The sequence below is a fragment of the Coregonus clupeaformis genome, chromosome 30, assembly GCF_020615455.1.
Source record: "Coregonus clupeaformis isolate EN_2021a chromosome 30, ASM2061545v1, whole genome shotgun sequence".
Lineage (NCBI taxonomy): Eukaryota > Metazoa > Chordata > Actinopteri > Salmoniformes > Salmonidae > Coregonus > Coregonus clupeaformis.
In genome coordinates, this window is record NC_059221.1 from 27,078,215 (window position 1) to 27,221,755 (window position 143,541).

At 44.4% G+C, this 143,541-nt stretch overlaps 6 protein-coding genes across 26 annotated transcripts; 1 reads left to right on the plus strand and 5 right to left on the minus strand.

Annotated features, from left to right (window-relative positions):
* Positions 1–3,342: 3,342 nt before the first annotated feature.
* Positions 3,343–23,292, minus strand: LOC121545554 (E3 ubiquitin-protein ligase TRIM33). 7 transcript variants are annotated; one of them, XM_041856166.2, is made up of 21 exons: positions 22,509–23,292; positions 18,668–18,786; positions 18,385–18,532; positions 17,739–17,871; positions 17,400–17,516; positions 16,994–17,108; positions 16,425–16,571; positions 16,095–16,212; positions 15,222–15,583; positions 14,646–14,831; positions 14,150–14,206; positions 13,492–13,701; positions 12,255–12,396; positions 11,995–12,058; positions 10,055–10,211; positions 9,439–9,857; positions 9,104–9,227; positions 7,923–7,997; positions 7,398–7,550; positions 4,369–4,419; positions 3,343–4,163 (listed from the first exon to the last, which is right to left on the minus strand). In XM_041856166.2, the coding sequence occupies exons 1-21, from the start codon at positions 23,266–23,268 to the stop codon at positions 3,912–3,914; spliced, it is 3,909 nt and encodes a 1,302-aa protein (XP_041712100.2). In that variant the 5' UTR covers positions 23,269–23,292; the 3' UTR covers positions 3,343–3,911. The 7 variants fall into 7 exon arrangements, with proteins under 7 accessions (XP_041712100.2, XP_041712101.2, XP_041712098.2 ...); XM_041856167.2 differs by having other exon boundaries at positions 10,055–10,193; positions 15,222–15,586; XM_041856164.2 differs by having other exon boundaries at positions 15,222–15,586.
* Positions 23,293–24,396: 1,104 nt separating this feature from the next.
* LOC121546664 (pre-mRNA-splicing factor SPF27) lies at positions 24,397–27,163 on the minus strand. Its single transcript, XM_041857887.2, has 7 exons — positions 26,788–27,163; positions 26,178–26,270; positions 25,937–26,007; positions 25,632–25,793; positions 25,338–25,388; positions 25,064–25,144; positions 24,397–24,973 (listed from the first exon to the last, which is right to left on the minus strand). The coding sequence occupies exons 1-7, from the start codon at positions 26,878–26,880 to the stop codon at positions 24,847–24,849; spliced, it is 678 nt and encodes a 225-aa protein (XP_041713821.1). The 5' UTR covers positions 26,881–27,163; the 3' UTR covers positions 24,397–24,846.
* A 9,382-nt stretch (positions 27,164–36,545) lies between these two features.
* On the minus strand, positions 36,546–63,677 carry LOC121545555 (DENN domain-containing protein 2C). 2 transcript variants are annotated; one of them, XM_041856172.2, is made up of 19 exons: positions 62,800–63,677; positions 55,089–56,440; positions 53,975–54,090; positions 49,314–49,435; positions 49,091–49,210; positions 48,734–48,812; positions 48,490–48,534; positions 48,071–48,258; positions 47,716–47,825; positions 47,269–47,338; positions 46,817–46,894; positions 41,546–41,686; positions 40,627–40,775; positions 40,185–40,362; positions 39,484–39,525; positions 38,571–38,679; positions 37,900–38,145; positions 37,639–37,719; positions 36,546–37,553 (listed from the first exon to the last, which is right to left on the minus strand). In XM_041856172.2, the coding sequence occupies exons 2-19, from the start codon at positions 56,186–56,188 to the stop codon at positions 37,528–37,530; spliced, it is 3,000 nt and encodes a 999-aa protein (XP_041712106.2). In that variant the 5' UTR covers positions 56,189–56,440; positions 62,800–63,677; the 3' UTR covers positions 36,546–37,527. The 2 variants fall into 2 exon arrangements, with proteins under 2 accessions (XP_041712106.2, XP_045065450.1); XM_045209515.1 differs by lacking the exons at positions 53,975–54,090; positions 62,800–63,677 and having other exon boundaries at positions 55,089–55,212.
* Positions 63,678–64,957: 1,280 nt separating this feature from the next.
* LOC121545556 (AMP deaminase 1) lies at positions 64,958–92,536 on the minus strand. 3 transcript variants are annotated; one of them, XM_041856173.2, is made up of 16 exons: positions 92,393–92,536; positions 86,347–86,352; positions 80,301–80,466; positions 78,408–78,573; positions 70,860–71,025; positions 70,523–70,745; positions 69,258–69,387; positions 68,128–68,322; positions 67,766–67,897; positions 67,515–67,678; positions 67,102–67,228; positions 66,671–66,834; positions 66,395–66,515; positions 66,096–66,269; positions 65,755–65,865; positions 64,958–65,510 (listed from the first exon to the last, which is right to left on the minus strand). In XM_041856173.2, the coding sequence occupies exons 1-16, from the start codon at positions 92,412–92,414 to the stop codon at positions 65,355–65,357; spliced, it is 2,223 nt and encodes a 740-aa protein (XP_041712107.2). In that variant the 5' UTR covers positions 92,415–92,536; the 3' UTR covers positions 64,958–65,354. The 3 variants fall into 3 exon arrangements, with proteins under 3 accessions (XP_041712107.2, XP_041712108.2, XP_041712109.2); XM_041856174.2 differs by lacking the exon at positions 86,347–86,352; XM_041856175.2 differs by lacking the exons at positions 78,408–78,573; positions 80,301–80,466; positions 86,347–86,352 and having other exon boundaries at positions 92,393–92,534.
* Positions 92,537–99,162: 6,626 nt separating this feature from the next.
* Positions 99,163–101,690, plus strand: LOC121546666 (ras association domain-containing protein 8). Its single transcript, XM_041857889.2, has 3 exons — positions 99,163–99,338; positions 99,827–99,936; positions 100,061–101,690. The coding sequence occupies exons 2-3, from the start codon at positions 99,834–99,836 to the stop codon at positions 101,419–101,421; spliced, it is 1,464 nt and encodes a 487-aa protein (XP_041713823.1). The 5' UTR covers positions 99,163–99,338; positions 99,827–99,833; the 3' UTR covers positions 101,422–101,690.
* Positions 101,691–101,821: 131 nt separating this feature from the next.
* Positions 101,822–137,276, minus strand: LOC121545557 (cold shock domain-containing protein E1). Of its 12 annotated transcripts, none has more exons than XM_041856182.2 (22): positions 137,171–137,276; positions 118,399–119,067; positions 113,003–113,152; positions 111,281–111,476; positions 110,761–110,870; positions 109,903–109,989; positions 109,715–109,833; positions 109,511–109,592; positions 109,286–109,414; positions 108,835–108,960; positions 108,480–108,719; positions 108,035–108,199; positions 106,653–106,820; positions 106,323–106,334; positions 105,245–105,352; positions 104,912–105,087; positions 104,681–104,793; positions 104,444–104,563; positions 104,146–104,324; positions 103,779–103,942; positions 103,396–103,528; positions 101,822–103,289 (listed from the first exon to the last, which is right to left on the minus strand). In XM_041856182.2, exons 2-22 carry the CDS (start codon positions 118,531–118,533, stop codon positions 103,242–103,244), a joined length of 2,760 nt encoding a protein of 919 aa, XP_041712116.1. In that variant the 5' UTR covers positions 118,534–119,067; positions 137,171–137,276; the 3' UTR covers positions 101,822–103,241. The 12 variants fall into 12 exon arrangements, with proteins under 12 accessions (XP_041712116.1, XP_041712113.1, XP_041712115.1 ...); XM_041856179.2 differs by having other exon boundaries at positions 109,715–109,812; positions 110,704–110,870; XM_041856181.2 differs by having other exon boundaries at positions 108,504–108,719; positions 110,704–110,870.
* Between the last annotated feature and the right edge of the window lie 6,265 nt (positions 137,277–143,541).

The window sequence follows — 143,541 nt, forward strand, 5'->3', positions numbered from 1 at the left end:
CCGGCCCTCCCTGGAAGCTCAGTGTGCCCCTATTTAGGTCTAACTGGCAGCCTGTGCTCCTAAGAAAGTCCAACCCCAGGATACAAGGGTCCTGCACAGCCGCCACCCACACAGGATGACGCACAGTCCTGCCCCCTACTGTCAGAGTCATTATTCCCTTCCCTTTCATGGGTGCCAGCTCACCTGTGACTGTGCGGAGCTGCACAGTTGTAGGCTCACACTGAGTCCAACCTGGCACAATATCTGGCCTCACCAGGGTTACTGTGGACCCAGTGTCCACCAGGGCGGAGCAGGGCACCCCCTCCACAGTGACAGGGACATGACAAAAGTCCCCAACACAGGTCCGGCCCACCACAACAACAGGCTCCATCCGCTTGCCCTCGTCTGCTTCTGGGGGAAGTGGAGCCTTGCTTCCCCGTCTGTGCCGGTGGGCTCCTCCTGAAGAAGATGGTGGTTGGGATAGAAAGCCAGGGGTCCGCACTACCCGGTCTATGCGGACCCCGAGCCGTTTCCCTGAGCTCTGGGGGACATGGGGCAATCTCGGCGCAGATGGCCTGGCTGGCCACAACCCCAGCAGACCCTGGGACCAGGGCGTGTGTTTCGTGCCGCCTGTAGCGACACAGCACGAATGAGTTCTGTCATTTCAGCCACCCATGCAGGCTTTTCCGGCTCCGGGCTGCTCTGCCCCCCAGCTCGCACAGAGGGTCTGTCTCCCTGCACCCCCACCAAAGCCCCAGCTGAAGGCCCAGCCCACACCAGCTCCCTCTCCAAAGCCATCTCCAAGGCTACCTGCAATGACTCATGATGAGCCAGCTGGGTCTGTATGCGCAGCTCCGTAGGAGAGAGCGCCTGTATGAACTGGTCCCGTGCTAGCTCGCTCTGCACGGAGGGGGGCATGTGAGCATATGCCCGCCGAGAGAGGCTCTCAATGTCATTAGCTAGCACCCGTAGAGGCTCTCCAGGCTGCCTGCGTCTATTACTCAGTTCGGAGCGCAGTAGCCCGGGCTGTACACACTGTCCATAGCGCCTCCTCAGTGCTCCCACTAAAGCACCATAATCACATCTGTCCTCGGGGCTAATCAATATCAAACAGGCCAGAGCTTCATCCGTGAGGCATAAAGCCAACTGCAGTGCCCTATCTTCATCCGACCACCCCCTAAAATGAGCTAACAGTTCAAACTGAGCATGAAAAGCTTCCCAATCCGCCTTACCGGAATACTTCGGGGTCTTAACGGATACAGACGCAGCCGGGAACTGGGCGCCGCCATGTTTGTTTACATCCTGAGCCCCAGATTCCTCGTCCCGCCGCGTCGACGTCACCCCTTCGGTCCGCCCACCAGAATCCGCGCGAAACACAGTCGACGAAGCACTCATGCCCGCTTCAGCCGCCATCACTCTAACGTCCTCCCTCAAGCGGCCTCTGGGCTCCGATGCCCTGGCGATCTCCTCAGCCAGAACCCCCGACGTCCATGCACACGCACCTCCTTGGCCATAATCGTCCCCTACCTCCACCTTCAGATTCCCTCGAAGCATCTTCAACCCCCGTTCTCACCTACGGTAGCTAGCCACAGAAGTCAGCTAGCTAGCTGGCTAACTTTTATCAACGTTTTTACTTCTGACACCAATGTGATGACCTGACTAGATCATAAAAGAACAACTGTCCAGACAGAGGATTGAGTTTACGAATGGACGGTTTATTAAACCAACTTTACACAGGCTACTGTTTGGCCGTAGCCCACGCCAAATAAATGAAAGATAACCCACAAGCCAATCGTGACCTTCTCTTGTGAAGCCCAGACGTAAAGAGAGAGAGAACAAAGGCTAAACCTGGTCTTAACTTCCAATGCTCCATCCCCCTGCCCAACCCCCCTCCACGCCACTCCGCCAACCGCCAGGATGCCCGGCATCAGAACATTCCAGGCATTCCCGTGATTGGCAGATAGCAGGTTGATTGACATGTCGGACCCCGCGAACACTGGGTACTGTTAGGTACAACACAACCATCTACTAGCCTAACACATAACACACAACACACAGCTGTCTGTGCGGGTCGCTACAATATATATATATATAATTTTTTAAAAGTACGTTTGGCGTATAGGAAAGGCCTGAGTTGGGACATCCGACATTCTTACTCACTTGTTGCCCTAGCATAGTGCTTGTTTTTGAGAATAGCTCATTTCAGTGCACTATCCCCTTGAGAGTAGCTAATTTCAGTGCATCATTCAGATATAGTTTGTCAACTAACTAGCTGATTGTGCTAGATAGACCTAATAGTTTCAATGCACCTTCCAAATGTGAAATTACAAGACAAAAAGTACACTTGCCTAAACTGTTCCTCTATGTCCTCTTGGTTGTGAAAGTAGCTAGCTAATCTCCTTTCCAGAGACTTCTGCCCAGAATATGAAGTAAATGGCTAACTGTTTTGGGTCACCACCTGTTTGGATGCATTAGTTTGTATACATGACAGAAGTAATAACGTCGAGGTCCGATTTTTTTCCCCATCAGCCGTACAGCCATAGAGCTCAGATTTCTCCACAATGTTGGTAAACTAATGACAACACCATCTATTTTGCTCAATGACACTATCTCCCAATGCCTCAAACCGAGGAGAAAATACAAGTTGACATGTCAACCTGTGCATGAGAGGAAACCAAGCTTGCCAAGGAGCCTTTGCTAACGTTTCAGCATAATAAAGGCTATTTCTCATAACATACAACTGGATTATTTCGTAATAACATTTTTGTCGTTATAACGTCACCTTTCTCATAATAACGAGATAAGGTGTTATTTAGTAAGGAGTTATTTATTTCCTAATAACATTATCCAATTTCGTAATAATGATATTTAAAACATCTCTGTAGTATCTTGTACATCTGATGTTCGCTGCATCCACATTTCTGCCTGAAGCACGTGCTATTTTCCAGCTATTCTACGGGTTGCATACCACTAAAGGCTCCAGTGCAAATAATGCAGCTCAGCCTGTGCACCCATATGCTGACTTGACAAATGTCTACATGGCAGTTGGGGGCGGACCACAACCTGCTATATCTGGGATATTGGCCATCATTGGCAAAAGTGGGCATGCAAGTAATCCATACACCCTCCAGTAAATGGTGACAAACTCACAAAACTCAGTTTTGGACAAGACCGACTTCATTACCAAAATTATCCCATTTACTCTTTGTAGTAAAAGTTTGACTCATATCGATGCCACATAGGCCGTTTAAAACCAGAGAAGTTAGTTCTAAGGGGCAGTTTACCTTTAAAACGTATTTTCTTCTCAGAGCCTGAAATGAAGTCTTGTCTTGCAACATTGACATCAACACTATTTACAGGAAATATTTGACGAACATCTTTTATTTATTGATGAAAGATCAAACAAGTCACTGGTTTTTCCTCATTTGGGTCCTCTTATTTACAGCCGGTAAAATATTTTAACAAACACACAATACAAATACTTGGTAGGTAATTCATGTCAAACTTTATAGTACATCAAGATTAGGGGAAATGGGAGTTTCAGATACTTTATAAAGCATGTTTCACAATAGATTTACAAACATTATAAATGATAATAGAAAAAAATGACTCATTCATTTAACTACTGCAAACAAAATCATACTTTAAAATCTGTACAAGCACTTTCTTAAACATCCCTAAATTGCCACAGAAGAGGAAATGGAGGTGTCTTTTAAAATGTTCAGTTTGCCGGATACACAGATTGATTTAATTTCTATTTTACAATAACTCTTTAAAAGAGGAAAAGGATGAAATAAACCTGTACATTTGTACAATAGGTCCTGCATTTTACGTATGTGGCCTTAAAAGGGAAAAAAGCAAAAAACGTGAGATGAGGAAGACAATCCTTTCACTTCTCTTGACCTTTTCTTTTCCTCTTAACACAATGATTCTCACTTGATGTGCATCGGCTTTTCATCCGTTTTTAACCGCTTGCGTTTAGGCTGCACAAACTCATCCTCGGAGTCTTCTGTGAGATCCGCCTCCTCCCCCTCTCCAGCTGGGGCCTGGGGCTCCTCAGGTACCTCTGGTACCTCGGCCTCCTCTGGTACCTCGGGGAAACTCTCACCTGGGTAGAGCTCCAGCAGCCTCTCCTCAAAGTACAAACTCACGGCTTTCCCTGCCTCCGCCACCTCTGAGTCCGCCTGCCGGGAGGGAGGGAGGGAGGAAAGGAAAGAGGGGGAGAGTATGAGGAAGGGGAGGGTGGGATGTGAGGGTACAATTGAACAGGAGGGATGAATGGGTAAGGAATGGGAGGGGAGAGGGAGGAGTACATTAGCGGGTTAACATTCCTAGTGGCAGGGTGGGCAGCCGAACCTTTCCCCTCCATGTGTATTAGAAACAGCTTACCTGCACATTACTCTGTTTCTCCTCATCATAAACCTGGATTATTCGAGACATCTAAAAAGGGGCGATAACAGTACAATAAAATACAAAAAAAGCAGAAGGGGGAGGGGGATTTCACAGTACAGACAGGTTATAGGTAACAACCATGTGTACTGTCACTACCCTAGGTCTTTGGGCCTAAGGAATATACACCCCTTAGTGAACTTGTGTCCAAATATGGTTTGTGTCATTGTCACCCTCCATATCCTCGTTTCACTTCCTGTATCACTTACTGAGGTTGCAGCTTACAGACATTGGGTAAATCTTGTCATTACATTTCCCAACTAGTCTAGTCTATGGTCAGTCTTTACCTGGCTGCTTCTGCCTGCTGAGAGAATTCTGAACAGCATCCATGGCATTGCCGTGGGTCCTGGCGTATTCCTGGGAGTGACAGCTTTCACTTCCTCTCCCTGCTAAATTGTTTAGCTTGATTTACTGTCCTTGACACTGACAGTTCATTCACTGATACCTAGTAAGTGTCCTTGGAAATCGTAACTTATGCATATGTAGCATATATGGCACATTGAGCTGGACCACTGACTATGTCAACTGCAACCAATAGGAAACCTTTTAACGTCACCACCACAACTAAGTTCCTCATTGATTTTCTCAATGTAAGGTATCATATTGTTCCCCTCTGTTCCATTTCAAATCAATGTTGAAAACCAACCACTTTGTAAATTACTTTCCCCCCTAAACACATCACTTGAAAACATGTTCGACACTATATCAAAGGTCCAATTCGGACATCGGCACATTTCGACTTCCAAAGCCAAAGACGAAGATCCCACACACATGGGACAACTCTTTTGCATTCGAAAGGTTAAAGTATTTGGGTTAGTATCAGATTGAAACTATTCATTATTACACTAAAGGAGTATTTAGCTTCTTTTTCTTTACACCAGCGTCTTAAAAAGATACCAGACCCCTTTTTTTACGATTTCACTTCTTTGAGAAACTTACCACCAACCAGCGATTCATTTCCTTATCCTCGTTGTGCAGTAAGGGGGCTCTGAAAAACATGAAGGCTCCAAAAACACCCAAATGAGTCATTTTAGAAACAGAAAAGCTATTAGTATAGTGATGCCGGTCTTTCCATGTCGTACACATGAAATTGTGGCAAATCCAAACTTTATCCACCACGTTATATTCCATTTTGTTGCGACTCGACCGCTACGTCCATTCTACAGGTAACTGCCAAAGTAAATGAAACACTAAATGAGGGGTATAAAGTATATTGAAAGCAGGTGCTTCCACACAGGAAGTTCCAGACACTTGTAGAATCTATGCCAAGGCGTATTGAAGCTGTTCTGGTGGCTCAACACCCTATTAAGACAATGTTGGCGTTTCCTTTATTATGGCAGTTACCTATAGCAGCATGCTACACTGAGAATGGAACAGCTGGATAGGGGTAACGGCTCGAGTCGCACAAAATTGAATATAATGCTGTGGATAAAGTTCGGAATGACACAATTTCATGTGTACAACATCTAAAGACCTACACCAATATTCTGAGAGCGTTTTCTGTTTCAAAAAGTACGCATGTGGGTGTTTTTGGAGCATTTGTTCATGTTTTTTCAGAGCCCCCGTACTGCACAATGAGGATGAGGAAATTAAAATCGCTGGTTGTCTGGACCCTTCTATAACATTTGGTTGTAAAGAAAAGCAACTTCTGCTTTAAGATCCAGGACTTGTGTGGAACAGTCAATGACAAACTAAACTGAATAAAAATATAAACGCAACATGTAAAGTGTTGGTCCCATGTTTCATGAGCAGAAAAAAACTAATCCCAGAAATTGTCCATATGCACAAAAAGCTTATTTCTCTCAAATTTTGTGCACAAATTTGTTTATATCCCTGTTAGTGCGCACTTCTCCTTTGCCAAGATAATCCATTCTGGGGTAGTATATCAAGAAGCTGATAAACAGCATGCTCATTACACAGGTGTACCTTGTGCTGGGGACAAATAAAAGGCCACTTTAAAATGTGCAGTTTTGTCACACAACGCCAAAGATGTCTCAAGTTGAGGGAGCGTGCAATTGGCATGCTGACTGCAGAAATGTCCACCAGAGCGGTTGCCAGAGAATTAAACGTTCATTTCTCTACCATAAACTGCATCCAACGTCGTTTTAGAGAATTTGACAGTACGTCCAACATGCCTCACAACCCCAGACCACGTGTAACCACTCCAGCCCAGGACCTCCACATCCGGCTTCTTCACCTGTGGGATCGTCTGGGGGGGCTGAGGAGTATTTCTGTCTGTAATAAAGCCCTTATGTGGGGAAAAACTCATTTTGATTGGCTGGGCCTGGCTCCCCAGTGGGTGGGACTATGCCCTCCCAGGCCCACCCATGGCTGCACCCTTGCCCATGTGAAATCCATAGATTAGGGCCTAATGATTTTTTTTCAATTGACTGATTTCCTTATATGAAGTTTAACTCAGTAAAATCTTTGAAATTGCTGCGTTTATATTTTTGTTGATAGAAACAGTTAGCTATAATGAATACAGACAAAAAGGAACCTATTAGCTTTTTAAAAGGTCATCTCTACAAGAAATTTATTTAGAATGACAATCTCTGAACTAATATATTGTGGCAATAATGACAATTATAGTAAATATTTTATAGGTTTGCTTGTTTTGTTAACTCCTCAGTAAACAAATCAAGAAGTCTTATGATAGCAGACTACCCCACTACTTACAAAATAACTGACCAGAAAGACAGTGGCCATGAAAATATTCAGGTTAGAAAAACGGCAAATTAGTTTTGCAACACCACATTCACAACAAACAGTCTAGTGTGAGTACACAGTAACTGCATCCAGTCATCCAGTGTTAATCCCTGTGGGTGCACAAGTCCATGCCAAAGATCTCAACCTTCTGAATAGTGTATTCCCACTGTCAGCATACAGTATTAGTGTGCATGTGTTCTCCTGCATCCATTCAACTATAAGTCAGCCCCATCGCCTCATGCCTGGAAGTCATGCCCACTCACCTCGTTGTACTTGGCACAGTTGCTGAAGACCAGGCGCACATCCGAGACAAACTCCTTCGAGCTCTGGTAGTGCTGGACATGCTTCAACTGTAGCTTCTGTTTCACCAGGGTCAAGTCCATGGGCTTCTTGATGATCTTGTAGTAATTAGGGATCTGGTGAGAGGGGAACACTGTGATTTGAGAGCCATATTGGTTCATTAATTTAACATACAGAACATTATGGTTATAGCCACAATGATGAAGTAATGTGGTGCTGTGGGTATAGGGCAGAGTCAATAAACCAATCAATCAAATTTATTTATAAAGCCCTTTTTACATCAGCAGTTGACACAAAGTGCTTCTACAGAAACCCAGGCCAAGAACCCAAAGAAACCAATGGCAGAATCAAGAACCCAGTGGCCAGGAAAAAGTCCCTAGAAGGAAGAAACCTAGAAGCTGTACTCAGTAGAGGTAAAGAGTACATGTGGCCATCAAGGTCAGATAGAATGCAGGTGGCATTGCCTTTTACATGCTGGTGATACTTACAGAGGGAGGGACAGGCTCCTGGAACCCCTCACTGAGATCATGGCAGAAAACATACAGCAGGAGGCGCTCACACCTCTGCAGGGAGAGAAAGGGGTTGTGGTTATTCAGGAGAACATTACACAAGTCCTTATCATTCCTCAGCTAGGAGAGAGAAAAGCAGAGAGAGAGAGACTGAGGCATGTGTGTCCCACTGTCTGAACGCTGAAAATAAAAATGCCAGGAGTAGCACATCAGGCTTCTTGACCACAAACATACTAAATACAAGTTGTCTGGAACTCACATACTCCATTTAAAATTAAAATTTAAGTCATTTAGCAGAAGCTCTTATCCAGAGCGACTTACAGGAGCAATTAGGGTTAAGTGCACCGACATATTCTTCACCTAGTCGGCTCTGGGATTCTAACCAGCAACCTTTCAGTTACTGGCCAAACGCTCTTAACCACTATGCTACCTAAGAGAGCTGTACTGACTTGATTCACACTGATTCACTCCTCAAATGTGAGGGCATCTAAAGTAGGGCTCTACAACCCTGTTCCTGGAGAGCTACCTTCCTGTAGGTTTTTGCTCCAACCCCAGTTGTAACTAACCTGATTCAGCTTATCAAACAGCTAATTATTAGAATCAGGTGCGCTAAATTAAGGTTGGAGTGAAAACGCACAGGACGGTAGCGCTCCAGGAACAGGGTTTTAGTTGGTCAATGGAAATTCACTGATATACGTAGTGTGGAAATAATAATATGCCATTTAGCAGACGCTTTTATCCAAAGCGACTTACAGTCATGGGTGCATAAATTTTTGTGTATGGGTGGTCCCGGGGATCGAACCCACTACCCTGGCGTTACAAGCGCCGTGCTCTACCAGCTGAGCTACAGAGGACCACATGCATTGAATTGGCAGTGGCAGTAGTAACTACTAATCCTATGGGAAACTCCTTTCAACTGTAAGCAGGGAAAGACATTCTAGGTGAGGGGTGTCAAACTCATTCCATGGAGGGCCTCGTGTCTGCTAGTTTTTCCTTTCAATTAAGACCTAGACAACCAGGTGAGGAGAGTTCCTTACTAATCAGTGACCTTAATTCATCAATCAAGTACAAGGGAGGAGCGAAAACCTGCACACACTCAGCCCTCAGTGGAAAGAGGTTGACGCGTGTTCTAGGTATTACAGGTGCATGGTTCCACTGACCCTCTGGTCCTCAGGACTCAGGCCCTGCTCACTGTTGTCCTTTTCGCCACGAGGTTCGTCGTCAGGCTGGTACTCCATCTCCGGGCTGGCCAGGCTCCGGCAGAACGTGCACATCCACTCTCCACTGAGAGGGGAAACACAGAAAGAAAATGTGAAGCAATAACCCAGATATATAGGCATAGATAGACATGGGAAAATTATAGCTGATGTGTAGCAAGATATCAGCATCCAATGTAAAAGGCTTTGAATGAATGGTGCTAGATGAATGAAATTCATTCTCATTCTGACATCTACTGTAGTCAACGCCAGCCTGTGTGCACACATCAGGGGCTCACCTCGGGGAGCACTTCAAGGTGGGGATGTGACAGGTGATGTGGAAGACTTTGGGGCAGCGGTCGCAGCAAAGCAGCTCTCCCCCGTTGTTGCACACGGCGCACCAGTCCTCGTTGGGGTCGTCCTCCTTCCCTCCTGCCCCGCTCTGGTTGGTCCCCTGCGCAGTGCGTGGAGAGCGCAGGGCAGCGGATGCGGCTCCCTTGCCGTTGGTCAGCAGTGTGGCTGAGGCCACAGTGGATGTGATGCTGGTGGTGATAGGGGCGTTCGCAGGCCTGTTGGCCCCGCTGCAGGCCTCCTGGTCCTGGGGCTCAGTTTTGACGTACTCCCCCACCTTCTTGAGGACGTCCTGGACAGAGGAACCAGAAGCCACAGAGCCCAACATGGGGAGAGGGGGAGTATGGCTGCTCTCTGGACTACTCATCTGTGGGACAAACACACATGGAAAGAAAAACCTGAACCCTTTCAAGTGGGTTAAGTACATTGAGAATTCTGGTTTAGCGTCAAGAAGTGAGGCCGAAAACCTCTGGTGTTCAACAGACAACAGATACCTGCTAGATATAGATCTTGGTCTAGACAAGCTAAAAGGAGCTGAAAGAGCTGGGCAGTTAGGTGTGTTACCATGCACGCGCTCCTCCCTCCATCCTTCCCTCGTTCCGTTTTGACGTTGGAGGTTCCCGAGAAACCACACTCCTTCTCGGCTCCGGGCTCCTGCTTGACTTTGACCTGCTGTTCCATTGGGGCGCTTGCTGGCCCTGGCCTACCCGCAGAGCCACAGCTTGTCACACACACAGACACAGTCAATACCTCCCTTACACAGTTATACATACAGTACCAGTCATAAGTTTGGACATACCTACTCATTCAAGGGTTTTTCTTTATTTTGACTATTTTCTACATTGTAGAATAATAGTGACGACATCAAAACTATGAAATAACACATATGGAATCATGTAGTAACCAAAAAAGTTTTAAACATTTTGCCTTAATGAGAGCTTTGCACACTCTTGGCATTCTCTCAACCAGCTTCATGAGGTAGTCACCTGGGATGCATTTCAATTAACAGGTGTGCCTTCATAAAAGTTAATTTGTGGAATTTATTTCCTTCTTAATGCGTTTGAGCCAATCAGTTGTGTTGTGACAAGGTAGGGGGGTATACAGAAGATAGCCCTATTTGGTAAAAGACCAAGTCCATATTATGGCAAGAGCAGCTCAAATAAGCAAAGAGAAACGACAGTCCATCGTTACTTTAAGACATGAAGGTCAGTCAATACGGAACATTTCAAGAACTTTGAAACTTTGTTCAAGTGCAATCGCAAAAACCATCAAGCACTATAATGAAACAGGCTCTCATGAGGACCGCCACAGGAATGGAAGACCCAGAGTTAGCTCTGCTGCAGAGGATAAGTTCATTAGAGTTACCAACTTCAGAAATTGCAGCCCAAATAAATGCATCAGAGTTCAAACAGACACATTTCAACATCAACTGTTCAGAGGAGACTGTGTGAATCAGGCCTTCATGGTCGAATTGCTGCAAAGAAACCACTACTAAAGGACACCAGTAAGAATAAGAGACTTGCTTGGGCCAAGAAACACGAGCAATGGACATTAGACCGGTGGAAATGTGTCCTTTGGTCTGGAGTCCAAATTTGCGATTTTTGGTTCCAACCGCTGTGTGTTTGTGAGACGCGGTGTGGGTGAACGGATGATCTCCGCATGTGTATTTCCCACCGTAAAGCATGGAGGAGGTGGTGTTATGGTGTGGGGGTGCTTTGCTGTTGACAGTGTGATTTATTTAAAATTCAAGGCACTTAACCAGCATGGCTCCCACAGCATTCTGCAGCGATACACCATCCCATCTGGTTTGGGCTTAGTGGGACTATCATTTGTTTTTCAACAGGACAATGACCCAACACACCTCCAGGCTTTGTAAGGGCTATTTTACCAAGAAGGAGAGTGACGAGTGCTGCATCAGATGACCTGGCCTCCACAATCCCCCGACCTTAACCCAATTGAGATGGTTTGGGATGCGTCGGACCGCAGAGTGAAGGAAAAGCAGCCAACAAGTGCTCAGCATATGCGGGAACTCCTTCAACACTGTTGGAAAAGCATTCCAGGTAAAGCTGGTTGAGAGAATGCCAAGAGTGTGCAAAGCCGTAATCAAGGCAAAGGGTGGCTATTTGAAGAATCTCAAATATAAAATAGATGTTGATTTGTTTAACACTTTTTTGGTTACTACATGATTCCATATGTGTTATTTCATCGTTTTGATGTCTTCACTACTAATTTACAATGTAAAGAATTTTAAAAAATAAAGGAAAACCCTTGAATGAGTAGTTGTGTCCAAACTTTTGACTGCTAGTGTATATTTATGTATGCCAGTGAGATTCATTGTTCAGCTTACTCAATGGTTCAGTATATGCAATGCTACCTTCTGCGCATCCTATGGATGTTTCACAGTTTTATGTAATAGTGTCATTTTCTCATCATTGTCTCAAAGTACTGTGAGAGTCCTGGTGTTTGAGCAGAGGTCTAGTGCTTGGCCTGTGTGTCGTCATTACCTGCCCCTGCTTCCTGTGCTGGACGTACTGGATGGCCGCACAGGCGTGTGGGAGTTTGATAAGCCTGCGGGTGGGAGACAGACAGAGAGCAAGGATGAGGCAGTAATATAGAAGTCATGTAAGACAAACAATTTTCTTCTTTAAAACGTGATAGCCATGACAGTGATTTGAGAAAAGGATTTTAAAATCATAGATTGGATTGAAGCTGTGTGTGTGAAGAAAGTGTTTGTGCTCGTTGTAGTAGAGTCGTCCTCCAGTACCTGAGGAGCCAGGGGAGTGTGTGGAGGGTCCGTGGGAGAGGTTCATGTTCCCGGGGGGCCCCAGGCCCAGCTGAGGGTATGTGCTGGCTAAGATGTAGCGACTCAGGAGGGCGTCCAGGCTGCTGGAGCCCGCGTCTTCCAGCTAATGGTGCCACAAAGCATCCAGCCACAGGAAAATAACACTGAATTAGTGGTCATTTTCAGTTCACCTTGTGAACATTTCTGATGAAGTATCACCATGTCCATGTATGAGCACCACATTTGATTTGATCTAAATTGAGCCAGGTTCCGTTCCGCTTCCTACCCCCTTCCCCTAGCTCCTTCAATGAGCACAGATAGGTATTAAGCAATATGGCAGAAACTATACTATACAAAAATATAAACGCAACACTTAGTGTTTCATGAGCAGAAATAAAAAGATCCCACAAATATTTTAACATCCCTGTTAGTGAGCATTTCTCCTTTGCCAAGATAATCCAGCCACCTGAAAGGTGTGGGATATCAAGAAGCTGATTAAACAGCATGATCCTTACACAGGTGCATCTTGTGCTGGGGACAATAAAAGGCCACTAAAATGTGCAGTTTTGTCACACAACAATGCCACAGATGTCTCAAGTTTTGAGGGAGCGTGGAATTGGCATGCTGACTGCAGGAATGTCCACTAGAGCTGTTGCCAGAGAATTTACTTAATTTCTCTACCATAAACCGCCTCCAACATCGTTTTAGAGAATTTGGCAGTATGTCCACCTGGCCTCACAACCACGTGTAACCACGCCTTGCCCAGGACCTCCACATCCAGCTTCTTCACCTGCGGAATCGTCTGAGACCAGCCAACCGGACAGCTGATGAAACTGAGGAGTATTTATGTCTGTAATAAAAACCTTTTGTGGGGAAAAAACGAATTGATTGGCTGAGCCCTGCTCCCCAGTGGGTGGGCCCACTCATGGCTGCGCCCCTGCCCAGTCATGTGAAATCCATAGATTAGGGCCTAATGAATTTATTTCAATTGACTGATTTCCTTATATGAACTGTAACTCAGTAAAATCATTGAAATTGTTGCGTTTATATTTTGCTCAGTATACATTAAATATTCATCATATTACTCATACTTATCCAATCCCCTCAGATCTACAAAAAGCAAAGGGGTGGGGGCCAGGAGAAAGGATGAGAATGGAAGCAGGCATGGTGAGATTTGGAGGTGCGTGACATGTGCCTGGTCCCTGAGGGCTGTGTGCACCTGAATGGGGGGGATGTTTGGTAGGCATGGCAGGTTCTCTGGGTTGGTGACGGAGGGGATGAGGTCGATGGCGCCCACTATGGGGCTGGCGGGGCCACGGTGGGCATGGGCGCTGGCCATGCTGGCACTGGTGGGACTGGTGGGGTTGGCAGCGCTCACGTTGTGGAGAGATGCCACCGGGAAGGGTCCAGCATGACCTGGGTTTGAATGCTACAGGGACAGAGAAGGAGGTAAAAAACTGGAGATTTGCAACAGCATTGAATATTTATTGTTGTTTAATTCTACCAGGTCTACAACGTGCTGAAAGGTCATTTTTGGAAGCATAATCACGAATCATGCCCATGCAACAAGACTACTAGGACTGTGACGATACCAATATCACAATATTCTTTCCATGGCAAAAACACAAAGCAGACTATTTGGTCCTTTAAAAAACCGCTGTATGTCAAATTGTGTGCTATTGCTTGGACAATAAATAAATGTGACTCTGGACGACGACATAATGATGTTTGCTTCCAACATTAGGGCTGTTTTCCTTAAGACGTTCAATCCGCTTTGTGTTTTGTTTCCTTGCCACGATACTAACGAGTATTGCGATACTGATATCGTCACAGCCCTAACAACTACCATTTACGTATAAGTAGAAAAAGTGCCAAACCCCAGTGAGATGTAACAAACGAAACCTGTGGTCGCTCAGCTCAGAATCTACAGTCATCTAAACACAAAAAGGTACCCATACATACAGTGAAAATCCTACTACAAAATGGTGACAGTTGCGCCAATCAGTAATACCGGTTTATGCATAAAACATATTACATTTGAGTCATTTAGCAGGCGCTCTTATCCAAAGCGACTTACAGGAGCAATTAGGGTTAAGTGCCTTGCTCAAAGGCACATCAACCGATTTTTCACCTAGTTGGCTCAGGGATTCAAACCTGCGACCTTTCGGTTACTGGCCCAATGCTCTTAACCACTAACCTGCCGTCCTATTGTTTATATGTGATTGTTCTTGTTATTATTTTATGGATATGATCTTTGGATGCGTTGACTGATCAATTTCCCTTTTGGGGAGTAATAATGTATCTATACCTCAACTCAATTCAATTTTAAAAAATGATCCCTTCAGGGACATAATGCGAGTGGTGTAGTCTGACCTGTCTCTGCAGCTGAGGCTGCATCATGGGGGAGTACTGCTGGCCGTTGGGCATGCGTGGCTGGGCACTGGGGCTGGGCATGCGGCCCTGTCCCGGGGGCAGGCGCAGGTGGTGGGGGGGGTACATGTGGGGCCCGCCGTTCATGGGGCCCCTCTGCTGGGCCTGCATACTGATGAGGCGCGGGGGCTAGGGAGAGACACAGCAGAGGACAGACAGTTATACTTTTACCCCAAAATACAACTGTCATTAGCAAAATCATTAGAGCAACACATAATATTCAGTACTATTATAGGTCCACTATGTTATGACTGCAGAAATATTTTCTGTAAGGCACTATTGATTAGTGATGTATTGTTTTTTTTTTTTTTATGTGGGGGGTAAATGCTGATCACAGTTTGGGTTGAGTAAATTAACACTCCCTATATTTTCAATGCATTTTTCCGCAATAGGTGGGTAAATGCTTGTGAAAAATAAAAAAAGGTGTGTAAACTGCGTTTACCCTCCACTATACCACTGCTATCGATGGGAACAATGGTACCCTAAAAACATCAAGACATTCAGTCCTCCTCTGTCTACCTGCTGCTGTACCATCTGAGGTACAGCCTGCCTGGGGTGCTGCTGGGTCATTTGGGAGGCAATGCGCATCTGTTCCTGGATCCTCTGTTGGTGCTGTTGTTGGTGCTGCTGCTGTTGTTGGTGCTGCTGCTGGTGCTGCTGCTGCTGTTGGTGCTGCTGCTGCTGCTGCTGTTGGTGCTGCTGCTGCTGTTGTTTCTGCTGGGCGAAGGCTTGCTGCTGCATGTGCTGCTGCCGGAGCTGGGCCAGGTTGATCTGCCCCGGGCTTTTGCCGTGGCCCGGGTGGCCGTGGCCCGGGGAGATGGGCCCCACCATAATGTTGGGAGGGTGCTGAGCCTGGGGCATCTTCTCGATCACCAGGTTCCCTACAGTGGGAGGGTGAGAGAGGAGAGGCTAAAGTAAGTGACTGAGTATGTAACAATAATAATAATAATAATAATAAGCCATTTAGCAGACGCTTTTATCCAAAGCGACTTACAGTCATGCGTGCATACATTTTTTTTTTTGTGTATGGGTGGTCCCGGGGATCGAACCCACTACCTTGGCGTTACAAGCGCCGTGCTCTACCAGCTGAGCTGTTAGTAGTCTATACCAGTCCCCTAGACATTGCCGTGTCAAATAATCTGCTGTCCTACCATGATGCAAAGGATACAAGCGTAAAAAGAAAAAGGCACAGACATTTAATCCTCGTAGTCCAAACTGTGCAACTATGCCAAACAGTCTGCCAATCTTGTGGTCACCATTGGGAAGCACTATCATCAGTGTGCAGGTAGGGCACATCTCCCGCTTTATGCAATGCTTTATACTGTACCATCAGTGGCCAGAAACAGATGTCCTTGCATACTTCCCTGCATGTAGAGTAGTAAATCCGCTCACCTAGGTTGACCACGTTTTTGGCCCAGAATGTGGGGTCACAGAAGAAGCGAACAGCTCCGTTAGCCTGAGGCACTGGTTCCAGTCCAGCCTTCAGGACCTTGCGCAGCTGGTAGATGATCTGCACAGACACATATTAAGATATTGGGATGTTATTGGTTTGCAGATACTTTAGACACTATAGTTTATAGAGAGGATCGATTTAGGATAGGGCAACCCTTATAGCTTCTGCATATTATAGTGCACTCTTTGGCCTTTCTGTGTGGAGAATAGATTGTGTGTGTGAGCCTTTCCCTGAGTGTGTTTTTGTGTATGTTTATTTGTTCTCCGTACCAGCCTCTTGCTGTAAAGCAGGGCGGTGCTGCTGCCGCTGTTAATGGCAGAGTGGGCGAAGTTGAGCACGTGGAGGATCTGCCTGGCCAGGTTGGCGATGTCTGTCTGCTGGGACAACAGCTTCATGCTCCTCTCCTTAGTCACACACTGGAGGACCAAGGGACAAACCGTAGGGAGAAACGTTACCAACAGGCATCCATCCGCCTATGTAATTAGGGTAAAGCCTAACCCTTTTTATTCAATTAAAACAGTATTCAAGTAATGTCACAGAAACAATTTCACATCATCTGGCAATGTAGGAGCCAAATTAAGTTCAGTGATTCTTTAGTATTCATGTTTCTCAATATATAGGCCTAGACAAAACACTGAGGGCCGGTTTCCCGAAACCTAGTCTTGGATTAAAAATCTCCATTGAAAGTGTGTTTTAGTCCAGGACTAGGCATAATCTGTCAATAGGAAAACGGGCCTGAGAGCATAAATGATTTTAACTCAAGTAATTTGGGGAATTCTAAAGGCTTTGAGGGACAAGTTCAAATGCATTCCTTGCATAGGTTCCATGATGGCCTTACCTCAAGCTGCTGCAGTAAATACTTGCCCTTCTTGTTGATTTCGTTGATAAGAGTGAACACGGCTATCTTGATGTCATGTTCCACCTTCTTATGGGTATCAGTAACTTCCTTTATCCTGGATGGAAACGGGGACACACCCAGAGACACTCAAACTAGAGACACACTAGTAAACAACAAAAGAGCACTTTACTTCTCAACCCATAAACAAGCCCTTATGAAATCACTGTAGGGTGGTGAAGTGGCCCCTAGACGCTGATCTTGGGTCAGTTTAGCATTTCCCCCACTAATGGTTAAGATTTGATTTGGGAAGATGATTCTAGATCTATACCTGGGGGAAAGTTCCCCCTGCAGCTATGACGTCTCCAAACAAGCAACGTTCACAGTAGAGATGGGAATGCTGCTGTACCTGCTTGTCACCTGAGAGTGAGAGTAGTGAACGTAGGTCTTTTTCTCCTGCAGTTTGACCATGTGCGTCTCGATGATGCCTTTCTGGTTCTGGAAGGCCTCCTCCAGAAACTGGTACCTGAGAGAAGAGAAACTCTGTTCAGCAAAGAACACCAAGGCTTAGATCACTGGACTAGATTGCTGCTTTTCTCTTTGTGCTCGATCCTCACTGGATGTGTGTGAATGTAACACAAAACCAAACGTATTACCATCCACCACCACTACCGACCAAAATTCACTACAGATTTTGATTTCCTATTCTAAAGATCATGTGTTGTCTATGCACTACTGCATGTCCTACCTGTGCTCCTTGTGCTCCAGCAGTTGGCAGTCCCGGCAAGTGAGTGTGTCACAGGTTTCACAGAAGAGTTTCAGGGGCTCCTGTTTGTGGATGGGACAGAACACAGGCCTCTGTTCCGACACACCTACAGACTCTACAGAGACAAGAGAAAAACAAAGGAAAGAGAGTATGAAATAGAGAGAGAGAAATGACAAAAGAATACAACTTTTTAAATTTGTTTTTAAGAGTGAAAGAAAGTGTGAAATAGAGAGCGAGAAATGACAAAAGAATACAACTTTTTAAATTTGTTTTTAAGAGTGAAAGAAAGTGTGAGAGAAAGAATCAAAGAAAGAGAAATACATTAATGAATAAAGTATAGAGTACTGCATGTCAGCTATACTGAGAATGAGCCGGGCCAATCTACTACTACTACTGGAGCACTCAGACTGATTATGCAGCATGGTTGTCACGGCAACAGCCAATCAGCTGTGAAGTTAGGAGGCCTGGGGAAACTACACCATGCTAAGGGTCACCAAATGCCTACACCAGAGCCTTCTACTTGCAAATAGAAACCTCTGGCCTACACGTCCAACTTGGCTATGTCAAATTGTCACTTGATATTTTAGGGTACCCATCACATATTGTGTTTAGGTTTGTAGGACAGTACCCTCAGAGACGTCCTCTTTCTTGCGGATTTTGTGGTCCTTGGTGATTTTGACCCTCTGGTGAGCCTCGATGCAGGTTTTGCACAACCACTCTCCACATTCTGCACAGAACCCAATGGTATCTGCGTTGTCCTCACAACTGGTGCACATCTGAATGAGACAAAACACACAACCCCACTTAGACACCTACTTAGGCTAGGAACAGCTGATAAAGGGGGAGTTTGTATTACATTAACCATCCACTTGAATGTAACTGAATTGAATAAGAGTTAAATTGTGGTATACCTGTGCAGATTTTTCATCTGAAGTCTTGCAGGCCTCGGTGGTGTCCTTGACAAAGTAGTTGTCAATGATGTCACTCTGTTTGCAGTCTTGACAACAAACTATGCACCGCATGACATTCACTAGAGTAGACAGAGGAAAGACACAAGATAGAAGCACTGGTTAGGCCTAAGGGGTTAAATTGACAAAGAAAACATTATTTGAAATCAGCAAAAAAACGGTTTATTTTCTTGCTAATAGTTCGCATACAGATACTACAGAGGTCAGAGGCTATTCAAAAGGCCTGTGTAGAAAAGAGACGAATGCAAATCATCAAGTTGGTTCAACTCATTTTAAACTTTTGGCAACTTGTCACTACCACAAAAAAATGTGGTGGGATGAAGATGAGTTTTATCAAGTTTGATTGCATCTACAATCTGAAGACTGATTTCTGGGTAGCTTTGTTTAAAAAACATCAGCCATGTCAGTTGTTCACAGTTTACAAATCGTTGGTACTTAAACGTATTAATAATAAAGATGCTACAACTGAATTAGTAAGTACCATAATAGCGGACTATGAAATTCATTTTAGGGCCTAAGTAGGTGGGTGCTACACATTGGTGGTGGATGAGGCAGTTCCCCTTTGAGGGTTGGGAATATAAATTAATTATATAAATTATATAAATCCATTCAATTATCATATTCAGATTCACCCCAATATTTCCAATTATTTTCAAGATTTCTGAATAATGACAGATTGATATGCTCATATGAGACACGCAAATGTGAGCTGTATGAAAAGTGGGCAATGATATGTTGAAAATACATAACCCTTCAGCTTAATTTTGAATATATAATCCTTAACTGCAAGCTAAATGTTGAATACATAATCCTTAACTGCTCCACCCCCAAACTTAACTCCTCTCAACTCCCTTAAACCCATTAATTAAATTTCTGTGTACATTACTGGATGCAGCACAAACCAGCTCAATCCGGTTTGAGCCAGTCTATACCAGCTCATGCTGCACACAGCCGGTTTGTGTAAGCCCCAACTGCAATGGGCTGTGAGTGATTGGCTGTGAGTGCAGCTGAAAGGGTTTAGGAGACCACACCACCAAGACTGATCTGCCACTGCAGCTGTGACACTTTGAACTGAGGCAAATCAGGGCGCATGCAAACACATGCATGCAGTGCACTGCACACAAACTGTATCGAAATGCAATTTCACATTTTTCAAAATCATGGTCTGTTATTGTTACATTATACCATTTATATGACCTAATAGGCGAGGCAGAATTTCATGCATGAATGTTTGAAAATAACATAGAAAATCAGACTAGGGGAAAACTAAGAAGACGGCCAACTTATTAAATATACAGTCTAATTTTGTTGCACCTGTCATGCCTGACCTTTTGAATAGCCTACATGTGTATGACGCTGACAATCTTGTACTATTAGTCCACATGTTTGTTTAATGGTTAGGCTGTACAGCTACATATCTACATGGAATCTAAAAACAGATGCCACATTCAGACAATCGCCTTGAGGGCAAGGCAAATAAACCAAAATATAACGTTGTATGATTGGCCTAATACTTAATTTAGGCCTATGATTTTCTTAGCATTTCAGTCTTTGTAAATAAACAATGTGTAGCTTCAAAATATGTTTAAAACCATGATATTGATCTCATGGACTGCAAGTCCTTGCATTAATAGTTCAAATGTGAGTGTTTACATTTCCCCAAATCAATCCATCAGCTGTAGGTAGTCTATACCAAACCAAGTGGCAATTTTATTTTTTGTAGACTTGGTGCTCTTATTTAGGAGTTTGTATTTATGTTTTACATCGAATTCATCGAAACTTAGCCATGTTGGTAAGACAAAGTGGGTCATAACAGAAAAAAAGAACAACCCTTCGGTAGTTTTGACCACAATGGCCAAATTGCCATAGGCATTGAATATAAATTGGCTAGGTGCAGCCTGGTCCCAGATCTGTTTCTGCCTTTTCTGCTCGTCAGCACTCATTGCCTTCTGAAAAAAGCAATTATGACACATCAGCCTACACCTAGTCTAGTCTGGTCCTCCTATATCTGTTTGTGCATATTGCAGCCAACCCCTATGGTCATTGTCAATGCCAAAAGTTTGGCACATCAATGACCATAGGGGGTTTGCTGCAATACGCACAAACAGATCTAGGAGGACCAGACTAGGTGTAGGCCGATGTGTCATAATGGCATTTGAGTGCAATGAGTGCTGGCAAGCAGAAAGGGCAGTGTTCCTGGGCATTATCAAATGTATCGTAATGGTTGGGGGTCAGACATGTTCACCCCATGGCCTTACCACATGGTCTGTCTACATGACCACCACTCCACTAGAAGGTCACAACTATAATGGGAAACATTGTACCTTGATTTAATGCCAGAAATAATGCTGGAATTGTGTGTTCTTGGTTGCCCATTATCTAGACCTAAGCTTTAATAACTTACCCATAAAATGTCTGTAAATGAGTTTTGAATGTCAGTAGTTAGCCTAGGGTTAATGTATCAAGATCTGGTTTACTAGAATTTAGCATTGATAGAGTAAAAGTAAATAGTAATCCAAAATATTGCATAGGGAGAAATAGGCATGGACTAATCATTACAGCAAACTGCAAAAAGTTGACTTCTTTGGACATTACTGTGTAGGTGAATTGAATCGGAACTGGGAAAAGCATCAAAATGACAAATAAGTATAGCTGGAAAGCAGATAATTTATTCTCAGCAGAAACCAAGAGCACCATGTTTCATCTGTCATTTGATTTGTCAATGGCATTATAGGCATATGTATGATAAATATAAAATAATTAGGTGGGTGCTTGTATTTGTCCTATTTCACACATGTACACGCATGTGTGACTTGGAAATGTGTATTTTTGCATATCCCAACTCCCCTTGATTAGGGTTAAATGCCTTGCTCACGGGCACAGACAGATTTTTAACTTAGTTGGTTCCAGGATTCAAACCAGCTACCTTTCCGTTACTGGCCCAACACTTAAACCTCGAGGCTACCTACACCTATTCTGTTGTAGTTGTCATGTCATGCAACGATCATGTTGTGTGGATGGACAAACTTCCCACGGATGGTGAAACTGAATTTTGGGTCCTAGGCCAAGGCTCTTTACAGATAAGAGAAACTGAGAATAATTATATTCTGTATCTAGCTGTGGGGCACATGTGACATTCAATATGAATCCTCTTCTGGCATAAACTAACCATACAACTCTATGCACATTTACTTGAAGAGCAGTGCAGATGCAAAGTTAAGTAATGTTAACAGAATGATGGCACAAACAGCACAAACCATCATTCTGTTACCAAATGTTGCATATGCACTCTTCAAGTAAAATGTGTTTTTGTAACATTTTCAGAGGAAATTGTTAAGTAGGCCTTGTGCATAGAGTTGTATGAATTATTTAACTTTACAATCATTGGTTTTTGTTTGACATACATTTTAAAGTGACAAATCTGAGTCTCGGTGTTACCATGGAATTGCCCATAACTGGCCTATCAGGCCCAGGGGCTGTTGACTATTCAGTATGCTATGTTGTATTACCATAACTAGATTATGGCCAATGTGATTGTAAGAAGAGTCACAGTGTGAGTAATATATAGCTACTATCTATCTCCATATGACGGCTAGTAATTAGTGAAAACCAATATTATCCTGAAACTTGCCATCAAGTCGACTTAGCATGTCATTATGCTTGCTGACCATTTGGCAGCTGCATGGTACTCAACGTTTATACACAATTGCTGGTACTTGGTGCCTACACCACTGTAGCTAGCAATTGTGCATTCCATGCCCACTTGAAAGTAGGCTACACTCACCTATGTGGGTGTCTGGCTGTCCGTTCGGCCCGGGCACCTGTACGGTAACTTGTCGCTCTGGCTGGGGGATACATTTCAAGCAAAATGAGTGAAGACACGGTAAGAGTTTAGGTTCACAGTCACGGGTCTGGAGACTTTGTTTACACACAGCGCACGTATCCATGAGGTTTATTGGGGTGACGGGGTTGGCTGGTGGGGACATATCGGTTGTGAGTGCTGGTGAGGTTCCAGCAGTGTCCCCAGCAGCCGAGGACTCGGTTGTCCCCCCATTGGTGTTCCCAACTGGGCTGCTGCTCGTACTGACTTCTCCCCCTGCGCCCGCGCTGTTGCTGCTAGCGTCCCCTCCTCCGCTAATGTTAGCGGGTGTAGGCACCTGGGAAATATTCTCATGGGATTGTGAATCCTCTCCTTCTTTCGAATTTGGCTCTGTGACAATCACCGCATTCACATTTTTCAATTCGGTTGTCGCCCCATTGGTGTTCCAAACTGGGCTAACGTTACTGCTAATGCTGCCTTCTTCCCCTGTGCCCGCGCTGTTGCTGCTAGCGTCCCCTCCTCCGCTAACGACGTCGTTAGCAGGTTTAGGCATCTGGGAAACATTCTCCTGGGATTGTGAATCCTCTCCTTCTTTCAAATTTGTCTCTATGGCAATCAGCGTATTCACATCTTTCAATTCGGGGTCTCCGCTATCCTCTCCCTGAGGTTCTGAATCTAATTTGGAAGAACTCTCCATATCCTCTTCGCCTTTGTTGTCCGCCATCTTCCTTCCTCTTTGAACCGCAACCGGCTGGACGTCCTACGTACAGAGTAAAAAAACGTGTTGCCTACGTCATCACGTAATTTACGGTCTTAATCTTTGACCATGTTCGTCAATAACAGAGTATAAACGTTCCAAAATAATTCGTAGGACACAAAAATGATATGATCATGTTTGGATAATATCAAAGTAATGCTTTACATTTCCAAAACATTTGAAAGATGAAAATAAAAAATCTCATCTCACACACAAGAATTGTAGCATTTGCTTAGTTTAGTCATGCAAAAAATATATTAGGCCTGACTCATTGTCATATGACAGCAGGGAATTCTGCAATAGAGTACCACAGTATGAGTCGTAATACCCATAAAACTTAGCAGTCACAGGGAAATGGTTCCAATAATTTTTCCACCATTCATTTTCCCATAGGGGATTTTAGAAACACTTAACATAAGGGCTGTGTTTCATGTAGGCTTACCCTGGCATGACGTTTTGATAACCGTGTAAACCTCTCTAGGACAAGTTGACTTTTATCAATATATTCGCCTGTATTTACCCCCCCAAAATGAAACGCTAATTAGCTGCTAATGTGGCGATCATAAAGAACTACAAATGCCATGATAATCTGGACAAGACTGCTGAATCAAGGCAGAGGTAAGAATCTCTGGATTAACTCAATTGAGTAATGAATAAATAGGCTAAATTTCTTTAAATGGACAATTCTATTAACTGTCTTGTGCAAGTTTTAAATTTACACAATACCTGTTAGCAAAGGTGTCAGCTACCGATGACGAGCAGGAGCTTGCTGGGATTTGTAGTTTTGCATGGTCTACTTTGATGCTAATTAGCATTTTAGAATCTGAGTGTAAATAGAGCCAAATGTATTGATAAAAGTCACCTTGTCCGAGATTTACATGGTTATTAAAGGTGGAAAAACGATTGGAACCAATTCCGTTTGACCGCTAGGTTTTATGGGTATCATGACACCTCCACAGTGGGGCTCTATCGCTTCTGATTTAACGTAATATTTAATATTCACTGACAGGCTTTTTACAGGCAAGAACCAGGGCCCATCTGTTCGTAGTACTGTTGGCAGTAGGCCCATGACCAATCCATGAACAAACACGCATGTCTCCACACGTCATTTTATTATAAGTGTAAAAAAAACAATTACATGTACGAAAACTTTTTGTATCACCATTTCTTCATAACATGCTAGCATGTTTTTGTGCACAGGTACTTGTCTATATGGGAAGACATTTGTATTTGGTAGACAGCATCATTAGTTATGCTTAACTCTACCTCATTTTAGAACTACTTAAATTGACAAGCATTTAAAAATACACCAGAGTTTAGAGTTCACCTCTGAAGTGATCTCGAAATACAATGAAAATGCTCTTTACACGGCCAATGGTTTTTCAATGGTCACTGTCTGAGACTAATGTAAAGAAACTGTGGAGCCAAGGCAAATAGGTTCTTCTGAAAGTTTGGAGTGACAGTCCTGTTCTTTTCATGTTGGTTCTCAGCTGCAAGCTTAACATTTCCTCTTTTGTAGAAGGTGTCTTGCACAAGGCTCGAGTACTAGAAGTCCTGTCTAATATTTTCCTTGTTCTCGTCACCCTGCTGCTGTTTGAGCTGTCCAACTTCATTCTCCAACTGGACGATGGCACGTTCAATCTCATAGTTCTTACTTACGAGGGACACCCAACTGTTACAAGAGAGATAGCAAGGATTTAAAAATCATACCACATTTTTAAGAGAGAACAGTAATGAAAAATACAACATTTACAGAACTGACTTTGACTCCAGCTCTCTCAGCTTGGCCCCGCCTGCAAGCTGATCATTCTTCCGTTGCCAGTTCAAGTCCTGAATCTGCTTTCTGCATAAATGACATACACAACAGAAAAGGCTGTTAAAAATATATTTATGCAGAAGCTTGTTGACATTATGCAGAAGCTTGTTGACATAGTTTGTCAGATTCTTTCCAAAACTACTACTAAACAAGCTAACCATGAGGAATGTGATACATGACTTGTAAATTGTAACGCAGTGTTTTCACACCATTCACTTACCTACATTTCTGTAGTTCCTTTTGAGCCAATTCAATCATAAAGGCCAAGTTACTGTAGAGTGGAGATAATGATAAATATTAAGGCAATGTCAAAAAGTTTCTGTGAACCTATACTTTACCCTTCAGGACAAGCATGTGTAAAACAAAAATACTGATCTTCTTTACTGTCCAATTAAATCACGAATTGAGCCCCATTTGTTAAGTCAAATCAGTTCAGTTGTCCTCCATGACTCTTTCCTGGACACTAAGATAAATTAAGAGCTCTACTGGGCACAGGCAGCAGCCACTGACTCACTCATTGTAGACCTTCCATGCGTTGGTGCCATAGTGTGCCATGAGTTCCAGGTTCTCAATGCGTACTGCCTGATGCTCCAGCTGAGCCATGGAGTTGTTCACACAGTCCTGCCATGCAGTGATGTCATTCTTCTGCCCTGATGATGGAGCTGGAAGCTCGTATCTGCACAGTTGAAAAATAAACAGTTGGTTGTACACTAAGGACAACGAGGGTTTAAATGCATAACGTTAAAACTGAATGGGTGATTGAATGTTAGCAATATTTTTTAAACATTTGCTATGAGCAAAAGAGTGGACTGGGTTTACCTCTTCATGCTGAGAAGTTCCAGAGGCTGCCGGGCTGCTAGCCTCTCAAACTCGTTCCTCATGATTTCAGTCTGATGGGTGATATAAGCATTAGTATTTGCTTCACATAATGTCATTGTAGATTACACAGTTGACAGTGAGTCAGTCAAAAGCCATAATCATATAATGGCATGACATTATGTACATTTCATTTATGGCGTTTTTCTTTTATAGAATGCGGAACTGTGTAAGTGATACTTACTTCAAAGGTAGTGAAATCAGGTGTGGGCATATAACTGAGATAGTTCTTGGTGGGTCTGTATCTGCGAGTCTCCTCTTCTACCAAGGCTGCAGCCTGTGTATGGAAATGTCTACATATGAACAAGACAGCATAGTACTACAGTAACGTTAGACTAGCTAGATTTGTACCTCTTTGAGGGGTGACCTAGCTAGCTACTGTATGTTAGCCGATGATGGCGGTTGCCTGAGGCATGATTCCACGATGACCAGATTAGCAAGATAATGCTATTTTATTGACAGTAGCCTGGTAACGTTACTTGGCTTCCATGACTTGCTCATGACTGTCTGATAGGTCCTTGGGACGTCCAACTGACGTTACCCCATTTTCGTTGACATTTCAGTCACTTAGTAGACGCTCTTACGCTTCGATCACACCGACAGTGTTATGGTACACCAGCAGTACATTCATAATAAAATTGAAATGTAAAATGGTTAAGGTTAGTGTAGGGACGTCCCAAGGATCCTAAATTGCACTATGTCAGATACTTGCCTGTTAACTAACTGTAGCTAGACTAGCTAACGTTAGTTAGCAACTGATAGCTATGCCTATATGGTATGGCGCAGATACTAACCGCCTCTCTGACGCCAGCTGCATCATAACCCTGGTCAAAATACGGTAGGGCATCTACAAATACTTCACCAGCTACTGATGAAGTTCCAGCCATATTCAGTTTAGTTGTTTGTTTACTAGCTAGCACCGCTAACTAGCTAGTTGTCTGAGCAACAAAACAACGCGGTCGTCACTAGTTACCACAGCCACAAAGTCAAAAACCCCGCCTATTTCTACAATTGATCTTATGTGATTTTAAACATATCCACTCTGCTAACATCAAACCCAACCTTAAATTATGATCAAAAAGCAAATGTTAGTTTTCGTGAATTTTTACGATGTAGCCCATTTGGACTTTGTGGCTGTGCTATCTAGTGGAATCCTAACAACGTGGCCGCTCCAAAGATTTTTATAACTAAAACCAAGATAGACTAAAGCCTGCCGTTTTCAATGGGAACAAATGAGTCATAATGGGCAGAACAAGTGAGATGGGCAGAGCCAAACACGAGCTAGCGGGATCCTATTTCTATCAAGCATCAGCATATTTCCGTTCGGGAACGCCACCTCTGAAGTGCGCGTGTGCAATAACGAAATTCGCCTTTGCACTCCTTTTAAACAACACGATTATTTTTTTTTTTTGCAAAGGGTAAAGTCTACTAAACGTAGTCCACTCTGTTCATAACATATTCTAGTTTTGGGAACAGAAAACTGTATTGAGATAAAATGTTCCATTGATGAGAAAATTTGCAGAAATTCGGCCAAAATCAATCTCGTTCCATCTTCTCCCACTGCCGGCCAGTGGGCTTCCTCTCATTACCATATTTGGTAGTGAGTGGAAACGCAAAGCGGATGCATCACATTTATACATCCGGTGAAAGATCTGTCTCATTGTTCTATCAATGGCCGCTCGCTCTTGCTGGCTGAACATTGGCGTTTTATGGTGGCCGTTGGTTTTATAGCGCCCCCTACGCCCTGGGTGGTTCTTTACCTAAATTACTTTTTCATATGCAACATAGTTATATTATCTAATTTGCATCCTGAAGTTGGTGTTCATTATGTAATAGTTTATTTAGGTCAGCGTTTCCCGAACTCGGTCCTCGGGACCCAAGGGGTGCACGTTTTGGTTTTTGCCCTAACCCTACACTGCTGATTCAAATTATCAAAGCTTGATGATTATTTGAAATCAACTGTGTAGTACTAGGGCAAAAATCAAAACGTGCACCGAGTTTGGGAAACCTTGGTTCAGGTCCTTAAGACTAATTACCACAAAAATAGCATGCCATTAGGAAATAAAATATATTATATAACTCACCTGACCTGACACAGGGAGAACAAGACTGTTGTTGACAGTAGTGGAGTCATGAATGAACACCACACTCACATTTGGTATTTACATTTTAGTCATTTAGCAGACGCTCTTATCCAGAGCGACTTACAGTTAGTGAGTGCATACATTATTTTTCATACTGGCCCCCCGTGGGAATCGAACCCACAACCCTGGCGTTGCAAATGCCATGCTCTACCAACAGGTCCTCCTCTGTACAGGGGACAGACAGAGGGACACGATCTGGTTGATGAGGTTGGCACAGACTGTGAGACATATGGCACTGTGACTTTTCGTCCCTTACAGCAGGACACAAATGTATAGGGAATGGGCGAGGGGGGAAAAGCAACCATTTTCAATTTAGAGCGTGTGAGGTCCTTGAAAGACACTGAGAGTGCATCTGTACTACACTCCAACATAGCATTTTCTCTCTCTTTCGTATTAAAGGGCTATCCCATTATTTTGACTACACTCACTCAATGGCAACATACACACAATACTTTTTTGTTCAACGATCCAGGAGAAAAGCTCTTAGGGTTGAATCCTAACTTCAACTTCAAATGTTCAGTCTCCCATTGACATCAATGTATGACTGTTAGTGAAAGTTAGAATTTGCCCCTTAGTTCTTACCCAGGATGTCCCAGGTGCCAGGGCCTGGTAGCAGCTCATCAGGGCCCGTCTCAGGGTACGCTCCGTACCAGCCGCCCCAGCCAGGGAACCACGACTGCAGGTACTGGATCATGCCAGAGCTGGCACTATTGGGGATGGAGCTCCCTGTGGGAGAACAGGGTGGTGGGCTCTCAGCGATAGGTTCTCTCACACTCTCTGCGATTTCCTCCTGTTTGCGGAAGCAGTCGTGGACAACTCCCCTAAGGCTTTGCAACTCCTCCAGATTCTGCTCGTCCTCCACTCTCTGCAATTCACACTCCTCCAGGGGATTGAGGGGGGCTTCTTTAAGCCTCTGGAAGTAGAGGTTGGTGTAAAGCAGGGCGTCCCGTGCCCTCCGCAGGGCAAACTCCCAGTTCCCCCTCCGCCTCTGCTCTCGAATCTCACTCAGGTTGGCCTGGATGGCAAACATCCACCAATGCCGGCAGTTTCCAATGATGGGGACTTTGGGTCTCCACTGGCGGAACATCATCTCCCTCTCCCTGCGGTCCAGCTCTTTGAGGAAGGCCATGATCTGCTGGTACTGCACCTGTGACAGTCGTAGAGATAGAGGCTCCAGCTGAACCTGGCCCTCGATGCGGGCGCGTTGCGAGACCTCAGAGGCTCCTTGGAGGCATTCCTCCTCAGCAGCACCGAGGCACACACCGGCTCAAAGATATACTGGTGCTCTCGGCTCTGCATGCACTTGGTCATGGCCTCCTGAATCTCGTTGGCGGGGAGATCACCCAACATGCTAGACACTGTGTCCCAGTAGACACTGAATTCTTTAATCTCCAGTTGCTTTTGCCGCATGAGCCTTTGTGCCTGTAAAGAAGGAGGAACACACTGTTAGACCGAGCAGCCATACCCACTTGATATGGCAAGCGATGTCTGACTGGTACATGTAACTTACCGGTTCTATTGAAGAGTTCTGTGCAGATACGTTCTTGATGCAGACACCAAAGCAAAATGGCTTCCCTGGGTTGGTCAAGTCATCCTCAAATCGCAAGTGGACATCTTGTATCTTTAGCTGAAGAGAAACCCCAAAGGGAAAAGTCAGTTCTGATTCTAAACACAAGTCAAGTGGATTACAATGACATGTCCCAAAGGAATGTGATATTTTACCTCAATGTTCTCCACGATCCTGGTGACTACAGAGGCAGTGACAGAGTACCAGTAGGACTCTCCTTTCTGTTCACACTCGCTCTGAGGGAAAGGTACATCAATCAAGACATCAACTAGTTGTCTAATGAGCAACATGTCACTATCATTACAATGCTGAACATACTGTACATATCACAATCACATGTAAACTTGCGGCTTGGTGGAACTCCTGGATACATATGATTTCATAGCAAAAGTAGGTAGCAATCCACTCTTCACTGCAATAGCCTAATACAATGACTGCAGCATTGCAGTTCTTGACAAAAACCGGTGCGCCTGGCACCTACTACCATACCCTGATCAAAGGCATTTACATATTTTGTCTTGCACATTCACCCTCTGAATGGCACACATACACAATCCATGTCTCAATTGTCTCAAGGCTTAAAAATCCTTCTTTAACCTGCCTCCTCCCCTTCATCTACACTGATTGAAGTGGATTTAACCTCATAAGGATCTAACCCTTTTTTCCCCATTTTCGCCTAAAATGACATACCCAAATCTAACTGAATGTAGCTCAGGACCTGAAGAAAGGATATGCATAATCTTGATACCATTTGAAAGGAAACACTGAAGTTTGTGGAAATGTGAAATTAATGTAGGAGAATATAACACATTAGATCTGGTAAAAGATAATACAAACAAAAAAACATGTGTTTTTTGTTGTTCCATCATCTTTGAAATGCAAGAGAAGGGCCACAATATAATATTGCAGTTTAGGCGCAATTTAGATTTTGGCCAATAGCAGGCAGCAGTGTGTGCAAAGTTTCAGATTGATCCAGTGAAGCATTGCAATACTGGACTATTTTGTATCAAGTCTGCCCAAATGTGCTGAATTGGTCAATTGATACATTTTCAAGTACATAACTATAGAGAACATACAAAAATGATATGGTAATACAAATGTAAGTTTACACACTCCCAGGAATGTCATACATGATGGATCATTAGCTTATACACTAACTTTCACACATCTAGATGGCCGGGCGGGGTGGGTGTGGAGCCAGAGACAGCAGGGGTTCAAACTGTAGAACCCAGTTCCTACATTTGAATATAAAAATTGATTTGATCAAACAAAACTATGCTATATTTGATCTCTGGGACCCTTAGGATGACAAATCAGAGCAAGCTTATTGAATGTAAGTACATTATTTACCTTCAGAGGTGAATGTATCAAACCAGTTGCCGTGATAAGTTTGTTGTTTTGCACTCTCCTCAAACAATAACATGGTATTTTTTCACTGTAATAGCTACTGTAAATTGGACAGTGCAGTTAGATTAACAAGAATGTATGCTCACTGCCCATATAAGACATGTCTATGTCCTGGAAAGTTTGCTGTTACTTACAACAGTCATGCTAATCACATTAGCGCACATTAGCTCAACCGTCCGGTATACGGTACACCCATCCCATAGAGGTTAACAAGTGACATCAATAACATTTACATTTTTCATCATTCAGTCATTTAGCAGACGCTCTTATCCAGAGCGACTTACAGTTAGTGAGTGCATACATTATTTTTTTATTTTTCATACTGGCCCCCCGTGGGAATCGAACCCACAACCCTGGCATTGCAAACGCCATGCTCTACCAACTGAGCTACATCCCTGCCGGCCATTCCCTCCCCTACCCTGGACGACGCTGGGCCGCCCCATGGGTCTCCCGGTCGCGGCCGGCAACAACAGAGCCTGGATACGAACCAGGATCTCTAGTGGCACAGCTAGCACTGCGATGCAGTGCCTTAGACCACTGTGCCACTCGGGAGGCCTATGAGTACATTTATTTAAAACATTTATGAGTACATTTATTTAAAACATTTATGGTGGACATTTCACGTGCATAAATATATATACACTACCATTCAAAAGTTTGGGGTCACTTAGAAATGTCCTTGTTTTTGAAAGAAAAGCAATGTATTTGTCCATTAAAATAACATCAAATTGATCAGAAATACAGTGTAGACATTGTTAATGTTGTAAATGGCTATTGTATCTGGAAACGGCTGATTTTTTTATGGAATATCTACATAGGCGTACAGAGGCCCATAATCAGAAACCATCAGTCCTGTGTTCCAATGGCACGTTTTGTTTGCTAATCCAAGTTTATCATTTTAAAAGGCTAATTGATCATTATAAAACCCTTTTGCAATTATATTAGCACAGCTGAAAACTGTTGTGCTGATTAAAGAATCAATAAAACTGGCCTTCTTGAGACTAGTTGAGTGTCTGGAGCATCAGCAATTGTGGGTTCGATTACAGGCTCAAAATGGCCAGAAACAAATAATTATATTCTGAAACTCGTCAATCTATTCTTGTTCTGAGAAATGAAGGCTATTCTCCATGCGAGAAATTGCCAAGAAACTGAAGATCTCGTACAACGCTGTGTACTACTCCCTTCACAGAACAGCGCAAACTGTCTCTAACCAGAATAGAAAGAGGAGTGGGAGGCCCCGGTGCACAACTGAGCAAGAGGACAAATACATTAGTGTCTCTAGTTTGAGAAACAGACGCCTCACATGTCCTCAACTGGCAACTTCATTAAACAGTACCCGCAAAACACCAGTCTCAACATCAACAGTGAAGAGGCGACTCCGGGATGCTGACCTTCTAGGCAGAGTTGCAAAGAAAAAGCCATAGCTCAGACTGGCCAATAAAAAGAAAAGATTAAGATGGCCAAAAGAACACAGACACTGGACAGAGGAAGATTGGGAAAAAAGTGTTATGGACAGACATATCGAAGTTTGAGGTGTTCGGATCACAAAGAAGAACATTTGTGAGACACAGACCAAATGAAAAGATGCTGGAGGAGTTCTTGATGCCATCTGTCAAGCATGGTGGAGGCAATGTGATGGTCTGGGGGTGCTTTGGTGGTGGTAAAGTGAGAAATTTGTACAGGGTAAAAGGGATCTTGAAGAAGGAAGGCTATCACTCCATTTTGCAACGCCATGCCATACCCTGTGAACGGCACTTGATTGGAGCCAATTTCATCCTACAACAGGACAATGACCCAAAGCACAGCTCCAAACTATGCAATAACTATTTAGCGAAGAAGCAGTCAGCTGGTATTCTAATGGGGTGGCCAGCACAGTCACCGGATCTCAACCCTATTGAGCTGTTGTGGGAGCAGCTTGACCGTATGGTATGTAAGAAGTGACCATCAAGCCAATCCAACTTGTGGGAGGTGCTTCAGGAAGCATGGGGTGAAATCTCTTCAGATTACCTCAACAAATTGACAACTAGAATGCCAAGACACTATCGACCCAGAGCATATTGGATTTTCTGCCGGAATCACTGGACCCTAGCGCCGGATCATCGCAACCAGCTAGCTGCAACCAAATGGCTGTTGTCGTTGGCTAATTACCATTGCCCCTTAGCAAGCAACAGTTGGCCTTGAGCTAGCCTCGAGCCAGGCCCATCTCCCGGCTATCTACCTCTGTCAACCGGACGGGACCTCCTAGTGTTGAAACGGAGCCCCGCCGATCCAACACGACTGGTTTTCCGACGAAATCGTCTGATGTGGTTTCAACAGGCTTCCCGTTACGACGTCGACCACGAAGATCCATCTGCTAGCCCCGGCCCGCTAGCACACGCAAGCCGATTGCTTTATGCCTCTCTCCCATGTCAATATGCCTTGCTTATTGCTGTTTCGGTTATTTCTTATTATACTATTTCACTGTAGAGTCCCCAGCCCAGCTCAACCTGCCTTAGACAGCTCCTTTGTCCCACCCCCCATACACGCGGAGACCGACTCAATCGGTGCCTCCAGTGATGCTATCTCTTTCATCGTTACCCAACACTTAGGTTTACCTCCACTGTACTCATATCCTTCCATATCCTTGTCTGTACATAATGCCCTGAATCTATTTTACAACGCCTGGAAATCTGCCCCTTTTTTTCTCTGTACCCAACGCACTAGAAGACCAGTTCTTAAAGCATTTAGCCGTATCCTTATTCTACTCCTCCTCTGTTCCTCTGGTGATGTAGAGGTTAACCCAGGCCCTGTAGCCCCCAAACACTGTCACCACCGATAAATCTACGATAATTGAGAATTTCAATAAGCATTTTGCTACGGCTGGCCATGCTTTCCACCTGGCTACCACTACCCCGGCCACCAGCTCTGCACCCTCCGCTGCAACTTGCCCATGCCGCTACCCACCATTGTGACCTGTACGCTCTTGTTGGCTGGCCCTCACTACATATTCGTCGGCAAACCCACTGGCTCCAGGTCATCTATAAATCACTGCTAGGCAAATCCCCGTCTTATCTTAGCTCACTGGTCACCATTGCAACACCCACCCGTAGTCTTCGCTCCAGCAGGTATACCTCACTGGTCATCCCCAAAGCCAACACCTCCTTTGGCTGCCATTCCTTCCAGTTCTCTGCTGCCAATGACTGGAACGAACCGCAAAAAACTCTGAACTTTAGGCGTCAGTTGTCAGAGCAGCTTACCGATCACTGCACCTGTACACAGCCCATCTGTAATTAGCCCATCCAACTACCTCATCCCCATATTGTTATTTATTTGTCTAATTTGCACCCCAGTATCTCTATTTGCAAATAATATTTTGCACATCTATCATTCCAGTGTTAATACGAAATTGTAACTATTTTGCACTATTGCCTATTTATTGCCTTACCTCTATAATTTACTACATTCGCACACACTGTATATACATTTTCTGTTGTATTTTTGACTTTATGTTTACCCCATATGTAACTCTGTGTTGTTGTTTTTATCGCACTGCTTTGCTTTATCTTGGCCAGGTCGCAGTTGTAAATGAGAACTTGTTCTCAACTGGCTTACCTGGTGAAAAAAAATAAAAAAAATTAAAAAAAGGTGTGCAAGGCTGTAATTGCTGCAAATGGAGGATTCTTTGATGAAAGCAAAGTTTGAAGGACACAATTATTATTTCTATTAAAAATCATTATTTCTAACCTTGTCAATGACTACATGTCCTATGCATTTTGCTATATTTCCTATTCAAACTCATTTCATGTATGTTTTCATGGAAAACAAGGAAATTCTTAAGTGACCCCAAACTTTTGAACGGTAGTGTATATATAAACTCAGCAAAAAAAGAAACGTCCCCTTTTCAGGACCCTGTCTTTCAAAGATAATTTGTAAAAATCCAAATAACTTCACAGATCATTATTGTAAAGATTGTTCAATGAACCATAAACAATTAATTAACATGCACCTGTGGAACGGTCGTTAAGACGCTAACAGCTTACAGACGGTAGACAATTAAGGTTACAGTTATGGAAGAGGCCTTTCTACTGACTGAAAAACACCAAAAGAAAGACACCCAGGGTCCCTGCTCATCAGTGTGAACGTGCCTTAGGCATGCTGCAAGGAGGCATGAGGACTGCAGATGTGGCCAGGACAATAAATTGCAATGTCCGTACTGTGAGACGCCTAAGACAGCGCTACAGGGAGACAGGACGGACAGCTGATCGTCCTCGCAGTGGCAGACCACGTGTAGCAACACATTTACATTTTAGTCATTTAGCAGACGCTCTTATCCAGAGCGACTTACAGTTAGTGAGTGCATACATTTTTTCATACTGGCACCGCGTGGGAAACCTGCACAGGATCGGTACATCCAAACATCACACCTGCGGGACAGGTACACGATGGCAACAACAACTGCCCGAGTTTCACCAGGAACGCACAATCCCTCCATCAGTGCTCAGACTGTCCGCAATAGGCTGAGAGAGGCTGGACTGAGGGCTTGTAGGCCTGTTGTAAGGCAGGTCCTCACCAGACATCACCGGCAACAACATCGCCTATGGGCACAAACCTACCGTTGCTGGGCCAGACAGGACTGGCAAAAAGTGCTCTTCACTGACGCGTCGCGGTTTTGTCTCACCAGGGGTGATGGTCGGATTCGCGTTTATCGTCGATTGAATGAGCGTTACACCGATGCCTGTACTCTGGAGTGGGATCGATTTGGAGGTAGAGGGTGCGTCATAGTCTGGGGCGGTGTGTCACAGCATCATCGCTTGTTGTCATTGCAGGCAATCTCAACACTGTGCGTTACAGGGAAGACAACCTCCTGCGGTACCCTTCCTGCAGGCTCATCCTGACATGACCCTCCAGCATGACAATTCCACCAGCCATACTGCTCGTTCTGTGCGTGATTTCCTGCAAGACAGGAATGTCAGTGTTCTGCCATGGCCAGGGCAGAGCCCGGATCTCAATCCCATTGAGCACGTCTGGGACCTGTTGGATCGGAGGGTGAGGGCTAGGGCCATTCCCCCCAGAAATGTCCGGGAACTTGCAGGTGCCTTGGTGGAAGATGGTGGGGTAACATCTCACAGCAAGAACTGGCAAATCTGGTGCAGTACTTAATGCAGCTGGTGGCCACACCAGATACTGACTGTTACTTTTGATTTTGACCCCCCCTTTGTTCAGGGACACATTATTCAATTTCTGTTAGTCACATGTCTGTGGAACTTGTTCAGTTTATGTCTCAGTTGTTGAATCTTGTTATGTTCATACAAATATTTACACATGTTAAGTTTGCTGAAAATAAACGCAGTTGACAGTGAGAGGACGTTTCTTTTTTTGCTGAGTTATATATATATATATATATACACACATATTTTACAATTAGTTCAAAAGTACACAACTTCAGTCAATAGGATTGAGGTGTGACTAGTTTCTGGTCTCTGTTTATGGCTTTCTAAACCCACATGGGAACATCAAATGTTTTTATCAAACTTTGTGAAGAGCTTTCACCTGTCATATCAAATTACTAGGGTATTCTAACAGGCTCATACAATCTCACATTAAGTTCACAATTCAAAACAATGCATAATAGTAGCTAAAAATTGTAAACAAAATATTTTGTTACAGAATGAGCTATACAGAATTGAGCTATTCAAAATCGGTTAGAAATGTGAATATAATGCATTATCTTAATGATCCAAACATTATTTGGAACATTTGTCAAGGACAACAAAATGTCAGGGACAACATACATTAACCTCAGTTTAAAAACATGTAATGTCATTTTTAAAATAACAATCATGCACACAATACAATTATTCTTACATTGTTTTGTAACAGAGTGCTGAAGGGTAACAAGAGTAGCCTACCTTATTTTTCTCCAACTAGACATGCTAGACACAAGTTCAAAACTAAACTTAGAAATAACTTTATCCATAATACTGAGAGCAAACACTCAAAACACTTGGCTAAAACCAAACATTTAAAAAAATGAAGAGCAAAAGACAGAAAACGGCATGGGTTAGTTTATGATGGCATTTGCTTAAGTTAAAAGCAGGTCTTGTAGCTGAAATGTTTCCTCCTGCCTTTCTTCTGCTATGTCAAGTCTTCATCGAAGCTTGTTTGCACATAAATGCACATTTCCAGTTTTCCTCCAATTACAATTGCACTTCACTCCAGCATGGAGTGCTTTTAGGGCAATACAAAGAGAATGGTCGTGTCTCAACCCGAGCCTTATATCTAAGACTGTGGACCTATGTGCCAAACACCATTATGTTCTGGTCGATTCAAGTACATATCTATAGCTGTGACATCATATGCACACGTGTCTTGGCCAATCCGGCGGAAGATCCTGATCTTCTCCTACAGAAGCATTTTCAACCAGAGTGCTGACATTGTCACTTCTTCAATAGGAATTTCATCCCTGAAAATAAAATGGACAAAATTATTTACCTCACAGTAAAAATGGTATTTGTTGAATTTAATGTTATGAATGGAGCACTACTAACCGAGTCCTTTGAGTCCCTTGAGGAACCCGCTAGATTCAGGGTTTGAGGCCAGATATTCTGCAGCTCTAAATTCAAAAAGCCCTGTGGGAGGGGGAGAAAACAGCATAGTACAAGGCACGCAAGGAAATACATTTAGGTGTTTATGAACTGCTTTTACCAGCCCAGACTGTCATGTCAGATAAGAGGTGATTACTTAGAGGAAGGAAGAATGCATTCTCAAAATATTCCAACAACAGGGCCACTGATAGGCCCCTCCCTGACCTTTGCCCCCTCCCTTGCGCAGCTCCTTGTCGTGGATGAAGCCGGCGAACATCTGTGTGTCCATGAAGAGCTGCAGGAACTGGCGGGCCCCGCGGGAGGGGTGGGACTTGCGGAAGCTCTCCCTCTGCAGCTCCCGAGTCCGGCTGGCGCTGCTCTCGCCAATGTGGAGGGAGTAGTGGCCCACCAGCTCCACAAAGAAATGCACAAAGGCCTCCGACACCAGGGAGCTCAGCCCACACTGCTGGCCTGCAGGGAATACATGTTTTATTGTCACATACACCTGATAGGTGCAGTGAACTGTGATGTTTTACTGGGTCAACCATAGTAGTACGGCGCCCCTGGAGCAAATTAGGGTTAAGTGCCTTGCACAAGAACACGTCATCTTGACGGCTCAGGTATTCGAACCAGCCCTTTTGGTTACTGGCCTGCCGCCCTAGGCTACGCTACCTGAAGGACAGATAGGAGGGAGGGGGACAGTTACTTAAAGTAGATGGTGTTAAAATGGAGAGGCGAGTGAAGAATGCTTCAAAAATTGGCTTTCTATACAATTACCCTATATCCAACACATGGACAGAGAGACAAGGGGACTGAAAGGAGTCATTGTTTCTTCAACGTTTCGGCTGCGAGGCTGTTTTCAAGATGGATATGTAGTAATAGATTGCTGTTCAAACCTCCTGTGCAGTCTCCTTCATCTTGCCGCAGTATCTGCTCTCTCTCCTCCAGGATCTGCAGCAGTGCAGCCTGAAGCTTACTTGGCAAGATACAGTCCTCATCACCAAGCTTGGAAACAAGGAGTAGTTAACAGGAGAGCCCAGGGCAACTCGCATCATGCAAGAGATGGCCTACTACTGATGTGAAACAAGGCAACTGGCTACCCGTATATTCACCTATGCCAGGGATGGGCAACTGGCGGCCTGCAAAAACATAATTTTTTTTGTGGGGGATTACTGTTGAGAGTTAGAATAGTAGAATACACAAGGTGCAAAATATAAATGTGGTTGTGCATCAGCTGTTTTTCTCTTGTTATGTCAGTCACTGACTATAACACAATTAGCCTATGTCAGCTAAACATTTTTAGATTGGGTAAGTTAGTCTAACAAAATGTTGCTTAGGGCCCACAAAAGGCTAGGGCCGGCTCTGACTGCATATGTGGGTATGCAGACCTGCGAGCCACTGCGGCCCCTCATGATGAGTTCCGATTTTTTGTGGCCTCCACCCAATCAAAGTTGCCCATCCCTGACCTATGCATTAAAAATGGTTGTCATAGAAACTAGCCATCAATATCAGCAGCCCAATAGGATCTCTGAGTGAGAAAGAAACAAAATTCCATAGCTACTACTATTCAATACTCTCACTATGTGAACTTGGATTACATCCAAGATAAAGTCAAGCTCTGGTATGTGTTGTATGAAATCATCAAGTTGCATTAATATTCAACATTGTCACTTCAAAAGACAATCCCAGGTCAAGGATGGAACGCAGACATGCACAGACAAAGTGTTCCTCATGTCCTATTCACTTGTGTTTTGGAACCACACCTATCTTTCATGAGTTGCAATTAAATACAACAGCCAGTATACACACCTGTTTGACAAACTTGTCCGTGCATAAATCCACAATAAGCACCTAGAATGCAAAACAGAGACAGAACCTTTAAAATATCAATGACAAAATGAACACAGGTCAAATGTATTAGGCTTTAAATTATACATCAGAGACTTTCTACCATTAACTGTTAGTAATTGTTTGCAGATTGATACTGCACAGTTTTTTGTTAGTCCTACTGTAATGACGTTCATAGAATTACCATTAGGTGGCACTAAAATACTTTATTAAAGGTAGACTCAGAGAAATGACATTGCCATGAGCAGCACCGCAGATATTGAGATGAGCGAGATGCAACACTTTGCTCTCACACAGTCACCCACAGTATCTGCGCATGTGCAAGGGTTCGCTAACGTCACGCTGTTACAGCGTGGTAGCCATAGGACCACTAACAGCAGAGAAGTTGAACCTCGGGCTTAAACGCTCTTAGTTGTTGTGGAAATTGACCCCCTATGCTGTTTACTTTCTGCATCTACGTCATATCGCTGAGTCTACCTTTTAAGTCTGATAAACTGTACACGACAGAATTTGAAATAACCCTAACCTTAACCCTTTATCAAGGAACTAAATCAGTCAGATACTTGCTCGTCAATTCTGACGAAATAGAAAATATTGTCCTTTGTAGCCTAGCCATCTAGTGACTAGCCACTGGGAATCAGATGGTGACCTTTGTCACTGACCTCCTCTATGGGCAGCTCCAGAAGCTCAGGCAGGCAGGGTTCCAGCGCCCCCATGAGGAAGGGAGTGGGAGAGCAGCTAATGTCCAGCATGCTAGCGGGCAGCACAGGCACAAATGTATGCTGCCAGGTGAACGGGTAGAGCAGCGCCAGCGCGGCATGGCCACAACGAGACAGAACGCTGAAGAGAGGAGAGACGGATGAAGAGATGTTACATTCCTGAGAAGAGGCACCCACTTTACAGACAAGGCATGTCAAATATATGGAGTCCATACGGTCTGTTCACTAAGACTACACTATGTACTTTCACACCGACCAACAGAAGAGCAAAGCACACAATACATTCCACCCCGGACCAGTGCTATGCTGTTCCTGCCCTTCCATTGTCTCCCAAGCCGAGCTGGAGATGACAGTGAACCTGTGTGTACTAGAGGAAACTCCTTACCTGAGTTTGTCAGCAATGAAGATGACCCTCCTCTCCAGTAGTAGAGAGGCAAACACCTGTAGGAGTCTCCCAACACTCAGGCACTGCAGCAGGCTCTCAAAGTCCACGTGCTCCAGCCTTGAGTCTACCGGCCGGTACAGCGTCAGCACCTGATCACACACACAAACAGGTTGGCTCTTGCTCAGTTATTTGACCAAACAAAACTCTTACAACAACAGTTGATTGCTGGGCAGAGAAATTGCACATGATTGCAGATGTTGTTGACATAGTGTCTGCAATAAAGAGCCAGGTAGGAACTTAACTAAAAGGTGTCACTTCCTCTTGTTACTTCTCCTAACTCCCTGGGAGATTCATAATTTGTTTTGCTCGAATTCTTGCCTACTTTTGAAAAGTCAAATGTAATCGAGGAGAGGAGGGGAGGAGAGGAAACGTGAAAGCAAATGCGCTTGTATGAAATGGGACTCTCCTCTACTAGCAAATCATGCAAATTACGTTTACAGGGGTGGAATCTCAAAATAAATGTGTAAAGTAGGGAAAATAAATGTAGCTAGTTGTGCAAGACATTTAATAGATAAAAGGATAAGTAGCGTATCATTTTTAAATGTGTGCATGCTTTTCTCCTTCGAGAAAACAGCTGCTGATTAAAAGGGGGTGTTGCGGATTTTAAAACACTTACACGCTAGCCGCTGAGAGGATACACTTGTGCTTCCTTGGCGGGAGGAGGCTATCGAGAAGAGGAAGACACTCCTCTGTTCGCCTATTCATAAATTGACACTCTCCTACATAAGACCACTTTTCAGTTTCCGGGGGACGGAGGAGAGGAGTCGTCGAGGAGAGGACAGACTTTTGCCCTATCTCCCCCTGTAGTTACTCTTTACATAGAGTCCTAGAGGTCCTCTTAGTTGTGTGATTGTGTCACCTCATTTCCTGAGCCTGGGAGGAAGCTCTTGAGTGTGATGGTGCATCCAGGGGCGGGAAAAGGAGCCTCCATGACGCTACGCATGAAGGGGGACACTAGGGCTGGACAGATCTCCCTGCGCCTCTCTACCTCCTCCAAGATCTGAAAACATACACGCACACAGACACACAATATATTAGTGTTGCATGGTATACCATTACCAAGACGTCATGATACTTATGAAGCCAACATTTTAGAATATCGTAGCAACATTTCATATTATACTACTGACTTTTTCTAAAGAACCTGTTTATAATTTCAGTTGAATTGAAGCAACAGCCACTAGTCTTGTATGTGCAGGTCCAATAATAGCCACTTCACTTTCATGTGCATATCATGTGTGGCAGCTGTAATCAGCCAGCTACATCCCCTACCAGCCCTCACTCACCTGCTTCTCTCTGTCCGCTCTTCATGCGCGTCTATTCCGCCATCAGTTAAAAAAATATATAATTTAGCAGTGATAGCAAGTGGGGATGCAGACCCAGACGAGTCTTCTGTTGTTACATTTGTAACATTGGAGCAGCGTGCAAAGTTAACACATTGTATCATTTCATCACCTGTTATAACCAAGAGCACAGACCAGTCTAAGTAGACTAGCAAGTTCACGGTCATGCAGCCTCTGAGTGTCAGAGAGGGAAAATGGAACACTGCTTTGTGACAGGCATGCTTGCAGCTTTACATCAAAGAAAACATCAAAGAAAACAACTGGTCTCTAGCCTAAACCGTTAAAAGAATGACCCATATTACCGGAGATACCTTTTTTCTTTCTATCGGCATATTATATAATTTCACAAACCATGTCACGGGCCGTTTTAAACTAATCCAGGGTCGCTAATTATTGGTTTGATAACGAACAACGTTGTTCAGTCATGTTACCTAGCTAGCTAACAACCTGGTAACTTGACAGTAGGTTCAGGCAAATTTGATTTGCCCCAGGAAGAAAGGAAAAGGGTCTGCTACTCATGAGATGTGCTTCAAAAGGTAGGGTTCATATAGGCCTAAAGTAAACCTAAACTATATCAAAAATCTTTCTTTCTGGTGCTCCTTAAATTCTGTTTTGTGCCTAACGTTTTAAAAGTTGGGAGCAGTGTGTGTATGTGTGTGAGAGCGAGGGAGACAGAGTGTGTGTGTGTGTCTGTGTTAACTGAAGACTAAAGGTTTCATACAGTGTTTTTCCCCTTACTGACAAAATCACATGCAGATCATTATGCATGTATATTCCTTCCTCCCATTCCTCCAGCCAAATCACAGGTAGGCCTTTCCAAATATGTGCAAATCAGTCATTCTATGCAGTATTCTATTACAGTATACACTGAACAGTGTGAAGTTAAATTCAATGTGTGAATTTCAGTGAGGTTTTTGGAGAACGTTTAGAAAGCGTGAACAAGAGTCCTGGGGATGGGTTGAACAGGATGCTAGGCCACAGATTTTTTTCCACTGTGGTATCGCGATACTACTCGGTATCATGATACTTGGCCTGGTATCGTATCGTTTGTAAAATGTTGGTATCGTGACAAGCCTACAGTATATAACTCCATAACTACACCCCTAAACACAAAGAAGTATCAACAAGGGACTACACCAAGACTACATAACATACTAGCTGCTTGCTTCATTGTCTATGAACAAACCTTTTATTTACACCTGTCTCTCTTGCCTGCACCGACTCGAAAATGGGTGGTACATAATAACACATCCTAAAATATATCAATTATCCTCAAAACACACCCTTCTGATTAGCTAGGACATTTTCACAGACTTTAGTTTGAACCCTTTGAATCTATGTGTACAAGCAGGCTAAAATGTATTTTATGAACTGGTTTGAACCCTGAATGCTGATTGGCTGAAAGCCAATACCACGAGTATGACAAAAAAATAACTTTATATTGGTTTTAATTACGTTGGTAACCAGTTTATAATAGCAATAAGGAACCTCAGGGGTTTGTGCTACAGTGCATTTGGAAAGTATTCAGACCCCTTGACCTTTTTCACATTTTGTTACGTTACAGACTTATTCTAAAATTGATTAAATCGTTTTTTCCCCCCTCATCAATCTACACACAATACCCCATAATGACAAAGTAAAAACAGTATTTTTTTTATAATTTTTTATCGGAAATATCACATTTAGATAAGTATTCAGACCCTTTACTCAGTACTTTGTTGAAGCACCTTTGGCAGCGATTACAGCCTCGAGTCTTCTTGGGTATGACACTACAAGCTTGGCACACCTGTATTTGGGGAGATTCTCCCATTCTTATTTGCAGATCATCTCAAGCTATGTCAAGTTGGATGGGGTCTCTCCAGAGATATTTGATTGGGTTCAAGTCCGGGCTCTGGCTGGGCCACTCAAGGACATTCAGAGACTTGTCCCGAAGCCAGTCCTGTGTTGTCGTGGCTGTGTGCTCAGGGTCGTTGTCCTGTTGGAAGGTGAACCTTCACCCCAGTCTGAGGTCCTGAGCGCTCTGGAGCAGGTTTCCATCAAGGATCTCTCTGTACTTTGCTCCATTAATCTTTCCCTTGATCCTGACTAATCTCCCAGTCCCTGCCGCTGAAAAACCTCCCCACAGCATGATGCTGCCAACACCATGCTTCACTGTAGGGATGGTGCCAGGTTTCCTCCAGGCGAAACTCTTGGCATTCAGGCCAAAGAGTTCAATCTTGGTTTCATCAGACCAGAGAATCTTGTTTCTCATGGTCTGAGAGTCCTTTAGGTGCCTTTTAGCATACTCCAAGCGGGATGTCATGTGCCTTTTACTGAGGAGTGGCTTCCATCTGGCCACTTTACCATAAAGGCCTGATTGGTGGAGTGCTGCAAAGATGGTTGTCCTTCTGGAAGGTTCTCCCATCTCCACAGAGGAACTCTGTAGCTCTGTCAGAGTGACCATCGGGTTCTTGGTCACCTCCCTGACCAAGGCCCTTCTCCCCCGATTTCTCAGTTTGGCTGGGCAGCCAGCTCTAGGAAGAGTCTTAGTGGTGGAGGCCACTGTGTTCTTGGGGACCTTCAATGCTGCAGAACTTTTTTGGTACCCTTTCCAAGGTCTGTGCCTTGACACAATCCTGTCTCAGAGTTCTATGGACAATTCCTTCGACCTCATGGCTTGGTTTTTGCTCCGACATGCACTGTCAACTGTGGGACCTTATATAGACAGGTGTGTGCCTTTCCAAATCATGTCCAATGAATTGAATTTACCACAGGTGGACTACAATCAAGTTGTAGAAACACCTCAAGGATGATCAATGGAAACAGGATGCACCTGAGCTCAATTTAGAGTCTCATAGCAAAGGGTCTGAATACTTATGTAAATAAGGTATTTCAGTTTTTGTATTTTTAATACATTTGCAAAAATGTCTAAAGAACCTGTTTTTGCTTTGTCATTATGAGGTATTGTGCGTATTAATTATGAGGAATTGTTTTACAATAAGGCTGTAATGTAACAAAATGTGGAAAAGGGGAAGGGGTCTGAATACTTTACGAATGCACTGTATATGGCCAATATACCAAGGCTAATGGCTGTATCCAGGCACTCAGCGTCACGCCGTGCATAAGAACAGCCATATACAGTGGGGAAAAAAAGTATTTAGTCAGCCACCTATTGTGCAAGTTCTCCCACTTAAAAAGATGAGAGAGGCCTATAATTTTCATCATAGGTACACGTCAACTATGACAGACAAATTGAGAAGAAAAAAAATCCAGAAAATCACATTGTAGGATTTTTTATGAATTTATTTGCAAATTATGGTGGAAAATAAGTATTTGGTCACCTACAAACAAGCAAGATTTCTGGCTCTCACTGACCTGTAACTTCTTCTTTAAGAGGCTCCTCTGTCCTCCACTCGTTACCTGTATTAATGGCACCTGTTTGAACTTGTTATCAGTATAAAAGACACCTGTCCACAACCTCAAACAGTCACACTCCAAATTCCACTATGGCCAAGACCAAAGAGCTGTCAAAGGACACCAGAAACAAAATTGTAGACCTGCACCAGGCTGGGAAGACTGAATCTGCAGTAGGTAAGCAGCTTGGTTTGAAGAAATCAACTGTGGGAGCAATTATTAGGAAATGGAAGACATACAAGACCACTGATAATCTCCCTCGATCTGGGGCTCCACACAAGATCTCACCCAGTGGGGTCAAAATGATCACAAGAACGGTGAGCAAAAATCCCAGAACCACACGGGGGGACCTAGTGAATGACCTGCAGAGAGCTGGGACCAAAGTAACAAAGCCTACCATCAGTAACACACTACGCCGCCAGGGACTCAAATCCTGCAGTGCCAGACGTGTCCCCCTGCTTAAGCCAGTACATGTCCAGGCCCGTCTGAAGTTTGCTAGAGTGCATTTGGATGATCCAGAAGAGGATTGGGAGAATGTCATATGGTCAGATGAAACCAAAATAGAACTTTTTGGTAAAAACTCAACTCGTCGTGTTTGGAGGACAAAGAATGCTGAGTTGCATCCAAAGAATACCATACCTACTGTGAAGCATGAGGGTGGAAACATCATGCTTTGGGGCTGTTTTTCTGCAAAGGGACCAGGACGACTGATCCGTGTAAAGGAAAGAATGAATGGGGCCATGTATCGTGAGATTTTGAGTGAAAACCTCCTTCCATCAGCAAGGGCATTGAAGATGAAACGTGGCTGGGTCTTTCAGCATGACAATGATCCCAAACACACCGCCCGGGCAACGAAGGAGTGGCTTCGTAAGAAGCATTTCAAGGTCCTGGAGTGGCCTAGCCAGTCTCCAGATCTCAACCCCATAGAAAATCTTTGGAGGGAGTTGAAAGTCCGTGTTGCACAGCGACAGCCCCAAAACATCACTGCTCTAGAGGAGATCTGCATGGAGGAATGGGCCAAAATAACAGCAACAGTGTGTGAAAACCTTGTGAAAACTTACAGAAAACGTTTGACCTGTGTCATTGCCAACAAAGGGTATATAACAAAGTATTGAGAAACTTTTGTTATTGACCAAATACTTATTTTCCACCATAATTTGCAAATAAATTCATTAAAAATCCTACAATGTGATTTTCTGGATTTTTTTTCTTCTCAATTTGTCTGTCATAGTTGACGTGTACCTATGATGAAAATTACAGGCCTCTCTCATCTTTTTAAGTGGGAGAACTTGCACAATTGGTGGCTGACTAAATACTTTTTTTCCCCACTGTACCACACCTCCTCAGGCCTCATTGCTTAATTTTATGAAGAGTTTAATCAGACTGCTGGTTACCTTAGCAAACAGGTTGAAGCAGCCCAGCCTGCTTACAATACAGTGAACTTCAGGCAGTCTTTTCCCCTTTCCGCTTGGCTAAAGGGCACAAATCAACACAGAAATAGGCATGAAAACCAACTCTAGCATTCAGTATCAACAATGTTATTGCAGTGCTATATCAACACTGGCATTCCAGGGGTAACAGAAACTCAGTCCAGACCATAAAATAGTCATATTAAACAAACAATACTGCAATGCATTTAAAACACACAAATCTAACATTAAATGTACAGGCATGGATTTAACATGTGGACAAATGGGAAATTCTGTTTAGTTTGGGTCATTGATTTAGAGGTTTTACAGCCTCTGACTCAGATGGAGTATATCCCTTAGAAATGTTGAGTAAGCACTTTACTGCCAAGTCCTCACACACACACACACAACGTAATGACTCATACACACACACTCACCAGGATCTTACGACAGTAACAAAACCACCGGCTGCCATCCTCTCCCGTCAAGACAAAAGAGAAGGTTTCACTACAAAGACAGATAGAAGGATAGACAATAGGACAGGGATACACAATGTGGTAGAGTTCAGCAGTGTTCTAGTGCAGTCTCCCTGCGGGGAAAAAAATAAGCATGTCATATGAACTGCAATCATGTTCTTCTTTGTCTGAATCACTAGATAAATCTCCCTTTCATTTGCCATATCTTGGACTTAATTCTTATATCATCATACATTAACTTAATTTTAGCACAGTGATAATTACAAAAACGTAGCTACTTTTGAAATGTTTTACCTGTTTCAATGCTCATATTAAGTGGTTATATGAATATTTATATTACATGAATAGCCTTATTGTAACACCACTGCTACATACTGTGACCATAATGTGAATGTGACAGCAGCTTACCTGTGCAGGTCTCCAGAAGGCCGCCAGTCCTGAGAGTCTGGGAAGCAGAACTTGGGAATGGCCTTCAGCCGGTCTTCTGCTTCACGGGAGTGACAAGAAGACTTCTCAAACTATAGCCGTTAAGAAAGGATAAAGATATAGAGCGACTAATTTTACCCCCTGGCCAGCAAAACAGAAACAAGAGACAATAGTACAATGGCAACTAAAAAAATAAAAATTCTGGGGTTTCCTTCGAGCTGAGCCCATCCATGGTAAATCAAGCAGTGTTTCCCCTATACAAATTGTGTAAGTGGGTCTATCCCCCCCCCCCCCACCTGAAAGAGGTTGGCTTCAATTGGTTTCAATTGACAATAACCTTGTTGGGAAACTGTTGTGTGATCTCAGGGGAGTAGGTGTTTCCTGAGAAACTCTTTCTGAGTGACACCACCACAAAGAACTGGAAGAGCTGCTGTTGCTGGAGCTGGATCAGGTCCTTCTCCAGGGTGCGGTAGCCTGGCCTCCGCTTTAGCGTGGACTGGACATAGACTGAGCGCCTGGACCCTCCTGGTGGAGACAGTGACAATTTTTCAAAATACCTAATGAGTGAATCTGGTTGGGAACAGGATCATATATCTCGCTTTGATTAAATGACAATGGAATGTGAACAAATGTGAATGGAAAATTAATGGATCTACTGTAGACGGCGTGGGACATTGACTGATCTCAACATTCAAAAAACGTCTGCCAAACATTTATTTGGGAGTGGAATTTCACAGGTCAATGCTATAGTAGTACCTTTAGTGTTGTCCTCTGGGTCACTCTCAGTTCCACTGGTCTCCTCTGTTGTGTGTGTGTGTGTGTGTGTGTGTGTGTGTCAGTGAGTGAGTGTAATAAAGGGATGAAAGAAAGAGACATTATAGGAGACAGTCTTTGTACTGTATTTGTACCAGTGATGTAACGTATCTCAAAACGCTGGGTCTTTACAGAATGCACTTTATCTACATCTTGTAGACAAGTTGAAGGGTAATAATTGTCATACCTCGAGCTGAACCTCCCTGGCTCTTCACTCTCTTCTTCCCTCGCTTGGTGTCAAAGATCACATGAATCCTGTTGACATACTGCGTCACGGAAACCATGCACGCGCACACACAGGTATATTTATCAGATACAAATAAATCACATTCATGTGATATATCATCACATTGATGTTGACATGTCTGGCTATGTCTGGCCACTTAAACTAGTCCAAAAATGGTGTCCAATCAAATAAATGTGATTCAAGCACACTTCCTTGTTGCACTGACAAAGGTTGTTTTGTAATGGGCACCAGTTTGGTTTAGATTGGATAGGGCCATCAGTAAAGTTTCAACTTTATGAAATGCTTGTGTGCGTTTACCTGAGGCAGTCTGTGTGTTTTATGGGTGGTTGTGGGTCGCTTGGGTAAGGCAGGTCTAGGGGGCGCTTCTGTAGGTGACTCCTTCCTCTCCACCCGCAACGTGAGAGGCTTGGGAGGGAGCTGCGACAGAGGAGACAAGGTGTTAATGAAAGATTAAAGCATGTTTTTTTTTTAAATATCATACCAACTGTTTCACATCTCCTGTAACAGCTGCCATTACTACCTTTGGGGTGCGAGGGTTCGGTCTCTGTGCCATGGTCCAGGGTCGGGGACGCCCGATGGGGAGACACATAGTAGGAGACTGCTTGACATCCTCATATGGGTTGTCTCTGGTCAGGGGTCCAGCTGGCCAGGGTCAAAGGTGATGGAGACAGATGACATACACAGTATACATACAGTAGATATTTGCTAATAGTCCATGACTAAGTCAAAAAGGTCTTAAATGGCTGCTTTTCTTTTTCCTCACATCCACCACTGATCAGAAAGAGACTTGACAGGTGACAGTGTGGAGACAATCTATATCCCACACTTTTCTTTATCAGTTGTTACGAATGGGGAAATAAGAAAAGAAAGGCTCCTATATGATGGTTCCTGAGATTGTAAGGCGACTAAAGGCATCAGCCGAACGAGTGTGCTCGAATACGCCCTTAAAAAGACCTTTGCTTGAAAAAAATAGAAATAAGTGGCAATAGTACTGTTTGTCCATTTTGAGACGCCAGTCAGAATTAATCTAAGATAACTCAAGAAATCGGTCATTAATTTTGACGTTTTTGCCGAAGAGATCTTAGATGTAAAATTCCGCGACTGATGTTTGGTGCAGTATTTTTCAATGAAAAAATTTGCACGAAAACGAGTAGTCTCTTGTTCTTCTTCTTTGGGACTGGGTTGGCAGATCGCATCCAAGTTAAAAGGTGCATACACCGCTGTCATGACTCTCTCTGGGTGAGGATCAAAGGCCTCACATCAGCTTGGCAAATGGCCGACAACAACCAGACCCTCTTACCCACGTGCCGGTCTTGACACCTTAACACTGACATAAATTAGAGAGGAGGAGAATCTCTCTCTGACCCTCTAGTATGGTGAAAGGAATGCCTTTGTTTCAGATACTTTTTGCCGCCCAAAAACTTCAACATTCAACAATGAACATTGGGACAATATATTTCAACATCCAAATGTTGGGAATGATGAGAAATGGAATATGGAAAATTAATGTCTATTTTGTGATGTCATTAAAAATTGAATAAAGGCATTATAACGAAAACACTGTGACTTGAAGAGCTTTTACACTGTGGATATCAGGGTTACATCCTTTACCTTGTGTAGAAAATATCAAGGAGGAAGACAATGTTTTCGTGAAGATAGGAATGTGATTTTAGCTTTCTAACAAGATCATAGTGATGATAATACTTTTGCCTCGTAACTAGCCATGCCTGAGGGAGCTCAGAGAGCGTGTCAGTATGACGGAAACGCCCCTCTTTACCAGAGTGCATAAAAGATTGAGTTAAGAATGATCAGATCAGACGGTCCTCATGCTGCAGCGAGGTCCATATTGGTCCAGACCCTGAAAATCAACACGAGGTGAAGACGACAAAGTTGCCTCCACTAACAATCAATGTTACGGCTGAGTAGCTGTTCTAAGTACTGTATCTAAGAAGGTGAATTTAAGTGGGACCATCCTGTTACTCTCTTCAAACCATCGTCTACTACACTGCTCTCATCACCCCACATGGGATCATCAACACGGCTGATTAGCTGTACTCAGAAGACCACTTCCAGAACGAGTGAAAGTAAACAGACATCTAAGAAGAAGGACATTGTGACCTCTTGTGGACAATCTGAGCCTTACATCTAGAAGGCCATCCGAAAGAGATGGTCCAATCGACCCCCTCCCACGAAGGCCTGGGTCCAACAGAGATACACGACGAATACCTCCAACACGTAAATACATGCATTACTTCTTACCAAACGGGTGGCAGTTCGGGGCAAGGTATTAAGATTACTGTGAGTGTAGGTCCATGTGTATCCAAGTGTTTTCTCTCTCTCTCTTTAACTTGCCATCTTTTGTAATAAGTGTCATATTGTGTTAGTCCGCTAGGGACCCGTTTTCATTGTATTACGTTTCTAATCCCTACCTATACCGTGTACGTGTTTGTATCTTGTGTTATCATTTTAATTAGTTAGTAAATAAATAATTAAATCAATTTGTGTGGTACGGAATGATCAGTAAGACCCGGGTTCGTGAAGACTTCGAGTCTACGACTTTCAGAATGAGACTGATATGAGGTAAATTATTAATAAATGTTAAATGACGAGATATCTTTAGTTAATTCGGGAAACGGTAACATGTTAAACAACTTTTCCCGTGGTGCCCCAAGTTCCTAATGAGTTAATTGTTACATGATTAATTTAATCTAGTAACAGTTAAACATAGTAGGTAATTATTCGATAAATAATAGTCATCACAATAATGAAAGTCACGTCACGATACCGCCAACTACTGTACTAACGTGTGAGGCCAGTCATGGCCTACCTACATACATTTAATTATTCCTGTTCCTAAAAGGAAAAATATATAAATAAATTGCACCACCAACTAACCCTACACCTATATACCACTATTTCATAAAAATATAAATCACCACCCCATTAACTCTTCTGCAGTAAAATCTCATACACCCAGGTACTTCTCTGCAGTTGCCACCTACACTCATTAAAAACCCACTACCCCATTCTACTACTTTGACCCTATCTGCTCCTGCTCATGCCAACAGCCTGGGAGGACAGGACACCACCCCTCAACACACCCTATAACTCTTCTGAAGTATAATCTTGTATACCCAAATACTTCTCTGCAGCTTCCACCACAACATCTATTTTCTGTGATTTACTTTCCATTTCTGTGGTACAGTTGATAACCATTGCTATGAACGCTAAGATGCCAACCTTACTGAAGCATAACTCACTCGTTACTCCATCCCTCTGTACTGGCACAAATCTACTGCTCACTGGGATCCTCTCAGGATCCCTCACCCTTGACCCATCCTCCTCCATTTTCTTCACTGCCTCAGCATATGACACCCTCTGCACTACTCTGACCACTACAATCTGCCTCTCTCGCACCAGACACTTCCGATCCCCAGCAACATGAGCACCCCTACAATTGACACACACAACTTTATCCACCAAAACTACACAATCCTCTGTCCCTTGCCCTCCTGCACACTTCCCACATCTTGGAATCTTCCTCCTACACACTGCTGCAACATGACCACAAATGTTGCACCTGAAACAGCGCAGTGGATTCTGGACCATTGCGCTAACAGGATAACTGATATATCCTAACATTACTTTGTCTCGTAGACTCAAAAGGACTGACAATGACTCCTCTGTTGCACCAAACGGCGGGCATCACAAACACCAGGAATTTTCAACTTCAATTGCTCCACCTTCACACTTAATGCTACCACAGAAATCACTCCTTTCAATCGTGCCCTATTCCTAAGAGCAAAGCAAGAAACAGATCTTGACCCAAGTTGCGTGACACGAAGCGCCTTCTCCCTCTGGTCAGAAGTAACACAAACAAATATCACAAGTCCACTACCGGTTACCTTCACTAATTCAACTACACCCAACTCCTTTCTCACCCACCCTGAAACCACAAATGGATCTGCCAAAAGGCAAGGGTCCACTTTCTCCCAAAATGTCACTCCTACTGGTCCAGATTCTTCTTTATCATGTCTGACGCCATTCTTCCTCAACATCCATCTTCCCACTACACTCGGCTCTTCTCCTGCTTCCTCGCTGTCTATAATCACATCTATCCGTTCACCACACTCTTGCCCCACCTTCATCCACTGCATTGCTTACAGAGCATGCACTGATGGCATTTCTCCAAAACACAACTTCTGTTCCTTAGCCCATTTTACAAGTCTGGCTATCGCTGACCTCTCCATGCTCTCGTCTCTCGTTGAATGACAACAAAGACTTTATTGAAGAATCCCTAATGTTGACCAATGACTGACGAAAGGTCGTAGACTTCAGCTCCGAACTCCGACTTGCCTCCAGATTTGTTTTTTGTGAACAGCCAAAGTCCAAAACAAACAAACATTTCACAAAATGTCGTCATAATATATGCACGAACTACCAAACTGTTTCAGCTGGGAAGCATGCGGACGCCTTAAGGCTGCCTTAGTGAAGTCAGGGTTTTTCTGGATCAAAATGGGGGCTTAGGTGGTGGGTGGGGCACGCCTTTGGCCATGCCCACTGACCGAAAATGTTAAAGGCCCTCCTCTTGGCCGCGAAGACAACATTTTGCTGTCTAAGATAATTTCCTGCAATTCTACAAATTTTGCCATGAGGCGGAGAGAACATTTAGTAGTTATACAGCTTATTTCCTACAATTCTACACATTTTGCCATGGCTTATGCCATGTTCTTATGCTATCTGACTGACTCAAACATTATAACAAAATCAATGGGGACCCCACGTCATGACAAAAATACTCCTGAATGCATCATTTTTAAAATTTAGCAGACGCTCTTATCCAGAGCGACTTCGTTTTTTTTGTGAGTGCATACATTTTTCATACTGGCCCCCCGTGGGAATCGAACCCACAACCCTGGCGTTGCAAGCGCCATGCTCTACCAACTGAGCTACAGGAGTACTTTATAGCTTCTATTTTGGTGATTGTTAGTTCTCAAAGATGATCCTATTTAAAAATGTATAGAACCATTATCTTTTCTACATATAATATATCTGGTTTTAGTCATTTAAGCTTTTTTTTTTATCCCAGAAGAAAATATGCTAAAAAACCCTAAACTTTTCTATGCAGAAAAAACCCTGGTGAAGTGTCTTTTTTCGGTTTGTGTCGAGGGAGGAACTCACAGATAATGTCCTCATAAATGTTGTCGTCAGAGAAGGCATGGTATAGGCCAGAGCGCTTGGCCTCACTTCCCTGCTGCTCTGTCAACCGCACCACATCCTCAAACTCAAATGACTTCCTGTGAAGAGGGAGGGAGAGGGGACATGAGATGGGGCCAGTCAGCATGGTATTGTCCTCTTATGTTCAGCCAAAGGGTCTCGGCATTGGAAGGGTTTTCGCAAGTTGATAGTGAAGATGATAAAGACCGTAGGAAGGCGAGTCCGGGAGGAAGTAAAGCTGAGAAAAAGGGTGTAAAATAGAAGCAAGGAGAGCTTAGAGAAAAATATATTGAACGCGTGGATAATAGCTAAGGTCAATATGGAGAGTGTGAGCAAGAGAGAGCAGGAAAGAGATACAAGAGTAGACCTAATAGACTGATTGAGAATAACTGATTAAAGTTGGGAAATTTGTGGCATTTAGGCCTTACCCAGGCCTTTGTTAAAGACACTACAACAATGAGTCTGTAGATGTTACAAAGCCAATATTGGTGTCATTTGAAACCTTACTGTGTGCTCGTATGGAATTGCCCTCATAAAGAGACTACGTTAGTGGAATACAACAATCAAGGCCAGTGTGTGTTGTGTTATGTTGTGTGTGTTTTGTTTGCGTGTGTTAAAACAACGAAATGTGACCCCTGGACCGTTGGCTGCTGTGGAAGTAGGCCATATCCAGACAATGGTCTGCAATGCTGCCAAAGATCATGTGACATCAGACCTGGAGGCCGCCCAAATGCTAGACTCTGACCCTTCTCTCATGCAAACTGTGCCTCTAAAACACTCTCATTCTCCTTCTTTCAGACTTAATATAAAACAATGCTAAATTTAGAACTAAGGACACTGTATGAGAGAGCACAATAGCTTACGACAGAGAAAGACTTTCACCCCAAGTAATTGTTAACTTGTTTTGTATTTCAAACAACCAGGTTTCCTTTGACTAAAGCCATTACGAAAGGAAAATGCCAACACTTTTCTATGTTTAAAATGGCAAATTAAAAGACCTTCTCTATTCTACTCTGGCATAACTCACACCCACTGACCTTTTAGATTTAGCCTAGTGGTGTCAGTATCATGATCTTACCTGCTATTTTTGTGTCTGGAAAACCCATTGCCACGGCTGACAGGACACAGGGGTGGTGGGAAGCTGGGTGGGTGGGTTATGCCATTGCTCTTGGTGTTGGATTGGTTGGCAGATGGAGTCCTGCTATCCCATTGGACCCATTGTGCTGGGGTGCTGTCTGCTCCTCGATACTGAAACGTCCGTTGTGGTTTCAGTGGCGGGTGAGGCACTGGACCAACAGCACTCTGAGGCTCTGCTGAGGTATTTTTTCCCTTCTCCCAGAACAACTCATTTCCCTCCAGCCTCCGCCAGAAGCCCCTTGAGGTGTAGAAATTCCCTGGGGGCAGGCTCTCACCATGGTCATCCACTGACAGAGGTAGGGGTTTGGTCAACTTAACTTCCAACACACCACCCACCTTCAGTTCGCCATTGGTGGTGATGATCCTTTCTACTTGGAAGATGTTTGTAGTGTATGTTGTAAGAGTTTGCGAAGGTGCTGTAAATGGCTTGGACTCTGATATTGCAGTTGAAGTCTTACTGAAACAGGAGTGATTCTGAGGGGGATCCGACTTTCTGCTGACGCCTGTGTGTATGCCCCGTGCTTGTAGGTTTTCCCTGAAATCTAAACCCAGGCTTTTGGCTTTAGAGAGGTTGGCTTTGCCGTGAGGTCCGCCTCTCCTACTGTCACTACATACTCCGTTACCCTGGACATCCTCCGAAAGAGATCGGGATGCAACTGGTGCAAGCACTTTGACCCTATCAGCCTTCCCACCGCTGTCTGGTTGACAGAGGCCTTCCCACTGAGAGATCTTCTGCTTGATGTTGAGGCCTGGTTTGTGGGTTAGAGGCCTCCCTGGGTCCTGGGTTAGAGGCCTCCCTGGGTCCTGGGTTAGAGGCCTCCCTGGGTCCTGGGTTAGAGGCCTCCCTGGGTCCTGGGTTAGAGGCCTCCCTGGGTCCTGGGTTAGAGGCCTCTCTGGGTCCTGGGTTAGAGGCCTCCCTGGGTCCTGGGTTAGAGGCCTCCCTGGGTCCTGGGTTAGAGGCCTCCCTGAGGAGGGTGCCTGCCAGGCTACAGTAGCCTGGCCCTGTCCACCTCTCCCCTCTTCTAGGCCCAGAGCCAGCATGGTGAGAGGGGGCACACTGCCAGCTCACCCTCACTGCATGGTTGGTGGAGGCATGAGGGCCCTCCCGGTGTACAGACAGACACTCAAACACAGTGAGTCTGTCCTGCGACTGGTTTAGCCACAGTAGCCTATGGAAGGCAATGAGTTTTACAGGGGTCTGTGTTCTATCCTTTTCTTTTTAGTTTTAAACCACTCTTCCTTTAAACAGAGTTGGTGACTGCTCTTCTCCCTCCTTTCCTCTTAAAGAAAGACCTGCAAATCAAAGGACACAAAAGTTATTATTCATCCATCAACACTTCAAAACAAGTTAAAACACTCCGAAGAGAAAGCAAAGAAAAACCTGCCGAAGAGAAAGTACAATCTAGAGAGAATGATGACACTATTATCTTTCAACAGCACACTCCTGATGTAGTGGAAGGCATACGGGATGTGTTTGGCCGGAGGAAGCTGGAGAGGATAGGCTCCTGTCAAGGTCAGTAGCCAAAAATAAAACCCGGAGGAGAAATGAAGGCAACGGCAGGAACAAGGCGCTGGAGCTTTTAGCAGCCAGAGGGGTGTCTGTCAGTCTGTCAGTCAGTCAGTCAGTGAGCCACCACAACCCCCCAGTTTGGCATGCAATACTCATATTCATGATCTTGCACAGCCCCTCATTGTATGCACCATCCAAACTGTATGGAGAGGCCTAAGTCCCTATGTGAAATCTTGCCTAAATATATTCAGACTCCTGTTCCCGGCAGATTCCTTTCCAATTTAGTTACTGTACTCTGTTTGCTGGAAGCAAAGTTCTTGGACACATTGCACATTAAGTTGAAAGCTGAAAGCATTTAGAGAAGGGAGACATGGTGAAATTCCACAGTGCTGCTCATGATAATAATAATTCTGTGCTGCATTTCAGCAGAGCCAGCTAGGAGGAGGCTAAGGAATAAATTTGACCAGAGACAGTCGTCATTCAGGCTCCGCAAATTACACCTTTTGTTTGGTTTGACCTAAATCTAATGTATGTAGTGTACTCTCACAGCCAGGACTCACCCTACACTGAAAACTGTCAATTTAACACTGACCCACTTGCTTTATTTGTATGTGTGTTATACAGGAAAGCCTGCATTTCCTGAGACTAAGGAAGAAAGCATCAGCAGACTGTCCATAATTATGGTTTAGGAGACTTGCACCCAGTTAGAAGCTTTGGTTTCAGTATTGTTTACCAGCTATAATTAGAATTTTAACAGTCATGAAGGATGGTCAGGTTGTCATTCCAGGGTACCTTTGAACTTGTAGTGTCACCCCAGTAGAATCCAAACAGGGATCATCAAGAACCAAACCTACCAAGATAAATTAAACCTAATTGCACCTTCAAAACAACCACAGCTAAACCGCATTCTCTAAGAATTGCTGCATGACTGAACTTGCCCTAGGTGGGGTACCAGAGAAAGGGTAAGGAGTGTGGTTTCTCTTAAACAGTAAATGCAGTTTCTATTAGATAATGTGGAATCTATTTTCCTTCTCACACAATGGCAGAGGGGTATACTACAAAGCAGGATCAATGGGTTAGCCAGCTAACTTTGATGAACAACCAGAAATAACTATTGATTTTCTGGTTCATTAAGAAAGCTTAGATGTGTTTTTGGTTGTTGAGTCAATGAGACCATGCCCATTTTAAGCTTATCTTTCGAAAAAATTAAACGTTTTTTCAGAACACTTAGGCAAGTTAGCTGGCTAACTTATAGCCCAAAGGCTGGCAGATGGCAATATTTAGTAATTTATCTTACCATCCAAACGCATTATATGCAGCCGGCAATACATTCTCAATTCAGGCTGCATAGGCTTCGATTTCCTCCTTAACTTTATTTAATGGCAAGAAGACAGGAAAGAAAATGGTAAAATATGTGTTCCTTATGAAACACAATTTTCCACCACCATGCTAGAGTGGCTAAATGCTAATCCCGGATGTTGTATATCTCGTTCAGCCAATCAGGTTGCAGCAGTCGGTTTTTTCACCCCTAACCTAAAGCAGCGCTGTATCGCATTAGTGGAAACCAAGACTGTTCTCAGGGCGGGTCTACCAGTTTTGACTAGCAGAAGTGACTTTTCGTAGAAGGTTAGGAGAATTTACGCAGCAGGTTAGGATAATTAACGTGGCAGAATAGGAGAATTAGGTTAAGGTTAGGAAAAGGGTTAGCTAAAATGCTAAAATTGTCCCCGACGAGACAAACCAGAGAGGAAGAGGGAGGCCCAACTCAGCGGAAAATCTGTCTCCATGCAGCAGGTGGTGTTTTTTTCGTTTCGCCCACCAAGAAATGAGTTTTTGTATGGAGGTCAATTAATGGCTTATTTGCTACGTGACGTGTATTTGATCGAATAGACATTTCGTAATGCTTAAGTTGTTACGAGTGTACTGATATAAGTAGGACACGTGACATCTTAGTATTAGTTGATAATTTCACTAGGTTTACACAGGCCTACGCCACCCGCAACAAGTCTGCAAAGACAGCAGCAGAGAAAATCAGATATCCTCAGAGGCGCCACCACGATCAAGGCTGGGAATTTGAAAACAAACTCTTTGGAAGCCTTCAGGAGCTGGCAGGGGTCGGCCACTCCCGCACAAAGCTAGATCATCCTCAGGGAAACCCAGTAGAACAGATTAATCGTACGCTGCTACTGATGCACTCTTCCTGAAGAAAATAAATCTCAATGGAAAGACCACTTGCCTCATATCGTACATGCATACAACTGCACTCGTCACGAAGCAACAGACTTCTCACCACACTTCCTTTTCTTTGGCCAGCCACCCCGCCTGCCCATTGACCGGTTGTTTGGCCTCAATCAGACTGATGAACAGGTGTCACACCCAGTCCATGCTCAGAACTGGGTCAACAAAATGCAGGAAGCTTACAGAGTTGCATCTGAAAACAGTCAAAAGTCCTCGGCTAAAAGCAAAAGACACTATGACCATGGTGCAAAGGCAGTGGCCCTCCAACCTGGAGACAGAGTCTTGGTGAAGAATATGTCAGAGAGAGGAGGACCGGGCAAGTTGCGGGCCTACTGGGAGGCAGCCATACACAGGGGGGTAGAGAAGATTGGTGTCCACATCACCAACGAACTATCATGGTCCAAGCACACCAAGACAGTCGTGAAGAGGGCACGACAAAGCCTATTCCCCCTCAGGAGACTAAAAAGATTTGGCATGGGTCCTCAGATCCTCAAAAAATTCTACAGCTGCACCATCGAGAGCATCCTGACTGGTTGCATCACCGCCTGGTATGGCAACTGCTTGGCCTCTGACCGCAAGGCACTACAGAGGGTAGTGCGTACGGCCCAGTACATCACTGGGGCAAAGCTCCCTGCCATCCAAGACCTCTATACCAGGCGGTGTCAGAGGAAGGCCCTCAAAATTGTCAAAGACTCCAGCCACCCTAGTCATAGACTGTTCTCTCTGCTACCGCACGGCAAGCGGTACCGGAGTGCCAAGTCTAGGTCCAAAAGACTTCTCAACAGCTTCTACCCACAAGCCATAAGACTCCTGAACAGCTAATCATGGCTACCCGGACTATTTGCACTGCCCCCCCACCCCATCCTTTTTACGCTGCTGCTACTCTGTTAAGTATTTATGCATAGTCACTTTAACTCTACCCACATGTACATATTACCTCAACTACCTCAACTAGCCGGTGCCCCCGCACATTGACTCTGCACCGTTACCCCCCTGTATATATAGCCTCCCTACTGTCACTTTATTTTACTTCTGCTCTTTGTTTTTCTCAACACTTTTTTTTTTGTTGTTGTTTTATTCTTACTTTTTTTGTTTAAAATAAACGCACTGTTGGTTAAGGGCTGTAAGTAAGCATTTCACTGTAATGTCTGCACTTGTTGTATTCGGCGCATGTGACCAATAAAATTTGATTTGATTTGATTTGATTGGGGAAGGACCAGTCTACAAGGTAAAAAGGGAGAATGGTGCTAAGGGCATCAGAGTGCTCCATCACAACATGCTGATGTTAGTGAACGACTTACCTGTGGAACATGAGACCTTGGAAGAGAGGAAACCGCCTGCTCGAAAAATAACATCAAACACAGAACATGGAGGAGATGGGGATGAAACTTCAGCAGACTCTGATGAGGAGGAAGACTTCTGGTCTCCAGGAGTTAACCCAGTTGCAAGCACAGAACACCCAAGACCTCAGACAAAATCACTGACAGAACAGGCCTATGCATTTCATCCCCATTTTCAGGATACAGAAAGTAGTCAGGATGAGAACATGGAGCAGGAATCAGAGATCCTAGAAGAACCAAACAATGAGGATGGGGTCAATGCCAAAGGGAGAGGATCATGTTGAAAGGAGATACGACGCTCCCGAAACTGAACACAATGGTTCCTCATGTATGAATGACCTCACTGATTCAGATCAGCAGTGCGTAGAGGAAGGGATGGATGTCAGAAGATCCCAACAGATCCAAAAACCAAGGGGCATGCTAACCTATGACACACTTGGACAGCCGACCTATCAGGTGTGGAGACCTAACATCCATGCCTTATACCAAACTCCAATGTCAGCAGTGTTGCCAATATCAATACCAGTACCAAAACCTATACAGAACACCAAACATACCCGCTCAGTTACAGACTTACTGAGTAATGGCAGGAGCCACTATTTAAAGAGGGGGAGAGTGTAGCGGGTTGAAAATCATTGACTTAGAACTAAAGGTAAAGGGGATACTTTTTTAAAATTTTGCTGGACTAAGTCTATACATTTATTATGCAGTAGTAGATGCAATTATAGTCAGGATACAAGAGGGTACTCTAACTTTGGTGTTAGGTTAGGAATCAAGGGAGTTCTGAGCTGGCTTCATTATTAAAACGGAGTCACTTGATGAAGTTGAAACATTCTCATGCGCTTCCTTTTTTCCCACCGCATTTCAGATTACTTTCCTACTGCTCTCAGATCTCCATTTTGAGGGTAGTAACATGTTCATGGCATGAGGCTAGTAGCATAGCATCTCTATCCACTGAATACAGGCGTTTGACTTCAAACACATTCATCGAATATTCAAAAAAGGATTACAGTAATGAGATGTATCCACCAATCCAAAGAAAGGATAGGCGGGAGCTAGACAGCACGCCGTGCTGCTTTGTGGACAACGACTCCCATTGTTGTGGCGTAGAGACATGTATCTTGTCAGTATATCCATAATCTTTGCTCAAACATATGTAGCTACAACCAGCAGGTGTAAAAGAAACAGAACCCCTGGTCTGATAGTTTCAACCCGATTGGCTGAATGCAATACACACCATCCGAGATTAACATTTAACCACTTTTGCATGGTGTTGGAAAATGGTATTTCATAAGAAAAGTCTGCATATTTGCCCCTTTTTTATGGAGTATTTATTTTAATTTTTTACTTATCCCCATTAAATAAAGATATGGAGGAAATTGAAGCCTATGCAACCTGAATGGAGAATGTTTTAGGTATGAACCGGTCCACTAGGGATAAGAATGTATTGCCGGCTGCATACAATGTAGGGGTGTAACGATCCATCTACTACATCGATGTATCGATTTATATTCCTATGATCCAACTACATCGATCTGTGCTCGGCGAGTTGGCCTTTTGGACAACATATATCGATCTAACATCGTTTTAAAATGTAATAAATCGATTGTATCGATACTAGGAAATAACCCATTGGATTTAAGCACGTCAGACTTTATATGGATGTTTTTTCTTAGCACTTTTAATGATAAAGGCTTTAAACATTACTCGATTCAGTCTGCCTATCCGTGACGTCATCGCGCCAACAGCAGCGCAAAGGCGCAAAGACAACAAAACATAGCATGGCGGACGACAGAGGAGAAGCCGACGAGCGAGAAATTATCAAGCCACCATTGCGGACCTTACAAGAAACAGGAATCTAGGAAACTTCACCTGCACTGTCCAGTATCCAGGTATTTATTTCAGTCACACTGGTTGAATTTTTGGCTAAAAGGTTACTGAATCGATTTCAAGTCACTGAATCATTTCGGATCGTATCGTTCTAAATGAACCAATATCGTCCTTGACTCGTATCGACAACCACGAATCGTGATACAAATCGAATCGTTGTTAAAACGAATCGTTACACCCCTAATACAATGTGTTTCGACGGTAAAATGAAACAACTCAATATCGCCATCTGTCGGCCTTTGGGATAGCTAACTCATTGATCTCGCTTTGTAGTATGCCCCTCTGATCTCACGCATGCCATAATGATTTGTAAATTCATGAAGAGATGAGTTGTGCTGTTTACATCCAATTAAGATTAGCCTAACCAGGATATTTAATTGGTAGATGAACTCAACAAAAATGTATAAATCACACCGTGCATGACATGGTTTGTTGGTGAATTAGCTGAAATTAAGAGAACTTTTAGAATTTAATACCAGCACTCATTTTTAATTCATTGATTGTGACAAAGGTGCAATCAATGCAACACGTTACTGATAACTTGTAGCAGCTAATCAGTAAATGAAATGTGAGAGCAGATAACGTGGTCACCAAGCAAGACGCCTAATCTCCGACAGCAAATATTTTGCTTTACTTTTAATCCACAGAATCGTAGGGAAATGTATTAACGTTACCAGTGTGTTGCTCTCGAGGTCCGCTTGCAGCAATCCCACATTCTTAAACAGCAAATAAAGTACTGTAAGCAGCAAATTAGACCTGTTCCCTGTGTTTAGTGGTTGGTTTTAGACATCAATATTAGCTATATTCTCCGTCCCAGTTGAATCATTACAAGTGTTTCTCGCAGCAGCAAAACACGACGACTTCCAAATCGGGCGTTCCATTGCAGCCGCTAGTTCGCGAGCTGGCTAGCAAGTTAGTTAGCCACACACTAGTCCCCGTTAGCTGATTAGCCGCTAAAGCTAGCATGTCTTATTTTCACCGAAATGTCTTATTTTAGACCAAAAACTTATGTTTTCTTCCAACTACGGGCAACCAATCTTGGACAGCAAGGAATAAGCAGTCACCGAAATATTAGCTAGTGGCACAACTCGAAGCAAGTGAGAGTTTTTAGGGGGCTCCATATTGATCCTGGGAGCTGGACGTCATCAACTCCTGCTGTCATCGACGACTGGTTGGAGAGGGAGGCAGATTGACACAATCACAGGAAATGTCATTTGTATCCACTCTGAAATAAGCAATTGACAGTGCAAGGGCATCAATTTCAGCAAATCAATTCAGTCGTGGTTTGGTTTGACAAAAGAGATTCATACAGAAATCAAATTAAACCATTTGACATTTAATTTATTTGTTTCAAATCATTCTTGTAATTGTGTCCCCCACAATATGGCACATTAAGCATGAAATGTGTGGTCACATTTCATAAACAAGTGAAACCAATTAAATGAAAAACTGGAATACATCATACAGGATGATCACTATACAGCTCTGGAAAAAATTAAGAGACCACTGCAAATTTTTCTTAAATCAGCATCTCTACATGTATGATAGCCATTCCATTCCAGTGTCTGTTGAATTCATTCTACTGAATTAGGTACTGATTAGGTGATCACCTGAACCAAATGTTATTTAACGAGGAAAAGCATAAAAACCACTGCTGTGGTAGTCACTATCCTCTTGCAATAGGACCAGCTGGATAATCAAAAAATAACTATTGACCATGCCAAAAGAGTTGAAAACGAAAGTTTTGAGTGAGGAAAAGAAGGGTTCAATTCTGGCTTTACTGGCAGAGGGATACAGTGAGCGTCAGGTTGCTTCCATCCTTAAAATGTCAAAAGACGGCGGTTCATAAGAACAAGGTCAAGCAGCAGACATTGGGGACAACAAAGCTACAGACCGGCAGAGGGCAAAAACGACTCTCTACTGACCGGAATGACCGCCAACTCATTTGAATGTCACTCAACAACCGTAGGATGACATCAAGTGACCTACAAAAAGAATGGGAAACGGCAGCTGGGGTGAAGTGCATGGCGAGGACGGTTCGAAACAGGCTCCTAGGGGCAGGGCTGAAGTTGTGCAAAGCTAGAAAAAAGCCCTTCATCAATGAGAAGCAAAGAAGAGCCAGGCTGAGGTTTGCAAAAGACCATAAGGATTGGACCGTAGAGGACTGGAGTAAGGTCATCTTCTCTGATGAGTCCAATTTTCAGCTTTGCTCAACACCTGGTTGTCTAATGGTTAGACGGAGACCTGGAGAAGCCTACAAGCCACAGTGTCTCACACCCACTGTGAAATTTGGTGGAGGATCGGTGATGATCTGGGGGTGCTTCAGCAAGGCTGGAATCGGGCTGATTTGTCTTTGTGAAGGACGCATGAATCAAGCCACGTACAAGGTTGTCCTGGAATAACTTGCTTCCTTTTGCTCTGACATTGTTCCCCACCTCTGAGGATTGGTTTTTCCAGCAGGACAATGTGCCATGCCACACAGCCAGGTCAATCAAGGTGTGGATGGAGGACCACCAGATCAAGACCCTGTCATGGCCAGCCCAATCTCCAGACCTGAACCCCATTGAAAACTTCTGGAATGTGATCAAGAGGAAGATGGATGGTCACAAGCCATCAAATAAAGCAGAGCTGCTTGAATTTCTGCGCCAGGAGTGGCATAGTCACCCAACATCAATGTGAAAGACTGGTGGAGAGCATGCCAAGACGCATGAAAGCTGTGATTGAAAATCAGGGTTATTCCACCAAATATTGATTTCTGAACTCTTCCTAAGTTAAAACATTAGTGTTGTTTAAAAATGAACATGAACTTATTTTCTTTGCATTATTCGAGGTCTGACAACACTGCGTCTTTTTTGTTATTTTGACCAGTTGTCTTTTTCTGCAAATAAATGCTCTAAATGACAATATTTGTATTTGGGAGAAAGGTTGTCAGTTTATAGAATAAAACAAAAAAATTTAATTTCACCCAAACACATACCTATAAATAGTAAAACCAGAAACTTATTTTTGCAGTGGTCTCTTAATTTTTTCCAAAGCTGTATATGCTGTGTTAAATTTAACTGAGTTGTACACAGCCACCAGATGACACTAAAAACACATTACCCATTCTAATAAATAGACCATGTGGTTTGCCATGGAGCGAACACTAATACACAAGGCGGCTTTGTCTTAAAGAATCGATACATTTAGCAGGAGCTGTTAACATAAAACATATAAAATCTAAGATTGTTCAGTCAGTCTTCAGACCCTCCTTGATGAGGTTGAGCTCATAGCACAGTGTCTCGTAGCGATAGGCCATACGGATCTGGGCCACATTGGTCTTGCGGATGTCATTGCCCTCAGGGCCCTCCTTCAGATAGTCGGCACCCAGAAAGTGAGTCTTCTCCTGTAGATAAAAACCCAAGGCAACACATTTTGGTGCTGATGATACTTAGCCATGGCAGTCTACTATAGTGCTGTGTATTGTAACAAAATGCTTGAAAAGCCTGAGTTTAGCCATGAATCATGGCATGTCTTTGTAAAATATGTATATATATATATATTGACAGTTCAGGCCACAGTGTGGCTAAATTGTGGGTCTCTGAGGCAGTATATTGTCTATCCTGTTTATCGTCTGTTGGGTTTGTTACCTCATCAGACAGGCCACTCTGCAGCACACTGTTCCTGGAGATCTCACACATGTCACAGGTGCTGAGCTTGAACACCTGGGCTGCAATGGCGTACTCCTCCATCAGGGGCTCCTGAGGACACACAGTCAGAGCTGGGTGTCTCGCTTACGCTCTATAACTGATTTAGGATCAGCTCAAAATCAACCCTTGCCATTTTGAATTTGAAGGTTAAACCAATGAACAGCACCCTGGGTCAGTTGATTGGCACGTAATGCACCAACATGAACCAAGAGAGCCCCAAAACATACATATTGTCCTACACAACCCACACAGTACTGGAGGGGCACCCAGTTTGGCCTCACCTTGGTGTAGTGGAACTGCATGGGGTCATCAGTGGACAGGGAGACGATCAGGCCCTTCTTGAGGAACTCCAGAAGAGGATTCTTGGCATACTCCAGGAAGAGACTGTTGTTGCTGAGTGGAGACATGGCAATGGGAATCTGGGCCAGGAAGTAGAGGTACTGCAACACGGGGCTCTGTTGGGTGGGAGTGTTAGATACAAACATCAACATTAGGACCACAGGAGTTAGTTGTGTCATGTGTTGAGGCACTGATGGTGCCAAAGAAAGAGAGGAGGCTATTTTGTTTGGAGGCTACTGACCTTCTTGAGATTGAGGCCGTGAGAGATGTTGTCAGCGGTCATGAAGGAGGCCAGCAGATGGGTGACGGCTCCAGCCTCTCCACAGTGGGGCCTGAACTGGAAGGTGTTCATTCCCCTAGCTCTAGGAAGCAAACAGAAACACAGACTCAGAGACAGAATGATGGCCATGTACTCTAAGACACTGATAATGATATGGGTGTATCATGTTTGATTTGAACTTTTTCTGAAATAATTTCTTGAAGGACATGTAGATTGTGATTGACATGTGATACTCACTTCCGGAGCTGGTTGACCATAGTGATGTTGGCATACATGTAGTAGATGTAGTAAGTGTAGGAGGGGTTCTTGACAATGTCCCACTCCTCTGGCTTGGGGCTCTTGGTGCAGAACATGTGACCACTGTGCTTGGACTCGTCATCCACACTGTCGAATCCTGTCACCTACAGAGCGGCGAAAGAAGGAGAATGAAGAGATTGCCTTGATATTCAATGCATTTTCAACATATTTCAAACCAATCTTTCATTTTATAAAGTGATTGAAAATGTCCAAAACAAATTTTTAACTAAAATTCCTCCCTTCTGAAAAAAAGTCCATCAAGGCTGGAGAACAATCATGAATTAGGACATTTGAGTGAAATACCCCTTGAAAGTATCAATTTATAATGTAAACCTCCTTTATCCCTGGTCCCTCATGCCAGTCTCACTCACATGCTTGAGGAAGATGCTGAGCTCAGGGTTGGCATGGGGTTCGATGGTGGCCTGGAAAATAGGCAGGAAGATGTTCTCCAGCATCTTTCCAAAGTGGGGCACAAAGTTCCTGCCTCTGAAGATGTCACTGAGGTGGTAGTACAGAGAATGAGCGGTTAGAAGTTCTTCAGACATTTTTCTAAATGCACAAATATCATTATTTAGAGAGCCATTTACAAATATATTCTGTTCTGTTGTTTATTTTACTTTGAGTGCCAACATGACATTCATAAAATAGTAGACTTGTATACCGAGGTTGCCAAACTCTGTATGTCCATGCCTCTAGTATTTCTAACTCTTCCTGAATAATCTGATCGAAAAAAGGGTGCAGAAAGAACAGAGGGACATTCACTGAACAGAGGGATAGAACTTACTAGATCCTGGGCACTTGAATCATCCACTTGAGTTGAGGGGAGAAGACTCTATGCTTGTTGAACCAGCCGGAGAGCTTGGTCCACTCGTTAGGGTTGCAGCCATAGATGGAAAGACGGGGCTCGGCATATTGGTACTTGGCATCCTCCAGGTCAGAGGCCACTTCCTGGGTGCGAAAAAATTGAGAATTAGCTGGTTGTAATTAAGCAGTGTTTACAAAAGGGATACTAACACAGCCATAGCAGAGTCTAACCTTAATGATCCTGGCGAAGTACTCTCCGTCGATGTGGTTCTCTGTCTTCATGTACAGGTCACGCAGCTCACTGGCTCCCACAGGGTTGTACTTAGCATTGAACTTGTCAAAACGCTGAAAGGTTTGTCTGCCCTTAAGAGAAGAGGGCGAGAGAAGCATGTAAGACCAGGGAATGTTCACATTGCCAATGGAAAAATAATCAAAATATCAAAGTTCCATATGTATTTTACTATGTAAGCATTCTACGGCTTCTGCCAAGAGGTCTGGACCTTTATGACACAGGAGGTAGTAGCACACTTGCCCTTTGGCCACAAGACTGCTTTCCCCCTTTGATCGCTACACTAGCTAGCGGTAGGACTCACAGCATGCACATCCAGGGAATCGACAGTGAGGTCATAGGGGTGCAGGTTGAGGTTGGCAAACAGCTCCTTCATGGTCACATCTTTTCCCTTGATGTTTTGCACTACACGGTCAGCGTCCACCCTATACGACTTCTTGATGAAGCGCAGGAGGTGCTTCTGGTTCATGCAGGCAGCTGCATGGATGTGGGTGTCTACCTACAACAGCACAAACAGGAGTTATGAGAAAAAATAGTTATGAGTTACTAGTTATTATGAGTTCTCTTTGTGGTGTACTGACACTGCTTGAACAACAGGGGGAGCAGAGCTCACAACATTTGTTATTTGGGAGCAGAAGCAGAAGTTGCACCCTGGTTGTAAGAAGTTAAAGTAGCCTACTCTAATGCCCATAGACATCATTTGCACTCACAAATATAAGATATCTGTTGAAAGGTCTTTATTATGTAATAAAAATTTTTTTAAAAAATTATGAAATGAAACTGGTGTAGCCTCCTGTACCTCAGTTGGTAGAGCATGGCGCTTGCAACGCCAGGGTTGTGGGTTCGATTCCCACGGGGGGCCAGTATGAAAAATGTATGCACTCACTAACTAAGTCGCTCTGGATAAAAGCGTCAGCTAAATGACTAAAATGTAAATGTAATAGGGTGAAGATTGCCCTGTTACAGGCAGTTATTTTGAGTGTTTAATGTGCTCTGTGATTGACCATGTCTAGGGCCCTGCTTTTAGGTGAGGAAATGGTACACTGTGCTTTTACGTTCATGGCTAGGGAGGATACACCTTATGTCAAATTGACGTCAAAAATGTATTTCTTTATTTTGCATTTTAGCTAACCCTTTTCCTAACCTTAACCTAATTATCCTGACCTGCAACGAAAAGTAAATTCTGACAAGCTGTATACTATCTAGTCAAAACCTGCTTTCTCCGGTATTTTCAGCATTATCCACTAGTGTTACTACAGGCAGAAAATCCTAGTAACTGTTCTGTAATTGACACAAGCTGTCTCCGATCAATAAATCAATGTCTGGTTGTGCATGTGTGTTAAGCCAACACCTTAACCGTTACACCAAGAGGTCTTAAGAGTGTTAATAAGCTAGGCTAATGCGTATATGTTTTGTAAGGCGGTAGCTATCTACCTTCCTGCAGTTGTAGAAGTCCCTATGGGGGTTCAGCTTCAGCTCCTTCATTTCCTCCATCTCGTTCAGCATCTCATGCACGTTGAACTTGGACATGAGGAACTTCAGACGACGGTGAGTGTATGTCTTACTGCCACCCAGGAAAGACAGGCAAAAATGTAATGTGGAATTTATAAAGTTGTTAGGCATTTTGTGGTGTGATATGTTATCCATATGTTGGATTATTTGTTCCAGACCAGCCCTAAAGCTGCATTTACACAGGCAGTCCAATTCTGATCTTTTGCCCAATTATTGGCAAAAGCTGATCTGATTGGTCAAAAGACCAATTAGTGATGCAAGTGTTTGAGCAGGGTTGGATCAAAAGCCAGCACATACACACTGCTGTGGATCTGCTGGGCTGGAGTTAACCTCGTCCCCAGGATATTGCGCACAGCACATATTACCCCAATCATAGTAGCTAACTAGCTTTAGTGCCTATTAATGAAGGTATCTTCTTCCAGGGAGACTTTTGTTAAAAGAGACACGATGCTCGGTCTGAACATGAACACGGATAGCTTGTGGTACGGTTTTGGAAACCTAAGGGACGTATCTTTGATATATCAGCGAGAAATAATTTTCAAAACTATTTACTACACACCTTTATAGGGTTAGGACCTTAAGGAGTAACGGTAGGCTCGACTACACTCCTTGAGTACATTCTTGGGCTAAATGCATATAAGCCTAGGCCATAGTCCCGTGAGCTCAGTTGGTAGAGCATGGCACTTGCAACGCCAGGGTGTGGGTTCGACTCCCACGGGGGTCCAGTATGAACAAATATGAAAATGTATGCACTCACTACTATAAATTGCTCTGGATAATAGCGTCTGCTAAATGACTAAAAATGTAAAAACATCAACGTTTCAAAGTTGGCCTTAGTGGGAGTGACAATATAATTTTATGGGAGTGACCTTACTGATTAAAGTATTTGTAATTACATTTTAGTGAATCACACGACTGCGAGGCGTGGCTCCAAATGGAGGCAGGACCCGGGCAGGAATTTGTGTTGCGCACAAGACACATACCGGGGAAGAATGGGTTGTGGGAGATGATTGGTTGGTAGATTATGCCAATGCCTATGTGTAAGGAGTTTCTCCAGATATTTCTGTATTGGCTAACCGAGGCCAAGTTTGCCGCTTTGGTCAACCAGACTCTTCGCGCATTTGGCCGGAAGTGTCTTGGAACGAAGTTAGGTTGGAGTTGACCTCCCATCGTTCAGTAAGACTCACGTTGGGCCCTGTGCAATCAGAGCAATGAGGAAGTTCATGTCGTCGATGAAGGTTTCGTAGTGGGGGGCGGGCATGTTCTCGATGGGTTTGTGTTGGTCGGCCGCTGCCGCGTCTTTGTACACGTAGATGATACCGTTCTTCATACGCGCTACCCAGCTCAGGTTTTCAGGCAGGCACTTGGTGTTGAAGGGGTCCTCGCCCTCCTTGGGTGGGGATGTGAAGACTGGCAAACAAAATGGTAGCTGTTAGACACTTTCTTGGCAGTAATCTGTCACGAGAAACTACTGCATGCATACCCCAGACATTTACATTCACACTTGCCAGCCTATTCACTTACCTGGTTGCACTGAGTGTTCAGGCTTAAAGGGCTCTCCCTCAATTTCCCTCAGGTACTGGGATGTGGTGAGGGGGAAGCGCTGGTAGGCCAGCCTCATGTACTTCTCTCTGATGGTCAGCGCACGGTACACGCCCTTACAGGAAAGCTCAAAGTCATCCATGGTCACCTAAGAGTAGCGAGGGGAATGATGGAATAAGTGCCCTGTTCCAATACTTAAAAAAAAAATGCATCCCTCCATTCCTTGAAGTAATCACTGATCTAACACAAATTGATAATTGTCAGCAAGTTGTCGGTTTACAATGGGACCAAATAATTAGGTAATATTCATAAGTGGGTTATGTAGTAGTGCTTAAGTTGGAAAGTGAACTACAAACAGTTTCATAAGCAGGCCCCACCTCCTCCTTATGTTCTATATCGTGGAGCCCCGCCCCATAGGGGAGCTCTGCTCCTAGTGGTTTACCCTCTGCCCTAAGGCAGCAACAGCCTGAGACAAAATTATGCACACACCTGCAGCCAATAGGAGCACAGGTGTCCCTATAAGAGGGGATGCCTCCCCTCAATCAGCCTCCCTTTATCTTCAGCGACTGGATGACTAGACTGAAGAGCCAAGAAGAGACGAAGCACGAAGACTCAGGACGAAAACGCCGTTGATATTCCAGTCATCAACGTCGTCTAAATGAGCACACCGGGAGATTTCCCACCCCCAAAAGCTCTTTTCAGAGCTCAGTGCAGATGCACTTCTATGGCGGCCGGTGACCACCACGACCTGTGTTTCGTGTGTTTGGGATCCCAGCATGCCAAGGAAGGCGTCTGCAGTCCCCCGAATTGCGCCTCCTGCGCCCTCCTTTCTTTAAAGGAGAGGAAGCAGCGTTGGGCGTTTTTTAGGGAGGACATCCCCCTTGAGGACGTGCTGTCGATACTAGCCTCTGCTTCAGAGGCGTCGTCCGACGGCGCAGACTCGGGGAGGATAGGGATTTTGAGGAGGAGTCCGGCGTTCCGATGGAACAGTCAGACCCCATCCCTCATATTTTCAAGCCCCCCTTTCCCTTGGAAAGCGAGAGGGCTTGTAGTCCCTATAGCGAAGGGGACACGAGCTCTGAGAGATCAGAAGCCCTGTCCTTCGCTGCAGCCTCTCTGAGAGCGGATTTTCCGGGTCTTATTGAGAGAGCTGCGCAACGTCTGGAGATAAGGCTGCCCCCTCTTCCCTCTGCACCGGAGGTTGATATGATGGAGGGCGGTCCTTATTCCAGGCTGAGGAAGGCGGCAGAGCCAGTGGCTCCTGCCATGCCTTCTTTGGCCAGGTACGTTGAGGGCTCGTGGGAGGCACCTTTAGCGGCGCGTTCGCCAGTGAAAGCGTACCTCCCATTCACGAGAGTGGAAGGAAGGTTCCAGGGCAAGGGAATCCCCAGGTTAGAGAGCGCCATGGCGGCGTATCTTGTACAGGGTTCGAGCCCTTGGCCCTCTTCCAAGAAGGCCACATTGCCATCCCAGAAGGACCGACTCACAGCGTCGCTGTTAGAGAAGTCCTTTGGGTTGGGAGCCCAAGCTGTAGCAGCAGCTAATAACATTGCCCTCTTGGCGGCCGCTCTGTCCCGTTTAACCACGGGCAAGACAGAGCTGGCACCGGAGGAGGTGGAGGAGGCGTCCAGAATTTCTGGCGCCATACTCCACCTAACACAGGCGTCCGCAGTCTGCGCGGGGAGGTCCATGGCCACTTCGGTGGTCGGGGAGCGACACCTCTGGTTGTCATTGACTTCATGAAAGAGGCAGACAGGACGTCTCTCTTGAACGCCCCCTCTCTGACGACGGCCTCTTTGGGGTCGCAGTCAAGGAGGCGACGGAGCGTTTTCCAAACTGGAGGAGGAGAAGAAACAGCTGGCCAAGCACCTGCCGTTGGCAGGACGACTCGGCCCCGCTCCGTCCCAGAGGCCATCTACCTCCGCCCCTCAAAGTAGACCGGGGTCTACAGCGAGGCGGCGTATCGGCGTCATCCGGCGGCAGCGAGCAGCAAGGGGAACGGGCCCCGCCCTTCCAGCAGCTACAGTAGCCCCACTTCAGCCGGCGAGGGAGGTGACGAGGGACGCCGACCTGGCCCTCCAAGGGAGGCAAAAGGAGGCGTACGTGACGGGACGCGGGGGAGTGGATGGAGGACGCGTCGATGGTGTCGAACGTGCCCACTGTTCCCCCCCACCCTTCGGTTGAAGGGATGGGTGTTGATGTAAATGCCTTTGTTGATGTGTTTAATAAAGAGTTGGCTCCACCTGACTTTGTCAAAAAAGAGCCTATTTTCCATAATACGTCCGAGAGCGTTTAAATCTCACCCTCTCTTCCTTACCACTCTAAGAGCCGTTCAGCCCACCGAGGGTGCGTTGCTGAACAGGCACTTAGAGTAGGTATCCATAAGACCTCAATCAGGTCGTCACATCACACTTCACGTATAAGAAGTGCTTTACATAGCAGGCAGCAGTCTCTGTCAGATTCTGACATGAGGACGCAGCCACTATTTGGGGATGGCGCACTAGCACAGACCAAGGTCTCTGCTAGTACGAGCCAGACCCATGCTGCGTTCACGGAGGGCCCGATTACCGCGGTCACGAAGGTGTCCAGAGTGTCGGCGCCCCCAGGCATTGTAACACAGCAGCTATCTGGGGACGGCGCATTATCACAGACCAAGGTCTCGGTTGATGCGATTCAGACCCATGCTACGTTCACGGAGGGCCGGATTACTAGGGTTATGGGTATAACCAACGTGTCGGCTCCCCTGACAGAACGAGCTAGTACTCACCACACTGAGTGTGAATCAACCCACCAGGGGTGCAGAGTGGAACACACACAGAAGGTGAAAGTTAAGAAGGTATCAAGGCGCCGCCTTGTTTTACCTCATAGAGACCTCATACTACAGACTTCTAGGAGTACTGTAGTGAAGGGCTCTGATAGCGAATTGCAGTCACCTAAGATGACGCAATCGCTTGCTGGGGATGGTGCCCTGCCGCAGGCTGTGACCTCGGTCAGCGCAATTCAGACCCGCGATGCGTTCAAGGAGGGCAGGAATACGACGGTTACGAGTTTAACCGACGTCCCTGCTCCTCTTTCTCTCTCAGAACGCATTGATGGTTCCTCTCCCTTTCACGGGAGGCCCACCTTGGGCTGTTCCACCACTTCAATGTTGGGGAACAGTGGCGGTAAGGGCCATAGAGGAATACAGGTCCTTCCTACTGGATGCACCACAGCTTCGTGCTCAGCCGCTTTCTCTGCATTGCTGGCAGTGGCGAAGAAGCTGCACCCTCTCACGCTGGCTAGAACAGACGTTGCAGAAGGGTTATGCTCTCCAATTCCACGGACCCCACCCCGTTCAGGGAGTGGTGGAGACGGTGATGAAAACGCCAGACAAAGTGGCCGCTCTGATGACAGAGATTACGGAACTTTTGGCGAAGGAGGCGGTGACAGTAGTTCCCCGGGGAGCAAAGGAACAAAGGGCTATATTCGCCTTATTTCCTAGTGCCCAAAAAGACGGGGGGAGTGAGGCCGATTTTGGACTTACGCATTCTCAACGAGAGCATAACCAAACGGCCCTTCCGAATGCTAACGACAAAACGTCTGCTGGAATGTGTCCAGAGAGGGGACTTTTGTACGAGCATAGACCTAAAGGATGCGTACTTTCATGTGCCGGTTCAGCCGCGTCACAGGAAGTTTCTGCGGTTCGCCTTTCAAGGGGTGGCGTACGAATACACGAGGATGCCATTTGGGTACGCCCTGGCACCTCGCACATTTTCCAAGTGTGTGGAGGCGGCATTGGAACCGTTGCGTCGTCAGGGAATACGGCTACTAGCCTACCTGGACGATCTACTGGTTCTCGCCCCGTCAGCAGAGCTGGCGATCACTCACACTACACAGACAGTGATGCATCTCACAAGTCTGGGGTTTGCTGTGAATTGGAAAAAGAGCGCGCCCTGGCCCACTCATCAGATTGTCTACCTGGGGATACAGCTAGACACTGTGAGGATGAGGGCTCGAATTTCGGACCCCCGAAGGGTAGCCTTGTTGCTAGCCCTGAGGAAGTGTCGTCCGAATCACACGGTGACGGCGCTGTCGATCATGTCACTTTTGGGTCTCATGTCGTCAGCCCACTCTGTGGTTCCACTGGGACACCTGCATATGCGCAGGATGCAGCGATGGTTCGCCCAACTAAGACTAGACCCATTGCGTCAACGTCATCGTTTGGTGGTGGTTCCCCTCTCGCTCAGTGCAGATCTGAACTATTGGAGAAATCTGCGCGTTCTCACGCACGGAGTCCCGATAGGAAAGGTGTCCTCTCACATTCCAGTATTCACGGATGCGTCCCTGACGGGATGGGGAGGGACATGTCAGACCCAAGCGATAGGAGGTGTGTGGCCTCAATCAGGTCGTCATATCAACCTCTTGGAGTTGGAAACGGTTCGACTGGTTCTGACCCACTTCGCGTCTACCCTTCGGGGTCGCGATGTGCTGGTCTGGTCAGACAACTGGACCACAGTAGCTCACATAAATCGCCAGGGAGGAGTCAGGTCTCCTGCTCTCCATCGGGCGGCAGAGGAATTGTGGCTGTGGGCTCACGAGCACCTTCGCTCATTGAGAGCAGCACACATTCCGGGCTACTTGAATGTAGGAGCAGACCTCATGTCAAGAGGGGGTCCTCGAGACGACGAGTGGTGTCTGCATCCGGACGTTGTTCTTCAGATTTGGGAACAATTCGGGAGAGCCGAGGTGGACCTATTCGCGTCACGCGTGAATGCGCAATGTCCTCTGTGGTTCTCTCTGAGGGAACAGGACGAACCGCCACTGGGAAGGGACGCCTTTGTGCACCAACCGTGGCCGAGAGTTCTCCTGTATGCATTCCCTCCGCTGTCCTGCATTCTCCCACTGCTAGCCAGGGTGAGGTCAGGGGGGCTGTCAGTGATACTGATAGCGCCCGATCGCCCGGGGGCTCCTTGGTTTGCGGAGATGAGTCAGATGTTGATTGCGCCACCTTGGCCAATTCCACATCGACGGGACGCGTTGTCTCGGGCGGGAGGCACGATAGGGAAATTGCCCATAATCGGCCAACCACTGAAGGCCTGGCTGCTGAGAGGGACAGGCTAGAGCGCCATGGGTTATCTGATGCAGTGATCAGGACCATACAGGGTTCACGTGCCAGTTCCACTTCTAAGATGTATGCCAGTAGATGGAACGTGTTTTCACGATGGTGTGTCACACAAGGTGTAGACCCCATGAGCTGTCAGGTGGAGAGTATTCTCTCTTTTCTACAGCTCATGTTTGATAAGCAAAAATCGCCTGCCACTATTAGGGTGTTTGCAGCAGCGATTTCAGCTTGTCATGAGGGGTTTGGCAGAGACAATGTCTTTAGCCACCCTCTAGTGAAACGCTTCCTATTAGGAACGCGGCGACTTAGGCCAACACCTAGAGTCACGCTTCCTCAGTGGGATTTGGCTTTGGTACTCGAAGCGCTATGTAAGTCGCCGTTCGAGCCATTGAATCAAATACCCCTCAAGATGCTGTCTATGAAGACAGCACTGTTGCTCGCTTTGACTACAGCTAAGCGGGTCAGTGATTTGTGTGCTCTTTAGACGAGACCTGACTGCCTGGCCATCAATGGTGACCTGAGCAGAGCAGTGTTACGTCCTAACCCAGCATTTGTGCCGAAGGTTATTAAGAGTTCATATAGGTCACAGACCGTGGAGCTGTGGGCTTTTTCTCCTCCTCCTCATAGAGAGAGGAGTGAGGAAAAGCGCCATCGCCTGTGCCCGGTACGCGCTTTGGCGTGTTACGTCGAGCGCACAGCAGCGATTAGGTCATCGCCTCAGTTGTTTGTGTGTCACGATGCAGCTGCACTAGGTAGACCACTTTCAAAACAGCGGTTGTCTCACTGGCTTTGTGAAGGCATTGAGACAGCTTATGAGGCAGCGGGGCGGCAATTGCCTCAGGGTATCAGAGCTCACTCCACTCGTGGAGTAGCGGCTTCTACTGCCCTTTTCAGAGGAACAGGGGTAGAGGATATCTGTAGAGCAGCATCCTGGTCGACGCCGTCTCCATTTATCCGTTTCTATCTCTTAGATATGTCTTCTAACTCTCTGGCTCGATCTGTACTCAGCGTGGCTGAAGGGAGATCTTGAGCAAGAAAGAGAGGAGAAGCAGGACTGTGGACACAGGTTTCCATCAGGTCCGCTTTGGTTAGGAAGACGTGTTTTTGACAGATATGTTTTCTAACTCTTTGGCTCGGTCTGTACTCAGCATAGCTGAAGGGAGATCTTGAGCTAGGAAGAGAGGAAAAAGCAGGACTATGGACAAGGTTTCCATCAGGTCCGCTTTGGATAAGAAAACATTTTTTGTGGCATGACTCCTGACTGACAGGTTCAGTACAGTAGAGGCATGTGTTGATTGACAGAATGTGAGGTCATCTATCTGCTTGTTCAGTTTAGTATGACCCATGTTTTGTTCCTTCCCACTAATCTCTGGGATTCCATTGAGTGAGTGAAGCGGTCTACCGCGTTCACAATGTAGAGTGACACTTGGTGTCATTCCATTAGTGGTCGGTAGTGTTTTCACAGGATATTGAGGCACATCTATCTGCTAGTACAGATTAGTATGGCTTCTATTCTGGTGATCTGCCCACTAGTCATTGGCATTGCCATTGGACTAGGTGGGGCGGGTCTTTAACCGATGACGCGGTATATTGTGATGCCCGTAGGGGTTTTTAGTTGCAGTACTGCGGGACTTGGTTGCAGCCATTGCTAGGCCTGACCTTTTCGTTTCGATGGGAAGTGTTAGGCTCGGCAGGGAGTACATTTTGGAGCGCTACGCTCCGTCTTAAACCACTAGGAGCAGAGCTCCCCTATGGGGCGGAGCTCCACGATATAGAACGATTAGTTACCGGAGTGTAACTCCAGTTCTATGAGTGGAGCGGAGCCCCATAGGACTTAAGGCCCTGCCGACCCTCTCTAGTCTCGCTGAAGATAAATATCTCGGGAGGCTGATTGAGGGGAGGCATCCCCTCTTATAGGGACACCTGTGCTCCTATTGGCTACAGGTGTGTGCATAATTTTGTCTCAGGCTGTTGCTGCCTTAGGGCAGAGGGTAAACCACTAGGAGCAGAGCTCCCCTATGGGGCTCCGCTCCACTCATAGAACTGGAGTTACACTCCGGTAACTAATCGATTTCTCTGTAAATGTCAGAGCCACATTTTCTAAACTTAAACCTGGACAGCCGCTGTGGGCTCCTAGTCTCCAGTCTAGAGGGATCTATTCCTTTGAGGAGGCTTCCCTACAGGAGGTCAATGACCCAGACCCAGAGACACATACTAGCCATAGTGGTCAAGTTCATACCCAGAGCCATGAGACTTTTGCTGCTATTTGAGGGGGAGAGGGAGGCGACAGCATAGATAATGTGTTATATATGAGTTTATGAGTGGTGCCCATCCTGTTGGACCAGGTCTCTCTTGCAAAGGAGATTTGATCTCAATAAGACTAACCTGGATAAGAGAGAAACATAGGCTACGTAGCTAAGCTATAATACCCCAGAGGCGTAGTCTCCAATGATGGACACTCTCTGGAAGTCAGGCACTTCTAGGTAGGTTGGGGTGTCCAACAACACCTCCGCCACAGGTGCCAGCACCTTCCTGGCCTGGTCACTCATGGAGGAAGGCAAAGTCATGGTGCGACACTTTTGCAGTCTCTTCTTACTGCGGAGCGACAGGGGAGGCGCGACAGACAAACAGTGGATTTAGTTGTAAGGCAAAGGGCGAGGCTATACGGACATGCCTGGTACACTCAAATTGATGACATATGTCACCCAGCTGAGAGTTGAGACGAATGTATTCGGTTCAGTCAGTCTTCCTGATGAGCCCATCCCAGCATGTTAGTTTATGCTGGCCTGGCAACAGCAGCATGGCGCTAGTTAAAACGTATATATATTTATAATAACTTGTAGTATTGGTCACCATGACATGCCAATTAGCTAACGTAACGACAAGTTGGTGCAATGACCAGTGCAAGGGTCTTTTATCGAGGTGCTTCCCACTGGGCAGCTGTATCACGTCGCTGGCGGTAGCTAACGTTGCCAATTTGTTCCATCCCACTTGATTATATTTAGAGTAGGATAACAGCCTACATGAGAAATAACTTGTAATATTGGTAGTAACCATCTGGATGTCACCGTGATTGTCTACTTGCTCAATGGGGAGCGTTTGCGCTGCAAGCTGGCAACACAACACGCGGGGCACAGTGTCCTTCGCTCCCGCTTGCCGAGCACTGCTGTCCGGTAGTAAGGAGTGGGAAGTAGCTAGCTAGTGTAACCAATATCAGGCCAGGTTAACAGCTAAAGCGCATTCATATGTAGTGATTTTCACCGAAAATGTACAACTACGGTATTAACGAATACATTTTTGTATTTAAAAAAATCAAACAATTACTCTGAAAACGGAATGATTCTAAACACTGTCCCAACTTTGGCAGACAAGTTTCAAATTCAGGGTGAAGTTTCTACCCACAAGCAGCGAGGGGGAGTCATTAGGAGGACTGACTGAACTGAATTTGTTCGTCACCATTCAAGCGACATAGCGCTTGTAGTCCTAAAAAACGGAAATGAGTTACCTCTGGTTTCTTTCAGCCATTCCTATGGGGAAAATGAATGTGGAAAGAATAGGTTTTTGAGATAAACGCCGAGGTTAACACAGGCTTAGGAGATCTTATACGTTTTGTTCTATGATATAATATCAGTCAGTTAACATGACCTTTAAGAATTATGAAGCCTTTGTGCTTTATGTGGTTTTTTTAAAAATTACATACATGATTCAAAATTCACAAAAAGTGACGTTATCTGATGAAGATTCTCATAGAACAAAACGTATAAGATCTCCTAAGCCTGTGTTTACCGCATACCTTATTTTCGGCGTTTATCCAAAAACCCTACAAAAACAACCATGGTTGGAGTTAGTGCCTACAAAAAGACGCCATTACTATTGTTCTCTATACTTAATACATTTTGGGGACTGGGCGTGTCCTTATCGCCTCTCCCCTATTATATTGCCAAAGTGGTCGAGTGACCACTCTAACAGTGGAAATACATGACCTCAATGATTGAAGGCAGGCGAGATCAGGTGGTACCATTCTAGCCAATGAGAGAGCAGATACGCATGTGACCAACAGGCACAACTCTTTTTAAATATATATATTTTTTTTTTTATGTTGACAAAATGCCACATGCGTCCACTTATATCAGTTCATTTGTAACAACCTAACCATTATGACACTTCTATTCGATCAAATAAGCCTTAGGTAGCAAATTAGTAATTACATTTTTCGTTTACCTCCATAGAAAAATTCCTCACTTCGTGGTCTTATTTTCCTGGACAGATTTTTTCCAGAGTAAACCCTCTCGCTTCACATCTTCCTCTCTGCTAATACCCACCGTTTCTCAGCATCTTGTTCAGTGTGCAGGTGGTAGGCCATTTCCTGTTTAAGGATGGGACAGTCATCTTGTTCTTCAAACATGGAAATCTCATCGCGGACGCCCTCACCTTTGGTCTCAGATGCAAAGACTTCCTCTGCAAAGGCACGCATGTGCTCATCGGTCTCTGGCAGAAACATATACACACGTGTTACCCACCCTGTTTTTTCTAAGGTAATAATAGCAAGTTACTAAGTTTGCACTTTTCTTATGTTATATGCCACATCACATTTTGATTCCCAAAAGCTTTTAAGTGCACTACACCGGACATGATACAATGAAATGGACAACATGGAGCGCAGGACGCAGAGGCTCAGTCCAAAGGCTTTAGTGCAATATATATTATATATATATACAACAGAAGCACAATAAGCCCGAAGGCAAAATACACGACGCACACAGGCGACAAAACAAAAGACGCACAAACATGTGCAAACAACCCTCTCCAAAACACTGGAGGGAAAATGTAGCTCCAAACACGAAACAGAAGCGCAATCACACACAACGACAAGCACACACAACGAGAACTAAATAGGACACTAACGAGGACTAACAAGACACAGGTGTACAACATCCAGACAAAACCAAACGAACATGAAACATCGATCGGTGGCAGCTAGTACTCCGGGGACGACGACCGCCGAAGCCTGCCCGAACCAGGAGGAGGAGCAGTCTCGGCCGAAACCGTGACAGTACCCCCCCTTGACGCGCGGCTCCGGCCGTGCGCCGACCCCGGCCTCGGGGACGACCAGGAGGACGCGGAGCAGGGCGCGCGGGATGGTCCCGTGGAACTCCGACAGGAGAGATGGGTCTAGGATGTCCCTCCGCGGCACCCAGCACCGCTCCTCCGGGCCGTACCCCTCCCACTCCACGAGATACTGGAGACCCCCATCCGGCGTCTAGAGTCCAAGATGGACCGAACGGTGTACGCCGGAGCCCCCTCGATGTCCAGTGGGGGCGGAGGAGTCTCCCCTATCTCATTGTCCTGGAGTGGACCAGCTACCACCGGCCTGAGAAGAGACACATGGAACGAGGGGTTAATATTCTTATACTCAACAGGTAGATGTAATCTATAACACACCTCGTTCAATCTTCTCAGGACTTTAAAGGGCCCCACAAACCGCCGACCCAGCTTCCGGCAGGGCAGGCGGAGGGGTAGGTTTCTGGTAGAGAGCCAGACTCGATCTCCGGGTGCGTACACCGGCCCCTCACTGCGGTGGAGATCGGCGCTCGCCTTGTGACGAAGGACGGCCCGCTGCAGGTGGACGTGGGCAGCGTTCCACGTCTCTTCCGAGCGCCTTATCCAATCATCCACCGCAGGGGCCTCGATCTGGCTCTGCTGCCAAGGTGCCAGAACCGGCTGGTAACCTAACACACATTGGAAGGGGGTTAGGTTAGTAGAGGAGTGGCGGAGAGAGTTCTGGGCCATCTCGGCCCAGGGAATGTACCGTGCCCACTCCTCCGGCCGGTCCTGGCAATACGACCTCAGAAACCTACCCACATCCTGGTTGACACGTTCTACCTGCCCGTTACTCTCCGGGTGGTACCCTGAGGTAAGGCTAACCGAGACCCCCAAACGCTCCATGAACGCTCTCCAAACACGAGAGGTAAACTGGGGACCTCGATCAGACACTATATCCTCGGGTACCCCGTAATGCCGGAAGACATGGGTAAATAGGGCCTCAGCGGTCTGTAGGGCAGTAGGAAGACCCGACATAGGGAGAAGACGACAGGCCTTAGAGAACCGGTCCACAACAACCAGGATGGTGGTATTCCCCTGAGAGAGGGGAAGGTCTGTCACAAAATCCACCGAGAGGTGGGACCATGGTCGTTGTGGAACGGGCAGGGGTTGTAACCTTACCCTGGGCAGATGTCGGGGCGCCTTACACTGGGCACACACCGAGCAGGAGGAGACATAAACCCTCACATCCCTAGCCAAAGTGGGCCACCAGTATTTAGTGCTAAGGCAATGCACCGTCCGGCCGATACCCGGATGTCCAGAGGAGGGTGACGTGTGAGCCCAGTAAATGAGTCGATCCCGAATCTCGCGGGAACGTACTTCCGACCCTCAGGACACTGTGGAGGGCTGGGGGTCGGTACGCAACGCCTCGCTCGATCTCGGCATCGACCTCCCACACCACCGGTGCCACAAGGCAAGACTCCGGTAGTATGGGAGTGGGCTCAACGGACCTCTCCTCCGTGTCATACCGCCGGGACAGCGCATCTGCCTTACCATTCTGGGACCCAGGGATGTACGTGATTTTAAATACGAACCTGGTGAGAAACATACTCCATCGAGCCTGGCGAGGGTTCAGTCTCCTCGCTGCCCGGATGTACTCCAGGTTCCGATGGTCAGTCAAAATGAGGAAAGGGTGTTGAGCCCCCTCAAGCCAATGCCTCCACACCTTAAGGGCTTGAACTACAGCTAACAGCTCCCTGTCCCCAACGTCATAGTTACGCTCCGCCGGGCTGAGCTTCTTAGAGTAAAAGGCACAGGGGCGGAGTTTAGGTGGCGTGCCGGACCGTTGAGAGAGAACGGCCCCTATACCAGCCTCAGACGCGTCTACCTCGACCTGAAAGGGTAATGCGGGATCCGGATGCGCTAGCACGGAGCCGACGTAAACAGGTCCTTCAGTCTCCTAAAGGCCCTGTCCGCATCGGCTGACCACTGCAGGCGCACCGGACCCCCCTTCAGAAGGGACGTGATGGGAGCTGCCACCTGTCCAAAACCCCGGATAAACCTCCGGTAGTAATTGCAAAGCCCAAAAACTGCTGCACCTCTTTTACAGTAGTTGGGGTTTGCCAATTACGCACAGCGGACACACGATCCACCTCCATTCTCACCCCTGACGCGGACAACCGATAACCCAAAAAGGAGACCGACTCCTGGAAAAACAGACATTTCTCTGCCTTGACATATAGGTCGTGCTCCAACAGCCTCCTCAATACACGACGCACCAGGGTTATATGCTCAAGCTCTGCAGACGAAGTACACCAGAATGTCATCAATGTACACGACCACCCCTTGTCCCTGCATATCCCGGAAAATGTTATCTACGAAGGATTGGAAGACTGATGGAGCATTCATCAACCCATATGGCATGACGAGATATTCGAAATGACCTGACGTGGTACTAAACGCTGTCTTCCATTCGTCACCCTCCCTAATGCGCACCAAGTTATACGCGCTCCTGAGATCCAGTTTTGTGAAAACCGCGCTCCATGCAATGACTCCGTCATGGTCGCAATCAGAGGGAGTGGATAACTGTATTTCACAGTAATCTGATTGAGACCACGGTAATCAATGCACGGCGCAACCCTCCATCTTTCTTTTTCACAAAAAAGAAGCTCGAGGAGGCGGGAGAAGTGGAGGGCCGAATGTATCCTTGTCTCAAAGATTCGGCCATATAAGTCTCCATAGCTTTTCTCTCCTCTTGAGACAAAGGATACACATGGCTCCGTGGGAGCGCTGCTCCTGCCTGGAGATCAATCGCACAATCCCCCTGTCTATGAGGAGGCAACTGCGTCGCCCTAGTTTTGCTAAACACGAGTGCTAAATCCCCATATTCAGGCGGAATGTGCAGTGCGGGCACTTGGTTTGGACTTTCCACCGAAGTCGCCCCCACGGAAACACCCAGACATCGCCCCTCGCACTGAGCAGACCACCCATCGAGAGCCCTCTGTTGCCACGAAATAGCAGGGTTATGGGTGCTTAACCAGGGGAATCCCCAGCACCACTGGGTACGCAGGAGAGTCGATCAGATACAACTGTATAGTCTCCTCATGACCCCCTGCGCACACATCCGAAGTGGCGCTGTGATCTCCTGATCAACCCCGACCCCAACGGGGCGGCTGTCTAAGGCATGAACGGGAAAAGGTTTGTCAACAGGTAGGAGAGGGATCCCTAACTCAAAACAAAACTTACGATCAACAAAATTCCCAGCTGCGCCTGAATCTACTAGCGCCTTATGCTGGGAATGAGGTGCAACCTGTGGAAAACAAACAGGTATACAAAAGTGTGCAACAGAAAGCTCTGGGTAAGTGGGACGTCTACTCACCTGGGAGGCCCCCCAGTGCGTGGCCTGTTGTCGTTACTCCCGGAGAACCCTCCCCAGCACCTGGCCGTAGTGTGCCCTCCACGACCGCACTTGGTGCAGGAGACAGGCCCCTCGGGCTCTTCCTACTCCGTTCTCTAGCGCCCGGCACCCCCGAGCTCCATAGGGCTCGGCTCGGAGGTGCCGGAGGGCGGAATGGACGGACTCCCCTCGGGACGTCCACGGGTGGCCAGCAGGGTGTCCAGACGGATGGACATATCGACCAACTGGTCGAAGGTAAGATGGGTATCCCTGCAGGCCAACTCACGTTGAACGTCCTCTCGTAGGCTACATCGAAAATGGTCGATGAGAGCCCGTTCATTCCACCCTGCATCCGCCGCTAGAGTCCGGTACTCTAGAGCGAACACCTGAGCGCTCCTCCTCCCTGTCTCAAATGGACTAGACGCTCCCCCGCCGCTTTGCCCTCAGGTGGATGGTCGAACACGGCCTTGAAGCGGCGGGAGAACTCGGCGTAGGTGATGGTGTTGGCGTCCATCTTCCTCCACTCGGCGTTAGCCCACTCCAACGCCTTGCCCGTGAGACAGGAGATGAGGGCGGAAACGCTCTCGTATCCCGAGGGCACCGGGTGTACAGTGGCCAGGTAGAGCTCCACCTGCAGGAGGAACCCCTGACACCCGGCAGCTGTTCCGTCATACGCCCTCGGGAGCGAGAGCCGAATCCCCCTGGGTTCCGAACCTGGGACTGGTGGACCGACCGATGGGATGGACAGGGTAGGTGGAGGTGTGGGTACCCTGCTGGCCTCCCATCGGTGCATGATGTTGATTACCTCCTGTAGAGCGGTCTCCAGTTGTCGGATCTGGTCCTCTTGCCCACGGAGATGCTCCTCGAGCGACACAGGCGTCACTGCCGATCCTGCTGATTCCATTATGGTGTGTGATTCTGTCAAGGCGTGCTGAAGGTGGGTGTGGTGTAGGGAATCATGCGCAGGACGCAGAGGCTCAGTCCAAAGGCTTTAGTGCAATATATATTATATATATATACAACAGAAGCACAATAAGCCCGAAGGCAAAATACACGACGCACACAGGCGACAAAACAAAAGACGCACAAACATGTGCAAACAACCCTCTCCAAAACACTGGAGGGAAAATGTAGCTCCAAACACGAAACAGAAGCGCAATCACACACAACGACAAGCACACACAACGAGAACTAAATAGGACACTAACGAGGACTAACAAGACACAGGTGTACAACATTAAGACAAAACCAAACGAACATGAAACATCGATCGGTGGCAGCTAGTACTCCGGGGACGACGACCGCCGAAGCCTGCCCAAACCAGGAGGAGGAGCAGTCTCGGCCGAAACCGTGACACAAGGTAGTATCACAGAGGGAAACATTAGACATACCTTACTGCAACAGTTGAAAACACTCTCCAATAGCGCATGCTTTGTGTGTGTATAAGACCAAGCAGAACTTGGTCCAACATCAACTCCCACAGCTCTGAGCACTAGCTTGGACTGTGAACACAAGATTCCATGCACACAGCGCTACAGTAATCCTGCACAAACAATAGGGCCTGACGACTCACATAAACACTCAAAAGCTTGCTCTACACTTACAAAAAATGGCTACAGTACAAACAAAACAGCCGTCTAGAGCCAAACAAGACAAAGAGTCTGTGATACTGCACAACTGCAGTACCTCTTGGCCTATCTTGTTCATGGAGTCAGAGTGTCTCTGGACTCAACAAGGCCCAGAAACCTCATGCGCCATCAGACTGATCAATTTATTGACTCATTTATTTGTCTAGCATCCACTAAAAACTCTATTCTATGACAAATAAGTGAATGAATGAATGTTGGCAGTCACACGTTTCAATGGTGGGACATACACGCAGGGTCAGGCTACTCTAGGTTTGGTGTCTTCTTCTCACCCTTTATACTTACTTTGACCTGATAATGCATTCCGCAGCAGGAGAGCAGAGGATAAACCAAAAGGGAACCAATGAAACAAAATAAAAGTCAGGTTACGAATGAAATTAATGAGTTAGATAATGTTACCAAGGTATTACACATTAAAATGAATGAGTCCCTGGTCTGTTTTATTTGATCAAATGACGGAAAAATCTTTTCCCATTTACAGATGCAACATGTAACCATCAAAGGATTCAGCATGAGATAATTAACATAATGATAGTCAATTGAGTTAGTTCATGAATGTGTTGATGAAATACTAACAATGAATCACACCATGACTGAAAAGACACAACAAAATCAACTAAAGCAGCGATGGATGTTTATCGAGGTTAAACATTAATTAACAAGCATGAAATTACTTACTGAAGTAAGGCAACCGGCCATTGATTTTGGTAGAATATGAATCATGATATTTAGTATGTCTTGGTTCTAAAAAAGTGGTCAGTCAGACACTGGTTCATTTTTATTTTACAACTTAATGTTAGATGGTTCCTCCCCCTGAAAGTAGTCAATGGGCAAAGATGAACTGTAATCTACAGTTGAAGTCGGAAGTTTACATACACTTAGGTTAGATCATTAAAACTTGTTTTTCAACCACTACACACAATTCTTGTTAACAAACTATAGTTTTGGCAAGTTGGTTAGGACATCTACTTTGTGCATGACACAAGTAATTTATCCAACAATTGTTTCCAGACAGATTATTTCACTTATAATTCACTGTATCACAATTCCAGTGGGTCAGAAGTTTACATACACTAAGTTGACTGTGCCTTTAAACAGCTTGGAAAATTCCAGAAAATGATGTAATGGCTTTAGAAGCTTCTGATAGGCTAATTGACATCATTTGAGTCAATTGGAGGTGTGCCTGTGGATGTATTTCAATGCCTACCTTCAAACTCAGTGCCTCTTTGCTTGACATCATGGGAAAATCAAAAGAAATCAGCCAAGACCTCAGAAAAAAAGTTTGGTTCATCCTTGGGAGCAATTTCCAAACGCCTGAAGGTACCACGTTCATCTGTACAAACAATAGTATGCAAGTATAAACACTATGGGACCACGCAGCCATCATACCGCTCAGGAAGGAGACGCGTCCTGTCTCCTAGAGATGAACGTACTTTGGTGCGAAAAGTGCAAATCAATCCCAGAACAACAGCAAAGGACCTTGTGAAGATGCTGGAGGAAACGGGTACAAAAGTATCTATATCCACAGTAAAACGAGTCCTATATCGACATAACCTGAAAGGCCGCTCAGCAAGGAAGAAGCCACTGCTCCAAAACCGCCATAACATGCATGTACCACATTGCATGCATGTACCCCTATCACTTCCATGGAGTTTTAGCTAGCATTGGCTAAAGTTAGCTCAAGTTTGTAGTGGCTGCTTAAAGAAAACCGAACCATGGATTACAGTATCTCCTAGCCCATAGACTACTTTCAGGGTGAGGAGCCATCCAATGTTGAGTTGTAAAATACTGAACTTCTCCTTTTAAGCACAACTTTTAATAGAGATTCTCTAGTGAGCATGAATTTTAGTCCAGTAGTAGGCTTAATGGAATTGTTAATGTTGTATCTCCTAAGATCCATGCAAAGAGTAGATGCCTCCATGAGATTCCCAACATTCAGTGGGTGAGGGAAAGAAAACATTTACTCATCCCTTCACAGCACAAACAAGTCTGGAGTACAAAGAGCATCTTATTTGTTGAGTTTCCTGTCATGCATTCCCATGTACAGTTACTCACTGAGACAGGTCACCTTTGATTAATTTATTCCTTTTACGTGTTCATTCTCTATACTCAACTGATGGACCGTGGACCAGATCCGGATCCGGACCCAGAACAGGGTCAATACGGACCACAGGTCCCGAAAAAACAAAACAAAAAACAAAAATCATATAAACACACACAAGACATGGAAGAATGCATAGAATTGCAGGAAATTAGTGGTAAAACAGCAACATTTTCTCTCCACCAAGAAGAGTGACTCCCGAGTGGCGCAGTGGTCTAAGGCACTGCATCGCAGTGCTAGCGGCGCACAATTGGTCCAGCGTCGTCCAAGGTAGGGGAGGGTTTGGCCGGCAGGGATGTGGGTTCGTTTCCCACGGGGGGCCAGTATGAAAAACCCCCCCAAAAACATGTATGCATTCACTAACTGTAAGTCGCTCTGGATAAGAGCGTCTGCTAAATGACTAAAATGTAAAAAAAATTACATTTAAGAGGGGTGTGAACAGTTTGGGGTCGCATGGATTGTGAGGTGGGGGTTTGTTACTACGCCGATAAATTACATTATCCATCCAGACTTTTGCCACCTAGGAAATTTGTGACCGGACCTTCTCAAATAGTAATTGAGTACTCCTGCTCTATACGTTATCCTCGGGGAAGGACTGCCCGTTCCATGATCTCGCCATCACGGTTGACAACTCCGCTGTGTCCTCCTCCCAGAGTGCGAAGAGCCTAGGCGTGACCCTGGACAACACCCTGTCGTTCTCCGCCAACATCAAGGCGGTGACCCGCTCCTGCAGGTTCATGCTCTACAACATTCGGAGAGTACGACCCTGCCTTACACAGGAAGCGGCACAGGTCCTAATCCAGGCACTTGTCATCTCCCGTCTGGACTACTGCAACTCGCTGTTGGCTGGCCTCCCTGCCTGTGCCATTAAACCCCTACAACTCATCCAGAATGCCGCAGCCCGTCTGGTGTTCAACCTTCCCAAGTTCTCTCACGTCACCCCCTCCTCCGCACACTCCACTGGCTTCCAGTTGAAGCTCGCATCCGCTACAAGACCATGGTGCTTGCCTATGGAGCAGTGAGGGGAACGGCACCTCTGTACCTTCGGGCTCTGATCAGTCCCTACACCCAAACGAGGGCATTGCGTTCATCCACCTCTGGCCTGCTGGCTCCCCTTCCTCTGCGGAAGCATAGTTCCCGCTCAGCCCAGTCAAAACTGTTCGCTGCTCTGGCACCCCAATGGTGGAACAAGCTCCCTCACGACGCCAGGACAGCGGAGTCACTCACCACCTTCCGGAGGCATTTGAAACCCCACCTCTTTAAGGAATACCTGGGATAGGATAAAGTAATCCTTCTACCCCCAAAATTGTAAAGTGGTTATCCCACTGGCTATAGGGTGAACGCACCAATTGGTGAGTCGCTCTGGATAAGAGCGTCTGCTAAATGACGTAAATGTGCCCTTGAGCAAGGCACTTAACCCTAATTGCTCCTGTAAGTCGCTCTGGATAAGAGCGTCTGCTAAATGACTAAAATGTAAATGTATGAAGAATACATGTTTTTCTACTGTATATGCTTTTAGTACAAGTGAGACGACACAGGAAAGTACCATTGTTCCATAATGCAAAGTGAACATTTAAACAGATAAATAGATTACATTCTTCTCCAGTCTTCAAGTCCATTGTATTCCACCACATTGTGGTACTTTCCCTACAGGGAAGTCAGTGCACTCTGTATCCAGGTGGAACCCTATGCATTGGAACACAGTGATCAAGGGGAAGGTTTGAGACTATGCCAACCTATCCCAAAGCAATCTATGCATTTGAGATACTCCCCATGTGTTCCTATACCCCTTCCCTGTCTCTCTCCATACTTACCCTCTCCCTCTGTGGAGTTATCAAAATGTCCCGGTCACATAGAGGCAGTCAGGTAGAGGGAAACAAACAAAAGACGTGTGGGTTATCTCAGAAGGAGAGCTAATGAAAAGAGATCAGGTTGGCTGCAGGCTAAACAGTTTTATTATTTTCTTTCAATTCTAAGCCTTTATATTTAACATATCTAGCTAGAGTACGGGTGTTAGATTAATTTGTATTTTAAGAATAATGACTAAAGGATTTCACCCCAAATACAGTATAAATGTGTGAACGGTGTTAGTTATAATGTAGTGGCAACCCACTAACAGAGGGGGGCGGGACTAAACATTCCAGGGTGAAGGGGACTGAGAAAACGGGTTACAAAAAGCCTCCTAAAGGTGGGCGGAGCAAAGTGCCTTTGTGTGTCAAGGGGTATAAAACAGGAGTGTATGGGTTTTTGGCGCCAGAGCTCTCCATGAATAAAAATACAGATCATTCTTGCTGGTTGTGGACCTTGAATCATTTATGATTAAAACCAGAGCCTTACAACCTCTGGTAATGATTCAAGCTTAGGTTGAATTAGAGATAGAAATTCTCATGACAACGGGGACACCTGATATTACCTTTCTTCAATCCTCAACATGTGCATTTTGTAACCATGTTGACTATGCAGGGCCTTTGTACATATTTTGACTCAACATAAACCAACACACAACTGACTATGACAATGGCCACATAAATGAAATGTCCTGCTGGCAGCCTGAGCAGCGTCAGGATTTCACATCCATCGTAGGCAGTCTCAAAATGTTTCTGTGTTTGTTCACATTAGGCCCTGTGCATTCTCCAATCTTGTACCCAACCTCTGCACCCACGGTCACCCTTATCCAGACAGCCAGCTAATGCCTCCTAGAGAGCAGCTGTCTGAACGATAGCACTTCGATTTTCTACCCCTTAAAAAATTATTGGGGACATCAGCGTGAGTGATAACCCTCCCCAGCCAGCAGTGCCCTCTTATGATCAGAATGACACTCAGTAACTCGTTAGTCTTACAGGGTGCTGATAGTGATGATACAGTATTATTCAGTACCGGTATTCCAAGGAAGACATCACATGACCCAGCTGTTTAACTAAATGTTTGGATAACATTAGCCTTATAATTTTTTTAATCAGAAATGTGCTACTTGTCTAAACGCAGCCGAAAAGGCATCATGTACGCATAGTGGTCCACATGCATGTTCAATGTAACATATAGTCAGGTCTCAGACCGATATACTGGATCTGGGAAGACTCCCCACCTCTCTGTCGGAGAATGTGTCCATGTGGACTGCTTGTTCATAGGTAGAGTTGCAAATTACGCCTTAACGACTTCGTATTAAAGCTGTCAAGCCAATTCTCTTCCCACCAATTATAAAGTCAGAGTGGTACTGACAGACAAACAAGTGCCTCAATGGGAATGTATTACCTGAACAGTTGGTCTGGTCTGTGCCCATGCCACAAGACCTGGTGTGACTGGATTAGTCAATCAACATATCAAAGCTTTCTGATATTGAGTCAAATTGAGATTAGGAACTGTTATTCTGTGTAAATCCTTACAACTGATGTTTCTGAATGGATTGTCTGAAAAAAAATCATTCTGACAAAACCTGAGGGGACAAATCAGCAGAGGTAAGTGACTAACTCTTTGACTTGCAAATTTGAGTCACCAACACACAATTAGAGTTTGACGTTCACAATAAAATATGGGTATTCCATTAAAGGTAAACTGCCCTTGAAAACGGCCTATGTGGCATCGACAGGAGTCAGAAACATTTATACTAGTGTCAAAAGTTACTACAAAGAGTAAATAGGATAATTTTGGTCATAAAGTCAGTCTCGTCCAAAACGGAATATGGTTAGTGACTGCTTCTTGACTTACTTGAGGGTTTGGTTTGGATTACAATTATGTCGACAATTCATGCCCCCTTTTGCCTATTAACATGTGTGGTGGTTTTCTGGGAAAAGACTGGGCAGGTTCGCGTTGCATGGCCCGGTGCCCCGGGCGGGCGGAGATCTCTCCTTAGGAGGACCAATGGAATGGTCGAAAATGAGCAAACCCCGCCCACCCAGGTCACGCAAAACGAACTCCCTAGCATTTCTTAATGAGTATTGTTGAAACACTAGGCTAAATCAGGAAGTGCAGTCGCCCTTTAAAAAACAAGCTATTAAATAAATATAAACCCTGAAAGATTAAGATTGGAGAGACAAATCATTGTTCTTGAATAAAGACTATTTACGAAAGAGCTACGTTTTCTTATGTAAAATACTGCACTCTGGAAATCTGTGTTCTACTGGCTACAATGCTGCATGACAGGACCACCAACAATCTCAGGCCTGGGCATGGCTTGAAAGTGGGGCAGCAGTCTGTCAATACAACGGCAGTGGCACCCACCAGACGACTCACCTGGCATATTGACTTTAGGCATGGCGACGGCGGTTCCCTTCCACAAACTCGATCCCTGAGGACTGGCAAAGTTGGTCAGCTACTGGACTGGTGTAGCGGGAAGTGTGGAACTCCCTGCCTCTCCAATGCAATATGGATGTGCCTGCGCTGTGTAACCAGAGCCCGCTGTGCCCACAATGGATACACGACAGAGGATCCCGCGTCACCACTCTATTTTAAGTTTTAACATGCGGCCAGGTCTCCCTGACAAGTACACATAGCGGGAGAGAGGGTGAGGGTCTGGTGTTACATGTTGAAAAGCACACACACATTTATTTCTGGACAAGTTCAAGAGCATACACATTTTTCTGTTTCCAGAAGGGTGGTTGTGGTCAGAGTGGGAAACGACTGCAAAAATAATTATCTGAAAAGGTAATCCACAATGAACAGTGGGCGAAAGGAGAATATCTTATATTTGAGATTACATTACCTATTCCTCAGTGAACATTTTCTTACACTTTTTATCCCTTACCCTGTCATTTATACTAGTGCATATATACAATTAAACATATAAAATATCTAGAAGTGTTTGCAGACCATTGCAAAATGTCTTCAGCAAAAGCTACTACATCAGACTCATATTGTGGTGTCATTGTCAGCTGTGAAAAAGTTGAGCATCAAAAATACAGCTGCTTCTGAAACAACAGTAGAGAACCCGCATCAAATGAGTCCACTTCTCCCTGTAGAGACCATACTCCAAAGGCCTTTGAGCACCGTACAGGAAAAGGGCAGCTTTTCATTAGCCATTAATAGCTAGTTTGACAGTTGGAAAGGTAAGAACATACAAAAGCTAAGGAACACCAGACAAATCATGCCTGAAAAGCTGCATGGTCCAGAAAAAAGGCTTTTGGCTGTGTAGTCTCCAACAACACTAACAAGTATGAAAGAGTAACCACTTGAGATCACATTATTTTATGGGTGTGTGTGTGGATCCATTTCCATCATGCAATGGTCCTGCTTGTCTTGCACTGCAGAATTGACGTCCTCCACTCCCTGACAGGGTAAGGGTTAAAACGTGTAAGAAAATGTTCACTGAGGAATAGATCATGTAATCTCAAATATAAGATATTCTTGTTTCGCCCACTGTCATGCTCTGAAAGGGTGCCAAAACTCAACAATTTAGCTAATAATACTTCTACTTGCTCAGCAAAGTAAACTAATCTGACGAGATCCTTTTACAACGTAAAGGACATATTGAGAATAAATAAAACGTTCTGAAATGTATTTTGACTAATCTTGAAAAGACAAGATACAACATAACTCCCAGTTTGGCAATTTGTTTGGAGTGGAAGCTCATGGAAGCGTTTTTTTTGTCACACTTTTGAGACGTACTGGGATAAAACTTGAGGCTAAGAACACACTGAACAACTGAGCCCCTGCCCCAACCTCATTCCCGAATCTCCAATGCCAGCCCCCTCCCCCGAAGACAAAACAAATCTATTTAGAGAACGCAATCCCAAATGTCAAAGCTAATTTCAGTGTGCAGCCAGTTAAAGACATCAAGTAAGAGAGATGAGTAAAGAGGAGGGAGATGGGCAGTGGGGGGCACTGGGTAGAGAGAGGAGGGAGTTGGGAAGTAGGGTTACATTGGGTATAGAGGAGAGGTTTTATTTAGTGAAAATGTTTTTTAAACCGGGAAATCCCATTGAGACCAAGGTCTCTTTTACAAGGGAGCCCTGCACATAATCATACAAATTCACAATATTTACAATTCCAACGCCTTAAAAACATGCAATTTAAGAAAAGTAACTAACAAAACAGGATCATGAAAAACAAACACATTCCTCAGTAAAAAATAAAGGAAGTCAACCAGCCTAAATAAAGATCTACCTAACTCAGTGGAGACCGTACGGATCTCCAGAGTTAGCCATCCCTGTGATCAGGTCTGGTGACTCGTATGTCTGTAATTTAAAAATCAAGGCAGTGTTTCCCTACTCCTTCAAACATCTTTATTGTAGCCCTGGACAAGCACACCTGATTGAACTTGTCAACTAATCATCATGCCCTCGTTAAGTTGAATCAGGTGAGTTTGTCTGGGGCTACGACAAAAATGTGTGCTGTTGGGGGGTACTGGAGGACTGGAGTTGGGAAACGCTGAAGCAAGTTATGGTGGAAGTTTGTACAAGAGGGATTTATAAACAAAAAGAGAGCATTGATCAACGAGACTTAAGAGAGGGCCACGCTACTTTCTGATACAGAATGCAGTGATGTGTACTGAACCTATCGCACGTAATAAAGCGTAGTGTGCTATGATAAACTGCATCCAATGGCTTCAATACAGTGGCAGCTGCATTCATATCCCCACAAACACAACTCTGGACTTCGAAGCCAGTTCCACACCTTTTTTTAATTGTTCCCCTCTGATCAGGGATTGATTTAGACCTGGGACACCAGGTGTCTGCAATTGATGATCAGGTAGAAAAGAAAATCAGCAGGCTCCGGACCTCGTAGGTTAAGAGTTGAATATATACATCTTCAATATGCTTTTTGAAAGATAGCTTTTCGTCAATCCAGATAGGGACACTATCAACGTGAGCACCATCCAATGTACATATGCATAAATCATCATAAAACATCAATTTTTGGAAAGTAACATATAATGCATGTATCTGCATTAAGTACCAATTTCAGTTCAACAAAGGCTTTATGTAAAGCAAAAAAAGCAGATTGTAGTTCTGAAAGAGCCTTGGCAACAGAATACAGAACATTATTGTCCGCATACAAGTGGAGGTTACAATTTCTTACAGACAAACCAATATTTTTTATATAGACAGTAAAAAGTACAGGGCCCAAAATCGACTTAAGACCATCAGAAGAAGCACAGTGTCCTGTCGTTCAGTTAGTTTTCAAACCAAATGCAGGCTGCCTGACCCAGGCTAATTTCAGACAGTCTAAGAATTAATAATGAATGGTCAACAGTGTCGAAAGCCTTCGGCAGATCTATAAAAAGGGCAGCACAATGCTGCCTTTTGTCCATGCCATTTACAATGTCATTAACCACCAAAGAAGGAGCAGATATAGTGCTATGACTTGGCCTAAACCTGGCTGATTGACACTTAAAATACATTTTAAAGCTAGAAAAGATCCAAGCTGAGTGTTGATTAAAGATTCAAACATTTTCGCTAGGCAAGTCATTTACATTTACATTTTAGTCATTTAGCAGACGCTCTTATCCAGAGCGACTTACAGTTAGTGCATACATTAAAAAAATTCATACCCCCTGTGGGAATCAAACCCACAACCCTGGCGTTGCAAACGCCATGCTCTATCAACTGAGCTACATCCTTACAGTTTGAGAGATTGGGCGATAATTATTCATGTTAGAGGGGTCACCACCTTTGTGGTGAGGCAGCACATGGGCAGCCTTCCAGACCCTAACGGTAGCACCTGAGATAATTGTCAGGTAAAAAATAAGTGTCAATGATTCCAAAATTATTGACCTCCCGAGTGGCGCAGTGGTCTAAGACACTGCATCGCAGTGCTAGCTGTGCCACTAGAGATCCTGGTTCGAATCCAGGCTCTGTCGTAGCCGGCCGTGACCGGGAGACCCATGGGGCGGCGCACAATTGGCCCAGGGTAGGGGAGGGAATGGCCGGCAGGGATGTAGCTCAGTTGGTAGAGCATGGCGTTTGCAACGCGAGGGTTGTGGGCTCGATTCCCACGGGGGGCCAGTATGAAAAATAAAAAAACTATGTATGCACTCACTAACTGTAAGTCGCTCTGGATAAGAGCGTCTGCTAAATGACATAAATGTAATTAGGGGAGCAGAAAGCTGCAGCAAGAAAGGATCAAGCAAATCAGCCCAATGGATTTATTTTTTATCTTAAGCAGGGTGTCTAGCACATCACAAGTAGGAAGTTGAAGTGAAAACAAAGACTCACTAGAAGTTTACAGATATTACATCCTGCCAAATAGAGGCATTGGGTAGAGAGGAGGGAGGTGGGCAGTGGGGGACATTGCGTAGAGAGGAGGGAGGTGGGCAGTGGGGGACATTGGGTAGAGAGGAGGGAGGTGGGCAGTGGGGGACATTGGGTAGAGAGGAGGGAGGTGGGCAGTGGGGCATTGGCACAGCAGTTTCCCCTATACTCTAAAAATGAATACCAGATCATATAAAGGACTGATCCCTGGTCCCAACTGATCATCTTGAAGCAGATTACCAATAACGATACACATGAGCTCTTTCCGCATTACTTGCAAATAAATATAAAACTGCACTCTAAAATCTTAAGCACTGCGTCTAGAACATCACAAGTAGAAAGTTGAAGTGAAAACAAAGATACACTAGAAGTTGACAGATCTTACATCTTGCCATATAGAGGCAGTGGGGGACATTGGGTAGAAAGGAGGGAGGTGGGCAGTGGGGGACATTGGCACTGTACATTTTATTGTCATTATCATGAATGACATACACAATAAATTAATTTCTAGACGTAGGAAGGATCATTATCAAAGGAATATGGCATGACATTGTAAAAATAAGCATATACAAGAGAGCACAGCCTTATGAACAAAGTTTCCTGGAAATATCGTGTCCAAAATGAGACAAGCAATTTTTTCACCATAGGAGAGTAGTCCTGTAAAAATGTATTTCACATTTTCCATAAAATGTTTAAACTATAGCACTAAAGAGCCACACTAGCCCAACATTATGGGAGAATAGTACCAATTAGCCTATTGCATATTTTATGCGTACCCATGGCCTCTCTTATGTAGAGGGCCCACTGTTTTGCACCTCTGGAGTTCACATCACATTCTGGAGTTAAGTTTACCATCTCACTTCTAAGCAATAAATCACAGCTGTCAGAATTTGTTATGAATAATGCTCCAAACAAATCCAACTGAACAACCAACTTCCCAAAAAACTGAACAATGGATATCAAGTAGCAGTCTTATAATTTGGCTTAGATTTAATGCATTTACAACAAATACCTTCCTCTAATCTTCTACTTAACACTACTGACTACAGTTTAGACACCGCTTAGACTCGAGCAACCACGTGAAAACAAACACGTGAACAAACATGACCTCTTTCAACTATCTGTCCTCTTTGTCTGTCCTGGTCTGTAGCTCACCATTAAGCTATGAGGCTGGGAGCAGCTGGACATGTGGTTGGCATGGCAGAATGGGAAGTGTTCTAAGTTTCAACTCTCACATTTCTCCTAACATTAACCCGTCTAGGGAGGAGGGCCTGACAGGCTGAAGTAAAGTTTGACAACAGGTGTTCCACTTATTTTACTCCATCAGTTTACATTATGCATCTAGTATAGTGCACATTCTAGCCTAATTCACTCTTGTCCCAAAACTATCCAAAACAAAAGCACATGTAGCCTACTTAAAATATATTTTAAAAAGTGTCACAGAACATCAAGACAAAACTATCAATTCCACAACACTATTTTCAATCTTTATTATTTCTTCAAGGGTGTCACAATGCAAAACCTCAGTCCCAATAGTTTTGGCACAGGAGTGAATTAGACTAGAATGTGCACTAGACTAGATACATAATGTAAACTACCCAATTTTATTTGGTGTACAAATGACTAATCTGTTGACTAATGAGACTAAGATTGTGAGTGGAAAAATTCCACAACCTTTGCTCCCCCTTGTGGGGTGACCAAGTTTATATTTCCAACACCATATTTTCAGTTCAAGCTTAATTTGTACAGTATGAACCATAGAAATAGAATGGATAGAACAAGCGTCCCCATTCAAGTCAAAGATGGCATAATCGGTGGACTGGCGACCACTGGGAGTGTACCCATAGGAGCAAAGCAGGAAGTAAAAGCAGCAAGTGTACCCATCAATCTGTGCTGTGATTTGTTGAATCAACTCAACTAACATTACAAAAAAATACATTCCATTGCATGAGCCACATCTGTTAGCATCATTTGAATGAACAATCTACATTACCATGGAAATTATTGTATCACAATACCAGACAGCCATTGCGAGTGTACCCCATGAGTTTACCAGTCAAATTGCCAGGGTAAGAGGTTCCAAGCCGGTTCTATTGATTCTATTTCTATGGTATGAGCGTCCTATTCAGTTGGTGTTATTGACAGTAATAACATTGATTTAAGAATATCCATTCCCTAGAACATTTAATCAGAGCACTAGTTGGGACAACTTGTCAGGGGCGCTGTGGAAGTAATTTTACAAGTATTTTGCTGTCAAGATTCATGATGAACAAGGGTCAGTAGCTAATGTGGGATTACTGTATTGTTTGACAAGGCTGGAGACTCAAAACCTGAAAAAGTATTTGGTCAATTGAAGGCAAATCATTTAACAGTTGTGGAATGTTCCAGATCTTGGCGTACTGGAGCTTTGAACAGTTTACCAGCATGTTTATATATTCCGTTCCGATAGAGATCCCCCTTCCTGTCAGAAAGATACACAAAAACACTCAGAGCCCAAAATATCTCTGACAGTTTACTGATGCAAGTGAACCAATGTTGATAGTATTTGGTTACCTCAAACAAAATAAGTAGCTAAGAGTTCGTCAGCTTGGATTTTCATTTATACCCAAATAAGATTAATGTTGAGTTGTTCTTCACGCAACAATGGCATTTTCAAAATAAATAAATAATACAATGCATACGAAGTAGTCAATTTATCCATTGTATTCAAGTACTGTAAGAGACAAACAAAATGCCAATTTAAGCATAATTATAGCAAACATACTGATAAACTGTCCGAAAGTCTAATCTGTGCAATTTTCACACAGATCAGCCCTCAATCTTTTTTTGCAAGACGAGTGGGATCATAAACTTCCCTGCAGTAGTAGATACCCAAGGGACTTCAAATTGGCCTTACTCACTCCACTGTGCTCCTCACAAGACCGTTTCTATCCCTTTCAGAGCATTGTGCCTTCAGCATAGTGGACGGCTCCCAGCATCGGTTCTAAGAGGTAGGTAGCACATTTTATTAACAGTCTATGTATGTGATATTCTGGCATCGGAACTAACCGATTATTACAATTATCTTGAGCAAATGTCCAACTTCCAACCATCTACTTTTGAAGCCAAATAGGTGAATTATGCTAGCAACTGGATGCTTTGTTCATTGTCTTTGATACCATTTTATTCAACTATTAAGTTTTACCCTCAATATATGAATTGTTTGTTTACCTCCTTGAGTATCATTAGGCATAATTTGAAAATACTGTGAATTCCAACTCGATGATTGCGTTCAACTTACAAATATGTAATTTTGACTGCCCACAAAGCTGGCCAAGACAGTGAGCAGACACTGATTACCGAAAATGGTAATGAGGGTCAATAGTCTGTCTTCACCACTTCCCCTGAGTGTGTACAGTAAAGGAGGCTCTTACCTAGAGACATCAGCACCTACAGTAATGCTTCATTTTGTTCTCATCCCTTAATTTTCTGAATACAGAATAAGAATGGAGGTTAAGGTATCAGTGGAGGGGGTCCCACGTGTTGTCTGTGGAGTTACTGAGAAAACCACATGCCAGGAAGTAGTCATAGCTTTGGCTCAATCCCTTGGTGAGTACACATCTGGCAGCATTTATATTTTAGGGTCTCATTTCAATGTATACTTTACATGATTTCTAATCCAAATCAATCCTTTCAGGTAATAAATTCATCCCAATTATCTTCCTTTGCTTAGGTCGTCCTGGGCGCTACACACTTCAGGAGAAATTCAAAGAGTATGAGCGGAATGTGACACCTAATGAACGGATTCTGGAGTCTCTTGCGAAGTACGGCCAGCAGGCCAGAGAGATCCAGCTCACCCTGCTGCACAACGGGCCATCCCTCTGGGAAGGGCCTAGCAGAGGGAAAGGCGGCAGATACGAGGCTGGCCCTCAGCTTAGGAGAGCAGATGCTGGGGGCAAAGTACAAAGGGTTAGCGGTGGGCTTAGTTTACACCGTCAAAGCCTACCGCCCTTATCGTGCCTGCGGCAACAAGCCGAACAGCCACATGAAGAAGAATCAAAAAGGACCAAAAGAAAGTCCCTGACCCTGATGGATGAGGCTTGGGGATGGCTGGAGAGCCTAGGAAGGGGCGCAGTGAACCAATCAGGCCGCAAAAAGGGGAGCAGGAAGGACACTGTCAAAAGGGATGGTAGTTCCCTGAACGTTTCTGTCACTGTTGCCAAGGATCCCTCCACTCCTGGGGTTTTGCAGAGCAAATTTAGAGAAAAGAGTGCCAAGTCCACTGAGCACCATCACATCTCCTGCTGCATGGGAGACCAGGGCAGGGACAGAAAGAAAAGTAACCTATGCATTTCTGATGAGGGTAAGGACATCCAACATGTTAAGAAACACCCAGAGGTTAGCATGGCAAAGATAAAAGCTGAGGGCCAGCAGAATCCAACCAGTGCCCTTAAGATGGTTGATGAAGAAAGGAAGTTAAGAGGACTAGTTGCTCTCCAACAGGCTAGTCTGAAAGAGCTGCAGGTCCAAATAACCTGTACGGATAGCCAGATTCATGAGCTGGAGGAGCAACGAAAGGCCAGGCAAGCTGACCAAGAGGCCCAGCAAAAAATTGGGGAGGAGGCAGAGCAGCTGGAATTTTGGAAGAACGAGCTGAAGGCCGAAGAGGGATATGAGAAAGACTTGCAGGAACAGTTCCTGGAGATGAAGGTGAAAGCTGTGGAGTGTAAGGCCAAGTTGGAAGAGTACAAACGCAAAATGCAAGGACTTGATTCCTCAAGGGACAGGAGAACTGTTCAAGAGGAGCAAGTGAATGTTCCAAGCCAAGATGCCACATCTCCTGCTGCTGCAGGGTGGACAAGGCTGAATAAGGCCCTGAATCAATCAAGATCTCTTACAGTCCGTGTGGTAAATACTGACAGGAAGTTTGCTCCAAGAGTGGACTCCAATCATCCTCATGCTTTAGTTCCTCCAAACCAGATCAAGGACTGGTGGACATGCTGGTCTGAAGCTCAGAGTCCAAATCCAGAAACACAACCAAGGGTTGTGCATCTCTCCAAAATAATGATACATCTGGGCAGCACCAGAGTTTGAAAAGAGGTAGAGCAAGAACTGAAACTTATCTGTAAAAACCAAACAATATAGCCTGTGTTCATGATACAGTATTTGTTCTCAGTTTTACATTTCTATACTGACGGTTCTATGGCTGTAAAAAATTGCAAAATTTGTCCTACCAAGAGTTGCTGAATATCTTTTAATCTTCAGTTTGTTCCACTGTTCAGGCACCTTGGTTTGAAAGAGGTAAGAACAGCATTTCCTTTTTTACTGCACTGAACCCCCCCCCCCAAAAAATGACATTTTCATGCCTATACAAAGAAAAAGCTTCAAATAACTCTTACTGCCATTGAGTAAAATAAATTCTACAAACTATGTATTTAAGGAACAAAGATTGAACTGCCTCGATTTTCTTTTAAATAAAGACAAACGCCATATGTAATTTTCATAAAACTTTAATTCAATTGTTTCATTCAAGACCATTAACAAAAGTACATAGGAGAGCATCTGTGTAGTTCAGGAGGAACCCAGTGATCTCCAGTTTAAATTCATTTAGACTAACTCCCGTATGTGCATTCAGGCACAACAGATCACCCACCAATGCCACTAAAGCACAATAATAGATATCCTGATCCTTAAGATTAATTCTAATACTTTGTTACCTTTTCCCCCTCTTTTACTTAAGTAAAATGTATGTGTTATATTGTGATGTTTGAATCTTTCACTAAGAAAAAAGCACACATTACATACAGTATATTTCCACCCACAGGTATTTGGGATGCAGACCAGTATTATTTCTACTAGCAAAAAAGCCATCCCAAGATTGTTCTTAATATTTTGGCGGTTGGCTTGGGACAGAGGACCTTATTTTTACTTCATTTTATTCATTAGCAGATATTGAGATTCAATGGAACAAAAAAGGAAAGATGTGCAAAAAAAAAATACATTGTATAAAATAACTGCTGGATATAAGATGCCATTAGGAATTCTGCACCTGGGGAAATTGCTTATGGAGCGTGTGAATACCGAAAAGGTATCGAAATGCTCCAGATTTCTCAAAGTAAATCATATAGTGACTTAAACATTCACATACATCACAACACCATGCTTTCACTCCAGCTCTTGGATAAAGTGTTTCAAAACTGCTCAAAAAAACCGAGCAGAGAAATAGCCTCTGTGTTTTAGCCCACACATATGAGAAACAGGATCCTCCTTATGAAGGGAACTTTGCTTTATGCATTTTGTAGGAAAGCATAGTGGAAACCATTGGCAAATGAGAATAATTTAGTTTCCTTAAATGAGGGAGAACAAATGGAGGAAAATAAGCAGGTGAGCTCTAATACATGCCCACACACACACAACCCACACAAACACATACATACACAACCCACATCCACAACAGGTTTCAGGTGCAGAATTCCAGACATTTAAGCAGATTCCGCAAAGATGGGGACAAGACAATGCCACACAACCATCACTCTGATTTTAAGGGGAACAGAAACCCTTAAAGAAAAAAATGGAAAAAAAATCTAACCTCTACCATTTCTAAAACACCTTATGCACAACAATCACACACACTCAGGAGAGAAACTCCATGTATACTGCAGTATGAAACCGTATCAAGTACATCATACATGGGCGGCAGGGAACAAATGGAATGAGAGGGTTCCATTGCAGGTGATGGAACAGGGAGAGGTGTTACACATGCTTATTTATGTGTGCCTGTCAAGAGTATGTATGTGTGTAAGAGCATGTTTCTGCAAGACAGCAAAATTCCCTTTCCATTGTTGTCCTCCATTCTGGGATTGCATTTCTAAATCTGGGCCCACCTATTCCAGACAGGGTGGGGTATGTACTGTTCAGTCAATGACACCCGGTTGACGGGTCTTCCGCTCCACGTTGAAGCCCTAGGTACAAAACAAAAGAGACCGGGAATTATAAGCAACACGCTTTACACATCTTAAATATCAATCAGAACTTATTATACAGCATTATGCTTTCAAATGTGTGTACCTTTGAGTTGTCAGGGCCACGGGGCTGTCTCACAATGACTAGGCGGGGGGCGCTAGAATCATCCAGGGTGATGCTCTTGAGCCGGTTGACCAAGCGATCGGGACGGGGGGTTGCCACCGGTTTAGGCCCTTCACTGTGGTAGAGAAACAAGACAGCTTTTTAACCAACAATATACCGTCTAGGTTTAGGATAACTGGGTCATAAATGAGACATGACTAGTAAATGTGGAGGCTAGAGGTTCAATTTCACTTATTCAGTTAAATTGACTTTGGCTGCCATCCACGAAACGGACATCCTTATTGGGCAAGTTTAGGTAATACCTCAGTTTCTAAAACATTTTAGCCCACTTCATGGGTACTAGTACAACCCCCTGCGGTCAATACCTGACTCTGCGCACGTTGCAGGCACTACATTTCCCTGTGCGTTGGTTGAGAATGACTGAGAACTCCACCTCATCCCCAGCCTGGAGCTCCAAGCCATCCTGCACCTCTTTGACATGGAAAAACAGCTTCTTACTCTCACCAACTTCATATGTGATGAAACCAAACTGGGGAGACAAGACAGTACAGATTGAATAGGCATAGCACTCAACATGGGTAGCCACACCAAGAAAGTCCAAAAACAAATGATACATCCTTATTACTTCAAGTTAGAGTTCCTTAACAAACTTGAAAAATAAATAAAGGCTTATTTTTAAAGGCAATTTAATCCTGTCTGCCTGCACCCGTTTCAACAAGCATGAACAGATACCTGATCCTTGACGCACTCCACTAGGGCTTTGCGTTGGGGGACAACGTTGCAGGCCATCTTCTGTCCTGTCTGGGCCAATGTGCACAGCTGGAACTTCACCAGCTCTCCTTTCTGCAGACAGTCTGCCTTGTTTGTCATGCCCACGATGCCAAAGGGGTAATTCTGACCCTTCGTGCCATCTGAATGGTTAGAGGGACAAGATGAATGGTCAATTTAGCCATTTGGTTATTGTAGACTATGTGCAGAGTAAAAACATTGAATTGATGGACATAACCCTCCACTGCCAGTGGAGACTTGCCTTCCTCCGAGAGCTCGATGAGCCCCTGGTACTCTGTCTGGGACGGGTCCACACTGCGCAGAGGGCGCACCACCTTCCCCAGCATCACAGTCTCACCAACATCCTGCCCCACATCATTCACTGCAATAACAGTACACCATTAGCATAGACACTTTGATTACTAATATATAAATGCTTCACTATAGAGCAGACTGTAGTGCAAAATCAAACAAATGACTAGAGCATTGTCTTGCCTACCTGCTGCCACCTTATTAACCTTCTCAGCGCTGACTTTGTTTCCTTTGCCCTTGGACAGGGTGTATTCCACAGTGTCGCCCAGCTCCAGGTTCTCCATGTCTCCACACAGCTCACTGGTACAGACAGATACAGGCAGCATGAAAAACCTGGATAATTATTTTTTGGACACATCTAATGTGATAGCAACCAACATCTTTTACACTGTAGCTTTCCTGCGTTGAATAGTTGTACCTGTAGTGAAAGAAGATCTCTTGATCGTGATTGGCCGTCTCAATGAAGCCAAAGTTGTCTTTCAGGGTGGCGATGTATCCCAGCAGCCTCTTGGTGTTGACGGTGCGGTTGAGGATCTTGATGGTGACCGCGCTCTGCTGGCCCGTCCTCTTTACCTCGTTGATGGAGAACTCCACCTAGAAGACAAGGTTGGATTTACACCAAATAGAAACAGCCAACTCCAGGATATATTTTTGGGGTTGGTATGTTGCCATTTCGACAAAGCACATTTGAGCCAGTGTTGACTTGTTTTACTGGTTTGTTTGTTTTAACTTGTAAACTGGTTTTCAGTACCTTGTCTCCTGCCTGTGGCTGGGCAGCTCCCTCCAGATCTTTGACATGGTACGAGACAGTCAGCTTCACTCCACAGTCCTCATAAGAAATCACTCCCTCTTCTGCTTCCTACAGGAGGACACATCAGCAAACTGATTAGACTGGCAGTTCCAGTCAAAGGTTGGCTAGTGCTCTCCTCTCCAGAACTCAGGCATTGAACTGTAGCACCTTGATGTCACTTCGAGGACCCTCCTGTGGTTCTGAGCATTGGGAAATGTTAAAATACTTCCAGAGAGGAAAAGGCACCCTTCCTGGCAAAGAAATTGAATTACTGATCTGAACAGGCTGGATAGGCGAAAGTAAAAGGGTAGAAAATAAAAAAAAACATTCATCCAAACCGGTGCAGATCAGTGATTACTTCAGAGGAAGGGAGGAATGATGCATCTTTGATATAAACTTTGGAGTATATCAGATGAACAGCAGTAGCAAGTCCTTGTTAAAAAGCTAAGCGTGCAGATGACTGGCACCAAGATGTGAAACAGCACACATTCCAAAGCACCCCTGTTAGTATTTGGTTAGCATTAGCCTTGACTGTTTGAAATCAACACCTTTGTACGAACAGTGTTAAACGTCATATCTCCTTAGGAACTAGTAAAGCAAATTTCAAGACTTCAAAAGTGAGAACTGTTTTTACAGAGGAAATGATTTAGAGGTTAATTAGTAGGACTGAAACCATGCCGTCAACTCTGGGTTGAGGAGCACATTTAGAGGGCCATAGACCACACCACTGACCTTTACTACTTTATATTAAATATACACATTTAGTCTACCTATTTGGGCGTACATGTCAACTATGCATGTCTGCCGAAATGTGAAGAAGAGCAAAGGTTAGGACATGAGGAGTGTAAGTAAGTGAGCAAAAAACGAAACTTTGTGAATTTAAGGTAACTAGGGCAACTTCTCGCAATTTAGCCAATTTGAGGAGACTTATCCAAAACTTGTGTCAACCCTGTAGGAAAACATTTCAATAGAACAGGCGTATGGGCATAAATAAAGCATTGATCAGGGTGATGGCATCATGCAAAGACAAAACTCCTACCTTGTCTTTTTTCTAATGGAGAGAAGGAGCATGAGGAGGAGAGGGTGAAAGGAGAAAGCAAAGAGGAGAATTAGAACTAAAGAGGGCTCATCAAAAATCAATGGTCTGAAAAATGCGTGATGGTAATGGGAAGTGTGTGTGTGTGGGTCTCGGAGGGGTTTTCAATTTCGATACTGATCAGACGGGGGGGGCTTGGGGGAGAGAAGTCAAAGAAAGATCAGGCAGGGAAGAAAGACAACCAAAAGTGCACTGTAAAAAATTAATCAAGGGACAAAAGTTATTGACAATGTTGCTGTGGGCTTCCTAGTGCTGCCCTGGGTGCTCTCATACCTTCTCTTTGGCCTTGCTGGGGCTGGCGCTCTTGTTGGTGATGGCTGCCGTGGCCTCCTTCTCCACCACACCCACAAAGCGCTGCTCAGACTGGGTGTGGAAGGACACTGTACCCTTGGGCAGCTTCTTGATGCGCACTGCGTGGTTCCTCTGGGCAGACAGCATGTCCTGCACAGGAGAGGGGAGGGATAAAACACCCCTTTCAATTAGTGTTGGTGTTCGATAATGCTCTCATTGAGATTGTTTGGATTATATTGTGGAGGTAGCCAGAGACCAAAATACATTTGGAACGCAATGCGCCTAGGAAATTTGAATGGGTTCAAAGAGTGAGAATTCCTAATATTTAAAACAATTGACTGCATGTTCATTTCTAAATCAAGAGTTCCCTACAAAACTAACACCCTTGGAAGATCAGGGGTTGCGTTAACGCTGAATTCTGTGTTTTTCACAAGAAAAAAATACAACGCATAAGAAATATTTTGCTGAGTTTTGTGAATGCAGATCTAAAATGCTTCTTATTGTAATTTCTGTTCGACAGACTTAAGTGTAAATCCTAATCCACAGACGCTAGGACACGATAGACCAGCATACCATTGTGACATAGCTACATGGCTCCAAGACCACCAGCCGCGGGGGACGTAGAGGCCGAACACGCAACTCCCCACAATTCCCAACCAACGCGTCTCCAGTACGCGTCCTCTATTCATTTTAATGTGTTGACAGTTGGAGAAATCGCTTGAGCTGCGCTGAGAATTCGAAAAGCATGAATGCCAATGGTCCAATATTCTAAAACACTGCTGTGCGTACATGTTTGGTACTCCGATAGACCCTTCATTTTGTGCTTCAGCTGCACTTCTCCACTTGGATGAGAATTCACGAATGGGCATTCTATCAGCAGACTAACTGATGTGTAGCTACTTTTCTCCGGTACTTTTCTCATTGTAGCCTACTTCTCTCTGGTAAAATGCAAGACTAACTTCAACCAAAACATTAGAAAGAATGTAGCCAGCTACATTTCCTATGATCAGACAAATGACGGCCATGCATCATTTTTTCAAAAAAGACTTGTAAGCTCATTTACTTGTGTGGCTGCTAGCCAAATAGCGCTGCACTTTGTCATCTGATGAAAATTAAGCTTTTTCTGCCAAATGTGTTGCACTAATTTTCTGTGAAGGAAAACTATAGTTGCACGCCCCTGATCACTATTGAAGAGAACAAAAATCTTTCAATATAAAAACGCAGGCGAACTGATTTAAAATGAAGATTTTTTTGATGGTCTGCATTTGTAGATTTCGGAACTCTAACAACCCCTGAAGATGGACAGAAAGGTCAGGCGAGAGGAAAGGAATTAAAAGACAGCATTTGTATGTTGAAAAACGGACCATGGACGTTTTCTCTGGACTCACGGGCACAACGGTGAACTCGACTTCGTCAGATATGTGCAACTGGCTCTCTTCCAGGACCTCGCTAAAGTGAAAGAACATCCTGGCGTCCCGGTCCACACACTTGATGAAGCCAAAGCCGTCGCGCATGGCAGCGATCACACCCTATAGGACAGAGAGGAGAGGGAGAGCCGTTAACACACAGCAGAGATGCCGTTGATTCTATAACATTTAAAGGACAGTGCACTGCAGATACAATGCTGAAAAGTGCCATCCTTCCCTTTCATTCGGGCCTGCAGGTTTCAGCTCATGCATTTTGTAGGATATACACAACAGTATGGACTAAATTTGAGGAATGCAAATATCAGAGAATTGAACTAGGTTGCCATATTTCACTGATTAAAACCCCACAAACAAGCTTCCTCAAATGAACTAGAAGGCGTACCATGGATCTCCTCAGGGTCCTTACCATCTCACGGGACTCCTTGGTGAAGTGGAAGGTATCGGGCAGGATGTCGATGTTGGTGGCCCGCTCCAGCTTGTCCCTGCGGTCCGTGGAGATGTTGAACTGCACATGGTCTCCCTCCAGCAGGGTCACCTTGGACTTGGTGTCCTTCTCACCAAACAGGAGCTCCTTGTCCGTGTAACTGATCCTGGCACAGATGCGGCCTGGTAGTGGATCATTCTGAAAGACGTGGAGGAACAATTTTAAAAGTTTGATCATTAAATAATCTATATGATACAGTAAAAAACAAACTCAGGTTACTTGTAAGCATGGAGGCATGGTGTAAGTTTCTGACCTGGTTCTTGGTTGGAACTTTAGGGATGACCTTGGCAACAGTGCCTTCAAACTGCTCGATGCTGATGTCCTCAAATATGACTGTCCCCTGGGCGAGCAGCCTCACGTCAGTGGCCACCTCTTTCCCCTAGAGGAGAGAAAACAAGATGCTTTAGTTACTTCAATGTTGTTTTTCCCCCCTCTATTAGGACATTATTTTGCATCTTTACAGGCTTATGGCAACAAGATGTATTAAGAACATATACATGAGTCATTTCTGTTGAATGGCTTTTCCTATTGAGACATTCTGACTGCCATTAAACCTAAGTCTGCTTTGACAAGTTGAATCCCCAACATCTTAAGAATAACAACTTGATTCCAATGATCCAAATACTGGCCTCGTATTCTATACTTTTGCAATTCACCACAACTTGAGTTGGCTGGCCAGAACGTTTCCATGTGATGCCACCTACGTTTCTCTCTTTGATGGTGAACTCCACGTCGTCGCCGGCCTGCAGGGCCTCCAGGTCGCCCTTGAACTCGCTGTAATGGAAGAAGATCTCCTTCACCACGTCAGCTCTCTCAATGAACCCAAAGGCCTCCTGCCAGACACAACACAAAGGGTTATAGAGCATAATCAGGCACGTAGACTAGCCAATGTCCAGCCAGGGATCCACAAGTGTGTAGTGTGGCTTTACCTTGGTGGCACAGACAACCCCCTGGCACCTCATCTGTTTCTTCTTTACCAGGACAATGTTGTGAGCACTGACTGCACCGGTGCTGAAACACAGAAGATAGGCATGAGGAAACGGCTTCGGTATTGTGCAATCAAACATAGTAAAAAATGGAAACTCAAGATAATTTGTTTGGGAAGCAATAAGACACAAAGAAAAACAACTCACTGCTTGTTGGTTTCCATGTAGAAGCTGACTTTGTCTCCCGTGTCCAGGTGCATGTTGCCCTCTATGTCGTCTGGGGTGTAGGTCAGGTAAAACACCTCCTGCGTGGGAAGGAATCCATACTTTACATTACATTGACTACCAGCCTTGACATGACAAGTCTCTTTCTTTAGGCCATTTGACAGTCTTACCCCATTTCTCTCGTAGCATACACTGCCAGTGGGCACCTGCCCTGGAGCAGACTTGCCATCCAGGTGAGTAGGAATCGCTGAGACGACCTAAAGGACAGCAAGAACCACAGGGGGAGGAGATGGTTAAGAATGGCATTTGGGTGAGTCAGACAAACACGAATACCTAACTACAATCAGTGTAATTACAATAATCAGGTAAGTGAAAACGGACAAACTGGTTGATTTTCAAAGGTATATCAAGAAAGCCAAGGGCTACGTACTGTAGACACTACTGCATGAGATGCCAAATAGTCCATTTGAATGAATAAAGGCCATTTGAAGAGAAGGCTAATAGAAAAGACTCCAATGGCTTTCAAAATATCACATCCAATCAAGCTTATTCGATTTACTGACTTTCTGGATAAAGATTTATACTATGTATAATTCTATATTTTCTATTTTGTTTAAACATTAAATCCCACCTCCAGCCAATAAACACCACACAAAATGTATGTCGAGGACAGTTAAGCCCACTGTAAATCTCCATGGAAACAGATGGTATTCCTAGTGTTTCAGACAAGCAGAGATACTAACGATAACACAAATAATGGAAAGACAAATGTGGATTTAGAATCAGATTCAAATCCTTGGGGAGAAAGGTTTAGTATAAAAGAATGTACACATCTATGAAACTATTAAATGAACAAAAATGAGTGAAAAGATTTACAATGAGCTCGAACATACCCGCAACCGACAAACAAACACCAACATTGAGGTGACACGGACAAGAACAGAACCAAAAGTAAAATGGTGTTCCTTAACTGGATGAATATAACCATGCAGCACAGTAAATGGAGAGGCGTGCGAGTCTGGCCCCACCTGGCCCGAGATGCGCTCCTCTGGAAGCACCTCTGGTTTGATCTTAAGCAGCTTCACTGCTATGGGCTTGCCAGTACGCCTGTCTGAGGACACTTCAAACGCCACATCATCTGGAGAGGCAGAGAGAGAAGGAAGGAAACAGGTTTTGAGAAAATGTGTGTTCCACACCAAATACTAACCGTACATTCATGGCGTTCCATCGACTTAAAGGCTGCCCACCGTATCTTGTGAAGAGACCAAGGCAGAAATCAATTGTCACCACTCAGCTCCCAGGATATCTTAGGGGGATTTTCATTTTTGACCAGATAAACATGAAGTGCAGTTTCCCAAACACAGATTAAGCATAGTCCTTGACTAAAAAACAAACTCAAAAGGAGAATCTCATTTGAAAATGCTTTTTAGTCCAGGATTAGGCTTAATCTGTGTCTGGGAAACCACCCCTAAAAATGTTGTGTTGTTCAGTATATGGCTGGTGGATGAGACTAGACTACAAAAATGACTAGAAGCCCTGGCCTCTCACCTCCTATCTTGAGCTCCTGCAGGTTGCCATTGTATTGGGAGCAGTGAAAGAAGAGGCGTGCCTGCCGCTCCGAGCACTGGATGAACCCGTAGGAGGTGAGCAGCTTCTCCACCACGCCCGTCTCCCTGATGCCCACCGCCGTGCCGTTGGCAAACGCAGTGTGCCCATTGTGGAGCATGCCAGGGTCAAAACTCATCTGAACAGAACAAGAACGGAGAATGTTACTCATTGAACAAATCAAATGTCAGTCAAAACACAGCCCTTAAGCTTTGAGAGCTTATGAGTGGGATTGTGTAAATGTATGATAGAACAATTAACTGACAAATTAAACTCCCACATACACACTGATAGGATCTATTTTACCCAAACATGCATTTAGTAAAACACACATCTACAAATAAATCCCTACCCAAAATGTGCTTCCCGACAGGTGGTTGAACCAAAGTTTGGAGAGACTAACCCAAAGAGCTTTCTAGTGTTATATGACAATTTCCCTCTCATGTGAATACCGGTGAGCACACAGTTGGCTAACCCCAGATGGGTTTTCATGTCGATTCAGACCATTCACTATAGGCTTGGGCAGTATACTGTATATACCCTATACCGGGGTATTTGTAAAAAGCCACAGGTTGGTTTTTCAATACCTTTAAACTATTTCTTAGATTTAAATTATTATTATTTTGAATATTTGAAGCTACTTTTTAAGTAAATACCTGCAGTCAACTTGTGCAATACGTTAGGAGATTTTAAAAAACATCGCGTTCTTCATTTCACTCGTCACATTATGTCGTTTACGGTAGTCCCCAGTCACATGGTGTTTGTTTACAAGCACACGACTAGACTGGAGCCTTGTGCACCAGGTGATCCAATTACAGTATGAAATGTACAACTAAACTGTTTGCCGGCTAGATATATCTTATAACTAGTAACTTGTCTAAAATGTGCTAAATGCTCTGCAGTTGTGCATTTGGTTTGCTAATTTAGTAGCTAGTTCGCTATCTAGCTAAGTGGTTAGCTTCTTCTAAAATCAAGCATTCACTTGGTAACAGCAGAGAATTCCCTCCTGGATCAAGAGCCTTGCTGGCTAATATTTGTTTTATGCGTGCAACAAACTGTGAGTTGCATTTGAGTTACTTCTATAGTTTAGGTTAAACTGTACAAAATGTTCGCAATGTGCTCATTAGCATTTAGTTAGCGTTCTCTATGAGGATTCCTTAAAACTTGTTAGCATTCTGATTAAGTGACTTTTTTAGGTCTTTTTTAACATAAAAAATAAAAAATAAAAAATTACCTTGTATGCACTAGCGGTAATAACATATATGCCGGGATGGCACAGGCACGGTATGAAGGTATGGAAATCTGGATACCACCCAACCCTAATTCACTACCAATAAAGCCCACACTGTATAGTCATTTCTAGTTGGCTCAAGATAATCATGCACTTCTATTCACTCAATTTCTTTAGGTTTGGAACATTATACATGCAAAAACTGTTGGTTATAGAAACCATTGCCATTTTCCATTGACTAGCACATTAAGTCAAGATGAACTGGGTGCTACAATGACTTCAAAAGCACCATAATCAGTCAAGAGCCACTGCAAAACAATCAAACCATGCGGTTAGCAAACGTCACCAAAGGAGACCACAGGAGCAGACAGGGCAGTCCATCACTGTGACTGTGGGTGCAACCGATGCAATGCCCACACAACATGCCCACTTACTGATCTCTGATACAGGGGTGTCCGCTTGTGTTTTTTGTGGGAGACCGAGAACGAGCGGGGGATAGCCACCGCAGAGGCCGTATTACATGCCAAAGGGGGTTCAGAATGAACTCTCTCCATATCCGACAGTGGGCTCAGGACTGGGTCACACTGTTGGGATGGTCAAAAGGTTTTTGGAATTCAGAGATACTTGGAGCTGTGGTTTTAACCATGAGCTCAGATTTCATTCCATTACACCTCAGCGTTCTAGTTCTTTAAAATTATATTCTTACGCTTTCTTTAATTGTAAAAGTGAGGGGCAAGTAAAAATACTGATCGATACTGACCCTGAGAATCATAATTATAATAATAATAATAAATAATTATAATAATATGCCATTTAGCAGACGCTTTTATCCAAAGCGACTTACAGTCATGCGTGCATACATTTGTGTATGGGTGGTCCCGGGGATCGAACCCACTACCTTGGCGTTACAAGCGCCGTGCTCTACCAGCTGAGCTACAGAGGACCACATAATTCCATAAGAGAAACCCATAATTTTATTGAGTAATTAGCAGAGACCTAGCATCTCTAGCATTACGATGGAAATTAATGTGCTGTTTGGCTCTACAACACTAAAATGAAAAAAAGTGAACGTCCGAGGTCGTTTTTGCAACACCCTACAATGATCAATTTACCCCTATCACAAACTAACTAAAATAATACAAAAACACTTGCCATTCAACATATTTGAAGGAATGGACAGATGGAACAAAGGGTAGAGGAAGGTGGTCATGTAAAATGTTAATTGCTGAAGTGAAATCATGAAATTCTGTTACATCGTTATTGCCTGAAATAAAGTTAAACTGTCCAGTTAAATTCTCACTTTTTAAAAGTTAACAGAATATTAACTCATCCCCAAATAATGTTGTCGACTCGTCCTATACTCGTATGTGGCCAAAGCATAATTTGGAGAAAAAAATAATAAAAAACACATCCTCAAATAGACAGTTAAAAAAATGCTTGCCATTTCCTCAGAACATGTCATGTTGGCTAATTGGCTGAGCTGGCCAATCATTTTTTACATTTACATTTTTAGTCATTTAGCAGACGCTCTTATCCAGAGCGACTTACAGTTAGTGAGTGCATACATTATTTTATTTTTTTATACTGGCCCCCCGTGGGAATCAAACCCACAACCCTGGCGTTGCAAACGCCATGCTCTACCAACTGAGCTACACCCCTGCCGGCCATTCCCTCCCCTACCCTGGACGACGCTGGGCCAATTGTGCGCCGCCCCATGGGTCTCCCGGTCGCGGCCGGTTACGACAGAGCCTGGATTCGAACCAGGATCTCTAGTGGCACAGCTAGCAGTGCCTTAGACCACTGCGCCACTCGGGGACTACTTGCATGAATATTTTTTATGACTGGTTAAACAGAAGCGCATCTACACAGTAAGGTAATAGTGGGTTACATGAACTGTCTCAGAGCTGCCTAGTCCCCTTAGGGGGCTTTCACACCGAATAGGTTTGGAGTGGTCTTTCCCCCAAACTCTGGTGTGTTTACCCCCTTAGTTCAGTTCGTTTGGCATGGTGTGAACACCATCTGCACTCGGGGGCGCAATAAACAACGCACTGTGATTCCCTCAAAAAGAGATGACGATTGGGATACAAAAATGATGCTTCTTGAAAATCATAGATGGATTTAACGTGCACATTTTGTCCAGTAAACAAATGACTTGCATTGACTTGTGGTTTTGTTCGTTTCACTAAATTTAAAAACAACCGGACCAAATGAAACAAATACAATGTAACAAATAATCGAACTGATTCGAACTATAGCTTAAAACTGTTCGTAAAAAATGCCCTTCCTAGCAAAGCATCAACGCTAACAGAGTTTAACTTCCTAGTAGTTAGTGGTTCAGGTGGTCCGTCCTAAATATTTTGATTTGCTGGTTTGATACCTAAGATTTCAGATTAAGCGACCTTGTTTCCACGATGGCTGGTGCCATGCAGTTCCAAATCATCTTACAAACTAGACCAAATGTACCTACCTTGGTTATAAATTAGATTAATTTCAGTCTACTTATTACTTGAAGAAGAATGCCAAACAGATTTTGTACCAAGTCTCGTCGAAAATGTCTTCTGTACTATCATCACTAAACAGAAGTAACTGATCAAACAGTTTGTTTATATTGTCTACATAACATGGCAATTACAACACTAACCATATCCCACACCTTTAATCTCAGGGGACGTGGGGAATTGCACAAAGCATTTACGGCGTCATTTACATAAATCGTGGTGGGTAAAACAGAATGAAACAAACCCAAATCCCCAGTAACCTTTAGACCACCCTGTACCTGCTACACTGCACCTGAGCAGAGGCTAGTCTCTGAGTCCAGAGGAATGGAAAGCTTATGCTAGTCAGAGCAGAGAGGGGCAAGGTGGGTGAATGGGTGTTCGATGGGGGGAGAAGACGGAGGGAGGAAGTAGTGGGGATGATGGAACTTACGGATCGGCCGTACGGTGACAGGCTGAGTCCGACGGGGGAGGTGCTGCTCAGGTCAGCTCTAACGAACGCGGCAGGTGGCGACGCGGGCAAGGTAAACTCGACAAAGCCTTTCCAGGGGCTGCCCATATTTTTCCATAAACTTGAGTCAAACTCCCCTTTGTTGTACTTGATTACTGGTTTGCTTGAACGCCTTGATTTTTCTAGTTATTTTTCCTCTCTTTTTTAAAACCACCCAGTGGACGTCTGCAAGGGTGAAAAGGGGAAAGGGACAAAAATAAATAAAAGGAGGCAAAATGTCAGCCAGTGAGCAGAGTCAATCATGGGAAGGGGTCTGTGGGAATGAGGAGACAAGGGAACAGAAGGCTAGATGGGACCAGGTAGAGGGGTAGGATAAAGAGGCAGAGGAAAGACTGCTAAATAACTTCCATAACGAAGTAGGCCTATGGTTACAAAAAAAATACAACTTCACAACTGCGCTAAAATCTCTCTGCTAGAGTTGGTGCAATTAATCTGGCTTGTTACCAATTGACCCAAAGAAAGTTGCAGAACAATGAATCCTTATAAAGTAGATGCAGAGTTCATTCATTATAATTTGAGGTTCCGTACTGGATGGTTTGTCCAAAACTAACAAACAGCATCTGAAATTCAAGTCACTAAAGTGAATGAGCGAATTACGGGAGCTGCTGTGCACGTAGATGTCACACAAAAAAACGAAGGGTTTTCTACAATATCAAATACCACCATCTAGGTATGGGGCAATATTACCATCTTCGTTAAAATTGTAGCACATGCACAAGAGCAGCATATTGTTTAATCAAGATAGATTTCTGGGACATTTAGTGGATTATTTGTTTTCATAGTCATAAATAAATATCTACATTGCTGCCCTATGACTGCCCAGCAGGGAACCAGAGTAGAAATTGGGAGCGTGTGTTTTCCCCTTCTTTGATTTAACATCAAATGACATCTACAGTGAGGGAAAAAAGTATTTGATCCCCTGCTGATTTTGTACGTTTGCCCACTGACAAAGACATGATCAGTCTATAATTTTAATGGTAGGTTTATTTGAACAGCGAGACAGAATAACAACAACAAAAATCCAGAAAAACGCATGTCAAAAATGTTAAATTGATTTGCATTTTAATGAGGGAAATAAGTATTTGACCCCTCTGCAAAACATGACTTAGTACTTGGTGGCAAAACCCTTGTTGGCAATCACAGAGGTCAAACGTTTCTTGTAGTTGGCCACCAGGTTTGCACACATCTCAGGAGGGATTTTGTTCCACTCCTCTTTGCAGATCTTCTCCAAGTCATTAAGGTTTCGAGGCTGACGTTTGGCAACTCGAACCTTCAGCTCCCTCCACAGATTTTCTATGGGATTAAGGTCTGGAGACTGGCTAGGCCACTCCAGGACCTTAACGTGCTTCTTCTTGAGCCACTCCTTTGTTGCCTTGGCCGTGTGTTTTGGGTCATTGTCATGCTGGAATACCCATCCACGACCCATTTTCAATGCCCTGCCTGAGGGAAGGAGGTTCTCACCCAGGATTTGACGGTACATGGCCCCGTCCATCGTCCCTTTGATGAGGTGAAGTTGTCCTGTCCCCTTAGCAGAAAAACACCCCCAAAGCATAATGTTTCCACCTCCATGTTTGACGGTGGGGATGGTGTTCTTGGGGTCATAGGCAGCATTCCTCCTCCTCCAAACACGGCGAGTTGAGTTGATGCCAAAGAGCTCCATTTTGGTCTCATCTGACCACAACACTTTCACTCAGTTCTCCTCTGAATCATTCAGATGTTCATTGGCAAACTTCAGACGGCCCTGTATATGTGCTTTCTTGAGCAGGGGGACCTTGCGGACGCTGCAGGATTTCAGTCCTTCACAGCGTAGTGTGTTACCAATTGTTTTCTTGGTAACTATGGTCCCAGCTGCCTTGAGATCATTGACAAGATCCTCCCGTGTAGTTCTGGGCTGATTCCTCACCGTTCTCATGATCATTGCAACTCCACAAGGTGAGATCTTGCATGGAGCCCTTGGCCGAGGGAGATTGACAGTTCTTTTGTGTTTCTTCCATTTGCGAATAATCGCACCAACTGTTGTCACCTTCTCACCAAGCTGCTTGGCGATGGTCTTGTAGCCCATTCCAGCCTTGTGTAGGTCTACAATCTTGTCCCTGACATCCTTGGAGAGCTCTTTGGTATTGGCCATGGTGGAGAGTTTGGAATCTGATTGATTGATTGCTTCTGTGGACAGGTGTATTTTATACAGGTAACAAACTGAGATTAGGAGCACTCCCTTTAAGAGTGTGCTCCTAATCTCAGCTCGTTACCTGTATAAAAGACACCTGGGAGCCAGAATTCTTTCTGATTGAGAGGGGGGGTCAAATACTTATTTCCCTCATTAAAATGCAAATCAATTTATAACATTTTTGACATGCGTTTTTCTGGATTTTGTTGTTGTTATTCTGTCTCTCACTGTTCAAATAAACCTACCATTAAAATTATAGACTGATCATTTCTGTGTCAGTGGGCAAATGTACAAAATCAGCAGGGGATCAAATACTTTTCCCCTCACTGTATATCAACTGTTATTTGATACATGCATTTGTGAACTGCTTTAATAGTGTATCAATTGAGTCCTATCAAAAGCAGTCCTTGATATGTGTAGATAAGTAAAAGCCTCATACAGGGTAAAGGATTTTTTTCAGTTTGTGCAAATTTCTTTGGATGGACACGATGTCTGGGCATGTAGAGGATGCCTTTCTAGACCTCGGACACATTCTAACATGCATCATAAAAAACAACTGAAAGACAGTTTTTCAAAATCCTACTAAGCTTGGCAATAGAAATTCAGCTGCCCCAACACATTTATGAATGTGTAAAAAAAGAAAAATGATGTGCCTACCTTGATTTGGCGTCTTAAAAAGGTGTGGTCTTGAACACTAACGCCTGTGCAGATGTTGCAGATCTTCTCTTCACAAAACACACACACACGTATTTGTTGCAGGTTTCTGGCACAAGTTCTGCGTACGAGTTGCATAAAGAAAAAAAAAAAAAAAAAGAGAAAGGCAAACGCAGGTGCAATAACACTGCTTGAAATCAACAAAATGAACAGAGCAAGAGGAGATAGAGGAAGGAGATGGGGATACAGTTAAAGGAATGGAAGAAGAAAAAACTAGCAGACAGCAGCCCTCTAAGCACCCCGGGGTGAGTCGGTGGTGCGGTGAGGTGAGGAGGGCTGGGAGCAGCGTTGGGACGTGTGCTTTGTCAAAGCTGTTGAGTAGGCACAAACTTCTGGTCTCAGATCAGTTATCTTCTCGGTTTTGCAATTTTGCCAAAGGATTGTTTCTCTTGAGCGTGTTTCGATTGGGCAGCTGTGTATCTTGTGTCTTTGGTTGTTTCTTCGTTTGGTTGCGTCTAGATTTTCCTTTGAAGTGATCCTTTCCTTTTATTGAGTTGTTGAGACTTTGTTCATTTTGGGATGTTTCTCTTGAATTTGTTTCTTCGTTGTGATCTGAACTTGAAGAAGCAGTTGCGGATAGTACAAAAAAATTCAGTTCCGTTTCACTTCATACTGTTGAGAAAAAGAGATACACTATTAGAAAATAAATCAGATTATCAATGTAGCCTACATACAGCCTACTGATGTGAATAAACAACTAGCAAATTGGGTGAAGCCTGATAAATGCAACATTTTTGCTTGAGAAATTGCGCTTTGCTAAAAAGCCATTTTCATTTTTTTACCATTTAAAAACATTGGACACAGTCACGGTATTTGTTACTCAGAAATGATTTGATATATAGATAAAAACAGCTGCATTGGACCTTTAATGTTTTTATCATCACATGAGAAACAGTTACAGCTGCCTGTGGACTAGTGCCCTGGGTCATTTCCTTTTCATGTGAATGCAACTCCAGATGATTTGCCCCCATGCTAACAGGCCTAAAGATAGACCTTCCTCAGCTGCCCCTGCACACAGCACCAGCTGACTACATGCAAGTCCTGTGGATAAACACGTCCCTGTGCATACCTTTGATCGTATTGATATTTATGGAACAGTTTCTGACCAGGGAGGTCTGTGTAATCATATGAGCTATGTGGATTATGACAGTCTCAGACACTGATCCTAACTGTATGCACAGTAACAAGAAGCAGGAACACACCAAGTTTGGCTTTTGGGACATCCCCCTTGGCTGGGCATTGCTGGTATTATTGACCTCAATGCAGCAGTATGAAAACCAATTGGCTGAACAGGGCCACGTGAAAACTAATCTGACTTGGCTGTGTCGCAATGAGCGCCATCCCACATGGTTTCCAGTGTTCAAAAATAATGTTGTGAAAGGGGTCAAATTTCATCCCAAGGAGTGGATGGGTCTTTATAGGTCCTATTTGACATTCAGGCTAGAGTTGTTTATGGACAGCAGCACTCACTTGAACCTCAAAGTTTCAGTGAAATTATGCAATCTATGGCTTAAGGTGTTCGCATGCTTCCCAGCCGAAACTCTTCGGAAGAGTTTGTGCATACATTATGACGACATTTTTGTTCGTTTTGAACTATGGGGGAAAAAATGGCTATTCGTGCACAACATTTTTTCCTCTAGGCAAGCTGAAGTCTACGCACCTTCGTCGGTGATTGGTCAACAGTAGGGATTCTTCAATAAAGTCATTCAACGAGAGTACTTGTTTTCGTGCACATTTTTTCATTGAGAAATACCAATATAAAGCAAGCAGGTGCCTTTAGTCTATCATAAAGGATCCCTGTATACTAGTTATCTACATAAAATAACAATTATAAACTGGGTGGTTCGAGCCCTGAATGCTGATTGGCTGACAGCTGTGGTATATCATGAATTTTTTTTTTACTGCTTTAATTACATTGGTAACCAGTTTGTAATAGCAATAAGGCACCTCAGGGATTTGTGGTATATGGCCAATATACCACGGCTAAAGGCTGTATCCAGGCACAACGCGTTGCATCGTGCTTAAGAACAGCCCTTAGCCGTGGTATATTGGCCACATACCACACCATCTCTGGCCTTATTGCTTAATTATAACACCTTGCCATTCGGATGCCAATTGACATCTGCAGTAACATGTGGCTTGATAACACTCTTTAGTGACCGTTTGGTTACTCATTGTGTGGTTAGGCTGTCATGATGGGATTAGCACAACTCGACTACCATTTTGCAAGGTGCGTTGAGACATTACACCGATGTAATGTTAAACTGAAGAATGGTCTGCAATTTCACCACCCTTGGGGTAATATGGTCACATTGATTGAAAGGAGTGGGGGAACGCATGTTCACTCCGACAACAACCCTTGCTGAAACCAATGAAGCTGTCCCGGAGAGCCAAGTCTGGGACCAAAATGCTCCTGAACAGCTTCTACCCCCAAGCCACAAGACTGCTGAACAGTTAATAAAATGGCTACCCTGACTATTTGCATTGATCCCCTTTTTATTTGCACTTATCTTGCACCGGCTCTATGCACACTCACTGGACTCTACCCCAACACACATACATATTGACGCCACACACATACTCTCACACGGTGCTGCTGCTACTCTGTTTATTATCTATCCCGATTGCCTAGTCACTAGGGATGTTAACGGTTCACAGATTAGCCACCCGAAAATACATTTGACCGCTCATGCTTACCGGTCTTTAGGTTAATTTTCATAATTTTTTGGAATAAAAATTGGCGCGTGTACTTTCGTTAGTCGTCATGCATTTTATTTATCACACGCACACAGCATACAGAGCCTAGTTTGAGGAACAGAATAGCCTACCACCTGTTAGACAGCGCAAGTGTAACTCCTCAAAAAGCCTGTAGGCTACTGGAGTGAAACAAGCTTTTGTAAGCCGTCATTGCGCCAAAAATAATTCTAAATGCAATCGCGTGTTAAAAACGTTGTTGGCCACGAATAACAAATAGCTATTTTTATTTCTCAATCTCAACTCATAAAGCGCGCCTCCCATTTGGATGCATAGGCTATAGTATGCCTACTGTTGACTATCAGCACATCATCCACCACTTTTCAATTTGAGCTTGAGGCAGTCTAATTGTTTGAAACCTGAACGTTTTACTTTACTTCAAATAATGAGGCATGTCTTACCTTGCTTCAATGTAGCCTTGCGAAAATCCATCCATAGAAATATGGAGAATTTTATGATGACTTCCTCATGCCATTAACCAGCATTTCTCTCCTGTTTTATTGGTTTTCATATCAACTTTATTTCGTTGTCCTGACGCCAAAGGCACAATCCTAATCATATTAGCAACCCATCATAGTATTTGCTATTAGATCCCCTATCTTTAAGTTTCTAATGGAGATTATCATCTCTGTCACATATGGAATTTCTCGCAATAGGTGCGCTGTTTAGAACTGTGGTTTCAGCTAATTGTATTTTGGTAAATGTTTGAAAATTACGTTTTATTAGCTGCTTCCTTACAGGAGTTGCATGATCAATAATAGTCTATAGCCTTTTGGCTGTAAGACGATAGGCTTGCTATTGTTGCATGTTTCCATTAAGCTCTTAATGACAAATGTCCAGTCCTTGTATGCATGCATAGAATAAGAGGAAGCAAAGCAAGAGGTTTCGCCAAAATCTGTCCAAAATAGGTCCAATGCGTTTCTATGGGCTTATTTTGGGCCTAAGCTTGTCACCTGCCTTGGGCCGACTCCTATTGTTAGGGCGGAAACATAAGCATCTCGTTATACATACAGTGGGGAGAACAAGTATTTGATACACTACCGATTTTGCAGGTTTTCCTACTTACAAAGCATGTAGAGGTCACATTATATGATTTTTAAGTAATTAATTTGCATTTTATTGCATGACATAATTATTTGATCACCTACCAACCAGTAAGAATTCCAGCTCTCACAGACCTGTTAGTTTTTCTTTAAGAAGCCCTCCTGTTCTCCACTCATTACCTGTATTAACTGCACCTGTTTGAACTCGTTACCTGTATAAAAGACACCTGTCCACACACTCAATCAAACAGACTCCAACCTCTCCACAATGGCCAAGACCAGAGAGCTGTGTAAGGACATCAGGGATAAAATTGTAGACCTGCACAAGGCTGGGATGGGCTACAGGACAATAGGCAAGCAGCTTGGTGAGAAGGCAACAACTGTTGGCGCAATTATTAGAAAATGGAAGAAGTTCAAGATGACGGTCAATCACCCTCGGTCTGGGGCTCCATGCAAGATCTCACCTCGTGGGGCATCAATGATCATGAGGAAGGTGAGGGATCAGCCCAGAACTACACGGCAGGACCTGGTCAATGACCTGAAGAGAGCTGGGACCACAGTCTCAAAGAAAACCATTAGTAACACACTACGCCGTCATGGATTAAAATCCTGCAGCGCACGCAAGGTCCCCCTGCTCAAGCCAGCGCATGTCCAGGCCCGTCTGAAGTTTGCCAATGACCATCTGGATGATCCAGAGGAGGAATGGGGAAAAGGTCATGTGGTCTGATGAGACAAAAATAGAGCTTTTGGTCTAAACTCCACTCGCCGTGTTTGGAGGAAGAAGAAGGATGAGTACAACCCCAAGAACACCATCCCAACCGTGAAGCATGGAGGTGGAAACATCATTCTTTGGGGATGCTTTTCTGCAAAGAGGACAGGACGACTGCACCGTATTGAGGGGAGGATGGATGGGGCCATGTATCACGAGATCTTGGCCAACAACCTCCTTCCCTCAGTAAGAGCATTGAAGATGGGTCGTGGCTGGGTCTTCCAGCATGACAACGACCCGAAACACACAGCCAGGGAAACTAAGGAGTGGCTCCGTAAGAAGCATCTCAAGGTCCTGGAGTGGCCTAGCCAGTCTCCAGACCAGAACCCAATAGAAAATCTTTGGAGGGAGCTGAAAGTCCGTATTGCCCAGCGACAGCCCCGAAACCTGAAGGATCTGGAGAAGGTCTGTATGGAGGAGTGGGCCAAAATCCCTGCTGCAGTGTGTGCAAACCTGGTCAAGACCTACAGGAAACGTATGATCTCTGTAATTGCAAACAAAGGTTTCTGTACCAAATATTAAGTTCTGCTTTTCTGATGTATCAAATACTTATGTCATGCAATAAAATGCAAATTAATTACTTAAAAATCATACAATGTGATTTTCTGGATTTTTGTTTTAGATTCTGTCTCTCACAGTTGAAGTGTACCTATGATAAAAATTACAGACCTCTACATGCTTTGTAAGTAGGAAAACCTGCAAAATCGGTAGTGTATCAAATACTTGTTCTCCCCACTGTATACAGTCAGGTCCATAAGTATTTGGACAGTGACACAATTTGCATAATTTTGGCTCTGTATGCCACCACAATGGACTTGAAAGGAAACAATCAAGATGTGCTTTAAGTGTAGACTTTCATCATTAATTTAAGGGTTTTGTCAAAATGATTGTATGAACCGTGTAGGAATTACAACCATTTTTATACATAGCCCCCCAATTTTAGAGGCTCAAAAGTAAAATTGGACAAACTAACAATCATAAATTAAATTGTGAGTTAATACTTGGTTGCAAATCCTTTGCAGTCAATGACTGACTGAAGTCTGGAACTCATAGAAATCACCAGATGCTGGGTTTCTTCCCTGGTGATGCTCTGCCAGGTCTTTACTGCAGCGGTCTTTAGTTCCTGCTTGTTCTTGGAGCGTTTTGCCTTCAGCAAGTGAAATGCAGGCTCAATTGGATTCAGGTCAGGTGATTGACTTGGCCATTGCAGAACATTCCACTTCTTTGCCTTAAAGTATTGGGTTGCTTTCGCAGTATGCTTCGGGTCCATTGTCCATCTGCACTGTGAAGCGCCGTCCAATGAGTTTTGAAGCCTTTGGCTGAATCTGAGCAGATAATATAGCCCTAAACATTACAGAATTAATCGTGCTGCTTTTGTCAGCAGTTACATCATCAATAAATACAAGGGAACCCGTTCCATTGGCAGCCATACATGCCCACGCCATAAAACTACCTCCACCATGCTTCACAGATGAGGTGGTATACTTCTGATCATGAGCAGTTCCTTCCCTTCTCCATACGCTTCTCTTCCCATCATTCTGGTACAAGTTGATCTTTGTCTCATCTGTCCATAGGATGTTGTTCCAGAACGGTACAGGCTGTTTTAGATGTTTTTTGGAAAACTCTAATCTGGTCTTCCTATTTCTGAGGCTTACCAATGGTTTACATCTTGTGATAAACCCTCTGTATTTACTCTGGTGAAGTCTTCTCTTGATTGTTGACTGACACAGATACACCTACTTCCTGGAGGGTGTTCTTGATCTGGCCAACTGTTGTGAAGGGTATTTTCTTCACCAGGGAAAGAATTCTTCTGTCATCCACCACAATTGTTTTCCGGGCCTTTTGGTGTTCCTGAGCTCACCAGTGCGTTCTTTCTTTTTAAGAATGTACCAAATAGTTCATTTGGCCACACCTAATGTTGTTGCTATCTCTGATGGGTTTGTTTTGATTTTTCAGCCTAATGATGGCTTGCTTCACTGGCAGTGACAGCTCTTTGGACTTCATATTGAGGGTTAACAGCAACATATTCCAAACGCCACACTTGTGTCTCCCGAGTGGCGCAGTGGTCTAAGGCACTGCATCGCAGTGCCACTAGAGATCCTGGTTCGAATCCAGGCTCTGTCGTAGCCGGCCGCGACCGGGAGACCCATGGGGCGGCGCACAATTTGCCCAGCGTCGTCCAGGGTAGGGGAGGGAATGGCCGGCAGGGATGTAGCTCAGTTGGTAGAGCATGGCGTTTGCAACGCCAGGGTTGTGGGTTCGATTCCCATGGGGGGCCAGTATGAAAAATAAAAAAAATAATGTATGCACTCACTAACTGTAAGTCGCTTTGGATAAGAGTGTCTGCTAAATTACTAAAATGTAAATGTTGATCAACTCTAGACCTTTTATCTGCTTACTTGTAAATGAACTAATGTGGGAATAACACACACCTGGCCATGGAACAGCTGAGCAGCCAATTGTCCAATTACTTTTGGTCCCTTAAAAAGGGGGGGGGGACCACATATGAAAAGTGCTGTAATTCCTACACCGTTCACCCGATTTGGATGTAAATACCCTCAAATTAAAGCTGAAAGTCTGCACTTTCAGCTCATATTCATTATTTAATTTACACTCCAATATGCTGTGGTAGACAGCTAAAATAATAATAATAACTTGATCAATGTCCAAATATCATAGATCTCTGATAGTATTTTCTGTTGGTCACGTCATTTTACTGTTTGGAAATGTTTTTACCGTTTGTTGACTGGTTAACGAGGGCCAGTTAGTCGGCAGCAAAATTGACTGAAATGTGCATCCCTACTAGTTACTTTTACCCCTACCTACATGTGTATCAGGGTTTACGTTATGAAAATGTGGCGTCGGATATTTGACTGGCAGCATTTTAAATTTACCAGACCCATATGCATTGGGTGCGTAACCTGATTAGGGCATCCACCCACTGTGCTCAGAATGACAGAAATCACATTTAGCTTATGGTAATTAATCTTAACAGGACACGCAAGTTGAGGATGCAATGACGTGTGTCCTTAGCACGCACTTTGAAGATGTTAGAATAACTGTCCACATTTACTTTTCCTCAGCCAACAAAACGAGTAACGAACAGCAAAATATTTAGCCTATGCATTGGCGGTGCGTGAGTTTCTAGTTTGGGGAAGCTCATTTTCACCATAAATAACACCTTTATGATAAAGCATTCCAAGCATCATCACATTTGCAGACTTATGTAAGAGCCTACTATTAGTAATGTGATTAGTAGATTGGATAGTCATAATTTAGGCTAATAATGTAACTCAATCACTGTTTGCAAAAAATACTTCCATACATGGCTTAGCGTGTATAGAGTAGAGGCCTAGGCTATATCAGATACATGTTCTTTCTTTACACAGGAAAAATTGCCTTTCATAAACACATTTCATGCAATTCTACTATAGTTTATATGACTGCAGATATTAGCAGAATATTTTTTTATACGACAATTTACAGGGTAGCCTACCCTGCTGACACTGAGAAACAGATCAATAAAAACGATGTTGTCCATATAATAGGCCTACGAGAAGTGGAGACAAATAGAATATGACGTCCATCTAAACTGGAGGAGGAAATTGTCCAAAAACTAACTTTTAAGTGGCACTGACCCAACAATGATATAGTGAATATGCGCAGTGCGCACTCACCGGGGATATGCCGATGCGCTCCGATGATGCCAATAAGATAGGCCTACTGTTTGCTCAATTAAGTTGAGAATTTTGATAACTAAGACAGATTAGAGTCTTTTCACTGTCTTCTCTTTACAGCAATAGCTATTTGCTTTCCAAACTATGTCTTCCCGCGATTTAATTTCAAAATATTGCGATATGCCTGGCTTGGCCTCCTTTCACTGACAGTCGCAACTCAACAATCATCTATTTCCTTCCGACTGTAGGCAATGCAATTTAAAACTTTTGAAGGCTAGGGGAAGCTAATGATCCTCTGTGGCCAAATCATGCTTTAGTAGCCTACTTTGAATGATTTTACTTATTTCTATATTGGACAGGAGCAGGCAAATTAATTTAGTTCGGGAAAGCTTCCCCTAGCCTTATGGACATGCCGTCTATGTCAATCTACTATCCCCCATAGTAGAACGTTTACCTATTCTATTAGTCAGCTTGTCAAGAAATAGCCCAAACAGACACTGGGACAGTTGTGGGACGATAGATCCCAAATTCATACAACCAGTAGGCCTAGGCTACATATATACACTGCTCAAAAAAATAAAAGGGAACACTTAAAACAACACAATGTAACTCCAAGTCAATCACACTTCTGTGAAATCAAACTGTCCACTTAGGAAGCAACACTGATTGACAATAAATGTCACATGCTGTTGTGCAAATGCAATAGACAACAGGTGGAAATTATAGGCAATTAGCAAGACACCCCCCAATAAAGGACTGGTTTTGCAGGTGGTGACCACAGACCACTTCTCAGTTCCTGTGCTTCCTGGCTGATGTTTTGGTCACTTTTGAATGCTGGCGGTGCTTTCACTCTAGTGGTAGCATGAGACAGAGTCTACAACCCACACAAGTGGCTCAGGTAGTGCAGCTCATCCAGGATGGCACATCAATGCGAGCTGTGGCAAGAAGGTTTGCTGTGTCTGTAGTAGTGTCCAGAGCGTGGAGGCGCTACCAGGAGACAGGCCAGTACATCAGGAGACGTGGAGGACGCCGTAGGAGGGCAACAACCCAGCAGCAGGACTGCTACCTCCGCCTTTGTGCAAGGAGGAGCAGGAGGAGCACTGCCAGAGCCCTGCAAAATGACCTCCAGCAGGCCACAAATGTGCATGTGTCTGCTCAAACGGTCAGAAACAGACTCCATGAGGGTGGTATGAGGGCCCGACATCCACAGGTGGGGGTTGTGCTTACAGCCAAACACCGTGCAGGACGTTTGGCATTTGCCAGAGAACACCAAGATCGGCAAATTCGCCACTGGCGCCCTGTGCTCTTCACAGATTAAAGCAGGTTCACACTGAGCACGTGACAGAGTCTGGAGACGCCGTGGAGAACGTTCTGCTGCCTGCAACATCCTCCAGCATGACCGGTTTGGCGGTGGGTCAGTCATAGTGTGGGGTGGCATTTCCTTGGGGGGCCACACAGCCCTCCATGTGCTCGCCAGAGGTAGTCTGACTGCCATTAGGTACCGAGATGAGATCCTCAGACCAGGTTCCTCCTAATGCAAGACAATGCTAGACCTCATGTGGCTGGAGTGTGTCAGCAGTTCCTGCAAGAGGAAGGAATCGATGCTATGGACTGGCCCGCCCGTTCCCCAGACCTGAATCCAATTGAGCACATCTGGGACATCATGTCTCGCACCATCCACCAACGCCATGTTGCACCACAGACTGTCCAGGAGTTGGCGGATGCTTTAGTCCAGGTCTGGGAGGAGATCCCTCAGGAGACCATCCGCCACCTCATCAGGAGCATGCCCAGGCGTTGTAGGGAGGTCATACTGATACTTTCGCTACGAGATTTGACGAGATTTGACGTGACTTCCGTCTCGCTTCCGCATTGTCTCCGTACTGCTGTGCTGTTTGTTGCTACTTGGCTACCTGCCAAACTATTCACGTTTTACTTTTAATAAACGTTTAATCAATCTTTGTGTTCAACAAATTTACCAACTTTTTAGTTTTGTCCTCACTCATCTTTTTTCGTTAAACTTTTTCACCCCGGACGTTTATCCCGAGACAGAAGAGTCATTTTCCTGTGCGTTTTAGCTGCCAACTTTACGTTATTTTCCTTTTTTCCATCGCAACTTTTTTCCCTTATTCAACTTTTTCACTCCGGACGCTTTATCTGGACATGGTTCATCAACATCTTCAACAGCCGAAGCTAAGTAGTAACATTAACATGATGTCTTCTAATTGCAGTCGCTGTACTCATAATATACAGGAGAACGATCGCCTTACGGCGAAAATAGCTGTGCTACAAGCCCAGCTTCAGACGCAATCGTTAGGCAAGGGTAATCTCAGTGTAGGAAAGGAAGAAACAGCGTCTGTGCCACCAGTAAGTACAGACAGTAACGTTAGTATAAATCCCCCGCACAGTCCCCCGCAGCCGGACAACTTTCTCATGGCTTCTGGAGGGAAATACTGTTGGAATACTCAACCGGTGTCGCTCATTCAGCCGACAGAAACCTTCAACCGGTTTTCCCCATTATGTAGCGAGTCGGAGTCTGAGTCTGAGTCTTCTCTAGTCTCTACTCCTCCCGTTACGGGGTCTGAGACGCCGAAGGCTCCCACCATTAGCTCTGACAAATTGAAAACCCTAGTCATTGGCGACTCCATTACCCGCAGTATTAGACTTAAAACGAATCACCCAGCGATCATACACTGTTTACCAGGGGGCAGGGCTACCGACGTTAAGGCTAATCTAAAGATGGTGCTGGCTAAAGCTAAAACTGGCGAGTGTAGAGAGTATAGAGATATTGTTATCCACGTCGGCACCAACGATGTTAGGATGAAACAGTCAGAGGTCACCAAGTGCAACATAGCTTCAGCTTGTAAATCAGCTAGAAAGATGTGTCGGCATCGAGTAATTGTCTCTGGGCCCCCTCCCAGTTAGGGGAAGTGACGAGCTCTACAGCAGAGTCTCAGCACTTAATCGCTGGTTGAAAACTGTTTTCTGCCCCTCCCAAAAGATAACATTTGTGGATAATTGGCCCTCTTTCTGGGACTCACCCACAAACAGGACCAAGCCTGACCTGCTGAGGAGTGACGGACTCCATCCTAGCTGGAGGGGTGCTCTCCTCTTATCTACCAACATAGATAGGGCTCTAACTCCTCTAGCCCCACAGTGAAATAGGGTGCAGGCCAGGCAGCAGGCTGTTAGCCAACCTGCCAGCTTAGTGGAGTCTGCCAATAGCACAGTCAGTGTAGTCAGCTCAGCCATACCCATTGAGACTGTGTCTGTGCCTCGACCTAGGTTGGGCAAAACTAAACATGGCGGTGTTCACCCCTAGCAATCTTATTAGGATAAAGACCTCCTCCATTCCTGCCATTATTGAAAGAGATCGTGATACCTCACATCTCAAAATAGGGTTACTTAATGTTAGATCCCTCACTTCAAAGGCAGTCATAGTCAATGAACTAATCACTGATCATAATCTCGATGTGATTGGCCTGACTGAAACATGGCTTAAGCCTGATGAATTTGCTGTGTTAAATGAGGCCTCACCTCCTGGTTACACTAGTGACCATATTCCCCGTGCATCCCGCAAAGGCGGAGGTGTTGCTAACATTTACGATAGCAAATTTCAATTTACAAAAAAAAAATGGCGTTTTCATCTTTTGAGCTTCTAGTCATGAAATCTATGCAGCCTACTCAATCACTTTTTATAGCTACTGTTTACAGGCCTCCTGGGCCATATACAGCGTTCCTCTCTGAGTTTCCTGAATTCCTATCAGACCTTGTAGTCATAGCAGATCATATTCTAATTTTTGGTGATTTTAATATTCACATGGAGAAGTCCACAGACCCACTCCAAAAGTCTTTCGGAGCCATTATCGACTCAGTGGGTTTTGTCCAACATGTCTCTGGACCTACTCACTGCCACAGTCATACTCTGGACCTAGTTTTGTCCCATGGAATAAATGTTGTAGATCTTAATGTTTTTCCACAAAATCCTGGACTATCGGACCACCATTTTATTACATTTGCAATCGCAACAAATAATCTGCTCAGACCCCAACCAAGGAGCATCAAAAGTCGTGCTATAAATTCTCAAACAACACAAAAATTCATTGATGCCCTTCCAGACTCCTTCTGCCTACCCAAGGACGTCAGAGGACAAAAATCAGTTAACCACTTAACTGAGGAACTCAATTTAACCTTGCGCAATACCCTAGATGCAGTTGCACCCCTAAAAACGAAAAACATTTGTCATAAGAAACTAGCTCCCTGGTATACAGAAAATACCCGAGCTTTGAAGCAAGCTTCCAGGAAATTGGAACGGAAATGGCGCCACACCAAACTGGAAGTCTTCCGACTAGCTTGGAAAGACAGTACCGTGCAGTACCGAAGAGCCCTCACTGCTGCTCGATCATCCTACTTTTCCAACTTAATTGAGGAAAATAAGAACAATCCAAAATTTCTTTTTGATACTGTTGCAAAGCTAACTAAAAAGCAGCATTCCCCAAGAGAGGATGGCTTTCACTTCAGCAGTGATAAATTCATGAACTTCTTTGAGGAAAAGATCATGACCATTAGAAAGCAAATTACGGACTCCTCTTTGAATCTGCGTATTCCTCCAGGGCTTAGCTGTCCTGGATCTGCACGATCTCTGCGAGGGCCTGGGATCGGGAGAGACACTTAAGTGTTTTAGTACTATATCTCTTGACACAATGATGAAAATAATCATGGCCTCTAAACCTTCAAGCTGCATACTGGATCCTATTCCTACTAAACTGCTGAAGGAGCTGCTTCCTGTGCTTGGCCCTCCTATGTTGAACATAATAAACAGCTCTCTATCCACCGGATGTGTACCAAACTCACTAAAAGTGGCAGTGATAAAGCCTCTCTTGAAAAAGCCAAACCTTGACCCGGAAAATATAAAAAACTATCGGCCTATATCGAATCTTCCATTCCTCTCAAAAATTTTAGAAAAAGCTGTTGCGCAGCAACTCACTGCCTTTCTGAAGACAAACAATGTATACGAAATGCTTCAGTCTGGTTTTAGACCCCATCATAGCACTGAGACTGCACTTGTGAAGGTGGTAAATGACCTTTTAATGGCGTCAGACCGAGGCTCTGCATCTGTCCTCGTGCTACTAGACCTTAGTGCTGCCTTTGACACCATCGATCACCACATTCTTTTGGAGAGACTGGAAACCCAAATTGGTCTACACGGACAAGTTCTGGCCTGGTTTAGATCCTACCTGTCGGAAAGATATCAGTTTGTCTCTGTGAATGGTCTGTCCTCCGACAAATCAACTGTACATTTCGGTGTTCCTCAAGGTTCCGTTTTAGGACCACTATTGTTTTCACTATATATTTTACCTCTTGGGGATGTTATTCGAAAACATAATGTTAACTTTCACTGCTATGCGGATGACACACAGCTGTACATTTCAATGAAACATGGTGAAGCCCCAAAATTGCCCTCGCTAGAAGCCTGTGTTTCAGACATAAGGAAGTGGATGGCTGAAAACTTTTTACTTTTAAACTCGGACAAAACAGAGATGCTTGTTCTAGGTCCCAAGAAACAAAGAGATCTTCTGTTAAATCTGACAATTCATCTAGATGGTTGTAAAGTCGTCTCAAATAAAACTGTGAAGGACCTCGGTGTTACTCTTGACCCTGATCTCTCTTTTGACGAACATATCAAGACTGTTTCAAGGACAGCTTTTTTCCATCTACGTAACATTGCAAAAATCAGAAATTTTCTGTCCAAAAATGATGCAGAAAAATTAATCCATGCATTTGTTACTTCTAGGTTAGACTACTGCAATGCTCTATTTTCCGGCTACCCGGATAAAGCACTAAATAAACTTCAGTTAGTGCTAAATACGGCTGCTAGAATCCTGACTAGAACCAAGAAATTTGATCATATTACTCCAGTGCTAGCTTCCCTACACTGGCTTCCTGTTAAGGCAAGGGCTGATTTCAAGGTTTTACTGTTAACCTATAAAGCGTTACATGGGCTTGCTCCTACCTATCTTTCCGAGTTGGTCCTGCCGTACATACCAATACGTACGCTACGGTCACAAGACGCAGGCCTCCTAATTGTCCCTAGAATTTCTAAGCAAACAGCGGGAGGCAGGGCTTTCTCCTATAGATCTCCATTTTTATGGAACAGTCTGCCTACCCATGTGAGAGACGCAGACTCGGTCTCAACCTTTAAGTCTTTACTGAAGACTTATCTCTTCAGTAGGTCATATGATTGAGTGTAGTCTGGCCCAGGAGTGTGAAGGTGAACGGAAAGGCTGGAGCAACGAACAGCCCTTGCTGTCTCTGCCGGGCCGGTTCCCCTCTCCACTGGGGTTCTCTGCCTCTAACCCTGTTGCAGGGGCTGAGTCACTGGCTTGCTGGTGCTCTTTCATGCCGTCCCTGGGAGGGGTGCGTCACTTGAGTGGGTTGAGTTACTGACGTGATCTTCCTGTCTGGGTTGGCGCCCCCCTTGGTTTGTGCTGTGGTGGAGACCTCTGTGGGCTATACTCGGCCTTGTCTCAGGATTGTAAGTTGGTGGTTGGGGATATCCCTCTAGTGGTGCGGGGGCTGTGCTTTGGCGGAGTGGGTGGGGTTATATCCTTCCTGTTTGGCCCTGTCCGGGGTTTCTTCGGATGGGGCCACAGTGTCTCCGGACCGCTCCTGTCTCAGCCTCCAGTATTTATGCTGCAGTAGTTTATGTGTCGGGGGCTGGGGTTAGTTGGTTATACCTGGAGTACTTCTCCTGTCTTATCCAGTGTCCTGTGTGAATTTAAGTATGCTCTCTCTAATTCTCTCGTTCTCTCTTTCTCTCTGAGAACCTGAGCCCTAGGACCATACGTCAGGACTACCGGGCATGATGACACCTTGCTGTCCCCAGTCCGCCTGGCCTTGCTGCTATTCCAGTTTCAACTGTTCTGCCTGCGGCCACGAAACCCCTACCTGTCCCAGACCTGCTGTTTTCAACTCTTTAATGATCGGCTATGAAAAGCCAACTGAGAGACCTGAGCCCTAGGACCATACGTCGGGACTACCGGCCGTGGTGACTCCTTGCTGTCCCCAGTCCGCCTGGCCTTGCTGCTATTCCAGTTTCAACTGTTCTGCCTGCGGTTATGGAACCCCTACCTGTCCCAGACCTGCTGTTTTCAACTCTTAATGATCGGCTATGAAAAGCCAACTGAGATTTATTCCTGATTATTATTTGACCATGCTTGTCACTTATGAACATTTTTGAACATCTTGGCATGGTTCTGTTATAATCTCCACCCGGCACAGCCAGAAGAGGACTGGCCACCCCTCATAGCCTGGTTCCTCTCTAGGTTTCTTCCTAGGCTTTCGCCTTTCTAGGGAGTTTTTCCTAGCCACCGTGCTTCTACACCTGCATTACTAGCTGTTTGGGGTTTTAGGCTGGGTTTCTGTACAGCACTTCGAGATATTAGCTGATGTAAGAAGGGCTATATAAAATAAAATTGATTGATTGATACAGGAACGTGGAGGCCACACACACTACTGAGCCTCATTTTGACTTGTTTTAAGGACATTACATCAAAGTTGGATCAGCCTGTAGTGTGGTTGTCCACTTTAATTTTGAGGGTGACTCCAAATACAGACCTCCATGGGTTGATAAATTTGATTTCCATTGATAATTTTTGTGTGATTGTTGTCAGCACATTCAACTATGTAAAGAAAAAAGTAGATTATTTCATTCATTCAGATCTAGGATGTGTTATTTTAGTGTTCCCTTTATTTTATTGAGCAGTGTATATTTTTTAAGCAATGAGTCTGATGCAACAGATCACAACGTTTAGCTTAAAATGTTGATAAATGTATTTCTTAACATTATTAACACAGCAATGCACAAGACAGTAGGCTACGTGCAAATGTGCATTTGGCTACCGGACAATGAAAGAAAGTTGAAAACCAATAGCAAATAAGAGAAATAAGCTACTGGTTTCAATGGCATATGGAAGTCTTTATAAAATAATTGCCTCCACTTGTAAAAGTATTGCTTCCGTACCTGTCCTCGCCCCAACCTGGGCTTGAACCAGAGACCCTCTGCACACATCAACAACAGTCACCCTCGAAGTATCCTCGCTAACTGTAAGTCTCTCTGGATAAGAGCGTCTGCTAAATGACTAAAATGTAAAAATCGTTACCTATTGCACCACAAAAGTTGCGGCCCTTGCCGAGCAAGGAAACAACTACTTCAAGGTCTCAGAGCGAGTGATGTCACCAATTGAAACTCCACTAGCGCATAAGGTCGGATTTTGCCTAAGCTACTTTGAGGCAAGGTAAAACATGCCTTATAATATTTAGTAAAACATTCAGGTTGTAAAAAATTAAGTAGTTTACGTTTTCAAAAGGCATACTGCCCCCAGCTCATAGCAAAGTGGTGTGTGACACGCTGATGAAGCCTGCCTTCCGTTGCCTATGCATTTGAATGCCGAATGGAAAGTGTGCTTCAATTAACAGTTTAAATAAAAAGCCCTTTTTAATCTTGGCCAATTGAACTATTTTTAACATAATATTATAGCCATTTAGCAGACGCTTTTATCCAAAGCGACTTACAGTCATGTGCGCATACATTTTTACGTATGGGTGATCGCGGGGATCGAACCCACTACCCTGGCTTTACAAGCGCCATGCTCTACCAATTGAGCTACAGAGGACCACAATTGAGCTACAGAGGACCACGGATACACTGTCTGACAGATTTTCTGCTCAAAGATTCTGTCTGCTGAGCACATGTGATAAATAAGATACATAATGAATATACACATGCACCAATTGAATTCCACTAAATTATGCAAATTAACCCATAGACCGATAAGGTCAAATGTATTTACATCAATTAGTATTTCTGTCAACGAATAGGCTAAAAATGATTATTTCGCCCTCCTAATTGTCCAGGGCCAATTTTATTTAAAAACGTCCAAAAGCAGGCTGTTACCTTCTAACAGAAACCCTGACATACATATTACCTCGTACCCCTGCACATTGGTACCGGTACTCCTTCTACAGTCTCGTTGTTATTTTATTGTGTTACTATTTCCTTTATTTGTTGCTATTTTCTCTTACTTTTTAACTCTGCATTGTTGGGGAAGTAAGCATTACACGGTAAAAGTCTACACTGTTGTATTCGGCGCATGTGACAAATAGAATGTGATTTGAAGAAAATAGGAACTTGGGAGCGTGTGCTTTTCAGCTGATTATGACGCAGTGATAAAAACAACATTTGCCTAACCGTTACCACCCACTAAAATCACTGGCTGTGATTGGCCCTTTAGCACAGCTTTCCAAAACAAGTGGTCGAACACATTGTCGAGTTCAGAAGCCCCTAACTAGTTTACTTGCTAACGTTACCTAGCTATTGTTTTATGTTTCACCAAAGTATTAATTAATTTCAGTGATGCATGCTGAAGTAGGCAACATGCATACGTATATAGGGCCTAGTCTCTTGCGGCCTTCAAGCTGGTGGTAGCTAGCCAGTTAGGTATTATATCGGCCTTCCGCTAGCTGGCTAGAACTGCGAAGTTCATGAATAACTGCAAAATAGTTAGCCCTCTTAAGTCGTTCATTATAGTACCGAAGTAACGTAGATAACCAACTGCCCCTGTTGGTTGAAACATTATGTTTTACAAGTGAATGGCATAAACATAATTTCATTAGTTACCAGCTATGTACAGCCATCTGATTTGCTATCAAGCGACCACGCTTTGCAATGCAGTAACGTGGCCTACAAGCCAACATTCGTTTGCATAAATAACATGTCGTGGTTTGGTAACTACCTAACTAGCTATAAAACCAAAACAGGGGGATTAGCAAGTCGTCAAATACATCAACAATGTCTAACGTTATCTTTACTTCGCTAATGTTACTTATTACGATCACTTAACTAAATCACACATTAACGTTAATAGTTTCTTCTTAATTCAGGAACTTGTCAAAACGAACATGGCAATTGTGCCAATTTTAACAACCAATTTACTTCACCAGTGCTAAAATGTTAACAGTGCTGGCAGGCGCCGTAACTGAGTAACGTTAGTGTGGCACCGGACAACAAAGGAACTGCGACAGATGAGGCTAAATCCGCTAGCTTGTGGCTAACTAGCCAACACTTGGTAAACTCGTGCCAGTCCAGATAGTTAGGTAGCTAACAAATACAGTCGTCGGGTCAGCTAGTTTACCACTTTAGCAAATTAGTTTACGCCAGACCGTAGCTTCTTATTAATTACGTCGAAACAGTTGCTAAAATAAGATAGCTCCCCAGCTGGATAACGTGTCGGTATGATTTATGACGAGCAAAAACACCGGAGAACACTGCCCCCGCCCAGGCCTAACTTCGCTTTGAAGGGTAAGAACTTGGTTCCAGATTATTTTTACAGATATAACTTGAGTACGCGAAACATCATCTCCCATACACATACTAAGGGGTTTTCAACCGTAATTGTTCATTAAACAAAACTCACCCCAACAGCTTTCAGCACTGTCACCAGCGCCGCCAGAAGCAGCACGGCACATTACGTAGTGATCTAAGTGGAGTCCTACCGCGAGATTTCATATGACAGTGGTACAGGAGAAAACGTTGCAAATCATGGTTTTAGGGGTTTGTTCAAGAGCCAGACACCAGAGCCCAAGTTGAATGGATCACATCAAATCAAACTTTTTTTCGTCACATGCGCCGAATACAACAGGTGTATACTTTACCGTGAAATGCTTACGAGTGGCGCAGTGGTCTAAGGCACTGCATCGCAGTGCTAGCTGTCCCACTAGAGATCCTGGTTCGAGTCCAGGCTCTGTCGCAGCCGGCCGCAACCGGGAGACCCATGGGCGGCGCACAATTGGTCCAGCATCGTCCAAGGTAGAGGAGGGTTTGGCCGGCAGGGATGTGGGTTCGTTTCCCACGGGGGCCAGTATGAAAAAATTAAATAATAATAATAACACGTATGCATTCACTAACTGTAAGTCGCTCTGGATAAGAGCGTCTGCAAAATTACTAAAATGTAATGTAAAATGTACGTGTCCTTTCCCAACGATGCAGAGTTAAAAAGTAAGAAAATTAGCAAATAAAAATAGACAATAGTAACACAATAAATAACAATAACGAGGCTATATACAAGGACTACCGGTACTGAGTCAATGTGCAGGGGTATGAGGTAGTTGAGGTAATATGTACACATGTCTTGTAGCATCTGTTACAAGACCATGGTGCTTGCCTACGGAGCTGTGAGGGGAACAGCACCTCCGTACCTTCAGGCTCTGATCAGTCCCTACACCCAAACGAGGGCATTGCGTTCATCCACCTCTGGCCTGCTGGCTCCCCTACCTCTGCGGAAGCACAGTTCCCGCTCAGCCCAGTCAAAACTGTTCGCTTCCCCGGCACCCCAATGGTGGAACAAGCTCCCTCACGACGCCAGGACAGCGGAGACATTTGAAACCCCACCAAAAATACATTGTAAAGTGGTTATCCCACTGGCTATAAGGTGAATGCACCAATTTGTAAGTCGCTCTGGATAAGAGCTTCTGCTAAATGACGTAAATGTAAATGTAAAAGTGACTCGGCAATCAGGATAGATAATAAACAGAGTAGCAGCAGTGTGTGTGTGTGGCATCAATATGTATGTGTGTGTGTACAGTGGGGGAAAAAAGTATTTAGTCAGCCACCAATTGTGCAAGTTCTCCCACTTAAAAAGATGAGAGAGGCCTGTAATTTTCATCATAGGTACACGTCAACTATGACAGACAAATTGAGAAAAGAAAATCCAGAAAATCACATTGTAGGATTTTTAATGAATTTATTTGCAAATTATGGTGGAAAATAAGTATTTGGTCACCTACAAACAAGCAAGATTTCTGTCTCTCACAGACCTGTAACTTCTTCTTTAAGAGGCTCCTCTGTCCTCCACTCGTTACCTGTATTAATGGCACCTGTTTGAACTTGTTATCAGTATAAAAGACACCTGTCCACAACCTCAAACAGTCACACTCCAAACTCCACTATGGCCAAGACCAAAGAGCTGTCAAAGGACACCAGAAACAAAACTGTAGACCTGCACCAGGCTGGGGAAGACTGAATCTGCAATAGGTAAGCAGCTTGGTTTGAAGAAATCAACTGTGGGAGCAATTATTAGGAAATGGAAGACATACAAGACCACTGATAATCTCCCTCGATCTGGGGCTCCACGCAAGATCTCACCCCGTGGGGTCAAAATGATCACAAGAACGGTGAGCAAAAATCCCAGAACCACACGGGGGGACCTAGTGAATGACCTGCAGAGAGCTGGGACCAAAGTAACAAAGCCTACCATCAGTAACACACTACGCCGCCAGGGACTCAAATCCTGCAGTGCTAGACGTGTCCCCCTGCTTACGCCAGTACATGTCCAGGCCCGTCTGAAGTTTGCTAGAGTGCATCCAGAAGAGGATTGGGAGAATGTCATATGGTCAGATGAAACCAAAATATAACTTTTTGGTAAAAACTCAACTCGTCGTGTTTGGAGGACAAAGAATGCTGAGTTGCATCCAAAGAACACCATACCTACTGTGAAGCATGGGAGTGAAAACATCATACTTTGGGGCTGTTTTTCTGCAAAGGGACCAGGACGACTGAGCCGTGTAAAGGAAAGAATGAATGGGGCCATGTATCGTGAGATTTTGAGTGAAAACCTCCTTCCATCAGCAAGGGCATTGAAGATGAAACGTGGCTGGGTCTTTCAGCATGACAATGATCCCAAACACACCGCCCGGGCAACGAAGGAGTGGTTTCGTAAGAAGCATTTCAAGGTCCTGGAGTCTCCAGATCTCAACCCCATAGAAAATCTTTGGAGGGAGTTGAAAGTCCGTGTTGCCCAGCGACAGCCCCAAAACATCACTGCTCTAGAGGAGATCTTTATGGAGGAATGGGCCAAAATACCAGCAACAGTGTGTGAAAACCTTGTGAAGACTTACAGAAAACGTTTGACCTGTGTCATTGCCAACAAAGGGTATATAACAAAGTATTGAGAAACTTTTGTTATTGACCAAATACTTATTTTCCACCATAATTTGCAAATAAATTCATTAAAAATCCTACAATGTGATTTTCTGGAAAAAAATTTCTCATTTTGTCTGTCATAGTTGACGTGTACCTATGATGAAAATTACAGGCCTCTCTCATCTTTTTAAGTGGGAGAACTTGCACAATTGGTGGCTGACTAAATACTTTTTTTCCCCACTGTATATATGTATGTGTGTGTATTTTGTGAGCATATGTAGTGTGTGTGTGTGTGTGTGTGTGTTGGAGTGTCAGTGTAAGTTTATGTGAGTGTATGGGTAGACTAGAGTCCAGTGAGTGTGCATAGAGTCAGTGTAAGAGAGTCAGTGCAAAAAAGGGTAAATGGGTCTTTCTATAAATAATGGGGCCAATGTGACATCAGGGTCAACATTTCCAAATATATACATTTCAATATGATTTTCTTGCAGCTTCACATGTGTAGTTACAGGAATAAGAGTCTAGATAGGCACAATGAGACCATAACTCCAGCAACAACAAAACATCTACATGCCATTCAAAATGTCGCATGAAACATGGACCATGCATGTTTCTTTGTCATGCCTAGTAGCCAGGTCTGTTTTTGCTTTAGTCAACTTCTCTATCATGTATAGCCATGCTAAACATTCCACAATAATGTAAAAGATAAACAGCATTTCTATATTTTGTAATAGTTTATATTGTAATTTAATACAATAATATAGTACAATGGGTTCTGTCAACAAAATCATTGATAATAATAATAATAACCAATAATGAAATCATTATAATCAGTAAACTCTTCAAGCAGTGTGTGTGTGTGTGTGTGTGTGTGTGTGTGTGAAAACTAGACATCACATTCTTGCTTCCTCTGTCCTTGTTTCCTCCACTCCTTCCCTCTCCTTGTTAAGTGCATTGGAGCCCCAGGGGAGGAACCTTCCCTGCTCTCCCCCAATGTGTTTTGAGAGGGAGGTGAGGAATGGAGGAAACAAGGGGAGAATATCAATTGCATTTCCTTCATTCCTCATGTCCTCTCTACTCGCCTACAAAACCAATGGGTTTTTGAGAAGGAGACGAAGAGAGCGGATGCAGTGAATCAAGGAAATTGTTAAGAGAATTTCTATCTCTAATTCAACCTAAGCTTGAATCATTACCAGAGGTTGTAAGGCTCTGGTTTTAATCATAAATGATTCAAGGTCCACAACTGTCATGTGAATTTCTGACTCTAATTCAACCTAAGCTTGAATCATTACCAGAGGTAGTAAGGCACAACCAACAAGTATTATCTGTATATTTATTCATGGAGAGAGCTCTGACGCCAAAAACACATACACTCCGTTTTATACCTCCTGAACTTGACTCCACCCACCTTTAGGTGGCTTTTCTAAACAGTTTCCGCCTTTCCCCTTGAATGTTTAGTACCGCCCCCTCTGTTAGTGGGTTGACACTACATGATAATTCTAACATTTATACTGTATTTGGGGTGAAATCCTTTAGTCATTATTCTTAAAATCCAAATTAATCTAACAATCCACCCCTTTGACTAAATATTCCCACATTCAGGATAAATGTATTTTACAAGCGTGATTAATCTCAGAGATCACTTCAGAACCAATAAACATTTCATCCAATTGCGGTCTTTCAGGGTCCAAATCCTCGTCATCCACCAAGCCTGGAGGATCGTTTTTCACATTCCCCTGGTCAGAGTCCGGAGTCAGTCCATCTCTCATCATTGTTTAGATACTGCATTTCACCAACGCCTGACTCACCAATCCTCGGACACAGGGAACAAGACAACAACCACATAATACAAGAATACCCATACAAACACTGATCGCTCCTAAGATGGTGGCTGCTAGGGTTTTCCATTTACCAAATATTTCACCAAACCACCCTATCCACAATGTACTAACTTCTGAGTTCAGTTCATCCTTCACTTAGTGCAGTTAATTCTGTAAGAGCTCTGGTGACTGTCCCATCCAGTGTGGTGTTGTTAGGGATAAATGTGCAACAATGGCTTATCTTTCTATAGACACCGGCCCTTTCTGCCTGATCTAGAACCAACCTCTACTGAGTTATGAGCGGGATGGCGGATAATCGCTCAGAGATCCCCTTTACTGCATCTCTAGTCTGGTCAATAAATCTTTGTTGGTTGTAATAGATATAATTTATCCAATCCATATTTTTGTTTATTGTCACCCACCAGAAAATGTTGTAGTAAAACTCTCCCATATTTGATTTATAGCTTTGTATTCGTCTGGAACACCCCTGGGGATGCCTATACCATCTATCCAAATTGGGCTATTTCCTTCCTGACTTATTTCTTTTTCTCCTAATTATTCTTCCTGTCACTGGTCTTTGATGACCAATTCTTACATGTTGGACCAACAATACTGGTGCACAAGTACCCACCCATCCCTCTGGTAATGTCTGCCGAATGCTCCCTTTGTTAGTGCATGCCCACCACACATCAGTCAGAGGGATGGTTAGGCTCCTATTTTTTTTCCCCTCCCTTCCTTATCTAAATCAGTCACATTAATTATCTCCTTACAGCCATCAAAATCACCCAAGTTACGGGTGCCATTTCTATGTCTGTAACACTGTTATTCGCCAGGAGTTAAAGTGAATCTAGGTGGGCTGGCCGTGTATGTCAATTTTGCCAGCCCAATCCCTGTGCAATTTGGCTCTTTTTGATTGGACCCCAGGTCTAATACACAGGGAAACATTGCCTTTGGCATTGGGGCGGTCAACATTGTCGGTCGCCCAATGGAGCATGCATAACAATTGGTCTCCCCCAAGGCCCTAGCGGTGTATTTCATCCACTTTAACCAGATATTCTCATCAGGGACCCCCTCCACTTCCCCATTGTTCCATTCTTGGAGGAGAAAATCTTTCATAGTGGACGGGTTTAGTTGAATTGACTCCGTCATCCCTTGACTGATTTACTCGGTCTATTGCTGTTAGTGGATTAATGACAGTACCTGCTCCCTCTATATCTTTTGACTCCATCAAATGTAATCTTAGACAAGTATCCCGTCCATATACGTCCGCGCAAGCCCAGTAAGTTCTTTTCATGTCCTCTTTAGTGACTTTTACTATCGTTACTACCATTTCCGTGGAGATGTCGTTATACCTTCTTATCCTCCATCTGGACGTCCAGCCCCCCCCCCCGTCTCATATCTCTGTCCCCCAGTATGTCTAAATACCTGAGCCCAGGAACAATCCGCCGAGGGAGCTGAACATAAATACAATGGGATTTTATAATCCCACGTTGCTTGCTTATCCGCTCTGATAAGATCCCTAATCCTAATTTTGAATCTTACTCCCCACCCCTCTCTGACTCCTATTTTGTAGATCACTCGCCCTTGACGGTCAGTATGTCGGGTCGCTTCCCTTTTATTTCTTAATAATGGTAAGGCCATAGCGTAATTGGTGCGAGGTGGTGGTGGATCTTGACATACCACGACTATTGCCGAGACTATGATGCAGCTCAGGGTCACCCATATTCCCAAAAAACCGCCAACCCTCTCCTGTCTTGAGTCCTTCTGCTCGGTACCACCCCATACTCACACCCTAGGAACACACTACAGTGATGATAGGTCTGGGTAGGAGATCTTCGTTGACAGAGGTGACCCCCGGACCCTGTGGCCCAGTTCCGCTCGTCAACTCTGCGTGTGCTAAGCGGTGCTTGTATGTGGTCTTACCTTCTTGCAGTGGGTAACATGGACCCAGGTTCCTCTCTCTGCTATTCTAATGGCCAAGGTGGTTACCAACATAACCTGATAGGGCCCTTCCCAACAGGCCTGCTTCCAGTTTTCCTTCTAGTGACTG

Coding starts and splice junctions, on each gene's coding strand:
- LOC121545557 (XM_041856176.2), bottom strand. CDS start 118,533: ATGCAACTCGTACGCAGAACTTGTGCCAGAAACCTGCAACAAATACGT. Junction 109,990..110,703: donor TGCATGGTTATATTCATCCA/GTTAAGGAACAC, acceptor GCTGTCCTTTAG/GTCGTCTCAGCGATTCCTAC. Junction 104,325..104,443: donor CATCGAGCTCTCGGAGGAAG/GCAAGTCTCCAC, acceptor CTAACCATTCAG/ATGGCACGAAGGGTCAGAAT.
- LOC121545554 (XM_041856164.2), bottom strand. CDS start 23,268: ATGGCGGACAACAAAGGCGAAGAGGATATGGAGAGTTCTTCCAAATTA. Junction 12,059..12,254: donor ACACTCCCCTGGCTCCTCAG/GTACTGGAGGAC, acceptor TCCCACCCGCAG/GCTTATCAAACTCCCACACG. Junction 7,998..9,103: donor TGAGTCCTGAGGACCAGAGG/GTCAGTGGAACC, acceptor CTCTCCCTGCAG/AGGTGTGAGCGCCTCCTGCT.
- LOC121546666 (XM_041857889.2), top strand. CDS start 99,834: ATGGAGGTTAAGGTATCAGTGGAGGGGGTCCCACGTGTTGTCTGTGGA. Junction 99,937..100,060: donor AGCTTTGGCTCAATCCCTTG/GTGAGTACACAT, acceptor TCCTTTGCTTAG/GTCGTCCTGGGCGCTACACA.
- LOC121545555 (XM_041856172.2), bottom strand. CDS start 56,188: ATGCTGGCTCTGGGCCTAGAAGAGGGGAGAGGTGGACAGGGCCAGGCT. Junction 49,436..53,974: donor CATTTATGAGGACATTATCT/GTGAGTTCCTCC, acceptor GACCCTGGCCAG/CTGGACCCCTGACCAGAGAC. Junction 47,339..47,715: donor CCTTCTGGAGACCTGCACAG/GTAAGCTGCTGT, acceptor CTGTCTTTGTAG/TGAAACCTTCTCTTTTGTCT.
- LOC121545556 (XM_041856173.2), bottom strand. CDS start 92,414: ATGCCTAAAGTCAATATGCCAG. Junction 66,835..67,101: donor TCAGCATCTTCCTCAAGCAT/GTGAGTGAGACT, acceptor GCCGCTCTGTAG/GTGACAGGATTCGACAGTGT. Junction 65,511..65,754: donor AGAGTGGCCTGTCTGATGAG/GTAACAAACCCA, acceptor TTTTATCTACAG/GAGAAGACTCACTTTCTGGG.
- LOC121546664 (XM_041857887.2), bottom strand. CDS start 26,880: ATGGCTGGAACTTCATCAGTAGCTGGTGAAGTATTTGTAGATGCCCTA. Junction 26,271..26,787: donor CAGCTGGCGTCAGAGAGGCG/GTTAGTATCTGC, acceptor TTCCATACACAG/GCTGCAGCCTTGGTAGAAGA. Junction 25,389..25,631: donor GCATGGAAGGTCTACAATGA/GTGAGTCAGTGG, acceptor TCCACTCTACAG/TAACTTGGCCTTTATGATTG.